The sequence below is a fragment of the Aphis gossypii genome, chromosome 2 (genome assembly GCF_020184175.1).
Source record: "Aphis gossypii isolate Hap1 chromosome 2, ASM2018417v2, whole genome shotgun sequence".
Taxonomy (NCBI): Eukaryota; Metazoa; Arthropoda; class Insecta; order Hemiptera; family Aphididae; genus Aphis; species Aphis gossypii.
The window spans coordinates 39470521-39599611 of record NC_065531.1 but is presented as its reverse complement, the minus strand read 5'-3'; the positions used below and the strand labels follow the sequence as shown (position 1 = coordinate 39599611).

The 129091-nt window shown below is 26.4% G+C and overlaps 10 protein-coding genes and 1 pseudogene across 14 annotated transcripts; 6 read left to right on the top strand and 5 right to left on the bottom strand.

Annotated features, from left to right (window-relative positions):
• The first annotated feature begins 6190 nt into the window (after positions 1-6190).
• Positions 6191-13908, top strand: LOC126550562 (facilitated trehalose transporter Tret1-like). Of its 3 annotated transcripts, none has more exons than XM_050202401.1 (6): positions 6191-6585; positions 6640-6778; positions 7134-7519; positions 8383-8742; positions 8806-9074; positions 9135-9594. In XM_050202401.1, the coding sequence occupies exons 1-6, from the start codon at positions 6514-6516 to the stop codon at positions 9208-9210; spliced, it is 1302 nt and encodes a 433-aa protein (XP_050058358.1). In that variant the 5' UTR covers positions 6191-6513; the 3' UTR covers positions 9211-9594. The 3 variants fall into 3 exon arrangements, with proteins under 3 accessions (XP_050058358.1, XP_050058359.1, XP_050058357.1); XM_050202402.1 differs by lacking the exon at positions 9135-9594 and adding an exon at positions 13792-13908 and having other exon boundaries at positions 6192-6585; XM_050202400.1 differs by lacking the exon at positions 9135-9594 and adding an exon at positions 12258-12659 and having other exon boundaries at positions 6193-6585.
• LOC126550561 (facilitated trehalose transporter Tret1-like) lies at positions 13891-17161 on the top strand (annotated as a pseudogene).
• A 5116-nt stretch (positions 17162-22277) lies between these two features.
• LOC126549778 (uncharacterized) lies at positions 22278-33447 on the top strand. The gene is made up of 13 exons (XM_050200149.1): positions 22278-22877; positions 22932-23070; positions 23431-23819; positions 24687-25046; positions 25110-25378; positions 28568-28801; positions 29356-29408; positions 30299-30354; positions 30429-30567; positions 31353-31738; positions 31834-32184; positions 32267-32535; positions 33210-33447. Exons 1-13 carry the CDS (start codon positions 22806-22808, stop codon positions 33439-33441), a joined length of 2949 nt encoding a protein of 982 aa, XP_050056106.1. The 5' UTR covers positions 22278-22805; the 3' UTR covers positions 33442-33447.
• A 5299-nt stretch (positions 33448-38746) lies between these two features.
• LOC126550563 (uncharacterized) lies at positions 38747-40550 on the bottom strand. The gene is made up of 2 exons (XM_050202403.1): positions 39513-40550; positions 38747-39407 (listed from the first exon to the last, which is right to left on the bottom strand). The coding sequence occupies exons 1-2, from the start codon at positions 40126-40128 to the stop codon at positions 38944-38946; spliced, it is 1080 nt and encodes a 359-aa protein (XP_050058360.1). The 5' UTR covers positions 40129-40550; the 3' UTR covers positions 38747-38943.
• Positions 40551-41765: 1215 nt separating this feature from the next.
• Positions 41766-53034, top strand: LOC114131126 (uncharacterized). Its single transcript, XM_050200148.1, has 12 exons — positions 41766-42038; positions 42113-42251; positions 43011-43396; positions 43534-43884; positions 43967-44235; positions 44818-45044; positions 49946-50031; positions 50105-50243; positions 51042-51427; positions 51521-51868; positions 51941-52206; positions 52673-53034. The coding sequence occupies exons 1-12, from the start codon at positions 41967-41969 to the stop codon at positions 52887-52889; spliced, it is 2886 nt and encodes a 961-aa protein (XP_050056105.1). The 5' UTR covers positions 41766-41966; the 3' UTR covers positions 52890-53034.
• Positions 53035-58565: 5531 nt separating this feature from the next.
• LOC114131129 (glucoside xylosyltransferase 1) lies at positions 58566-61323 on the top strand. The gene is made up of 7 exons (XM_027996273.2): positions 58566-59067; positions 59208-59364; positions 59457-59588; positions 59674-59866; positions 59927-60076; positions 60138-60310; positions 60378-61323. The coding sequence occupies exons 1-7, from the start codon at positions 58895-58897 to the stop codon at positions 60513-60515; spliced, it is 1116 nt and encodes a 371-aa protein (XP_027852074.2). The 5' UTR covers positions 58566-58894; the 3' UTR covers positions 60516-61323.
• A 3534-nt stretch (positions 61324-64857) lies between these two features.
• On the bottom strand, positions 64858-83429 carry LOC114131128 (sialin-like). The gene is made up of 9 exons (XM_050200657.1): positions 82824-83429; positions 71389-71573; positions 71069-71299; positions 69559-69643; positions 67867-68087; positions 67151-67297; positions 66136-66424; positions 65930-66015; positions 64858-65787 (listed from the first exon to the last, which is right to left on the bottom strand). The coding sequence occupies exons 1-9, from the start codon at positions 82828-82830 to the stop codon at positions 65620-65622; spliced, it is 1419 nt and encodes a 472-aa protein (XP_050056614.1). The 5' UTR covers positions 82831-83429; the 3' UTR covers positions 64858-65619.
• Positions 83430-98691: 15262 nt separating this feature from the next.
• Positions 98692-106895, bottom strand: LOC114131321 (lysocardiolipin acyltransferase 1-like). Of its 2 annotated transcripts, XM_027996512.2 has the most exons (7): positions 106522-106886; positions 101093-101270; positions 100720-101037; positions 100212-100362; positions 100033-100150; positions 99195-99393; positions 98692-99117 (listed from the first exon to the last, which is right to left on the bottom strand). In XM_027996512.2, exons 2-7 carry the CDS (start codon positions 101252-101254, stop codon positions 98974-98976), a joined length of 1092 nt encoding a protein of 363 aa, XP_027852313.2. In that variant the 5' UTR covers positions 101255-101270; positions 106522-106886; the 3' UTR covers positions 98692-98973. The 2 variants fall into 2 exon arrangements, with proteins under 2 accessions (XP_027852313.2, XP_050056229.1); XM_050200272.1 differs by lacking the exon at positions 101093-101270 and having other exon boundaries at positions 106522-106895.
• On the bottom strand, positions 101438-106478 carry LOC126548834 (regulator of microtubule dynamics protein 1-like). Of its 2 annotated transcripts, none has more exons than XM_027996511.2 (8): positions 106180-106478; positions 103636-103840; positions 103413-103571; positions 103192-103348; positions 103000-103114; positions 102728-102942; positions 102430-102663; positions 101438-102356 (listed from the first exon to the last, which is right to left on the bottom strand). In XM_027996511.2, exons 2-8 carry the CDS (start codon positions 103824-103826, stop codon positions 102291-102293), a joined length of 1137 nt encoding a protein of 378 aa, XP_027852312.1. In that variant the 5' UTR covers positions 103827-103840; positions 106180-106478; the 3' UTR covers positions 101438-102290. The 2 variants fall into 2 exon arrangements, with proteins under 2 accessions (XP_027852312.1, XP_050056227.1); XM_050200270.1 differs by lacking the exon at positions 106180-106478 and adding an exon at positions 103898-104046.
• A 200-nt stretch (positions 106896-107095) lies between the features above and the next one.
• LOC114131364 (programmed cell death protein 2-like) lies at positions 107096-109396 on the top strand. The gene is made up of 6 exons (XM_027996556.2): positions 107096-107424; positions 107531-107681; positions 107750-107907; positions 107981-108263; positions 108752-108984; positions 109083-109396. The coding sequence occupies exons 2-6, from the start codon at positions 107574-107576 to the stop codon at positions 109351-109353; spliced, it is 1053 nt and encodes a 350-aa protein (XP_027852357.2). The 5' UTR covers positions 107096-107424; positions 107531-107573; the 3' UTR covers positions 109354-109396.
• A 4544-nt stretch (positions 109397-113940) lies between these two features.
• LOC114131328 (uncharacterized) lies at positions 113941-125909 on the bottom strand. Its single transcript, XM_050201125.1, has 3 exons — positions 125627-125909; positions 125381-125533; positions 113941-115305 (listed from the first exon to the last, which is right to left on the bottom strand). Exons 1-3 carry the CDS (start codon positions 125694-125696, stop codon positions 115091-115093), a joined length of 438 nt encoding a protein of 145 aa, XP_050057082.1. The 5' UTR covers positions 125697-125909; the 3' UTR covers positions 113941-115090.
• Between the last annotated feature and the right edge of the window lie 3182 nt (positions 125910-129091).

Below are 129091 nucleotides of genomic sequence, written 5' to 3'. Positions count from 1 at the left end.
ATTGGTCTAGATCTAGATATCTTTTAATGGAATCGCTTTGGATACTATACGTATAGGTATTAATAATTTCTAAAATTTGAAAAATTAGCATACCAACGAATTCGAATTTATCAGTACACAACGCTCAACTTGTTGGATTCATTTTTTTTTTTTTTTTAATATTTTAGGTTTTTAATAATAAAATAAAATTAGAAAGTATGTTACAATTTTCAATAATTAATACTTTATCTCAAAAATTTAAACTCTTTTTACTAATCTAAAAAAGGATATTTCTGTTATTTGTTTAGTTGTACTATTCTCGAATAAATTAAAAATTTAAATTATGCATGAGAAGCACAATCTTGTTGTAAGCTACATTTTGTTGGATCACTATTATATATATATATATATATTTTTTTTTTTACACCGTTATGTATTTTAGATATATTAGAAGCTCTATAGTAACCGTGGTTTCTACAGTTTGATAAAGATAATCTTTTTTTTTTTATTTATGAATATCATAAATGTCTTATAAGTTATAACCGTAACAAATAAGATAAAATTTTAACATTACCAATTACTAATTAGTAATTTAGAAATGATTGTATCAGATAATATGAGTAGGTACCTTCTAAACAATCTAAACACTAAAATAACTGAAAATGTATAATGTTTATTATATAAAACAAGTTATTATTATAAATACAATATGTTTATTCAATAAATATGTGTTTAATACATTGTTTCAAAAATAAATGTGAAATAAGAAATTAATACAAAAATATCATTATTATGAAAGTAATTACATTTTTCGTCTCGTTAATTTAAACTTTGAGCTTGAGGGTTAGGTTTAGGACCAACACATCATGCAGCGCAACAAAAAAGGCGACGGACGAATTTCCTCGCCCGCTTCCACATCGAGCGACGTTTGATTTTTACCGGCGTAATCTCGTCTGCGGGCTCTGTCGCAGTTGTCAACGAATCACTGGAAACTAGCGTCGGTGCAATGCACTCGATTTCGGTAGTATCGTAAAAAACTTTATCCGTATAATGGATCGCTATGTTTGGCATTGAATACCATAATCTCCCCGGCAGACGAACGGCGACGTCTCGGATCGTCTTGGCATCCTGCAGTTCGCCCGATCCGTCGTATTTTGGTCCTTCAGAAACCTTCCGAACGTCGGACGTGACCGACGGCGATCGAATCACGTCTTCTTCGGCGGCAGCTGCTGGTGGCACTATCACTGCCGCGTTCACCAACCCGACGTTTTGCCCCATTTGCGGTTCGGCGCAGTTTTCCGACTCGAGCGGTTCTGCGGAAACTTGCTGCACCGCAACGGCTGCAGTCGGCGCTTGGACCGCGGCTGCAGTGTCATCACCGGTTGTTATAGACGCCGTTAAATTCGGCATCGACCCGTAAGGTCGTTTTACAGTCGATAAATTTTCACAAGTCGAGACTTTTTCTGTTTGTCCGTCTTGCGGTTTCATTATTGGTTCGGTTGTCGAGGCCGCCGATGGGGACGAAGACTGCAGAGTCTTGTCGTTCTCGTAAGGTCGTTTTACAGTCGATAAATTTTCACAAGTCGAGACTTTTTCTGTTTGTCCGTCTTGCGGTTTCATTATTGGTTCGGTTGTCGAGGCCGCCGATGGGGACGAAGACTGCAGAGTCTTGTCGTTCTCGTCGTTTTCGGATGTAATGTTCTGCATGTTTATAATATGTAAATGTATAATTACGTTATAAAGCTTTATGCTTTCAAAATAATTGAACGATTATTAAACGTACGTTTTGTAATAATATTCAATACTGTGAAGAGTATGAAGGCTGAATTGATACTGTGAGATTTTATACCGCACAGTATTATATTTATTTCAAAACTATATGCAGTTGCCAATAGCAACAATACAGATGTTTGTATAGTTTGTGTGTAATGAAAATACATTTTTTTTTCGAACCATATGAACAATTTAAAATTATTTTTAAATTTTATTTTATGTAAATACACAACTTCTCAGAAAAGAATATAATATATATATGTTTTCAGGATGGATATAAATGATTAAAATTATATAATATTGTAATGATATATGCTCATATATCACGTAAACATCTTAAATCACTGATGAACGGACGATTTACATTATTTGGTCTCGTGGGGACTAATATGTGGTTGTGACATTAGAACTAATACTAATCTACAGACTACATTGTATAGTAAAGTATACACTTGCGGTATAATAATATTCATTGTACTGAATTTTTAGAAGTCTTAGCCATTAAAATACATTTACTTAATATAAATTTCAGTTCGACATAACTGATATAATTACCTATATTTAGATGTTTGATAGTGTGGGCTAATGTCGTAATTATACTTTTTAATCACAATATTTTGTAACCGTATAAAATATTATGTTAGTTGGAGAAAGAAGATTGCTAAACAACTAATGAGACACAGAAATTAAAAACACATTATCACAATTTTATTATTCACAATAATATGATATTGTTTTAACGCATTACAGTTATGCTAGTTGTATTGCCTAGTCTATGGCTAAATCATTTTAATCGAATACAGTAAATTGTATACTGTGAATCAGTTTACAGTTAAGTAGTATGTATATATCATTAAAATATGATTTATTCAAAAAATTAGTATTTTAAATTTATTATATGATTAAATCTGTTATTTTTAAATTAAATTAAGATTTAACACTAATGCAATGTTCAATATAATATATTTTATACGGTTTAAAATTATAGTTTTGTGTGATTTTTGCACTCATTAAAATCATTATTTCATACTTCATACTCGAACATTAAAAACTTAGTGTTTACACATCGTAATTATTTCAGTACAGGTACAAAGGGTACAAATTAATATTATTTCACACCTAGCGGTACTCAGGTTTTATTATTGTATTTAACTGATTTATTTTCGTATAATATTATATGAAATAAATGATAGGTTATAAATTATAATTTACAAGTCATTATTCCATCCGTATTAGTAAATTTTAATTTATTAACAATAAAAGTGACTTTTTAGTATTGTACCTTTATACTTAAATATCTATGATTTTTTTTCAAACATATTTACGTTTTTGGGCTTTGTATAGATATTTTTTTATTTCTTGACTATCCGATTTTGGGTACCTAACGTTAAATATCACTACTTATTATGATACCCGTAATAAACAACCATATATTATATTTTTGGTTTAACTTAAAATTTTAAGTATCTAACTATACCTAAAATATCTTAATTGTAAAATAATTGCGAAAAACCCTAAACTCTGAAGCATTTTTCGATTTTCGTTGAAGTGGAAAATATCGAATATTTTGAGAAAACATAACACAATATAATAAATCAAATTCTGATTAGTAATTTTGGATTTTTCATTACGTTAAATAATAATAAACTCACCTAATTACCTATATTGAGTTCTACTTTTATTATAGGACTTATATATACAATAATTCCATTAAACCTATTCATAAGTAGGTCTAGCCGTATAGGTAATATATTGTCAGTGAATATTGAAATGTTAACATAGCCTCATATAAATTGTATAAACTATTCTACAATTCTAATTATTAGTTAATATTTAATATGAATTGATGTCCAAATTGAAAAAAATTATGTTAGATAATAAAAATATCATCATAAGTACATTTTTGATTGATTGGAATTTGGGTTATCATTGTAATCATTTATTATTCCAATTGAAAATATATTGACAGGAACTTATAAAAGGCATTTAAGTATTATATTAGATACTAATAAAAATTACTTTTAATTTATCAATCTACAAATTATCTTGTTAGTCGTTTGTGTTTAATTGTTGAATAATATTACTGATACTACATAACATTTACCATAATACTACTGTTACCTATAATTAATATAAATATTATACTGATAATATTTGTATTTAATTTCTTATTATGTTTATTGTTTATGAAGGCTATTTAGTATTTTACATAGTTTACAAACTGTTGGGTTGATCAAATAAAAGACTAGATCATAAAAATGATTTAGTTCGGAACTAATCAAAGTAAAGTTGTTATTTTATGGATTGTTATAAAAATTTCAGAGCATAATATTTTTTGTGTAAATTATAGTTTGATATATCAATCAGTAAAGTAGTTTTTTTGAACTGGTTAAAATGTCATGATTTGTTTTTTTTTTTTTACTTCGAGATTAATGTATAAGTCTCATTTTTTTATAAAAATAAAAAAAAAGATAAATACAAAAAGATGTTATACATTTTTTTTTTATTTACTGTAAAATATATTTATACATTTTAAACTATTTTATATTATTATAATGGAGCGATGAATATATTTATTTTACAATGATGTGTTTTATTTTTATAAATGAACACCTATTATAGAATAAAAAAATCCTTGATTTTCAACTTTGAGTGCGTTTTCTGCAGATAGTAAATTGGATCTAGTTGGTACTTTTGAGAGGTAAAATAGAAAATTTAATTTTCAAAATTATCAAGAAGAAAACTAAAATGTTTACGCAGAACTAGTTTTTGACAAAACTATATTTATTTTTATGTTATACTTAATTCCATAAATTCCATGAAAACAATAAACCATAGAACTCAAACTTTCATCAAATATTCATATAAGAAATTATTAGACTTCATGTAGTTTTTATTTTAATTTATTTTTGTTTGTTAGTAAAAAACCTTGGGAATTTAATGCAGTTTCTTTTCATCAGAAAAAAACAAGTATTCAAAATAAATAGTTATTAAATTTTTTTATTGCTTTTCAAGCTTAAATGTTAGACATTTATCAAAATCAAGACAATTTACAAATTATATTGTAGTTAGAAATTCATGAAATTGACAATTTTTATTCCTTTGTTTTTGATCTGAACCTACGGTCTCCAGCTCTGGGGTAGCGCAAAAAATCAAACGTACAAAGAGTTCAAACTTTTTAAAAATATTTTTCTAAGAAAAATAACAAATGCTTCTTTCTTTGTTTCTAATCTTACACTTTATAATGACCTAAAATTTAAAACTGTATTCATTGAAGCAAAATGTTTCTAGAAAAGATTTCATACCAAACTACAGCTTCATCCTAATCCTCTTATAAAAAAATTATCTACCTTATCTATTCCAGATAATCTCTCAAGGTGACTTAAGCATCGATGGTGTCGCGACCTTCTATCTGAAACTTAAACTAATTTAGTCTAAATAAACTATTAAAAATTAAAAAAAACCGCATAACTCAAAATAGGTAGTGTCACAAATGGGTGGTTTTTTCCTTTAAAATACTCACATGCAACTACTTTTGTCACGGTTACTTATTGTTCTAGTCTAATGTCTAATATAAAGATCCTTATAAGTTATTCTTGTAGAAACCTTAAAATCTCAAATACAAATTCGCAATATATATATTTTTTTAGACAGAAAATTGAATATCTAAATGAAAACGAACAATTTTTTTTATTTTTAGTATAATTTAAAATAAAATTTGTAAGGACTTGGAATTTTTTTTTAATGCTTTTATTATAATTTTATTTTTATGCACAAAGACATTTTTCTAAATATTTAGATAAGTTTTAAACTATTATCAATTTATACTACAAACCTATATATACACATATGATAAATTGGTATTGACTTAAATGTTAATACAAATGATATATTATATTAAAATAATTTAAAATATAATAAATGCAATTTTGTCTGAAAAAATATTTCAACCTGCTATATGACTAATATTGTAAAATATTTTACTGCAATATCAATATCTTTATTTGTATCATAAAATATACTTATTAATATTATGACCGTTTCAAATCAGAATCGTTTAATTAAAATGTAATACATTCACGATAATTTATTGAATAAAGAGATTAGGTACGTAGGACAGGCTTAAGTGTAATTGTACACCAAATCGGTTACTTAACATCCCACTTTTTTATTTATTGTTATCTTATAATTTTTAAGACTTCGCATTAATTTAAAATTATCTAGTATAATTATGATAGCCGAGTATAAATGTTTAGGTTTGTGTTTTATCAATTCATAGTATTTAGCTGTTTGTAGAAATTAGAAAGTATTTAAGTATCAACTATAGCATTCTATAAATGTAAACTAGTATAATTGTATTTGTATTACAGTAGGTAAGTAATTTAACTTAATAATGTTCATGGTTTTTGTTTTACAAAAGTGAGTTTATAACCAAAATTATTATTTTTTTAACACGTATACTGAGTGCGCCGAAAGAGTGCCAGTCGGGATATCAAGTTTTGCGCATCTTCCTGCTATCAAAACTGGTTTCCCTATGGCAGAGTGACGTTGGGGATTCGCAGTAAAACCGATTTTGGTTGCCGTCGACTTTCGCTCTCTCAGCGCACTCAGTATAGTAACCGATGATCGTTGTATCAGTAAAGCGGAATTGGTCGTGATTCGTATAACTTTAAATTATACACACCATGGTATAATATAATATTTTATTTGTAGAATTGAACTAATATAGGTATTTTATTGTAATCCGGAGTGAGTAGAACGATGGTTGACGAAAGTAAAATCGTCAGTGAATATACATCAATAAAATATGGTTGGATGGCGACGTTGGCTCAAGTAAATTTTTTATTCTCAAAACATGTTCTAAGACGTTAAAATCAAAAATGTTAGTTGTTGGCTACTATAGCGCAGAGTTTTCTGTCAATCGGTTGGGGCATGCAATTATCAATATCGGCAATTGTTATACGTCACTTACAAGGAAATACTGAAAGTGATTTTTCAATATCACTAACCGAGGCGTCTTGGTACGGTGAGTAAATATCTGTTGTATAATTTTTCGCTGTTGAAACTTTAAAACGTATACATGATTTCGTATTTTGTTATGTACTTATTGCACATAATGTATACCTATGCCATAAAAATGCTTTAGACAGCAAATTTATTTAAAACTGCAACAGATCAATTAAAAAAAGTATTCATTAACAGAATTATAAAAATTAAAATTAATAAATTTGAAAGTATTATTTTTATGATTTAACTATTTTTATACAAACCAATAAACCAAATTTTATTTTATATTATTATATGTATTATATACTATATACAAATTACTTTTATTATATTATACAATATAATATGTATTGTTATTTTATTTAAAACCATAGGGAGTATATTGTTTATAATTCACCCATTTGGATGTTTTCTATCGGGAGTCTTACAAGGGAGGTTCGGAAAAAAGTATTGCATGATTTTCGCAAATATTCCTAGTACCATCGGATGGACTTTACTGTACTTAGCTCAGTCGTCGCTTTTTCTCTACGCGTCGACACTTCTGATGGGATTCAGTATCGGCGTCGGTGCTGGTGCAGTACACGCCTACATCGGGGAAATAACAGAACCAAGACTCAGAGGCGCCATGGCTTCGCTAACGAATACAGCAGCTTTATTTGGAATGTTGGTATCTTTTACTTTGAGTTCATTTTTTGACTGGCGAACTGTTGCATTGTTGAGTACTCTTTGTCCGATAATTTGTATATTGTTAATCATTTTTGTACGTGAAATTTTATATTACATAATATATACTATGAGATTAACTAAGCATGCTCATCCACATTTTCTTTTTCATTCATTTAATTATTCAAAGTCTAATTTTTGAATTTTTTAAACATAATTAAAGTTTATATTTTCAAATTGAGATTTTTTGCACTATTTAAGAAGTGTCCAGTGGAGAAATATCTATTTTTCAAATGGCAATTTTTCTTTTCTACAGTAATTATTAAGTGAATAATTTTTTGAATATTTGAATGTATCAAAATCAAAATTTGAACGAGTAGTTATTGAGTTATTTAACTTTGTATATTTAGGATAATATAGTTACATAATATAATGGGTTTGTAACATAGCCCAATGTTAAAGTACCTAATTTGAAAATATAAGGGATTTATATCAATCTTATTTATAATATTAATAAAAATGGTGGTCTAAGTATATAATATTAAATCTAATATTGCATTTATTTTATAATTTTATAAAACCATTTTTAAGGACAATTATCTTTAATATCTTTAGCATAACATTTTAATAACTGAAAAACTACTCGTTTGAATTTCGAATTGAGTACATCAAATTTTAAAATAAAATTTATTTACTTTAAAATAATATTAGAAAGATATAAGGTTGTATCTTCAAGAAACTTTTACTAAGTAGTGAAACAAATTTCAATAATTTTAAAATATAGTCTTTAAGTGTATTTAAACATTTAAAAGTTCAAAATATGTTTTATAAATTCATTATTAAATGAAAAAAATGAAGGTGAACGTGGTCAGTGAGTCATTCTGTATATATTTATTATTAATCTGTTTTAACTTACGTTTAAGTTAATATTGATGGAATTTTTTTATTTTATTTGTTTAGATCCCAGAGTCTCCTATTTGGTTAATCGCTAAAGGTAAACACGAAAAAGCTGAGAAGGCCATTTGTTGGCTTAGAGGATGGGTAGACTCTGAAACAGTTAAACCCGAACTATCTAATCTATTACATTATAACAATGTATCTGGAACGATTGGAACGCAAGATAGCAATGTTGTTACTAATGATAGTAAAAATTTGCTATCAAAATTAGCTCAATTTAAGAAACCATCGGTTTATAGGCCGATGAAATTAATAATGATCTATTTCTTCACGTCGTATATAGTTAACCTTACTCCTGGTAAACCATTCATTGGTAAAATAATGACAGAAGTTGGTTTGCGAGATCACCAAAGTATATGTTTGGTATAAATACTACAGTAATATACGCATATTATGGATAAATAATTAAGAGAAATTCATTTTTAGATTATTTTTTCCATTTTGCAAATGATTGGGAGTGTGATATTGATTTTAACTATACGTCGTTTCCGGAAAAGATTTTTGACGTTAGTAACGATATCGATAAACTCTGCTTTATTATTATTATTTAGTGTATATATCGTAGCTATGAAAAACAATTGTATTAAATCGATACAATGGATTCCTTTAACATTAATCGGCGGTATTTACCTATCTGGCGGTAGTGGTGTAGCATGCATACCCTGGATGTTAATTGGCGAAGTGTTTCCAAACAAGTAAATATAATTTATATAAATTTATAGATATAATATATTTATTATATTACGAGTTTGTAGGTACACCGTTTATAAAAAATTTGATTTAAATCGAATATACATATGTAAATTAATCAAACATCGATTCATCGCGTGAATTATATTATAGTAGAAAATCATTGTGCGTAAATTTATAATAGGTATAGTATTTATAATTATAATCTCTTAATAAATATAGATTTTATATAGGGATTTGAAAAATTGCAGTTCTAATGAGCATTTAGTCACTATTTATTTAAGTATAAAATTGAGTGTTTTTTTTTAATATCAGTGCTTGTTGAGTTCGGAACGTATTTCAGTGGTCAATTTGATTTTCACGTTGAATCAACTTTGTGATGAGTTTAACTCAATGAACTAATTCTCGATGAATAGACGTATCCCCATTATTATAATTATTTGTAAGATATTTTTTAAATGTTGATCGTATTGATTTTAAAATTATGTGATTTTACTTTTTTTTTTTTTTGCGATCACATTTTGGGGCAATAAAAAATACTTTAATTTTCAACTTCGAAAAGGGTTCTTAGAAGAAAATGAAAAATGATATCTAATTGGTATTGTGTGGGGGGGGGGGGGATAAAGTAAAATTAAGTCCTAGTACTTTTCAAAATTAAAAAAAAATCATAAAGAAACCACTTTTTAATGTAAAATCAGTATTTGACGAAATTGATTAGGTATGTTTTTTGTTGTAATTCAAAAATTAGTGAAAATTTCACTAAATTTCTTTATTAATACTTCCTACAAGTATTAAAATTGTATAAATATATTGATATTTTTTATCTATTAATAGACATTAAAAAAAAATCGTCAATGAGTTAAAAATTTGAAAATTTAATACAAAGTATCTCATTAATAATTAATTTAATAATTAATAAATATTGAAAATGCACAATCAAAATATTTTTATAAGTTTAAATAATTATAATTAGAATGTTGTCAAAAATCCGTTAATTTACAAATTATTTTGTGATTCGAAAGTCATATATAATTTTTCTTTATATCTCAAATTTGATTATTTAATAAATATTTTCTCGTTAGTCTTTTTATTTATAACGATTAATAACGGTTATATAATATGGTATAAATATTATGTACAGCTATAATAATTAAATACAATAAATGTAATGTTCTAGGAAAAATAGATCAATCTACTAAAATATCATTAGCAAAATAAAATACTTTAACACTAATACAATAAAAAATATTATCATAAAATATACTAAGGGATAAAAGATGAATATGTGATGGACTGTCATCGCTCAGAAACGTTTTTCGTATACATGATGCATAATTGAATTCAAATTTAACACATCCGTGACGACCATGACACATCTAAATTCAGGTTAATTAAATGAGTCAAGACATGAAATAAATATGGATAAACGATAATATTTTTGTATTTCATCAGTAGGGTCTGAATTTAAATTCTTTGAAAATATATAAAAATATAATCTTAAATAACCAAAAAAACTTTTAATCATTTTCGAAGCAATAATGCATTTAAAAAATGACCAACATTTGTTTAATATACACGCAACTACACAAGTGATATAATAAAATATCAATAAAAATAAAACATCAAATTTAGAAACAGCACAATAAATAAATATTATACTTAGTTGTTTTTTATTTGAGTACCGTTATTACACTGAATCCGGGCCCTAATCATAAGTTTTAAAGTTGATTAAATTTTTTTTGAATATTATTAAATATTTTACTGCCAAGGTTGGCAATATTTTTAATATAAATATTTTAAATTCGTATCTTAGTTCTTAGATACCTACAATTTTATTCCATGTATTGTCGTATTGAGTATTTGATAAAAATGTTTGAAAAATACTCAATACATTAAAAAGATACTTTTGAATTTTTTTCCAAGATTATAACAACTCATATTATTATTAGTAAATAGTAATGTCAGTCTTTACTTTATAATTTATGCATATATTTTTTCGTCTTACCGAAATTATTGTAGTATTAATACTATTGATATGCAACGGTAATTTACGGTATGCTACTACAATATATTACTAAATTAGATAACTCACATAATATACATTATATCATGTCTGTATTGACGTATCAAAATGGCTATGTGCCATTTGTATATATGTAATATATAGTTTAATGATTACTGCTAGTTTGAGTGGTTAATTAAATATCATTATATCGAGAATTATAGTATAAATATGTATGTATAATAACAATACATATGATAACAAATTTTCAAATGTTAGGTAATTTACACGATAAGATTTTTTACATACACTTAATAAATTTGGACTATGTTGATTATATATTTATATGTTACCTCTAAACTATAAGTATACGACGGAGACGAATGGTATTAAATTGACTGTATAGTGTATACGTATTTATTAATATTATTATTTCCTATTAATTTTAAGTTATTGACTAGATACTAAATAGTAATAGAAATAAATAGTTACTACTAAATGTATACAAAGAATAATAGTTATTAATTAATCGTGTCGTAAAATAATGTCTGTAATTATAATTACTATTAATATATTGATTATGGATTTTTGTCTATTTTGACTATTGAAAATAAATATCTATACAATATTATGTATTTATAAGTTTTAAAAATTTGTGATTTCGATTATTTTAATGTATTGAGATTCGAGTTTTAAATATCAAGTATCTAAAACTTAAAGTTTAAGTATCGAGTATCTAGTATCACTATTCACTATGTTCTAAAGAAAAGTATCTGATATCTATAGTAGGTATAGGCGTATAGCGATACTCTAAAGATAAATACCTAGTATACGTATCTAGTATCGAGATACCGATCTTCAAGTATCTTCCTGAGTATAGATTACCTATACAGACATTAAAGTATTTCTATTTAAATTATTTTGTACGTTCTGTAGTAAATTTGTAATGGTGTATTGTATTTAGCATAAATTTTATCATTTATCAAGACAATATCTCAGCATTTATCTTGGTATGTGTCTTTACTCTTTAGTAATCCTTTTTGATTTTGTGAAGTAAGATGGTCAATGGTCATGATACATAATACCTAGTATTAATATGTAAATTGAATTCAACAACTTTTCTTTTTAATTGTTAGATATTTTATTATACATTGACATTTATATATTTGATATTTTATTTTTATAGAAGTCGAGGAATTGCCACTGGAGTATGTGCAGGAATGTCGTATTTACTTCTGTTTGCATTAACAAAATCATATCTAACAGTTGAAATGTTTTTGAGTATTGAGTACTCAATGTGTCTTTTTGGTTGTATTGGTATTTTTGGATTAATATATTTGTATTTTTATTTGCCAGAAACTGAAAATAAAACATTATTAGAAATCGAAGAATTTTTTACATAGAATTTAAAAAGTAGAACGTAGATAAAAATATTAAATGTTATAAGTTATTTTTAAAATCTTTAAGGTTGAAATATTTCAAATACATTTTAATATGAATGTTTAAAAATAATAACTTCATAAGACTTTGAATTTAATATGGAAAATATCAGATTAATCACTAATATTTAATTCAAAATTGTTCGTTTTTTGAACAAATACGATTAGCTTAAAAAAACAAATACATATTTTGTTATGTTATTACATAAGAAATTAAAATAAATATATTTGTATATATTATATATACATATTAAGGAAAAAAATTATGATAAAAAGCTTAGTAATAACTAATAACATTAATTACTTCAAATGTATTATGGCCATTTTATTTATAAATAAATATACAATGTACAATGCCCGATGGATTTTTATTCTTTACGCTCCTATTGTAAATAATACAAATATTTTAGCGCTATTGAAATATTATATCATCAATAATATTATAATTAATTAAATACATTTAAGTAATAAATTAAAATAAGAAAAGGATTAAGATATTTATTTTTATTTTTTATTAACAATCTTACAAAGGTCTTTCTTACAAATTGTCAGACATTGTATCTACACGTATATGGCAGACGCTAGCAAGTCAATTGTCAAAATGGACAAAATAATCATTTATTTTAAACCATGTGTATTTTATCAATTAAACATTACAGACAATACATGGATATTGGACATATTCTGATTTAATAAAATTAGGAAATTCAAATACTGGAAGAGTTAACTTTTCCTTACATATATTATCATACTATTAACATATTAGTATTTATTTATTAAATATTATAATTATTTATTTTTATGTGCGAAGCCCTAGAAATAATTTTCATTTATATAATTTTAATTTTTTATACTTTTTACATGGGTTGCTGGTATTCCTTCCAATGTTTAATTAATATTTGATTGCCGATTTTGACGGCTCTAGTAAAATAAATATTGAGATAATCCTATATTTCTACTATATTTTCTTAAAGTAATAATATTAATGTAAGATATAATTGAGTTTTTTGAAATATTAGATAAGCATTCTTTATTTGTTTAAAAAATAAAAAAAACATTATTTATTTCAATCAATATTGACCTTGCATTTCATTCAAAATCTACAATGTAAAAATAAATAATATAAATGAGGAAAAAAAATTGCTTAATTCAGTTCAGGTTTGATAAATATAATCTAATCTGTGTAAAATTTGAAATATGGTACATTATATATTCATGTATAATATTTTTATAAATTAATATATAAACATAGGTATAATAGTTTATAATCATGTTTGATAGGTACTTCAACATGTTAATATGCCGTGCTGTTAATAACAGAATGAGGTGTTACTGATAATAACACAACTTAATAAATTATTCACGAGTTTAAATTTGATGTGCACGTTTTTGTTGTTCATCAATAAACTTTCATTCGTTATATTAAATACTATAATTTATATATTTAATTATAATTAATGCCTGACGTAAAAGAAATCCAAGCGCAAACATCTACACAGAAATATGGCCCAAAAGCGACGTTTGCACAAGTAAGTGTTTTATTTATAGTAAAAAACATTTTGAATCAAAATGTCTAACCGATTTAATGTTAAAATTTTGAAAGTTCTTGGCGACAGTAGCACAGAGTTTTCTATTTATCGGGTTGGGCATGAACCTTTCGATATCAGCAATAGTCATTCGCGACTTGTATCAAAACCCAAACAGTGATTTTTCAATAACGACCACCGAGGCCTCATGGTACGGTAAGTAAATTGAATATAATTTTCGACAGGTCGATCTCATTGACTATTTGAATTTTCTTTTTTCACCATAATATATTTTAAAGTGTTGAGAAAATTTCACGAACTAAGTACGAGGTAAAAACTAAAAACGGTTAATCGTTTTTTGAACACAATTGTGTTTTGTTAATTAATATTTCTCAACGATTATTTATCTGATACTATGCGTATTTAACGTACCATTGAACGTCCTAATTATATTATTTACACGATATAAATTTTAAATTTATCTGTGTGATAATATAAGCTATTATTATTTATTATCACATCTTAAGTTTAGACCTTGCAAAACGGATGAGAATAATTTAGTTGGACAAGTGCGTTATGGACTGTTATTTTAAGCGTTGAAATTGTATTGAGATATACACTGTAGTACTGTACTTGTACAGTTCATAACAATTATGATGAAATATTAAACTTTTATTACCTACATAAAATACATAGGCGTATGAATATCAGTTGATAAGTATATTTCATGTAAAAGTTGAAAAAGCTGATAACTCGTAAATATTTTTAAACGCACTATGAAATAAAAAAATAAGACTAACAATTGTATAATATTTGTTATAATAATAATTAGCAAACTTATATGACAATAGTGTTGTGCACATGATAGAACAATGCTCTATCATAATTTTGATAAATACAATACAACGATCACTTGCACGTAAATGTCTATATTATCACGTGCCTTTACCTATAATACAATTTTCTTATTTTCATATTCTCAATTTTACAGGAAGCTTGTTGTTCATAATTTACCCGTTCGGGTGTTTAGCATCAGGTATCCTGCAAGATAAATTTGGAAAGAAACTCTGTATGATATTCGCAAACGTTCCAAGTATTATAGGATGGATCCTGTTGTATTCCGCTCGCTCGTCGGTGTTACTGTGCGCATCCACCTTATTCATGGGATTTAGCATGGGATTAGGCGCCGGATCTACCTCATCGTACGTCGGGGAGATATCGGAACCAAGGCTCAGAGGATCTCTGGGTTCGCTAGGAACCACAGCGATGAGAATGGGCGCTACACTTATGTACATCCAAGGATCGTTTTTCGATTGGAGGACTACAGCGCTGTACAGCACAATCTACCCCATTATATGCATATGCTTTATCATTTTCGTACGTATTAATGTTTAGCTTTATGTGTTATAATATCATTATTTACGTTTTTCGATTTTATTTTATTTTTATTGTAGTTATTTTAACTGTATATAATGTATTAATGATGTATGGTTTTATTTTGTTCCCGAGTCTAGATCCCAGAATCTCCCATTTGGTTGATCGCCAAAGGGCGGAATGAAAAGGCTGAAGAGGCTATGTGTTGGTTAAGAGGATGGGTAGAACCTGAAAAAATTAAACCAGAATTTCTCGAACTATGCATTACAATGAAGTATCTGGAACACAGGGTGGCTGCAAAATTGATACCGACGATAAGAAGTTATTTTCAAATTTAACCCAGCTCAAAAATCCAGCGGTCTATAGACCACTGAGATTGTTAATGATCTATTTCTTTGTATCTTCTTCAGTCAGCATTTCCCCTGCCCGACCGTTTATTACCAAAATAATGAAAGAAATCGATTTATTCAATAATCAAAACGAATCGTTGGTGTGGACTTATAAACTATAGTCTTAGTAATGCTGATTTAATTTAACAGTTATCGATAATATTTCATCATTAAAATTTTAGATTCTCCTGTCAATTTTGATGAGTGTTGGGTCCATTATAGCGACTGCGACTGTTCATCGAGTTGGAAAAAGATTATTGGCCCTAACGACATTAACGCTAAACACGGTTACATTATTTTTGTTTGGTGCATACATTATTGCAGTCAAAGCCAGTTATTTAACATCGTCTCCTTTCATCCCATTGATATTGCTGTGTAGCATTTATTTTATCGGCTCATGCGGTATTTCGTGCATTTTTTGGATGATACTGATTGAAATTTATCCCAACAAGTAAAATATTTATATTTTTGTTTTATTTGTTTTTATTTAGTTTAAAATTTTTCATATATGCGCAGTTTATCTTTAAAACAATTGTTTTGAATTTAGTATTGTTTTCAAACTTTTAATCAAATGGTTATTTTAAATAATATTATCCTACTAATTTCATCATATAATTTTTCGATAGTTGAAAATGATCAATGAATTGGTGGCTTCTATTTTAATTTATTGAATTAAACGACTGCGTTTAAGTTATTGTTTGCTATTAACTAGTTATACTATAGCGTATCGAACTCATTTAAATTATCTATTAATTAAAATGTTGTTTTTTAAATATTATTAAAACTATTATCATAATTTAAAAATTTTTAAAAAACGCCATCGCTAGTAAATTATTACATTAAAAATAATACGACTATAACTGTATGGTCTCTATACTAAAAAGTATATTACTTTATAAAAAAAGTATACTGTACTCTATATACTGCTATTTTAGCAGTAATGATATATTTAATAAACTTTTATAATTATAACTATAGAGTATAGACCATAGTCCTCTATAGAAATGTCTACGTGTGTCTTGTTCACAAATGTGTTAACTTAAAAATTGTAATTGCCTATCATATTTTTTAATACTTAAACTTTATAGTAAAAATTTCTTCTAATTGAATTTTTTTCCCCGCAGAAGCCGAGGAGTTGCTACATCTATTTCGTCTGGATTGGCCTATATAATATTATTCATAATGACAAAATCATACTTAATAATAGAAATGTATTTAAGTCTGGAGTACACTATGATTCTCTTTGGTTGTATTGGCGTTTTTGGGTTCATCTATTTGTATTTTTATTTGCCAGAAACTGAAAATAAAACATTATTAGAAATTGAAGAATTTTTTGTATCTAATAAAAATGGCTGAATTAAATATATTGCTTTTTGTTATTTTGAATTATATTACAACAATGACATTGAATTTAAAACATCAATCATATTTTTAATAAGTACATAGTATATTTATACACCATCAGTTAATAGTTATACTAATTAGTAGTAAATGGCGACCCTCAATTTGCGATCATTGGTTACAAAGCGTCGTAACATGTGTATTGATAATCCTTAAAAACTTTATCAAAATTAAATATCTTTGAAATTACCTCGATATAGTGGAGGTCACTTTGATAGGTGTGTTAATTAGAAAAATAAAAGAAATAGGTCTGCTATAAAAGTATCTTAAAATTATTTTAAAATTTTGAAGATTACTATTGCGCTAATAAAATAATAATTAATAATATTTGTAATATTGAAAATTGTCAAAACTAAATGATTAACATTATTTTTGAATTAGAATAGGTAAGTTTTAAAATATCATAAAATTAAAAATATCACTGTTATATTTATTTTATTTATTTTATTTTAGACAACTGAAATTTTCGAATTTTTAAGAATTTTTTTTTTTTTTGAAACATCGGCAAAAAAATGTCGGATGCCCAAAAAGCTTGAAAATTTAACACAAGATTTCTTATAAGTCGTTCTTATTGTAGTAAAAAAAAAAAAAATCAAAAATCGTTTTTTACAATTTTTTTTTATATGTATTTTGTTCAAATTTTTGTTGAAATCGCGAAATTTTGCAAATAATTTTATTGTTGAAAATTTGAAAACTCATAAATTTTTTTGGATTTATATCTTAGATTAAAAAATTCAACACTAAGTTTTCCGTAAATTATCCTTTTAGTTAGTTATTGAGCAAAGACGAAGGGTCATTATTATAGGAAAAAAATGTTATGAGCATCTGAATAATTTAAAATTTTTACGAAATCGCGTAACGATGATAACGATTTATCCTCGAACGATTTTCAATATTTGTTATTATTCAAAAATATAAGTCATAGATACTTAAACATTTCACCAGTTATTTAGATAGGTCGTTTTTTTTTATAATTTTAACATTTGATGCACGCTCTATATTCGTTCGAAAAAATAATATAACAATATTTATTTAAACCAATATTGATTGATCGTTTTATTCAAGATCTATTATGTAAAAATAAAATAATATAAACGAAAAAAAAAATTGCTTAATTCAGACGAGACTTGTAAAATACAATCTAATCTATGTACAATCTGGAACGTGGTACATTATATATTTATGCATAATATTGCTTATAAATTTATTTATAGATATAAGCTTATATGATTTATATTTAATCAATTATAAGCCTATTTAAATCGACAAAACACACACTCGTGCAATTATTACCTATATATTGTGAAGTACTTATTTACGTTGAGTAATTTATCTTATTATTATAATTAGTGATTCCGATACACTAAAAATACTGTTCCACTATTCAGATCCATGATTTAACTAATATGTGACTAATATGTGGTTGTGACATTAGAACTAATACTAATCTACAGACTACATTGTATAGTAAAGTATACACTTGCGGTATAATAATATTCATTGTACTGAATTTTTAGAAGTCTTAGCCATTAAAATACATTTACTTAATATAATTTCAGTTCGACATAACTGATATAATTACCTATATTTAGATGTTTGATAGTGTGGGCTAATGTCGTAATTATACTTTTTAATCACAATATTTTGTAACCGTATAAAATATTATGTTAGTTGGAGAAAGAAGATTGCTAAACAACTAATGAGACACAGAAATTAAAAACACATTATCACAATTTTATTATTCACAATAATATGATATTGTTTTAACGCATTACAGTTATGCTAGTTGTATTGCCTAGTCTATGGCTAAATCATTTTAATCGAATACAGTAAATTGTATACTGTGAATCAGTTTACAGTTAAGTAGTATGTATATATCATTAAAATATGATTTATTCAAAAAATTAGTATTTTAAATTTATTATATGATTAAATCTGTTATTTTTAAATTAAATTAAGATTTAACACTAATGCAATGTTCAATATAATATATTTTATACGGTTTAAAATTATAGTTTTGTGTGATTTTTGCACTCATTAAAATCATTATTTCATACTTCATACTCGAACATTAAAAACTTAGTGTTTACACATCGTAATTATTTCAGTACAGGTACAAAGGGTACAAATTAATATTATTTCACACCTAGCGGTACTCAGGTTTTATTATTGTATTTAACTGATTTATTTTCGTATAATATTATATGAAATAAATGATAGGTTATAAATTATAATTTACAAGTCATTATTCCATCCGTATTAGTAAATTTTAATTTATTAACAATAAAAGTGACTTTTTAGTATTGTACCTTTATACTTAAATATCTATAATAGGGCGAAAAACCCTAAACCCTGAAGCATTTTTCGATTTTCGTTGAAGTGGAAAATATCGAATATTTTGAGAAAACATAACACAATATAATAAATCAAATTCTGATTAGTAATTTTGGATTTTTCATTACGTTAAATAATAATAAACTCACCTAATTACCTATATTGAGTTCTACTTTTATTATAGGACTTATATATACAATAATTCCATTAAACCTATTCATAAGTAGGTCTAGCCGTATAGGTAATATATTGTCAGTGAATATTGAAATGTTAACATAGCCTCATATAAATTGTATAAACTATTCTACAATTCTAATTATTAGTTAATATTTAATATGAATTGATGTCCAAATTGAAAAAAATTATGTTAGATAATAAAAATATCATCATAAGTACATTTTTTGATTGATTGGAATTTGGGTTATCATTGTAATCATTTATTATTCCAATTGAAAATATATTGACAGGAACTTATAAAAGGCATTTAAGTATTATATTAGATACTAATAAAAATTACTTTTAATTTATCAATCTACAAATTATCTTGTTAGTCGTTTGTGTTTAATTGTTGAATAATATTACTGATACTACATAACATTTACCATAATACTACTGTTACCTATAATTAATATAAATATTATACTGATAATATTTGTATTTAATTTCTTATTATGTTTATTGTTTATGAAGGCTATTTAGTATTTTACATAGTTTACAAACTGTTGGGTTGATCAAATAAAAGACTAGATCATAAAAATGATTTAGTTCGGAACTAATCAAAGTAAAGTTTTTATTTTATGGATTATTATAAAAATTTCAGAGCATAATATTTTTTGTGTAAGTTATATTTTGATATATCAATCAGTAAAGTAGTTTTTTTGAACTGGTTAAAATGTCATGATTTGTTTTTTTTTTTACTTCGAGATTAATGTATAAGTCTCATTTTTTTATAAAAATAAAAAAAAAGATAAATACAAAAAGATGTTATACATTTTTTTTTTATTTACTGTAAAATATATTTATACATTTTAAACTATTTTATATTATTATAATGGAGCGATGAATATATTTATTTTACAATGATGTGTTTTATTTTTATATAAATGAACACCTATTATAGAATAAAAAAATCCTTGATTTTAAACTTTGAGTGCGTTTTCTGCAGATAGTAAATTGGATCTAGTTGGTACTTTTGAGAGGTAAAATAGAAAATTTAATTTTCAAAATTATCAAGAAGAAAACTAAAATGTTTACGCAGAACTAGTTTTTGACAAAACTATATTTATTTTTATGTTATACTTAATTCCATAAATTCCATGAAAACAATAAACCATAGAACTCAAACTTTCATCAAATATTCATATAAGAAATTATTAGACTTCATGTAGTTTTTATTTTAATTTATTTTTGTTTGTTAGTAAAAAACCTTGGGAATTTAATGCAGTTTCTTTTCATCAGAAAAAAACAAGTATTCAAAATAAATAGTTATTAAATTTTTTTATTGCTTTTCAAGCTTAAATGTTAGACATTTATCAAAATCAAGACAATTTACAAATTATATTGTAGTTAGAAATTCATGAAATTGACAATTTTTATTCCTTTGTTTTTGATCTGAACCTACGGTCTCCAGCTCTGGGGTAGCGCAAAAAAATCAAACGTACAAAGAGTTCAAACTTTTTAAAAATATTTTTCTAAGAAAAATAACAAATGCTTCTTTCTTTGTTTCTAATCTTACACTTTATAATGACCTAAAATTTAAAACTGTATTCATTGAAGCAAAATGTTTCTAGAAAAGATTTCATACCAAACTACAGCTTCATCCTAATCCTCTTATAAAAAAATTATCTACCTTATCTATTCCAGATAATCTCTCAAGGTGACTTAAGCATCGATGGTGTCGCGACCTTCTATCTGAAACTTAAACTAATTTAGTCTAAATAAACTATTAAAAATTAAAAAAAAACCGCATAACTCAAAATAGGTAGTGTCACAAATGGGTGGTTTTTTCCTTTAAAATACTCACATGCAACTACTTTTGTCACGGTTACTTATTGTTCTAGTCTAATGTCTAATATAAAGATCCTTATAAGTTATTCTTGTAGAAACCTTAAAATCTCAAATACAAATTCGCAATATATATATTTTTTTAGACAGAAAATTGAATATCTAAATGAAAACGAACAATTTTTGTTATTTTTAGTATAATTTAAAATAAAATTTGTAAGGACTTGGAATTTTTTTTTAATGCTTTTATTATAATTTTTATTTTTTATGCACAAAGACATTTTTCTAAATATTTAGATAAGTTTTAAACTATTATCAATTTATACTACAAACCTATATATACACATATGATAAATTGGTATTGACTTAAATGTTAATACAAATGATATATTATATTAAAATAATTTAAAATATAATAAATGCAATTTTGTCTGAAAAAATATTTCAACCTGCTATATGACTAATATTGTAAAATATTTTACTGCAATATTAATATCTTTATTTGTATCATAAAATATACTTATTAATATTATGACCGTTTCAAATCAGAATCGTTTTATCATTTAATTAAAATGTAATACATTCACGATAATTTATTGAATAAAGAGATTAGGTATGTAGGACAGGTTTAAGTGTAATTGTACACCAAATCGGTTACTTAACATCCCACTTTTTTATTTATTGTTATCTTATAATTTTTAAGACTTCGCATTAATTTAAAATTATCTAGTGTAATTATGATAGCCGAGTAAAAATGTTTAAGTTTGTGTTTTATCAATTCATAGTATTTAGCTGTTCGTAGAAATTAGAAAGTATTTAAGTATCAACTATAGCATTCTATAAATCTAAACTAGTATAATTTTATTTGTATTACAGTAGGTAAGTAATTTAACTTAATAATGTTCATGGTTTTTGTTTTACAAAAGTGAGTTTATAACCGAAATTATTATTTTTTTAACACGTATACTGAGTGCGCCGAAAGAGTGCCAGTCGGGATATCAAGTTTTGCGCATCTTCCTGCCATCAAAACTGGTTTCCCTATGGCAGAGTGACGTTGGGGATTCGCAGTAAAACCGATTTTGGTTGCCGCCGACTTGCGCTCTCTCAGCGCACTCGGTATAGTAACCAATGATCGTTGTATCAGTAAAGCGGAATTGGTCGTGATTCGTATAACTTTAAATTATACACACCATGGTATAGTATAATATTTTATTTGTAGAATTGAATTAATATAGGTATTTTATTGTAATCCGGAGTGAGTAGAACGATGGTTGACGAAAGTAAAATCGTCAGTGAATATACATCAATAAAATATGGTTGGATGGCGACGTTGGCTCAAGTAAATTTTTTATTCTCAAAACATGTTCTAAGACGTTAAAATCAAAAATGTTAGTTGTTGGCTACTATAGCGCAGAGTTTTCTGTCAATCGGTTGGGGCATGCAATTATCAATATCGGCAATTGTTATACGTCACTTACAAGGAAATACTGAAAGTGATTTTTCAATATCACTAACCGAGGCGTCTTGGTACGGTGAGTAAATATCTGTTTGTATAATTTTTCGCTGTTGAAACTTTAAAACGTATACATGATTTCGTATTTTGTTATGTACTTATTGCACATAATGTATACCTATGCCATAAAAATGCTTTAGACAGCAAATTTATTTAAAACTGCAACAGATCAATTAAAAAAAGTATTCATTAACAGAATTATAAAAATTAATAAATTAATAAATTTGAAAGTATTATTTTTATGATTTAACTATTTTTATACAAACCAATAAACCAAATATTTTATTTTATATTATTATATGTATTATATACTATATACAAATTACTTTTATTATATTATACAATATAATATGTATTGTTATTTTATTTAAAACCATAGGGAGTATATTGTTTATAATTCACCCATTTGGATGTTTTCTATCGGGAGTCTTACAAGAGAGGTTCGGAAAAAAGTATTGCATGATTTTCGCAAATATTCCTAGTACCATCGGATGGACTTTACTGTACTTAGCTCAGTCGTCGCTTTTTCTCTACGCGTCGACACTTCTGATGGGATTCAGTATCGCCGTCGGTGCTGGTGCAGTACAACACGCCTACATCGGGGAAATAACAGAACCAAGACTCAGAGGCGCCATGGCTTCGATAACGAATACAGCAGCTTATTTTGGAATATTGGTATCTTTTACTTTGAGTTCATTTTTTGACTGGCGAACTGTTGCATTGTTGAGTACTCTTTGTCCGATAATTTGTATATTGTTAATCATTTTTGTACGTGAAATTTTATATTACATAATATATACTATGAGATTAACTAAGCATGCTCATCCACATTTTCTTTTTCATTCATTTAATTATTCAAAGTCTAATTTTTGAATTTTTTAAACATAATTAAAGTTTATATTTTCAAATTGAGATTTTTTGCACTATTTAAGAAGTGTCCAGTGGAGAAATATCTATTTTTCAAATGGCAATTTTTCTTTTCTACAGTAAATTATTAAGTGAATAATTTTTTTGAATATTTGAATGTATCAAAATCAAAATTTGAACGAGTAGTTATTGAGTTATTTAACTTTGTATATTTAGGATAATATAGTTACATAATATAATGGGTTTGTAACATAGCCCAATGTTAAAGTACCTAATTTGAAAATATAAGGGATTTATATCAATCTTATTTATAATATTAATAAAAATGGTGGTCTAAGTATATAATATTAAATCTAATATTGCATTTATTTTATAATTTTATAAAACCATTTTTAAGGACAATTATCTTTAATATCTTAATGCATAACATTTTAATAACTGAAAAACTACTCGTTTGAATTTCGAATTGAGTACATCAAATTTTAAAATAAAATTTATTTTTCTATAAAATAATATTAGAAAGATATAAGGTTGTATCTTCAAGAAACTTTTACTAAGTAGTGAAACAAATTTCAATAATTTTAAAATATAGTCTTTAAGTGTATTTAAACATTTAAAAGTTCAAAATATGTTTTATAAATTCATTATTAAATGAAAAAAATGAAGGTGAACGTGGTCAGTGAGTCATTCTGTATATATTTATTATTAATCTGTTTTAACTTACGTTTAAGTTAATATTGATGGAATTTTTTTATTTTATTTGTTTAGATCCCAGAGTCTCCTATTTGGTTAATCGCTAAAGGTAAACACGAAAAAGCTGAGAAGGCCATTTGTTGGCTTAGAGGATGGGTAGACTCTGAAACAGTTAAACCCGAACTATCTAATCTATTACATTATAACAATGTATCTGGAACGATTGGAACGCAAGATAGCAATGTTGTTACTAATGATAGTAAAAATTTGCTATCAAAATTAGCTCAATTTAAGAAACCATCGGTTTATAGGCCGATGAAATTAATAATGATCTATTTCTTCACGTCGTATATAGTTAACCTTACTCCTGGTAAACCATTCATTGGTAAAATAATGACAGAAGTTGGTTTGCGAGATCACCAAAGTATATGTTTGGTATAAATACTACAGTAATATTCGCATATTGTGGATAAATAATTAAGAGAAATTCATTTTTAGATTATTTTTTCCATTTTGCAAATGATTGGGAGTGTGATATTGATTTTAACTATACGTCGTTTCCGGAAAAGATTTTTGACGTTAGTAACGACATCGATAAACTCTGCTTTATTATTATTATTTAGTGTATACATCGTAGCTATGAAAAACAATTGTATTAAATCGATACAATGGATTCCTTTAACATTAATCGGCGGTATTTACCTATCTGGCGGTAGTGGTGTAGCATGCATACCCTGGATGTTAATTGGCGAAGTGTTTCCAAACAAGTAAATATAATTTATATAAATTTATAGATATAATATATTTATTATATTACGAGTTTGTAGGTACACCGTTTATAAAAAATTTGATTTAAATCGAATATACATAGGTATGTAAATTAATCAAACATCGATTCATCGCGTGAATTATATTATAGTAGAAAATCATTGTGCGTAAATTTATATTAGGTATAGTATTTATAATTATAATCTCTTAATAAATATAGATTCTATATAGGGATTTGAAAAATTGCAGTTCTAATGAGCATTTAGTCACTATTTATTTAAGTATAAAATTGAGTGTTTTTTTTTTTAATATCAGTGCTTGTTGAGTTCGGAACGTATTTCCGTGGTCAATTTGATTTTCACGTTGAATCAACTTTGTGATGAGTTTAACTCAATGAACTAATTCTCGATGAATAGACGTATCCCCATTATTATAATTATTTGTAAGATATTTTTTAAATGTTGATCGTATTGATTTTAAAATTATGTGATTTTACTTTTTTTTTTTTTTGCGATCACATTTTGGGGCAATAAAAAATACTTTAATTTTCAACTTCGAAAAGGGTTCTTAGAAGAAAATGAAATCTAATTGGTATTTTTGTGGGGGGGGGATAAAGTAAAATTAAGTCCTAGTACTTTTCAAAATTAAAAAAAAAATCATAAAGAAACCACTTTTTAATGTAAAATCAGTATTTGACGAAATTGATTAGGTATGTTTTTTGTTGTAATTCAAAAATTAGTGAAAATTTCACTAAATTTCTTTATTAATACTTCCTACAAGTATTAAAATTGTATAAATATATTGATATTTTTTATCTATTAATAGACATTAAAAAAAAATCGTCAATGAGTTAAAAATTTGAAAATTTAATACAAAGTATCTCATTAATAATTAATTTAATAATTAATAAATATTGAAAATGCACAATCAAAATATTTTTATAAGTTTAAATAATTATAATTAGAATGTTGTCAAAAATCCGTTAATTTACAAATTATTTTGTGATTCGAAAGTCATATATAATTTTTCTTTATATCTCAAATTTGATTATTTAATAAATATTTTCTCGTTAGTCTTTTTATTTATAACGATTAATAACGGTTATATAATATGGTATAAATATTATGTACAGCTATAATAATTAAATACAATAAATGTAATGTTCTAGGAAAAATAGATCAATCTACTAAAATATCATTAGCAAAATAAAATACTTTAACACTAATACAATAAAAACATATTATCATAAAATATACTAAGGGATAAAAGATGAATATGTGATGGACTGTCATCGCTCAGAAACGTTTTTCGTATACATGATGCATAATTGAATTCAAATTTAACACATCCGTGACGACCATGACACATCTAAATTCAGGTTAATTAAATGAGTCAAGACATGAAATAAATATGGATAAACGATAATATTTTTGTATTTCATCAGTAGGGTCTGAATTTAAATTCTTTGAAAAATATAAAAATATAATCTTAAATAACCAAAAAAACCTTTTAATCATTTTCGAAGCAATAATGCATTTAAAAAATGACCAACATTTGTTTAATATACACGCAACTACACAAGTGATATAATAAAATATCAATAAAAATAAAACATCAAATTTAGAAACAGCACAATAAATAAATATTATACTTAGTTGTTTTTTATTTGAGTACCGTTATTACACTGAATCCGGGCCCTAATCATAAGTTTTAAAGTTGATTAAATTTTTTTGAATATTATTAAATATTTTACAGCCAAGGTTGGCAATATTTTTAATATAAATATTTTAAATTCGTATCTTAGTTCTTAGATACCTACAATTTTATTCCATGTATTGTCGTATTGAGTATTTGATAAAAATGTTTGAAAAATACCCAATACATTAAAAAGATACTTTTGAATCATTCTTTTTTTCCAAGATTATAACAACTCATATTATTATTAGTAAATAGTAATGTCAGTCTTTACTTTATAATTTATGCATATATTTTTTCGTCTTACCGAAATTGTTGTAGTATTAATACTATTGATATGCAACGGTAATTTACGGTATGCTACTACAATATATTACTAAATTAGATAACTCACATAATATACATTATATCATGTCTGTATTGACGTATCAAAATGGCTATGTGCCATTTGTATATATGTAATATATAGTTTAATGATTACTGCTAGTTTGAGTGGTTAATTAAATATCATTATATCGAGAATTATAGTATAAATATGTATGTATAATAACAATACAATATGATAACAAATTTTCAAATGTTAGGTAATTTACACGATAAGATTTTTTACATACACTTAATAAATTTGGACTATGTTGATTATATATTTATATGTTACCTCTAAACTATAAGTATACGACGGAGACGAATGGTATTAAATTGACTGTATAGTGTATACGTATTTATTAATATTATTATTTCCTATTAATTTTAAGTTATTGACTAGATACTAAATAGTAATAGAAATAAATAGTTACTACTAAATGTATACAAAGAATAATAGTTATTAATTAATCGTGTCGTAAAATAATGTCTGTAATTATAATTACTATTAATATATTGATTATGGATTTTTGTCTATTTTGACTATTGAAAATAAATATCTATACAATATTATGTATTTATAAGTTTTAAAAAATTTGTGATTTCGATTATTTTAATGTATTGAGATTCGAGTTTTAAATATCAAGTATCTAAAAACTTAAAGTTTAAGTATCGAGTATCTAGTATCACTATTCACTATGTTCTAAAGAAAAGTATCTGATATCTATAGTAGGTATAGGCGTATAGCGATACTCTAAAGATAAATACCTAGTATACGTATCTAGTATCGAGATACCGATCTTCAAGTATCTTCCTGAGTATAGATTACCTATACAGACATTAAAGTATTTCTATTTAAATTATTTTGTACGTTCTGTAGTAAATTTGTAATGGTGTATTGTATTTAGCATAAATGTTATCATTTATCAAGACAATATCTCAGCATTTATCTTGGTATGTGTCTTTACTCTTTAGTAATCCTTTTTGATTTTGTGAAGTAAGATGGTCAATGGTCATGATACATAATACCTAGTATTAATATGTAAATTGAATTCAACAACTTTTCTTTTTAATTTTTAGATATTTTATTATACATTGACATTTATATATTTGATATTTTATTTTTATAGAAGTCGAGGAATTGCAACTGGAGTATGTGCAGGAATGTCGTATTTACTTCTGTTTGCATTAACAAAATCATATCTAACAGTTGAAATGTTTTTGAGTATTGAGTACTCAATGTGTCTTTTTGGTTGTATTGGTATTTTTGGATTAATATATTTGTATTTTTATTTGCCAGAAACTGAAAATAAAACATTATTAGAAATCGAAGAATTTTTTACATCGAATTTAAAAAGTAGAACGTAGAAAAAAATATTAAATGTTATAAGTTATTTTTAAAATCTTTAAGGTTGAAATATTTCAAATACATTTTAATATGAATGTTTAAAAATAATAACTTCATAAGACTTTGAATTTAATATGGAAAATATCAGATTAATCACTAATATTTAATTCAAAATTGTTCGTTTTTTGAACAAATACGATTAGCTTAAATAAAACAAATACATATTTTGTTATGTTATTACATAAGAAATTAAAAATAAATATATTTGTATCATATATTATATATACATATTAAGGAAAAAAATTATGATAAAAAGCTTAGTAATAACTAATAACATTAATTACTTCAAATGTATTATGGCCATTTTATTTATAAATAAATATACAATGTACAATACCCGATGGATTTTTATTCTTTACGCTCCTATTGTAAATAATACAAATATTTTAGCGCTATTGAAATATTATATCCTCAATAATATTATAATTAATTAAATACATTTAAGTAATGAATTAAAATAAGAAGAGGATTAAGATATTTTTTTAATTTTTTATTAACAATTTTACAAAGGTCTTTCTTACAAATTGTCAGACATTGTATCTACACGTATATGGCAGACGCTAGCAAGTCAATTGTCAAAATGGACAAAATAATCATTTATTTTAAACCATGTGTATTTTATCAATTAAACATTACAGACAATACATGGATATTGGACATATTCTGATTTAATAAAATTAGGAAATTCAAATACTGGAAGAGTTAACTTTTCCTTACATATATTATCATACTATTAACATATTATTATTTATTTATTAAATATTAAAATTATTTATTTTTATGTGCGAAGCCCTAGAAATAATTTTCATTTATATAATTTTAATTTTTTATACTTTTTATATGGGTTGCTGGTATTCCTTCCAATGTTTAATTAATACTTGATTGCCGATTTTGACGGCTCTAGTAAAATAAATATTGAGAAAATCCTATATTTCTACTATATTTTCTTAAAGTAATAATATTAATGTAAGATATAATTGAGTTTTTTGAAATATTAGATAAGCATTCTTTATTTGTTTAAAAAATAAAAAAAACATTATTTATTTCAATCAATATTGACCTTGCATTTCATTCAAAATCTACAATGTAAAAATAAAATAATATAAATGAGGAAAAAAAATTGCTTAATTCAGTTCAGGTTTGATAAATATAATCTAATCTGTGTAAAATTTGAAATATGGTACATTATATATTCATGTATAATATTTTTATAAATTAATATATAAACATAGGTATAATAGTTTATAATCATGTTTGATAGGTACTTCAACATGTTAATATGCCGTGCTGTTAATAACAGAATGAGGTGTTACTGATAATAACACAACTTAATAAATTATTCACGAGTTTAAATTTGATATGCACGTTTTTGTTGTTCATCAATAAACTTTCATTCGTTATATTAAATACTATAATTTATATATTTAATTATAATTAATGCCTGACGTAAAAGAAATCCAAGCGCAAACATCTACACAGAAATATGGCCCAAAAGCGACGTTTGCACAAGTAAGTGTTTTATTTATAGTAAAAAACATTTTGAATCAAAATGTCTAACCGATTTAATGTTAAAATTTTGAAAGTTCTTGGCGACAGTAGCACAGAGTTTTCTATTTATCGGGTTGGGCATGAACCTTTCGATATCAGCAATAGTCATTCGCGACTTGTATCAAAACCCAAACAGTGATTTTTCAATAACGACCACCGAGGCCTCATGGTACGGTAAGTAAATTGAATATAATTTTCGACAGGTCGATCTCATTGACTATTTGAATTTTCTTTTTTCACCATAATATATTTTAAAGTGTTGAAGAAAATTTCACGAACTAAGTACGAGGTAAAAACTAAAAACGGTTAATCGTTTTTTGAACACAATTGTGTTTTGTTAATTAATATTTCTCAACGATTATTTATCTGATACTATGCGTATTTAACGTACCATTGAACGTCCTAATTATATTATTTACACGATATAAATTTTAAATTTTATCTGTGTGATAATATAAGCTATTATTATTTATTATCACATCTTAAGTTTAGACCTTGCAAAACGGATGAGAATAATTTAGTTGGACAAGTGCGTTATGGACTGTTATTTTAAGCGTTGAAATTGTATTGAGATATACACTGTAGTACTGTACAGTGTACACATTGTACAGTTCATAACAATATTATGATGAAATATTAAACTTTTATTACCTACATAAAATACATAGGCGTATGAATATCAGTTGATAAGTATATTTCATGTAAAAGTTGAAAAAGCTGATAACTCGTAAATATTTTTAAACGCACTATGAAATAAAAAAATAAGACTAACAATTGTATAATATTTGTTATAATAATAATTAGCGAACTTATATGACACTAGTGTTGTGCACCTGATAGAACAACGCTCTATCATAATTTTGATAAATGCAATACGACGATCGCACGTAAATGTCTATACTATCACGTATTTATACCTATAATACAATTTTCTTATTTTCATATTCTCAATTTTACAGGAAGCTTGTTGTTCATAATTTACCCGTTCGGGTGTTTAGCATCAGGTATCCTGCAAGATAAATTCGGAAAGAAACTCTGTATGATATTCGCGAACGTTCCAAGTATTATAGGATGGATTCTGCTGTATTCCGCACGCTCGTCGGTGTTACTGTGCGCGTCCACCTTATTCATGGGATTTAGCATGGGATTAGGCGCCGGATCTACCTCATCGTACGTCGGGGAGATATCGGAACCAAGGCTCAGAGGATCTCTGGGTTCGCTAGGAACCACAGCGATGAGAATGGGCGCTACACTTATGTACATTCAAGGATCGTTTTTCGATTGGAGGACTACAGCGCTGTACAGCACAATCTACCCCATTATATGCATATGCTTTATCATTTTCGTACGTATTTCGATTTTATTTTATTTTTATTGTAGTTATTTTAACTGTATACAATGTATTAATGATGTATGGTTTTATTTTGTTCCCGAGTCTAGATCCCAGAATCTCCCATTTGGTTGATCGCCAAAGGGCGGAATGAAAAGGCTGAAGAGGCTATGTGTTGGTTAAGAGGATGGGTAGAACCTGAAAAAATTAAACCAGAATTTCTCGAACTAATGCATTACAATGAAGTATCTGGAACACAGGGTGGCTGCAAAATTGATACCGACGATAAGAAGTTATTTTCAAATTTAACCCAGCTCAAAAATCCAGCGGTCTATAGACCACTGAGATTGTTAATGATCTATTTCTTTGTATCTTCTTCAGTCAGCATTTCCCCTGCCCGACCGTTTATTACCAAAATAATGAAAGAAATCGATTTATTCAATAATCAAAACGAATCGTTGGTGTGGACTTATAAACTATAGTCTTAGTAATGCTGATTATAATTTAACAGTTATCGATAATATTTCATCATTAAAATTTTAGATTCTCCTGTCAATTTTGATGAGTGTTGGGTCCATTATAGCGACTGCGACTGTTCATCGAGTTGGAAAAAGATTATTGGCCCTAACGACATTAACGCTAAACACGGTTACATTATTTTTGTTTGGTGCATACATTATTGCAGTCAAAGCCAGTTATTTAACATCGTCTCCTTTCATCCCATTGATATTGCTGTGTAGCATTTATTTTATCGGCTCATGCGGTATTTCGTGCATTTTTTGGATGATACTGATTGAAATTTATCCCAACAAGTAAAATATTTATATTTTTGTTTTATTTGTTTTTATTTAGTTTAAAATTTTTCATATATGCGCAGTTTATCTTTAAAACAATTGTTTTGAATTTAGTATTGTTTTCAAACTTTTAATCAAATGGTTTATTTTAAATAATATTATCCTACTAATTTCATCATATAATTTTTCGATAGTTGAAAATGATCAATGAATTGGTGGCTTCTATTTTAATTTATTGAATTAAACGACTGCGTTTAAGTTATTGTTTGCTATTAACTAGTTATACTATAGCGTATCGAACTCATTTAAATTATCTATTAATTAAAATGTTGTTTTTTAAATATTATTAAAACTATTATCATAATTTAAAAATTTTATAAAAACGCCATCGCTAGTAAATTATTACATTAAAAATAATACGACTATAACTGTATGGTCTCTATACTAAAAAGTATATTACTTTATAAAAAAAGTATACTGTACTCTATATACTGCTATTTTAGCAGTAATGATATATTTAATAAACTTTTATAATTATAACTATAGAGTATAGACCATAGTCCTCTATAGAAATGTCTACGTGTGTCTTGTTCACAAATGTGTTAACTTAAAAATTGTAATTGCCTATCATATTTTTTAATACTTAAACTTTATAGTAAAAATTTCTTCTAATTGAATTTTTTTCCCCGCAGAAGCCGAGGAGTTGCTACATCTATTTCGTCTGGATTGGCCTATATAATATTATTCATAATGACAAAATCATACTTAATAATAGAAATGTATTTAAGTCTGGAGTACACTATGATTCTCTTTGGTTGTATTGGCGTTTTTGGGTTCATCTATTTGTATTTTTATTTGCCAGAAACTGAAAATAAAACATTATTAGAAATTGAAGAATTTTTTGTATCTAATAAAAATGGCTGAATTAAATATATTGCTTTTTGTTATTTTGAATTATATTACAACAATGACATTGAATTTAAAACATCAATCATATTTTTAATAAGTACATAGTATATTTATACACCATCAGTTAATAGTTATACTAATTAGTAGTAAATGGCGACCCTCAATTTGCGATCATTGGTTACAAAGCGTCGTAACATGTGTATTGATAATCCTTAAAAACTTTATCAAAATTAAATATCTTTGAAATTACCTCGATATAGTGGAGGTCACTTTGATAGGTGTGTTAATTAGAAAAATAAAAGAAATAGGTCTGCTATAAAAGTATCTTAAAATTATTTTAAAATTTTGAAGATTACTATTGCGCCAATAAAATAATAATTAATAATATTTGTAATATTGAAAATTGTCAAAACTAAATGATTAACATTATTTTTGAATTAGAATAGGTAAGTTTTAAAATATCATAAAATATCACTGTTATATTTATTTTATTTATTTATTTTTAGACAACTGAAATTTTCGAATTTTTAAGAATTTTTTTTTTTTGAAACATCGGCAAAAAAATGTCGGATGCCCAAAAAGCTTGAAAATTTAACACAAGATTTCTTATAAGTCGTTCTTATTGTAGTAAAAAAAAAAAAAAAAAAAATCAAAAATCGTTTTTTACAATTTTTTTTATATGTATTTTGTTCAAATTTTTGTCGAAATAGCGAAATTTTGCAAATAATTTTATTGTTGAAAATTTGAAAACTCATAAATTTTTTTGGATTTATATCTTAGATTAAAAAATTCAACACTAAGTTTTCCGTAAATTATCCTTTTAGTTAGTTATTGAGCAAAGACGAAGGGTCATTATTATAGGAAAAAAATGTTATAATGTTATGAGCATCTGAATAATTTAAAATTTTTACGAAATCGTGTAACGATGATAACGATTTTTCCTCGAACGATTTTCAATATTTGTTATTATTCAAAAATATAAGTCATAGATACTTAAACATTTCACCAGTTATTTAGATAGGTCGTTTTTTTTTATAATTTTAACATTTGATGCACGCTCTATATTCGTTTGTAAAAATAATATAACAATATTTATTTAAACCAATATTGATTGATCGTTTTATTCAAGATCTATTATGTAAAAATAAAATAATATAAACGAAAAAAAAAAATTGCTTAATTCAGACGAGACTTGTAAAATACAATCTAATCTATGTACAATCTGGAACGTGGTACATTATATATTTATGCATAATATTGCTTATAAATTTATTTATAGATATAAGCTTATATGATTTATATTTAATCAATTATAAGCCTATTTAAATCGACAAAACACACACTCGTGCAATTATTACCTATATATTGTGAAGTACTTATTTACGTTGAGTAATTTATCTTATTATTATAATTAGTGATGCCGATACACTAAAAATACTGTTCCACTATTCAGATCCATGATTTAAACATAATTTGATGATTATTGTTTTCGGTTATACTAATATATTTAATACTAGTAATTTTAAAATAATGGATGCAATAGATATTACCTAAATTATTATTTTATTATATTTTTCGTTATTATCATAATTTTAAGTATTGATAATAATGTCAGTTGTATATTTATTTGTGTGATAGTGTTCTACAGCGAGATAAGCTTATTAAATCCTCATTAGGGATCAGACATTTATGCTAAGTCAGGTTAGATTGTAGTGAAAATAAATTTACAGGTAATGATTTTTAAAAAAAATACGTCATGGTTCTTTAGTCCACATACAGTGGAGAGAAATGAGATTGCTTATGTTTAGTTGTATTCTATCGACGTTAGAAGTGTTTATAATAATACAAATAAAAATAATAATAATAATAATATTTATTTATTTCCAACTAACAATATAATATACTGTGTGTGTGTGTGTTGTGTGTGTGTGTGTGTGTATTTTTTGTCATCTCTTTTTAGAATAATTAAAATGCTATGATTTTATTTTATATTATACTCGATGCAATGTAAATATAGAACCAAATAAGATTAGTGAAAATAACTTAAAATAAAATGTTTGTATTATGAATTTAGGCAAATACAATCTAGAAAATGAAACATTAATACCTAATATATTATAAAAAAAAACCCACAAATAGCAGTCCCGTCATGTATGCTATTTGTGCATTGTACATCACTTGCTTACACATTTTAAACAATTTACCTTAACCCTTTTAATAATGTAAAAGTATAATTTAATCTTTAAAATATTTCCATAAATGTGCTACCTCAGATTTTTAAGTTATACAAGAACCAACCATAATTATTGTAAAATACAATAAATAGGTTTTATCTAAAACAACAACGATTTGAACGACAAGACTGACTAATGCCCTTGAAAAGCTACAAAATATAATATTGTTGAGACTGTTAATGTTTTTCAAAGCATAATTTATAACAAGCCGTTGTAGGGTAGCGCTATACCCGTCACGAAACATACAATTCTAATAATTAAATTATTGTATTTAATTTTTAATTATTCAAGCGCAAATTAATTTTGTTTGTATGTAATTATATGTCTGCCTGAGCTGTAAATACTTTTAAAAACGAATAAGCCACAAACCCATGTCAAAAAGGGTTAAGTTTATGTAATATAAATCCTGATTTCTAATTCGTGTCTAATTAAATGTGCATATTGATAGGGATATAATGAATACTAGTCCCGCTTACAGATAACTACGGGCGGAGGGGTGGGGTTTTTTTTTTCAAGAATAAAAACAAATTACAAATCAAATTATTATAATTAATATACATATTTCTTTTTTAATTGAAAAAAAAGAAATATTTTTTGAGTAAACCATTATTTTTAATTGAACGAAAAAAATAATGCATCGACCCAATTTTCAGCGCATTATTGTATATTAAATTATACACAATTTTCATAATAACTTTAATTTATTTAAAATATACCTTTTGTCATAATTTAATTCGAACATCTTTGATAAGGTCGATGAATATGGTAATAGTCTTATACTTGCAACGAATTGCTCTATGTTGTCTGTGTAGGTCATACTCGTATTGTCAAATACTTCTGAAGAGTTTTTTTTCCGTCGAATGGAATATTTTAATAAAAAATGTTTGAAGCACCTATATTTTATACAGATATATAATATTATGTTATAAAGAAATATAATGTATTTCAAGAATCATCAAATGCATTTTAGCACAAAAAAAAACAAATGAAAATAGGTCACCGTCCATCAGTTTTACGGAGTGTATACGAAATCGTATCAACGAAATATTTGTAAGAATCCCAACAAAAATGATAACTATCCACTAATAGTAGTACATAACAGTAACGCACTAACGCGTGCTTGAAATTATTATACACTACAAATGGAACGTTTTCATTGTATTGCCGACATAAAAACCTTTAAATAAATGGAAATTTAATCATAGCTCGTAAATAACAAGGGTAGAAAATAAATATTAGCTTTATTATTATTAACATCGCGATGTGATTAAATAAGAATTTTAATAAAAATGCATAAAGCGCTTAATGCATAAGACTATTATAATATACGATCTTATTACAAATTACGAACGCGCTACGGCTTTTATTGGATCGATTCGTTTGGTTTTTTGTAAAATAAAGAACTTTTTTTTATGTACCTATTGATAATTGAAATAACAATGTATATAATATACGTTATTAAATATTATTACAGTAAAATGGTATTAATTTATTAATCCCAACCGATCTTTGATGACGTGAATACTACAATAATATTTCTACTACCTATTTAAACATGTACAATTGAAATTCCGTCAAAATATTGAAACACAAATAATAAATGATTATTTTTTTCGGAATAATATACAATACCTAATATATGTATATTGAATTATTTTTCAACATAATAATCAATACTTGATCGAAAACGTGTTCAAATATTGTGGCGGATAGGTGTAAAAGTACCTAAAATAACTACACATATTTTGCTTTTCTGTTGCGAAATGTGTTCGGTTGTTGATCTGTTTGGAATAATGATAAAGGGTTATATAGCTATTATATACATATATATATACTTTTACCACGAATTTCATAAAAATAAAAAATAAATGATACCTTTTTTCATTCAATAACCATGTGCTATGAATGAGTGTATATTATACTATTATATTTATATAAAACACTTAAATATAACAATATATTCGCCACCATAATAATATATACCTACATATTCCTCACATATCTACGACGCATATTCAAATCGATACTATTTACACAAATACATCTATTTATTAGATAGATACATATTTAACAGTCATTTACCATGTATAAATTTCCAATAAGTGCTTGACCCTAGGTCCTAGGAATTAAGGCTGAATGTCGAAAATCCCAGTCATCCAGCCCCGTTTCCAATTTCAGGGTGTGTTAAAAGTCTACTGTTTGACAACAAAAACTATCGGTAGGTATAGACGGAGGAGCGGCGGAAAATCTGACGGAAAGGAAAAGAACTAGGGGAAAAACATTACAAAGGGTAGGAGAAACAAATTATTTTCTAATCAGTGGTTCCTTCGGTAACTGCAGGACTTTAGCCTTTTCTGGCGAAAAAAAAAATAATTCCTTTTTTTATTTTTTTCTTCTCTGCGCGTGTTTGCGTTTCGTTTCGATCCGTTATAGTATAGTTATAGTATTTCCGACCCGCGGGACCTACATAAAAAAAAAAAAGACAAGCACATTGGTTTTTGTTTAAAACGTCCAAAGTTTAGTTCTTTTAATCGTTCAAAACAATATAAATACCTGACGTTTGCTAACGGTCAAACCAGTATACTCAATATATAGATACGCTTATTGTATCATCTGCGTCCTGAGAATGAATCGATCGGAGACAAATTATTTCGTTTTTGAAAATTTAATCGTAACAATACGTTAATCAAAATATACCCCACATTATTAAGATCAATCCAGTTAATGTTTTATTGTTTGTAAATACAAATTTGAAATAAAAAACGCATTTTTATCAAAATATATGACTTTATTATTATAGTAGAATAACTAATAAGTTTTATAGCAAAATATAATTCACAAAATTATTTTAATTAATTGATTCAAGAATACATAAATATAACTGTACAAGTTGGTATATAACATTTAATAACATAATTTATAGATTTGAACATTGTAATATAATATGACTATATTATCATAGTCGAATAAGTTTCATAATAAAATTTGATTCACAAAATTATTTAAATTAATTGATTTAAGAATAAATAAGTACAACTGTACAAGAATATAACATTTTATAAAATAATTTAAAAATTTGAACATTGTAATATATGACTATATTGTCATAGTCGAATAAGTAAATAAGTTTCAATAGTTTCATAATAAAATTTGATTCACAAAATTATTTAAATCAAGTACAACTGTACAAGTAGGTATTTAACATTTTATAAGATAACTTACATGTTTGAACACTGTAAAATATACAGTTTATTAATTTCTATACTATGTACTGCAGACCATATCATGCAGCGCAACAAAATACGCGACGGGCGAATTTCTTCGCCCGCTTCCACAACGAGCGTCGTTTAAGTTTAACCTGGGTTACCTCTGGTTCTGTCACAGTCATACTGCTACGAGTTGACGAGTCGTGTGAAACTTTCATCGAAGCAGTACACTCGATTTTGGTGTCGTAAGACGTCTTATCTGTGTAATGCAGTGCTATATTCGGCATTGAATGCCACAATTCTTTCTGAAGACCGGCGAGATCTCGGCTCTTTAGGTCCGGTTCGCCCGATCCATCACGGTATGATACTGTTGCAGACTGATCAGAGGAGACTTCCGCGGTCGGGAGTTCTTGATTTCGTAGTCCGGCGTTGTTTTCCAATTTAATCGGTGTCGGGCCAATTGCAATGGGTTCAATGGAAACCGACTGTACATTAACGGCGGTCGGTTCCTGCAGGATTGCGGCCGTGTCGATCTCGTTACCTGCGGTTGTTAAAGCCGTCGATGTTAAATTAGGCAACGATCCGTAAAGTCGTTTTATAGTTGTAGCCGATACATTTTGACTAGTCGAGATTGTTTCTAACTTACCATTTTCCGGTGTCATTGATGTTGGTTCATCGGTTGTCGGGACCGCAGGAGATGAAGACAAAATCTCGTTTTCGGATGTATTAATATTTGAAAGTTCGTGATTTCGTAAACCGGCGTTGTTTTCCAATTTAATCGGTGTCGGGTCAAATACAATGGGTTCAAGGGAAACCGGCTGTACAGTAACGGCGGTCGGTTCCTGCAGGATCGCGGCCGTGTCACCATCAGTTGTTAAAGCCGCTACCGTTAGATTAGGCATTGATTCGTTTGGTCGTGTTATAGTGGTGCCGGATACGTTTTGACTGGCCGAGTCTTCATTTTTTCTTCTTCTTTTTTCTTCTTTCTTTCTTTCTTTTCTTTCTTTTCTTCTTCTTTTCTTCCTTTCTTCTTTCTTTTGACTATTTTGAGGATTCATTGGTGTAATGCATGCAGTTGTTAAAGCCGTCAACGTTAAATTAGGCAACGAACCGTAAAGTCGTTTCATAGTCGTACCCGATACATTTTGACTAGTCGAGGCTGTTTCTAACTGACCACCATTTTCCGGATTCATTTCATTAGGTTCATCGGATATCTGGACCGCAGACGATGAAGACTCGTTCTCGGATATAGTGTTCGACATGTTTGTATAAATATATACGTTGTAAAGCTTTTAGAATTACAGAATAATTATTGATAATTGTATGTTTTATAATACTTTAATATCGCAGTGTTGCAGAAGTGAAGACTGAAATAAGACTGTGAGATTTGATACCGACAGTATTATAATATTATTTATTTCAAAACTATGCCGTTGACAATAGCAACGACACGGATGTTTATAGTTTTTGTAATGGAAATACATTTTTTTGTCAAGCCATAGAACAATTTTCAATTATTTTTAAATTTCATTTTATGTAAATACAACAATTCTCAGAAAGGTCCAGGGGTCCGAACCCCCCCCCCCCCTTCGATTTTTTTTTCAGTTACAGCCTTGACCCCACAAAAGTATACACCGAACGACACTTCTGATTAGAGCTCTCGTTGGATTTTGTAACGTATATAGATACCTATATATCCCCTACGGCCCGGTTAAACATTTTGGTTTATTTAACTGAACCCTTTAGGATTAGGGGTTATTATATTTTTCATTATTTACTATGTACCTACTAAATGTTTATAATTGTTTTATTGCGTAATGTGTGGTCCGTTTGCCGGCGGGATTTTATTATCATTTTAACGGAGTGCGTAAATCGGCAATGCTGCTGGCGGGTCGTCGTACCTATTAATCAGTAGTACACAACATTGCAACGGCTTTCGTGCCAACCATTGCAGCACCGACACATCGCCGCCGTACAAAAGACATCGTAAAATCGTAAACAATATTTTAGTATTATTATGTTATCATATTGCATTATTGCGAGATATCGGTACTAGACATCGCGCGCGCGCGCGCGCGCGCGTGTGTGTGTGTGTGTGTGTGTGTGTGTGTGTGTGTGTGTGTGTGTGTGTGTGTGTGTGTGTGTGTGTGTGTGTGTGTGTGTGTTTGTGTGTGTGTGTGTGTGTGTGTGTGTGTGTATTTTTTGTCATCTCTTTTTAGAATAATTAAAATGCTATGATTTTATTTTTGATATATTTTCCTGTAGGAATAAATTTAATCTAGTTGGTACTTTAAAGTGTCAAAAATAAAAAAATTCTCAGTATAAATATAATATATTAAATGATCACAGTTTTTAGATTAACTTGTAGGGGGGAACCTAACCAAGTGGAGCACCCTTTGAGTGAAAAACTTCTAGATTACTTATCCATCATATATTATGTTCTCAAGCCAATAAATCCTTAATACGTCACAGATCAGCAAGATTAACTAGAGACAGAAAACAAAAATATAAATTGAGTTTTGACACTATACTAATACAGATATTAATTTTGTATTAGAATATTTTGGTGTGTGGCGATTAGATAGTGTGATAAAAATTAATTAAATCGAAATTATTATTTAAACTGATTATACATAAAATTAAATCACGGACATCACGTCAGTTGGTTATTAAAACAATTATTCTGATTACAATACAGATTTAAATTATCGTTACAATAGCTTAATTACTTAAGGACTGTCCTAACGAATTAAAATTACATAAATAATTTGTAAACAACATAATGGCGATGTAATAATAACGTTTTTTGTGTTATCTGTTCAACAATAATAATGATGAGCTCGTATAGAATGTCTGTATTCGATATCAACGAACAACATTTTGTAGCGAAATTACTTACAGTTTTCTATAACTATGGCTGGTAGGTACTTCAACAAGTTAATATGCTGTGATGTTGATAACAGAATGAGGTGTTACTGACGATTACACAACTATTTATATTGCTCACGAGTTTAAATTTGATGTGCACGTTTTTGTTGTTCATCAATAAAATTTCATTCGTTATATAAAATACTATATTTTATATATTTAATTATAATTAATGCCTGACGTAAAAGAAATCCAAGCGCAAACATCTACACAGAAATATGGCCCAAAAGCGACGTTTGCACAAGTAAGTGTTTTATTTATAGTAAAAAACATTTTGAATCAAAATTTCTAACCGATTTAATGTTAAAATTTTGAAAGTTCTTGGCGACAGTAGCACAGAGTTTTCTATTTATCGGGTTGGGCATGAACCTTTCGATATCAGCAATAGTCATTCGCGACTTGTATCAAAACCCAAACAGTGATTTTTCAATAACGATCACAGAGGCTTCGTGGTACGGTAAGTAAATTAATTATAATTTTATACTATAATTTTCGATAGGTCGATCTCATTGAACTGTTTGAATTTTTTTTTTACACCATAATATGTTTTAAAGTGTTGATTACAATGTTGAAGAAAATGTTTTCACGAACAAAGTTCAAGGTAGAAACTAGAAAAGGTTAATCGTTTTTTGAACGCAATTGTGTTTTATTTAATTTTATACTATGCGTATTTAACGTACCATCAAACGTCCTAACACTATTACTTACACGATATGTTGTTTAAAATTTAATCTATGTGATAATTTAAGCTATTATTAAACTTTGCAAAACGGATGAGAATGGATTAGTTGGACAAGTGATTATGAACTGTTGTTTTAAGCGTTGAACTTGTATTGAGATATACACTGTACATATTGCACAGTTCATAACAATTATGATGAAATATTTAATTTTTATTACCAACATAAAAAAACGTGGCCATATAAATATCAGTTGATATATTATATATTCATGTAAAAAATCAAAAAGGCGATAACTCGAAAATATTTTTAAACGCACTATAAAATAACACCAAAATTTGTTGTAAAATGTTTGTCATCATAAAAATTACTGCACGCATATGGAAATAGTGTTGAGCACACGATAGAACTAGAACAACGCTTTATCATAATTTTAATAAATGCAATACGGCGATCACTTGCACGTAAATGTCTATATTATCACGTGCCTTTACCTATGATACAATTTTCTTATTTTCATATTCTCAATTTTACAGGAAGCTTGTTGTTCATAATCTATCCGGTCGGGTGTTTAGCATCAGGTATCCTGCAAGATAAATTTGGAAAGAAACTCTGTATGATATTCGCAAACGTTCCAAGTATTATAGGATGGATCCTGTTGTATTCCGCACGCTCGTCGGTGTTACTGTGCGCGTCCACCTTATTCATGGGATTTAGCACGGGATTCGGCGCCGGATCTACATCATCGTATGTCGGGGAGATATCGGAACCAAGGCTCAGAGGATCTCTGGGTTCACTGGGAAGTACGGCGATGAGAATGGGCACGTTATTTATGTACGTTCAAGGATTGTTTTTAAATTGGAGGACCACAGCGCTGTACAGCACGTTTTGCCCAATTATATGTATATGCTTTATCATTTTCGTACGTATTAATGTTTAGCTTTATGTGTTATAATATCATTATTTACGTTTTTCGATTTTATTTTATTTTTATTGTAGTTATTTTAACTGTATATAATGTATTAATGATGTATGGTTTTATTTTGTTCCCGAGTCTAGATCCCAGAATCTCCCATTTGGTTGATCGCCAAAGGGCGGAATGAAAAGGCTGAAGAGGCCATGTGTTGGTTAAGAGGATGGGTAGAACCTGAAAAAATTAAACCAGAATTTCTCGAACTAATGCATTACAATGAAGTATCCGGAACACAGGGTGGCTGTAAAATTGATACCGACGATAAGAAGTTATTTTCAAATTTAACCCAGTTCAAAAATCCAGCGGTCTATAGACCACTAAGATTGATAATGATTTTTTTCTTTGTATCTTTTGTAGTCAGCATTTTCCCTACCAGACCATTTATCACCAAAATAATGAAAGAAATTGATTTGTTCAATAATCAAAACGAATCGTTGGTATGGACTTATAAGCTATAGTTTTATTAATGCAGATTTCTATTAAACAGTTATCGATAATATTTCATCATTATAATTTTAGATTCTCCTGACAGCTTTGACGAGTATCGGGTCCATTATAGCGACTGCGATTGTTCATCGAGTTGGAAAAAGATTATTGACCCTAACGACATTAACGATAAACACGGTTTTATTATTTATGCTTGGAGCATACATTATTGCAGTCAAAGCCAGCTATTTAACATCGTCTCCTTTGATCTCACTGACATTGCTGTGCAGCATTTATTTCATCGGCTCATGTGGTGTTTCGTGCATTCCCTGGATGATACTGATTGAAATTTTTCCCAACAAGTAAAATATTTATATTTTTACTTTATTTAGGTTAAATTGTTGAATTGTTTAAATTGTTCACATAGTGTGCAGTTTATCTTTAAAACAATTGTTTTAAATTTAGAAAATTTTTCAAAATTTTTATCAAATAACTTATTTTAAATAATATATCCCTACTAATTTCATTATATTTTTTGATAGTTGATAATTATTTTCATTTTTAGTTTATTAAATAAAGCTACTGCAGTTAAGTTATTGTTTGCTATTAACTAAGTATATTATAGCGTACAAAATTGTTTTAAATTAACTATTAAATAATTTTTTTTTTTTTAAATATTATTAAAGCTATTATCATAACTCAAAAGTTTTATAAAAACGTCATTGATAGTAAATTATTACATAAAAAATAATACTACTATAACTGTATAATGTATATTTCATTATAAAAAATGTATATTCATACTCTATACTGCTATAGTAGTAATGATATTTATAATGAACTTTTATAATGTGTTTACTTAAAAATTGTACTTGCCTATCATATTTTTTAATATTTTAACTTTATAGTAGAAATTTCTTCTAATTGAATTTTTTTCCCCGCAGAAGCCGAGGAGTTGCTACATCTACTTCCTCAGGATTGGCCTATATAATATTATTCATATTGACAAAATCATACTTAATAATTGAAATGTATTTAAGTCTGGAGTACACTATGATGCTCTTTGGTTGTGTTGGCGTTTTTGGGATAATCTATTTCTATTTTTATTTACCGGAAACTGAAAATAAAACATTATTAGAAATTGAAGAATTTTTTGTATCGAATAAGAATGGCTGAATTAAATTAACTACTTTTTTGTAATTTCGAATTATGTGACAACATTATTTTTTCTAAGTGCATGCCACAGCACACATATTCGTGCTTTTCTCCTTATTAAATTTTATAGAAAAATACAATATAACAAATTTGTGTTTATCATAACCAGTTTTGTGTAGTAAACTTTAAGGATTAAATAGAGCTCTTATCAAATATAAATATAAGAAAATGTTTCTTACGATACTTCAATTTTTAAGTGAATAATGAATATGTAAAATATTACAATCTAAATATCCTCTTCAGCGTTTGAAGTACAAAATTTAACAAAATCATGATAACGTATTTAATATTTTGTAATTAAAACATATAAAATGTTTATTCTTTATACCTAAGACTCAAAAATGTTAATTTCCAATTAGCACAAAATTAGAAATTTAAACGAAGACTAACAATTTTAGTTATTTTGTTGTAATTCAAAAATATTATTCATAAGAACTTCTATGTATATTATTATATTTTATACATACAATTACATTTTAATTAATTTTATACAATTGCCTATTCATCCTTTAATCCTTTTTACGTTGTTTACTAGTTACGGTCAAAATAAAAAATTACGTACTAGTTGCGGTCCCCTCAAAAAGGCAACATACTAATTGCGGTCACTCAATAAAAAATTCTTTTTTTAATTAATAATTAAATATAAAATTAAATTTCGTTTATTTATTTAATTAAGAAAAATGTATTTATCAATATTTTCCTTCCCATTTATATCGAAAGATAACAGATTTAGAACGTTAGGACTATCTACACTATTATTAATTATTGTATAGATATGGTTAAAAATGTTGATAAATTAAGTGGTTAAACTTGTGTCAAAATATAATATAATATGTATAATATTGTTTAACAATAATTATTATTATAACTTATGTCCGAAAAAAAGTTTTAAATATTCGGAAATTTCACCGTTTTCATATATTATGCTCTTGCTAGATGACTGACTGCATTTTGCCAAACCATGCTTACCCTTGGTGTTCATAAATTTTCAACGGAGAAAGAGAATTTTCTAGTGCAACAAATACAATATTGACTTGAATATCTAAAGTCGATTTCTTTCAAATTTGTACCTACAAAATTTTAAAATTTAAAATTATTATTATTATCATACACATTTTAGGTAAAATATTTTGACACAAGTTATAATAATTATTATTAAACTGTATTATACATATTATATTATATTTTAATACATTTTTCTAAATTAAATAAATAAATGAAATATTAATTTCATATTTAATTATTAATTAAAAGAGGAATTTTTTATTGAGTGACCGCAATCAGTATGTAACCTTTTTGAAGGGTAACCGCAACTGTTATATCTGTTTATCTCAAAAATCGTCATGACTGCAACTAGTATGCAGCCCCCTTTTACGCCCATTTACTAATTTTTTTATTGATTTATTCTAATAGTTTTTTTTTAAATATATCATATAGTTTTTTATATTTCAATTTGTGTTCTACAATAACATTTATTTTACAACTTTTATCATATTTTTAATAAATATATGGTAGGCCACATTTATACACCAGTTATACATATTAGTGGTAAAAGGTGACCCTCTATTTGTAACATTGGTTATAAAACGTCGTATGATGCGTTTTGATAATCCTTAAAAGTTTTATCAAAATTAAATATCTTAAAAATTACCTCAGCTTTAAGTATAGGTCACTGTATAGATGTGTTAATTAGAAAATTCAAAAAACATAGGTTTGTCCTTGAACAAATGTATCTTAAAATTATTCTGAATATTTTGAAAATTAGTATCGCGCAAGTAAAATAATAATAAATAATATTAAATTTGTAATATTGAAAATTGTGAAACTAAATTATTAATATTATTTTTGAATTTGAATAAGCTAATTAAAACATTGGAAAATATTGCTGTTTAGTGTCTTATTTGATATATTATTATTAAATTATGTAATTATATTTTCTTTATTTATAAAATGTTCTATAAAAATAATCTTATAAGGGAACCGATACAATTTTCAACCTTTGGAAGCCAGAAAACATATTTTATCGACATAACAATATTTATAATAAAAAACTAAAATAATTAAAAAATATCTTATAACCCTTTGAAAACCTTAAAATTAGTTCTAAACATTATTTAATACTCATTGTGTATGGAAAATAGTAATTTAAGTAAAGGTAACAATGGATTATCTTATGATTTTATAATTAGTTTTTATGAGTTATAATGACAAAAATAATTTGAAGAGAAATGGTTATTTTATGTTTGAATTTACAATTTCATTATAATTTGAACTTCAAACGCTTATAAAGAAAAATCTATATATTTTTAAAGTTTTTTTGAATTTCTGTAGACTGTTAGGAAAATTTATAAAGTATCACACATTTGTATCACATTTTTAAATTCGTTTACCAGTAAACAAAAAATTAGCATGCGTAATAATTGATAAAGCTAAAAGTTAAGTCAAACATTTCAAAAAGCTATATCTGGTAACATAAAAAAATCCCAAATATTTTGAATATTATTTTATGTCTAAAAATCTACTAATACAAATGTATGGCGAACATTTCTAGTGTCTATTATAGTTATTAATTTTTTAAATAAATAATATTGATTTTTTTATTTTAATAAAATTTCATAATATTTTAGCCTCCATGCTGACAAATATAATTTTCTTAAATTTTTAAGAAGAATACTTTGGCATTTTTAATGATATAATTGTATAAATGTATTATTAAATTACTAAACCAATAAAATGGTATACGTATTATTACATTTAAAAACATATATACGATATATACGATAACTTAAATATTAATATAAAAATGAATGTGATACATAGGTACCTGAACACATTTCTTTTATAAAAATCTCATCTTAAATGATTTAAAAATTTCTTACCTACTAAAAGTTAGTATTGAATATAAATACACGTCGACAAAACAATGGTCATATTATTTGCCTATTGTTCACTCTTAAAATTATAATTCGTTAAACACTGAAGACACTTAAAATTCACAAAAAGTGAAAAAAATCAACACTTACCCAAAAACAAATACCATTGAAAACGAATTAACATTGCAACGTCACTTAATCATTTTATATTATGATATTAAACAATTTTCACGTTGAATATTTTTAACTGTAAATTTAAGTGTAACGAATTTTAATTGTTAGGTTGGAAACAATAATTTATGATGCTAGAAGCTAATAAATAAATTTTTCAAAAATATGTAGTGAAAAATTATAATAATAATATATGTTTTAAAAAAAATTAACATTAAATATAAGTAAAAGTGTGTGATAAAAATACTTTAAAATATAGTCATAAATTATAAAATTATAATCTTATGAAAAATATATTTATTAATGAGTATACCTATTAATGGTTATTAATGGATTAATAGATAATAAGTTGTAATAGATTACCTATATGTCAATTTTTGAATAACGTTAGCAAAAATATATACCTATATTTATTAAATATTTTAGGTAATATATGAACTGAATTTTGTATCACATATTATAATTATTTTTAATGTTTACTATTTGTATTTTTATTTAACTTGTTCTATATTTTTGATATATTTGTAGCTCATTCTCTAAAAATGTCTCTTCGGCTTCTTCATGACTTAAAAACTGTAGAAAATAATAACTAGGTACATAAGACTTCGTAGGTTATTAAAATTTGTATTTACATTAAGAAGTTGATTTTTGCTATTTATCTAGATACGTATAAAATATGGTGTATAATTATTTGAAAAATGATTAAATATGGAAACAAAAAAACAAGTTAACTTAATCATATTTTATTGAAATTAACAAACATACATATTATATACTATGAGTTATGATGTTAATAAACACCTAACACTATACTTGATAAAAAAAAATGAAAGCTGGTTTAAATTTAGAAATAAACAATTAAAATCTACTTTATATTTTATTTTTTCACAATTTACTGAGAAGGTAGAATTTAATTTTATGCTGATTTAAATTATATCATACCGGCGAGTTTTGAAGTATACACTGAAATCTTCTATTAATTTTTTACCTATACAATCAATCTTACTAAACGTCAGTACCCATAAGAATAAAGTTCAAAAGATGAAACATTATATTTTTTATCTATATTTCTGAAACATTTATTGACAACGTTATAAATTCATGATTTTTTTTTTTTTAATTATAATGGAAACCTAAAAATAGTTAAAATGATTAAAATAAACAAAAAAGTGCTGTTTAAAAATGAATTATTTAAATTCGCGTGTTATCGAAATACACTTGAGTTAGGAAAGTACGTCAAATGTCATGAAAATGTCATCAACATCCGGTTTCTCGTTCTTTATAGTCTATAAATAATTATTTCATAATATATGTCAATGACCTTTTTAGGACGTTAAATTTCTTTCGAACAATGTTGAATATATGTTGAAGTTAAATTAGTTGGTTTTTCAGTTAATGAAACTGATATAACATACGGTAAAATTAAAGATCCAATTAATTAGTGTGATGGACGAGTAATATAATTATATTATATGAACCATTACGAATAAAATATTGATTATCATTTATGGACCTTCATCTCGAATATTTAAAACGTTATCTGAATGGAGTAGGTAATTTCGTAGAAACTATTATTTTATCGACAAGCTTTCTGACTTACAATAATATAATTTTCGTGTGTTGAATCTATTAGTTTTTATTAACGTTTTGTTGTGTTACTGTCTTTCGTAGTACTACTTACGTAATTGGTTTTATCCAAACATATTATTATGTTGTATGTGTTATAAATACAGAATCAATTCATATCATTCAGTCATATTCGTGATATTTTTTTAATTCATATAAATACGTTTGTATACATTATAATAATTTTATATATCACCATCAATGTCTCATAAAATTGACATCAATGGAGACAATCCTACCAAAAACTATGGCTCGATGGCGACCTTAGCACAAGTTAGTACAAATTGTATTTACTTAGAACAACGAACTGAATATAATATTTTATCCAAATTCAAAATACGCGTAGGTGTTCGCCACCATAGCACAGAGTTTTTTATTAGTGGGATTGGGCATGGAATTGACGATGTCAACGATCGTAATCCAAGATTTGTATAATAATCCAAAAAGTGAATTTTCGTTAACAACGTCTCAAGTATCGTGGTACGGTAAGCATGTACACGCTTATTGTTTTTATTTACATATGAATATTTTTATTTTCGGTGGTTATTGCTTAAAGACTTGATTTATTACGAACTGCAAAATAAGACTGAATTCTTAAGTTCTGGTGGTTAACAGTCGGACAGAGCAATCGGACGAATATACCTATTAGTGCAGTCAAAAACATTAAAAGTTATTCAACATTTAATATTATTCATAATTTATTTTAGAATTAATTTAGTTTGTTGATTTGTTAATTTATTTTTGTTTTTAGTCTTTATTAAACATCACTGAATAGTAAAAACAATCTCGTGCTATAGATTATTTTTCAAATGTTTACATAATGTATCAATGTATCACTGATAAAATGTATATCATATGATATGTAACATTTTTAACATATTTTTCATATCTTGAAACTAAAAATCTTTCGGTTATACTTATACAATTAAACGATTTTTGCTACTATCATACATAATTTTCATTACATTGGCACCAGTTTTTAAAACATTAAAAAAATGTTTAATTAATATTTTTAGCTAAAATATCAATACATTTTATAATATATTAACAAATACAATAAATATTTTTATAGCCCATTTGAAAAATATGATGAATCGACTTTAGTAAGAAAGTTTTGTTTTTCTTTATTTTTTTAATTATACCAATATTTTAGATTACTTAAATACTAATAAATACAAAAATAAATACAAACTGCAGTAGATATAGGTACACGTATTTATTTACAACGTGCATAAGCGTGTTTACTAATATGATATGATATTATTTTATTTAACCACGAATAGGAAGTATATTATTTGTGTTTCATCCAACCGGGAGTTTTTTATCGGGATTCCTGCAAGAAAGATTTGGAAGGAAACGATGTATGGTTGTAGCTAACATTCCTAGTATTTTCGGATGGATAATGCTATACTATACACACTCCGTGGTTGCACTCTACGCCTCGACCGTGTTGATGGGCTTGAGCATAGGATTCAGCGAAGCCCCAATATTGTCGTACGTTGGAGAAATAACCGAACCTAGGCTCAGGGGAATGATGGCTTCGTTGGCGTCTGCAGCGGGCATGCTAGGAATGTTTTTGACTTACCTTTTAGGATATTTTTATGAATGGAGAACCGTTGCATTGCTGAGTACACTTTGTCCGATCACGTGCATATGCCTCGTCATGTTGGTATGTTATATTAAATAATATTAAGTAGATATAAGTACATTTTTCCGAATACATTTTTTGGTTTGTTTTTTATGTTTTGTTTTGGTTGTTTAGATTCCGGAGTCTCCAATATGGTTGATCGCCAACGGGAAAAACGAAAAGGCTAAAAAGGCTCTGTGTTGGTTACGAGGTTGGGTGAATCCTGAAATAATCACAGCCGAACATCTCGAGCTAGTTCGGTACAACGAAGTATCTGGAACTCGAATTGGCAAAGCCAACGTTGAATTAGACAGTCTATCTTCAAAATTAGCCCAACTAAAAGATCCGTCCGTTTACAGACCGTTAAGATTAGTGATGATTGTTTTTTTCATTTCTTATATAATCTGCCTTTTACCTTGCAAACCGTATTTTAGTCAAATAATGAATCAAGTTGATTTATCAAATGATCAAAGTTTATTATTGGTATGAAAACAAAAATATTATAAAATATTTTATTTCAATTATAGGATTAATATTATATATTTTTGTTTTAAGGTTTTTTTCTCCATTCTACAAATCGCCGGATGCATAATACTAGTTCTTTCTGTCAATTACCTAGGAAAAAGATTTTTGACTGTAATGTCAGTTTCGATAAACACTATTTTGATAATTTTATTTGGTCTATACATAGTGGCATTAAATAACAATTACATCAAATCAACTCCTTGGTTTCCCACATTATTGTTAAGCGGAATTTCCTTATTCGGAACTTCTATCAGTACTTTGCCTTGGATGTTAATTAGCGAAATTTTTCCTAACAAGTAAATATCACAAATAAATATATTCAAATATTTTATGCGTAAAATAAAATGAAAATAATACCTTAATTAATTTTAGTATCGATAGATAAATACTTATTCAAACTAATTATAGTATTAAAATCATTTTGAGTTAATGCATTTTAAAACAATTTATTATAATACTAGTATAGAGAAAAACGGTAATAAAAACTTAGTAAAATAATATAAATAAGCCTGTTATGGTATTATTTATTATGTTCATATGCCATACGCTTAATTCAAATTGATTTTGGTTTTGAAATAAAAATCGTTTTAGTACCTACATAGTAAAATTTAAATTGTTTTATGTTATTATTATTTTTTTTTAACTTTAATAATTATGATTAATGATTTTTTTCAACTATTACCTAAATTAAAAAATGTATATAACAACTATTAATTTTTCTTTAAAAGTTACTAAATATATTTAAAACATTTTTTTTTACAGAAGCCGAGGAGTCGCTGCTGGATCATGCGCAGCTTTATCGTATTTTCTTATGTTCATACTGACAAAAACGTATTTAACAATTGAAATTATGTTAACCTTGGAGTATACTATGCTTCTATTTGGTGGTATTGGAATTTTTGGATTAATCTACTTATATATATATTTGCCGGAAACTGAAAATAAAACGTTATTAGAAATTGAAGAATATTTCAAATAAAATCTATATAATACTGTATACTTCATTTGTTTTACGTGTTCTAACATTATAATATATGTACCTACTTGTAATTTAAAATAAATCTACATATATGTAATATGTATGTATAAATGTGTAAAGAAAGATTAAATTTTATATTTGTAAATTGTTGAGTTTAGAACTTTCTTTATGAAATTTTAATTATTACACTAATTTAAATAAGTTGCTCTATAAAAATAATATTAAAATTTTAAAGTATTATCAACTGTATAAACATTATTCTAATGAATATTTTGTAATAGTTGATTTATCACAGTATTACTTACATAGTATGTAAGTGCTACGGCTTTTTTAAATGCTTATGACACGTGGCCAAATGTACCATTTCTAGTACACAGCTGAACATTATCGTCTTCAGTCTTGCCAAGTGTATCATTTAGGGTACATTCGATTCATTGACATCAGTAACATCGTGAGCCAAAATGGGTACACGTAAATGCGATTTTATTATGAGAGATGTTTGTGTGGCCTCCTAGTATAATGTTTTAGTAAAAATAGCAAAACAAATTTATAAATCTATAAATTTATTCTATGATTATTTTGGTCCGGCGTAATAGAAAAACATTGTAATAAATGGTATGAACTGCATGGCAGTACAACAGTATACCATTAATGGTACACGTGGCAGTCAACCTGTCTTAAAATGATCAAAAACAAGATTGTTAATCTTTTTATTTTATTTTAATATATCTATAATATTATATAATATAATATTTATATTATTATAATATATAATATTATTTTGAGCCTTTATTTTTATCTAAGATATATATAATATTTATTATTTACTAGTGTACAAGACAACTGATAGGTACTATATATTGCCTAATTATAGTAATCACAGTCCACATATTATTCAGTTACTTTAATTAGTTGCATAATAATAATTTATTATAAATCGACTACTGCGTTTTGTGTATTTCTGACTTGTGGAGAAAATTATAAACATCGTAAATAATAGTGATAATACTACTACACTAGACAAAGTGTTAATTTATACTATACTATCTGTATAACCCATAGACCTTATACTACTAAGGTCTATGGTATAACCACACTTCACATGAGAAAAAATAACAAGTATTAAGTATGGCACAATACTGCCCTGCTAAGCAAAAGTGCCGTAAAAACAGTTTTGAGAAAAATGCATTTTTGTGTTTTTCATTTTCTTATACATCTTTATTATTTTCTATACTATTTGATTTCGAATAAAACAAATTTAAAACATATCATCCTCTATAGTATTTTTGACAAAGAATACAATGGAATAATAATAAAATAGTATATTATTGACTTATTACATGAATTAAAGTTACTTTTATGTTATTACTTATTAGTGGTTATTATTTAGTAATTCACGAAAAAAACCAATGTCAGTGTAGTGACTATATGTAATATGTATATTTATTATTTAATAAATGTTATGTAACACACTAACACTGTCCTCACTTAAGTCACTTTGTGAACTAATTTAACCGAAGCGGGTAATCCGCTTATGGCTAAATCTTTGATATTTTTATCAAAATCGGTTTATTAGTCTTAGAGCATATAAGATAAAAAAAACCTGCAGTAATCATTTATATATAATATATACAGTGAAACCTCTATTAATGGATACATCTCAACAGTGGAAAATTCCCAATAGTGGATACTTTTAAATTTCCCAGCAAAAATTTATGTAAATAATAGGGATTATAACCTATTAATAGTGAACAATAAAAATTGGTACTAAAATTTAAAACTATCTATTATAAATGGACGCAGTACACATGTACATACGTCATATCGTAAATGCTTAAGTAATAAAAACATGACATTAATTATCTTTTATAAGTACATTTCGTTCATATTTTATCTTATCTTAATGGATAAAGAATAACATATTTTTAAATTATATAATAAATTTAAATTTAAATTTATATAAAGTATATTATTATAAACAATTAATATATTATTACAGTAAAGTAAATAATAAATACAATAGCATTAATGTAATAGATAATATTAATTGAATATGTATGTGTATATTAAATATTTATTATTAAATCTAAACTAATCTAACCTTTTGTATATGTTTTGTAATTTTTTCTGATAGCGCCTCTCCGAATCGCGGAAAAATGGCCAAGGAAAAAAAACCCAAACTAAAAAACATACCCTGGAAAAAAAGCCCAAGAAAATAAAAGTGCTATCATTGTAATCTTATATTATGAAATATTTTATAAACTGTGGTTGATTGTTGATTATATAATGGATTTACAATCATAAAATACATTTTTAATAATAAATTATAATATTTTTAAAATAATTTTATCATATAATTATTAAATAGAAGATAGGAATAAAATATTAAAAATACAAAATATTCATGTTATTTGTGGTAACATAATAATAACTAATAATAATACGAGAGATCATAGTCATATTAATTAAATAATATAATAATAATTAATTTTTAATTTTAAAAAAGAATTTTCGATTTTAATATATAACTTATTGTTGAATTATAAGGTTAATTCAGCTACACACTGGTGTTACCTTAACAACCCAAATCACATAATTTACTTGTAATAATAATAACTTGTAGGCTATATCTATACATAAAAAAATTAAAATTAACTTAACTGTACAATAATGATAATTAACTATAAAAAGCTAAGTTAAAACAATACAAAAATTAACTGAATAAGTTATATTATATTAATAAGTTTGATTAAATAAAAATAACTAACTAGTTAAGTTAAAAAGTTAAAAAAAATTAACTTTTTAATAAGTTATTAATGCCCACCATTGCTAAAAGTAAGTATGTATGTATGTATAATTTAATAAAGTATTATATTTTACTACTGTGTATATTATTTAAAATTTGTATCTATAAATAAATGTTAATATATTATGTATAATATATTTTTTTGGGCTTTTTTTCCGGCGTGTGTTTTTTAGTTTGGGTTTTTTTTCCGTGATCATTTTTTCTGCCTCCCGCCTCTTCATAGTGGACATTTTGTAATTCATCGTAAATGACGCAAATGTCCACTATGTAGAGGTTTTCTTAATAGTGAAAAATTCTTGATTCTTCATGGCTGTCAACTATATAGATGAAATTTCACTATGTATTATACCCATTTTTTCCACTCAAATGTCTAATGCTGTCTGCCAACAATATTTTGAGACGCAACTCTTTTCGTCTAGAAATTACTATATCTATTCTTTTAGCCAAATTTTCAATTTTAAAATTTAGGGAATCGATGTCTCAAAATTAAATTAGTAACACCATTAAAAGAATATTTCAGAGAACACCACAAGTCTACTATTATATTAATCGAAAAAAATATTGTATGCGTAGCTACATAAAATATACGAGTTATTATCTAACAATTTGATATTATACTTATTTGGTGAGGTATCAAATAAAATTTAATTAAATGATTAAAAATTCGATAGTTGTAAAACAAATATAGGTACATATACAGATAAGATTGAGTGTATTAATATTATTATTGTTATTAGCTATAACTTTCAACTTATAACAATTAATATAAAACATAAATAATTTTGAGACATTGGTTCTCAAAACGAGAAACCATTAGCCGAAAATGATGTAATTATTGTTAGAAAAAAAGAGAAACAACTCAATTCTATTTTGGGCTAAGGAAATACCTCTAGTTTTTGAAATCAAATCGAATTTACTTTTTGGGTGAAGGTACCTACTTGAATTACCTACATAAAACATATATATTACCTATATAGTGTATACAGGTATAATTGCTATTTATTATTAAACTATTATTTATTTTTCGTTATATGAAAGAATTTTTTTTTCAATTACACCTCAATATTTTATTTAAAGTTTTGAGGCCGATTTTTATATTTTAGATATTAATTAATAATTATTATCTTATATGTATTTATTAAATTAGTTATAAGAAATTATTTAAACATTTAAACTTCCGGTGATATCAGTGTTCTAGAGTACAGTGCATCATCACTGTGAAATATTACGTTAAAATATAATAATACACCTATATATAAAATCTACAAAAATAATATTTTTGAAATGTAAAATAATAATTAACATTTTTCATTTCAATATTATGAAATATTGTTTAAATTTTAACTTCAAAGTTCAAATGTCTACCTATAACTAAACAAAAAAGATGTACTTATATATTTTTTTAATTTTATGGCTTAAGTATGAATTACTTGTGAGAATTATCGTATTACAGTTTTAAGTCTTAGCTTTAAAAATTTAATATTTCATACATTCTCAATTGCAAAACGCTTTGAAAAGTTTTGCGATTTCCGCAAATGTTGTAAATATTTGAACTTCAAAGTTCAAATACTTATAAAAATAAATTGACTTATATATTTTAATATTTTGTTTAATTATGAGTATAGAACAAACTTATAATCATAGCCTATTAGCCTAATATAAATATTTAGTGATAATTTTTTATCCGTAGTAAAATTTAAATTGTGGCACTTCATGTTACGTCTTTCTTATGAAACTGGCGTGTATTGCGTCACTTTTTTATAATATACAGAATGATTCAACAGCAAACTACCTATGATCACTCTAATTTTTTAATTAATAATTATTATTTTATGATAATACTGATTTTTAGACACCTTGTTCTCAAATACCTATTTACTTTAAATATTATCGTGTGTTAATATGATCATCTATTTTCAAATAAGAACAACCTTTTTATACTGTAAATTAGTAAATCAATACATTTTTTTTTTTTTAAATATTTATATTTTGTGAACATATCCCGAAATTTAAGCGAGTGGATTATGAAGTATTAAAATGTGTACCTATACTAAATTGTAGTATTATAATATAATAAATGATTACTAGTACCTATACAACTAAATTGAATTGAATTCATATTTTATATTATATGTAAATCTATATTATTAGATATAATACGTAGTCCTTTGTAAATAATTTTTAATAAATCAGAAACTACTGGTACAAAAAATATTTTAGTTTAGAAGCATCAGCCATCAATATTGCTGAATGTGTAGCTGTGTAGGTACCTACATTAAAATATTTTTAAAAAATAGTTAATTTTTTAAAACAGGTCTCAAGTTGATTTCAAACGACTTTTTTTTAAAAAAGATAAATATAAAAGATTATATTTTATTCTCATTTGAGAAATTCGTTGGAAAAAATGAATCGTTTGTCAATGATAAATCTGTTAACAAAACAACCAATGACTACAAGCCACAAGGAATCTATTAATAGTATTAAACAATAGTAAAAGGGGGATATATTTAATTATACCCTGAAAAATATACATAGGACAGTATGAGTCATACTGTATGACCTACCTATCATGTATTCTGATTTTAATAAAATGTCTATCACGAGTTTACAACACTATCATAGACTATAATGATTATCTGTAGAAACTGAAATATGAAAATTTCTAACGGTAATATAATCTGTAAAACCGCCAATACCTATAAAGTTTTTGTGAAGTCTTAACAGACAACAGTTAAAAAGTTAATTTTTTATTATCAGTTAATTCTAACGGTTAAACGGTTAACTTTATTATGTATATATATATAAATATATAATCATATATAATCACACGTGTTATCAGTAGAAACGTTATCACACTTTAATCTTTTGTTATTTTTGTTTTTGACTTTCTATTTAGACCCTTATTTTTGTTTTCTAGTGCTTACATTACTACTTATTAGTTTTAATGAATCATGCATTTTTGAAATATTAAGTATTAAATTATAACATTCAATATTATTTTTAAAATGTGAACGCATTTCAAGTACAGAAGACTCAAGACTATCTCTTTCGCTACTACGCACGTCATGTCATTGTTCGCTCGAATTTATCGTTTATTTACGGGTTAGTCTTCTTCACTATAAATTGTTGTGCGCGATTGAAATACAATTAGTACCTATGTATTTTTCGTCGTAAACGTGGTTGAGCGACATTTTATACGATGGTTAAAATGAAGTTGTCATGTCTCTTTCTGTGCGTTATCGGGTTCTCGATCATTACATTGCTGTGCTTGTATCTCCCCGACAAGCCAATAGCGTACAACATTAGTAGGATGTCAGCACTCAATGCCAGTATATTACTTGGCAGCCAATCAGTTCAATTGTTTCAGACCAAGTAAGACAAATTACATAACATTGCAATGTATTTTATTTTTACATGCCTTATATAATCATTAATCACTATAAATACTATTACATTTTTTATGTGGTATGTAATTTAGAAATATTTTGTATTAATATTTTTACTATGTGTAGGAAAAATGAAGAAGTAGTCATAGCTGTTGTGATTTGTGGAAATCGTACATCTGAAGCACTAGTTATGATTAAATCAGCAATTGTCTTTCGAGGTAATTCAGATCTGAGAATTGTCGTGATTGCTGAAAAGAACATTCAACAAGAATTTGATGAAACTGTGAGTATTTTTTGACATGAATAGCAGTACTACTGCCTTACAAAACGTAAAATATAATATGTATTTTTTATGTACTATGGCTTGTGTTTTAGTTACGAGATTGGAGACTATTGACTAATGATTCATTTTCATACGAGATTCATAGTATTATTTTTCCCAAAGAACACTCTGATGAATGGAGAAAATTATTTCAGCCATGTGCATCTGAACGTCTTTTTTTGCCAGTAAATATAGTTAAAATTGATATATTACCTATAAGGTACCTATTAGGTATAACATTAAATTTTTTTTTTTAATTTAAAATTTTAGTCAGTTTTAAATCATTTGGACTCAATTCTCTATGTCGATACTGATACATTATTCTTAAGCAACGTGGAAGATGTATGGAAACATTTTGCTCTAATGAATTCTTCCCAGTTGGCTGCAATGGTACCTGAACACGAGGACTTGAATGTTGGGTGGTACAATAGATTTGCCAATCATCCATATTATGGAAAATTAGGTTAGTGTTTTTGTACAAAATGTGTTAGGTACCAAATAATATATAATATATTCATTTCAGGATTGAATTCGGGTGTAATGTTAATGAATCTCACACGTATGAGAGAATTTGATTGGATAAGTCGACTTGCGCCTGTTTTAGAAAAATATAGACTATATCTTACTTGGGGAGATCAAGATATTATAAATGTTATTTTTCATGATCATCCAGGTAAATCTATCATGTAACTATTTTTTAGTATATTTTTAACATTATTGCTATGATTTTTTAGATAAGGTTTATGTATACCCATGTCGATATAATTATCGTTCTGACCATTGCATGTATATGAGTAACTGCAAGTCAGCTGAAGAGGATGGAGTGGCAGTACTTCATGGATCTCGTTCTACATTTCAAACAAACAAACAGCCTGCATTCCGAGCATTATTTACTGCCATGTCCCAAGTATAACTGCTATAATAAAATCATTACTAAATAATTTGGTTTATTATAATACATTTTTTTTTTACAGTATCAACTTGGTAGTGATCCAGTTAAATATCTCTTGGAGGCATCTGCCAGTCTACTGAATGAGACTACGTCAACAAATTGTGGGCATCTTGCTCCCATATTTACTCATAATATGAGACTTATGTTTCAAACAGTATGACTAAATCAATATTCAAACATTATTTATGATATCAACAAAAAAGTAGCGAATCACATTTTAACCTGATACTGTCTTTTAACAAACCACTAAGTGGGCAGTTCGCTTGAATAAAGTTGTGATATATATACAATGGTTTTGAATCATGAAGTATTAAAAATATATTTATATTATTTTGAATTAATTTAGTGAAACTTAAAACAAAATAAGATCTCAAATAATTTAAATATTTTTCTATTGATGTATTTTGATATTTTATTTTTAGTTGAAACATGATTTAAAAATATTTTTATCATATTGCCTTCTAGTAGATACTACAATATCTACTTAATACTACATTACGACGTTAATACCAAATTCAGAAATTTTTTAGTCTTTAAAAATGTTTATTTATTTTTGTTAAAACTATATAAATTTATTTATTATACAATATACATATTATAAGTAGGTACTTATATATTTAAACACGTCATATTTTATTTTTTATTAATTGGAAATGTATAAGTATTTCCATTTTTATTATTTATATTATTGTATTCATAATTTGTTTTTAAATACCAAATATTACTTTTTTTGATTTTCAAAATCAATGAAGTATTATTATTATTATTTATATAAAATCTCTTTTAATGATTCTCGAATTTTTTATTTTATTAATAATATTCTACTTATCTTTAACTGTGATAAATAATTTTATTTGTACATTTTTAGTAAACAGAAGTCTATTAGATATAATTTTGTACTTTTACTTAACACATCTTTATTAATTAATTGTTTATTTTAATTAATCATTATATTTTTTAACAAAATTTACCAAAATACTTTTTAGTTATTAAATAATAAATGTAATTGAGTTATAATTAATATAAAATGTTATTTAGACTTACCTATTGTTATCCTTCCTATGATTGCTTAGATTGGTTTATTATATTTGATGATTTTATGTTTAAAAGAATAAGAATTATCATTGATCCTCATTCTACCTCTTTTTAACAAAATATGGCTAATGTTTAAATAAATCTTACTTGTATAGGCGTCAAATACATAGATGCTCAGGTGATTGAACATTGAATCCCTCTCGAAATATGCAACGGAATTAGAATTATAGTCAAAAATATTATTTATCTATTATTATAATATGAAAAACTGTTAATTTTTACTTGTTGATAATACAATTTAAGGGGACTCAAGCAACTATTTTTTCATACTTTTAGCTCAATAAGCAAAAGAAAATTAATCATACTTCTAGTAACTCCATTTAAATTTTGAAAACCAATTTTGGTTTGTTGTATTCCTCTTTTCTAAGTTTGCTCAGAAGTAGATTTTTATATTTTTAATTTCATCGCTATCTACAACTAAGTGAAGTATAAGTTTATTTTGAGAAAAATATAAACTTACTGTGAATCATATTATATTAACTAAAAATAAAGTCGTGGATCTATTTCCGAGCAAACCTAGGAAATAGACTTGTTAAGTACAATTATCTTTTCAAAATTTAAGTCAATCAAAATAAGGTAAATTTTTATTTCTCTTTTAGTACTATTTGCATAAAATTTACTTCTATTACCAATTACAAGGGAAATTTCACATTTCAAATAAATTGTATTGATATTTTTGTATTTGGACGCCTAAAAGTTTGTGGATACCTTTTTTATGTATACTTATTATGGTTTATAATTTATTATATATATTTATTATTTATATAGGTTTAATGTAAAAAAAAATAAAACGTCACGACAGATTTTGGGAAAACAAAATGAATATTTTATGTAAATTAATTTTTCTATGATGCAGATTCGACGCAACTATTATAAATATTATTTATTAATATTTATAGTAGATAGTTATATCTATATTTTGATTATTATCGTAAATCTGAAAATTCAAATTTCGTAGCGAAAATGAGATAACGGATTACACACACTATAAAAAAAATAATATTCATTTACTTCTCGCCACGATGTAAAGAAGATATATTCTCTACATCGTGCTTCTCATCATTGACATAGCTGAAAATGTTCATGTAATATGAAATGCTTAATTACTACTCCAGACTCCTTAAAACATGGTATGCTTCAGCACCCTTAAAAGTATTATAAGTTGAAATTTAATCAAATTTTCATATCGGAATAGAATAATGAATATTGATACAATGATATAAATACCTAGTTAGCTATGGTTTATATTCTAGTACAAATTTATAAGATGCCATAAATTTCAAAAAATCTTAAAATTAAAGAGAGAATTATACTTGAGCCTATTATATCTACCGATTTTTAATAATATTTAAATGTGTTCAACAGTTTTCGTATGTTGTTTCGAAATAGTAAATATTAAGATTAATAATTATATCGTATTATCGAGAATCGTAGTAAAAATATTATATTCATATTTTCTAATGATAATACAGCTTCAACTTTGGTTATAGATTTCTTGTATGAAACCTTATACTGACTAATGTAGATACTTTTTATACCAACCACTAACCAGTACATTTTTAAAACTAAAGAAGAAATTAAACAGACGGTATATAGTAGGTACATATTACAGCTTTAGCTTTTGGATCAAATGATCAATGAATATCTATTCGTTTTAATCAAGAAACAAATCATTATTATGATTAAAAGTATACCTAACTAATTTAATAATTTTACAAACAAATTAAAACGATGTATGTGCATTAGCTACATCGTTTAATCAAGATATAGAAACTTTATAAACAGAAAAAAATGTGATGAATGGTTAAAATGGTTCTCTTCTTGTGATAGATAAAATATTTTCCCTAGTACCTACCTTCAAGGCATTAAAGTTATTTGTTACATTACCGGTAACAAGTTGTACTTGTGAAAGAACTTTCTCAATACTGAATATGATTAAAACAAAGTTTCAACGTACTACGAGTCAAAAGAGAGTTGACGGGCTTCTAAATATATTTATGAAACAGGATCAAACGTATAATATTGAATGTTTATTATAAAGAAGTAATAGAAGTTTTTAAAGCATTATATCTTACGGCTAAGGCACCAAACGATGTGTATGGAACTTAAATAAAACATTTTACCTAAATAAATACCTATATCAAATAGGTTATTCAAATTATGTTTTCTTACTTTATTGATGTTAAATGATATATTATTATTAAAAAGGACTTATTGAAAACGTTTGTGGTATTTTTATGTTAACCTAATTTGTAACCATCAAAAACAATACCATGGTTTAATAAAACCATATAATTGATTTTGTGTGAGGTTTAATTTCAATGATTGCTGCCTAACATCAAGGTCTAAGCTGCAAAAAAAAATTGGGGGAGGGGTTTTGAATTCTTAATTAAGTATTGGATCTCTTGTCAATAAGACCATTTTACATTAAAATAAGTCAAAAATACTATTAAAAATAAAACTAAAGTTTCTCAAAATACATTTTCATTTTATCATAAAATGTTTTTGATATTTAAAAATTTACAATATAATATATTATTTTACTAAAACTATTATCAATTTTACTCACTACTAAAAGCGTCTCTCGAATGCCTGATATTTATGACTGGAAAGAGAATTTTTAAAAACATGTCAGCTGTGTTTACTTGACACTTGTATCATACTAATTATTTTAGATTAAAAGCGGAGAGATAAATGTAGGTATTGATTTTTATGTATATTTTAGTTTTTGTATCTTTCATCATTTTTTGGAGTAGTAATAATGATTTGATTCTTAGGCTACTCATAAATTACGTCTGGTCTTATCTAAATTATTACATGAATTGCGTCCGGTTTTATTTGATTTTGTCAAATTTAAGTCTGATTTTGAAAAAGCAATCCACTCATTATTATTATTATTATAATCGTATGGCCATTATTCAAATAAAAAATGCAGGTTTTATTTAGTTTAAAATTGGTGGAAGAAATTTCAAACGGTTAGTTTAAGTCAAGAATTAAAAAAAAATCAGGTAGGTATAATAAATATTTTCTTAAAATATTTTTTGGTTTACCATTTTGAAAATCAGATGAAGTGGGGGATTGTTTTACACATTTTTATTTTACTTACTTCAATATTGTATAGAAAAAATAAAATAAAAATCAATATTTTTAACCTACCGATAGTCATAATTTGTTATTGGCAATCATAAGTCTGTATGTAATGGGAAATGGGAAGGAAAATAATGTTTTTACGTTTAGACGCAATTTGTGTGCAGCGGATTTTTAATCTTGATGAGGGTGGTTTTTGATACCAAGTTTACTCATAGAAGGGGTAGGTATATTCGAAACCTATACGGCTATACTGTACAGTAGAACAGTTATCTATAGTTTTCTATTTTTTTTTTTTTTTTTTATATAAAGAATAAACATTTAATAAAATATTTTATTTATCATAATTTAAAAATATTGTAAATCATATAAATTGTTAAATACAACATACAAATTATAACAAAATATAATAATCATAATGTATAAAAAAATATACCAATCAGTTTAATACACATTTTATACATTTCTACGTATAATAATATTATATTATTGTACTTATAAGAACAAATGTGCATGGTTACAATGTTTCCTATATATGTAAGAAACACATTCGTTTTGTACTTATTATTCCTGCAACCATAATATTATTTAAACTAAGGTATTTACTAGGTAGGTATTTTGTTGATAGGTGGCCGATGTTTGGGCTACATTTATAATATATACTTAAATCTAATTAAATATTGTACCTACTTAAGTTATTTTCTTCGGTTCATAATGAATCATTATTAATGATTAACAATAACTAAATACCATAGTATATAGCTATATATAATAATATGTATAGAATATAGAAATAATACATTAAAATGTAGATATTATAATATAATACCTATAATCGTGTTAAATATTGATGCACAAAAACTTGTAATATTGTTTTTGTACTATACATCATCTATTTATCCTGTATAATAATGTATATTCACCCCGATTTCAAGTCTATAATAATATTTAACATTTTATACGAATTGCTGATTTATAAGGTGTCACGTAATATAAATAATAATATTGTAAAAAAAAAAAAATACAAAATTGGTCATTCGGTCGATTGTTAATTACAAACTATCTACGTGTTCTTAAAATAATCATTTTTTGGCATTAGCGTTGCCGTTGGTCGATTCAGGATCAGCCGCCGGAATAGGACTATTCCATGGCTGAAGTTCGCTAGAGCCGATGAAATTGTACAAGAGTCCCGGGATGGCTATTAACACCCCGCTCAAGGCGAAAAAGTGTTGCCACGCTTCGAGCGTATTCTGAAACGATAAGTGTAAGTGTGTAATCAATATTTGTTGGTAGTAGCATTGATTATACTATGTATTATACTATTATACTATGTATAATCAATGGTAGTAGGATGAGCATATGGGATTAAAATATATGTTGATAGGTACTCACGTTGTCGTTCGTGAAATAAGATAGCACAAACGGCGATATCATACCCGGGATGACTCCAATAATACCGCTAAATCCTTGGAGCACGCCTAAAAAATAGATTTTTTTTTTTGAGAAAAAATTAAAAGTCCTTATACGGTTCGTTTACTTAAGCGTATTATTACAAGCTATATATAAGAACGAATTGTAATAGAGTGATGATCACTTACTGGCGAAATTCGGCGACAGGTCGACCATTATGGACAGCGGTCCTGAAGTAGAAGCACCGCTGGCTGTCATGGCCAGTAGTAAGAATCCGTTGACCAAAATCGGGTCGCAACCCGAATACACTATGGCCACGATGAGGAGGGCTTGCACCACCGTACAAATAGTGGTCGATATTTTACGCACGCAAGTGCGGCTGTATTGGCCGGTGGCCATGAGCGAGTCGATGACGAATGACAGGCACAGCGAGAACACGAAACGGGTGAAATGAGGTATGCCGGACCAAAGACCGATCTAAGGAAAAAAAAACGATCGAACGATTTATACACGCGTAACCATACATATTATAATATTATAGTGTTTGACCTTTGAAATATAAATTATCATCGAATCGACCATAATACCTAGAGATTCATTTTGGACTTATAAATGTATGGTAAGCTACTTCAATAGTACGATCCCCGGAGCTTACTTTTTATAGTAGTTATACTAATAACAACTGTTTAAATTATAAAAAATGTTTTCACCCATATAATCTGTTGCATGATTCATTAAGAACATGATTTTACAAAAAGTGTAAATAAAATAAATATTCTATTTCTTTATTTTTATTTTTATTCGTGAGACTTATAGCTCCCCCTTCCCAACCAAAAAAAATTCCTGGCTACGCCACTACTCATGAAGTATATTTTAACTAAATAGGAAGGTATATAATATCATTATCAAAATGTTTTAATAATTAATATGAATAGTTATTTCATAAATAAATATAGATTTTTTTTAAAAATATCTGTTGCTGTATTTTATCTATTATAATGTATAAGATGTACATTTTACAAGTACCTATTGTTTTATTTTGTATCTATCCTAATGACATTTTGCGTTTTTTAATAAACCCGCACAGCCCCTACACGACTAACTACTATTGTATTTAATTTTAGAGGCATGTGTAAAAAACCGCTGATAAATATATCATTATTTGAATTAAGTTGATAAAATATGATGTCTAATAATATTTACCTTTTCCGGATTCCACCCGAACATTAATACCAGATAGGTAGGGGTTTGCGTCATGAGCGTGTGCAGAGCCCACCCGGTACTCCACTGGATAGACAGTGCGATCCAAAATGGTACGCACGTCAACACGGACTTCCACGGTATTGGTAACTGCAAAACGAAAAACGGAATAAAAATATCGAACCAACTAACAAATCGCGGTTTGGGACTCATTATTTAATCGGTTATTTTTACACCCGGACATGATTACGATCCGTGTTTATTACACTAATTTTTCTGATTTTGACAACAAAACAAAAAAGTTGTTTTTATGAATAATTAGACTTTAGAGTAGGTATTATACAACGTTACAGTTGAAATGATAATGATAAGAAAAAAAAAAAAAATAAATAGGAAAAAATAAGCTGTGGTTGATACCCACAACATTGAACCTACAATTAGGTGTAACCGCCAATCTTTTAAGGTCTTTGGTAATAAAAATTAATTAATTAATTATTCACTGTTTACCTACCTATATAAGTAAGTCAACAATTTTATAAAAGTATTATGTTGGTTCCTCTCAATTCTCATTACGAAGTTTAAAAATATATCATATTATTATTATATAAATGTTGTCGTTAAAATTGTTTTTAAAAAATCTAATTAATCATAATGATATTATGGTAAGAAATGCTGATCCAAACGGTTCGTATTTTAATATATTATTAAAATAATATTACCTTTGCAGTGGACACCACGTCGGTAAGGCTACTAGTGATGTGCATAAGTTCAACTTGAGATATGTAAGGATGTTGCGAGGGTGTATCATACACGAACATCCACCATGCCAAAAACCATACTATACCGATCACCCCTGTGGTATAGAACACGTACGACCAGCCCCATTTCTCCAGTATGAATCCGCAGAACGGGAACGTAAGAGCCACTCCGATCGAACTGCCTTTGAAATTAAAAACAAAAATAGTATAAATTATTGCAGGGTAATTTATTAGGAATTTATAGTATCATTAAATTATTATTAAATAGGTTTATTATTGTTGTGACACTAGGGTTGCAGAGTTACAATAACTTGTTGTCAGTTTTTAATGAGTAAACATGTTATGACTATAGAACATTATATCATGATGTAAAGTAATGTAATTCGTGTTTTAATAATATAGGTACATAATTTAAAAGATAAATTCTATACATTAATATACCTAAACATAATATGTGTTAAACAATTATTAAATAATAATGCATAGACGATTTATTTCAAAGTAAACTACAGTTATTGTTCAAAAATACGCACCAAATCTTTAAAAACAAGTCATGAATCGTTACACTGGCACGGTGGCATCCCTAAGTTAAAATTTTTTTATTTTTATTTTTAAGAGGACGCTATACTCGAATGTGTTGTCTCTGTCTTATACACGTGTAACATATAGTTAAAGACTGTTTTGCGACAAGTTTGGACAACTTTACTCCCTCGATATTTATATCAAAATTATCAAAATTTTAAATCCCACTGCGAAGAACTTTACCTGTGTTGTAGCGTTTTAATTTTTTTGATAACATGAATAAAATTAAAGTTATCGGTTTGAGAACTTAAGGTTTTTTCATTTAATTATTAAAAATAATTGGTTATCACTATCAAAAAAAAAATTAAAACGCTACAACACAGGTAAAGTTCTTCTCAGTGGGATTTAAAATTTTGGTAATTTTGATATAAATATCAAGGGAGTAAAGTTGTCCCGCGCAAAACAGTCTTTAACTATATATGTTACACGTGTATAAGACAGAGACAACACATTCGAGTATAGCGTCTTCTTAATATTTTCGTTATTGTATTAGTTACAAGATATTCAAAATACATTTCAAATTAGGTACCTATAGGGCTATAGATTATACAAAGGTATATCGTAAATAATATATAGCTAATTAAATATTGCGCTAAAAATAATATTTTAATAAATTTTAGTTTGATGACTATGCATTTATAGTCTGTAGCCTGTAATTAATACTTTAGAAACGGTATAAAATATTAAATGCAAATAACCGTAAGAACATTACTTTAACAGTCAAGGCCGTAACTGAAAAAAAATTTCGGGGAGGGGGGTCTAACATTTTTTTAAATATAGATATTGAATATTTGTCATTTTACGTTAAAAATATAAAACTTAATTATTTTCGTTATTAAAAACATAAGTAGTCATTGAAATATTCAATTTACATAATAGTTAATCATTTAATAATTAAAAAATATTTCTACTTTTAAAAATTTTTGCGGGGGGGGGCGGGGGTCGAGACCCCTGGATCCCCTCAGTTACAACATTGATTGCAATTACTTTAAGCTAAAAATTTAAAATACGTTAATTGCAAGGGTAAAATATTTAGCGACGGAAAAATTAAATATTAATTTAAATAATGACCAAAATAGGCAGTAATGAATTTGCTCCTCTTGTTCGGCGGCACCCAATGCGCGGTTAGATGATGTACCGATGGCCACGCCATACCCTATAAAAATTAAACATACAATTATTACTATTATGAACTATAGAAAAATAATACAAATAATAATTATTAAATGTATTTATCGTGATAATAGTATCATTACAGAATATAGTAGATTAAAATATTATGTTTACATCAATATGAACTCTATAAAGTCGCGATTGAAAAGAGCACAATAACTTGCAAAAATCTCGATATTACATAAATAGTTTATTAATTAGATACAATTTACGTTGAGGCGTTACCAATTTTTAAAATAAGATTGAAATAAGTGAATAAGACTTAATTTATTTGTGCAAATACTTCATGTTTCATGAATATTGTTTTGTCCAAATAGTATAATATAAAGTACATATACGTCATGTAATATCCAGTACGCAATAATGCAATAAGTCTCTGAACTTCGTTATACTAGTAAACATTATACTTTTTTACTCTAAAATAACCATCCACTCAGTGTAATTGTATTTTTCATGAAACATATATCCATTTCACGATCTACGATTTTATGTAGTGTAAATCAAATTTAAGTTAATGGAAATTATACATTATATTTTATCAATTTCGTGTAATGGAAACTCTTATTTGAAATAGTGTAAAATTTTAAATTAATTACAATATTTGGTAACTTTTTCTGATAACGAAATAATAACATTGAGCTACCTAATACTTTTAAATTGTGGTATGTTTTATTGTTTTGTAAAAACTCTGATTTGTTATGAAATAATACGATCAATTTAAATGGCCGTAGCCATTTTCCTCCAAAACCGAGATACCGTTTTCCTCCATTGTCCATAATAATATAATCCATATAATATAACATAATTATTATCCAAATAATATGATAAAGAACTTTTCCAGAATGCTGGATCCATAACAGGTGTCGATAACATGATATCATATAGTACTACGTTCTACAGTATCTCCTTAATATCTATCTTAATGCTACCAATAATTTAAAAATATTACACAAAGTATAAAATAAGAGTTTCCATTTCATAAAATGAATAACATTTATATCCATTCGTTAAAAATACGATTTCACAAAAGGATGTGACATAAAGATAATATAATTATCCTATTTAAACTGAATTTCATTATCACTGTAATTGGATACTAAAAAATCAGGGCCGAAACAAAAAATATATTGATATATTTTATTTCGTTTTTTATAAAATATCACTATATTATTTTATACCGGTATATTTTAATATTATCATTAAATAAATGGAACATGGAACACGGAGTTCTTCAGAACAAGGTCTTCGATGTCAGGCACCACTATGCGCCACTAGTCACATTGATATGTGCATCGGTCGTGCCACTGTCAGAATCATATAACTGATACTCGACTTACTAGTATATTAGGTTTTTATTTAAACTCACCCATAACATATTAAACATAAACGAGAAAAGTGTAGCACTTACCCCGACAAACCCTTGTAACACTCGAGCCAAGATGAGTCCTTTTATGTCCCACCGGGCGAGGACCGGCATCAGTAGTGACATGACGAACATGAACAAATTACTTAAACCAAAAACCCGCTTAGCCCCAAATTGTCGTGCGAGCAACCCTCCAGGTAACTGTAACGCCCAATGTAACCAATAAAACGATCCGAGTACGCTGGCCCGTTCACTGTCGTTCCATTCGAATTCTGTCTGAAATAAAAATAAAATCAATGATTTCGTTACAAATTTATTGCATCTCACTACAGGTGTGATAAACTGCAACGGCGCGATTGAATTACTTTTTTGACGACTAAATCCTTTCCAACGGTTAAATTTGAACTGACCACTGAATCGCCACACATCAGTACACTCCGACCTCTGCTCTTTGCCGTGGTCATGTTGACTATGGCAATGTTAAGATTGATACGTATCATGTAGTTGCACGCGAAACCGGCGAACACCAAGAACCATAGTGAAACGGTAGCTGCAACGATACACGTACGATATAGTAAATAATATTAATAATCATTTAATATTATTGATTTTGCAATCGTAATTATTACGGATATGTTCCTATATGTGATTCATATTGTTAATTATTAAATTTATGACCATTTCGTTTGGTGAATTTGGTCATTTGGATAGTATAATAAGTATAGTGCTACCATATTAATAAGTATTATATATTAATATACTGCGTGGTGCAACCCACGTCAACTATTAAACGTCATCGTTACAACAACATCATTATTCTGAAATTGTAGCTGATAGTTTTAACAATATTAGCCTTTATACGTATACACACACAAAACGATATTTTAAGTAGATTTTTTATTTAATACTTTTGATTATTTGGTGTAATTTCACACAAAACACCGATATATTGTTGAGTACCTAGTAAATTTATAATATATATATATACATACATATCACTCACATTGGTATGGTGACACTATTAATCAACCAATTAAAAACACAAAATGCTAGCTAAGGCCAGTGTGAAGAGTGAAGTGTCCATTAGTTATTGTACTATTTTAATAGAACAATTTAACTTAAATCGCACGTGTGAGACGTGACGTCTCAACGGGGAAAAAGTTAAAGTCGATAATCAGCTCATAAGGAAACAGGCCGCCTAGCATACCAAATACTATTGCTAAGATTAATACTGTGACCATGACAAATTTTTTTTCAATAGGATCATATTATATTCATATATTAGGAGTCCGTCTCAAGAACTAGTTAGACGATTTACAATATGATGGGCTAGTAAACAAATAGATGGTTAGGGTTATTAAAAGGACTTATAGAGGCAAGTCGTAACGACACTCACAATCTTAAATATTATACTCAGAATTGGCTCTTATACCGCTATCGCAATCTTTCAAAGTATTAATTCACAATTTATAATTTGTAATTTTCTTTAAAAGTATTAAGTGTTGAATTAGTATAACTATATTAGTGGACAAACAAAAAATGTTCATATTCGCAAGGATACAATATATGTATTTTAAGTGTTGGATCATAACTATATAATGGTCATTTTTCGATATTATTATTTTGTATTAAGCTAATTAAACTTCAAGTTTTCAAAAAAATATTTAAACCTGTAACTTTGTAACAACTACAATAATAGATATTTAAACATCGCAGCATTTTATAATTAGGGGCAAGAATTAAGGTCAAAATATACAATTAAAACAACTAATAAAAATGACCTTTAAAATGCATATTGACCTATTAATTATAGTCAGAAAAATATCAAACTGGAAATGTATTGCTACAATTAACACGTTTTTACAGATCAATACATAAAGATATAATATTTTGGTATATGTTTTAAGGTTGAGTGAATTAATAATAATGTGGAACTCTACTCGATTAAAATCATAAATATTCATATTTCATATAGTCGAAACAATAACAATATTCAATACTAAATTATTAGTGTACATTCGATTTCGAAACAGAGATGAGTATTTAAATAAAATTATACAAGCCAAGGAACATTACTTTCTGGCATGTCTATAGTTGATACTATTCGCAACGATATATCTATAATTTTTATAAATATATAATTTATATTTTTTTAAAAAAAATTTGATTTATTCCTATGAATTTTTTTTTTATCTAATTAAATTATTTAATATCTTTTAATATGTTCAGTTATAAATAACTACATAATTACTATCACATCGAATAACAGTTACTTAGTCATTTAGGGATGTTTTTAGATAAATTACTTGGTAGACCCACTATATAAAAGTAAAGCAATTAGTAATTACTACCAAAACAAAGAAACAGTAACATACATTTTCTATTAAATAAAAAAATAAATATCAATCTTAAAAATAAATAATTATTTACAAAGCATTGTTAATGCTGATCAGGTTAATGTGGAGCTAATAGTCTTATGCCATTATGTAAAAAGTACTTATGATGATCGAAATTATTCGCTAAAAAAATATGTTTTTGTCGTTAATGCACCTATGTCCTACATAGATAATGTATAAAATCATTATCTAATTAGTTTTTCATTATATAATCTAAAATATTAATAGCTGTGTCACATCTAATAGTGAAGAATGAAGTAGGTTTTTTTATTGATTTATCAACCAAATATATTTACGTATAAATGTTGTGTACTTTTTAATTGTTTCTATTCAAATGCGGATTTTTAATATTTTAAATGTTTTTGTGTTATCGAATATATATCGATATAATTACATCATTGACTGTTCTAGTACGTTTTAAGTAGTAACTACAAACAAGCTAATCCTTTAACAAGTTCTGTGTGGCTTACTCATCAACATGAAAACAATTTTAAATCAAATAATCAATATAAATTGAATATACATATATAAATATACATAATATGCTAATATGATTTGTATTAATTATAAATCGTTTGTTAAGATTGATATTATAATAAAATATTTTTGATTTGTGTATTTTTTAATTGTTAAAATTAAAATTTAACCAACAATTTTTACACCCGGGAAAAGAATTCAAATTGATTCTCCGCGATTAATTTTCAAAATTAATGTTTATCCCTTTCCAAAAATCCTTGTAGGGACCACTGCTATATAAGCTAAGAAGAATGGTCAAAACATACAACATGTACGTTATATACCATGGTGTATACCGCACTAATAACGAAATAGATATTTAAAGTGATAATAATAAAGTTATAATGTAAATACAAATTTTTTTACAAGTAAAACGTAATATTTTAGTTACTCCTGAATATTGTATTTTTTTGGGTTACATTACTTGGCCTTTTCACCGTCAAGTTATCATCCCATCAATAAAAAAAAAATAGGTATTATGGGTGTCTATATTATCTCATTATAAACTTAATCTCATTTGTGATTAAGTTATTGAAATTAAATTTGGGATCTCATTCAAAAAAAGTTGAGATTGCTGTAATGATTTTCTGGGATCTGAATTTATTATTCTGTAATCAGTTTATCAAAGAAAAAGTATAAATAAATGCATAGACGTGCATGGTGTTTAAATTTTATTACACTTGTTGAGATTTAACATAAAATAATCAAATTATTATAAAGAATAATAAGTAAATTATGAATAATAATGATAGGTACATAATAATAATATAATGTTAAATACTTTTTATCAAATATTTTAATGATGTTAACGTAATAGTTTAATTAAAAATAATAAGTGGGTAATATTGGGTATCGTGTATACTTAACAGAAATATTTTTCTAATGCTAAATCTAATTAAGAATCATAACTGTTTTCAACAATACAAATTAAATGATTTGAAATATTCACATTTTAAAAGTAATTTATTGCAACCACTAAATATACAGTAATAGTTAGTGAAATACTCCTGATTTCCCAAGATATTATTGGTACTGCGTATTAGTGTACTTGAATAGAAAACATATTATAAGTTTATTGCAACTTTAGAAACATTTTAAATAATTTCTTTCGTGTACAAATAATTTCATACCAACTACCAACTATTATTAAACTTCAAAAAACTGCGATAGTAAGTATTGTAGTAATTATAATATTATATTATGTATAAATATCATTTGAAATTGATATAATTTATTTTATTTTTAAAAGTTTTCTTCAAATTTTCTTTATTTATGGCATAAAAATATGATTAGTGTAATAATGTTTTATTGTGGACATTGGACAATTGACTATTACCTACCTATGTTTATACTAAAACGTATGAAAATTATTATTATATTTACGTTTGTTTTATATTAATTCAAAAACATTTAATGAATGTGAAATATATTTTATTTCATAACTTTTGTGTTAATTGTTATAAAAAACATAATAAAACACAGTATTATGTTTTCGAGAAAATACCTAGTAAAAATTAATAATAAAAATATATTTATAATATTAAAAATAATTTAAAATCTAAAACATTTATATTATATATATATATAATAAATTTATCAAAAAGTCGTAGTATTGACAATTGAGTTTTTGTGGACGTAATGAAATAATAATTTTAATCTCATAAACCCAGTTTATCAAATAGGCATATTTCATAATAATTTAAAAAATATGCTGGTTAGTTATTAGTAATCACTAATTAGTTATCACTAAATGAATTATCGTAAACATTGTACAAAAATGTTAACTTCAGTTTTTTAATAAAATAAAAATATTAAATTACGATCTATTTTTCAAGGAATCGAGTGTTCAACACACTCAAGTATTAATACATAAGCCAAGGGTCATAAATCATATTTTATTTTTCTTACACCATATCTAGCAAGAAAAGGATTTAATAACTGTATCTTAACCTAACTAAATGTTAGTCCAATAAAAATATAGATAGGAACTGAGTTAGCGATTTACTATGTCCATGAAATTATTAAATATTTTTTCAAAGACTTACTAACTTAAATATTTTATTATTACGTCCATATAAGAAATATTAAAGTAAATGTAATTAAACAAAAAAAAAAATTAATTATACCAATTTGTTTGTTTACTATTCATATCATTGTATGAAATATACAGTCATCAATACGATTATTTAGATGCCTATATAATACATGCAAAGCATTTTGTAGATTGATTAATTTGTAGAATAATTTGATAAAACCAAATCTATGATTTTTACTTTTATAATGAATTCAAAATTATTCAAAATTTTTTTTATTTTTTTGTCTATTGTTTTATCTTCTTATAACTCGGTATACGGTAGCCAACTATATAGCTGCTTTCATTATTAACATATAATTAACTTTAATAATAATTACCATTATCCCAAGGTTTTCCATGCAGGACGATACTTTTTGTATGATAAAATTCATTTTTTTTAATGTGTTCAATAAAATTGAATATAAAATACAATAATTTACAATACCGATAATGCATATATTGTAATATAGCTCTAATAACATTTCTAATCAGGTGTGTGTTTTTTTGTCTGTCGTCACATTTTTGGAGAGTTATTAAATACTTTGATTTTTACTTTGGTGGTGGTTTTTGGTATAAAATTTAATCAAGTTGGTACTTTGGAAGGATTAAAAGGTCAAAAATTCCGGTTACTTTTTAAAATAACCGATAAAAAAAAAAATAAAAATAAGGAAGTCGGTAGATAATTTTTACACAAAATAAGTATTCGACGAAATCGATTTTACTTCTTTGGTGTAACTCAAAGACAAATAACTGTAGATACTTGAAATTCAAAAAATGTTTATATTATTATAGCCTATTATAAATCTATATTAATATATGATTTAATTTTCAAAATATTTTATCTATTTTGAGTCATTAGTAATGTTTGACACTTTAAATTATTTTATCAATTATTTTCGATAAAAAAAAAAACTCTGTTTTCGATTAAAGAACTTAACAATTTAATACAAGATTTTTTATAAGTAGGTAAATATATAATAATATCAGTTCTAATCACTGCATTGTTGTCGTGTCATATAGTCACTGCAGTAGAGTGCAGTTCTAGTAAAGAACAATACTACTGAGTACTGGCAATTACTTTTAGCTTATGCGTAATTAATTTTTTATATGTAGAGTAATAGATAAATTGATCTATTACAGCTGTCATTGTAATTATTGACTAAAAATAATTATTTTGTGACAAAAAAACTGATACAATATCACATAAAATGTATACTCATAAAATATCAATATATTTAGTTGTATTATTTTTATTTCAAAAGCAATTGATTAAGATTAGTTAAAATGTAAAAAAGATTTGATCGTGACAATTCTATCTCAATTCGAAATCTATATTAATAGTTAGGTACTTATAATAAAAATCCAATTCATGTAAGTTTTATAAGTAAAACAATTTACACAATTTATATGCTGAATAATCAACCATACGTCCATACATATACGATTATGTGAATAATGTAAAAATCAAAATGTACTTAAAATATTGTTTGAGCATTTTGAATATAATCCTATACCTATAATTTGTGTCCTAATCAGGATCTGGTTTATGAAAGATAATTGTATAAGTTAATAAATGTAGAAGTATTCAAGTATATGTACTATAAATTAATTTATGTATTAACAAATACAAATATAGGTACACACATATCTAAATCTCATTCGAATATAATAAGTCACACCTTGCCAATATAATGTTTATAATAACTTAATTTAGGTACATGTATTTTTTTAAATACAAAACACAGTTACAATGGCATTGACCACATATAAGTTATTGCAGATGCAAATAGGTGGTGTCGTGAAGGATGATTGTAATTTATATTGTTTGTAGGATATAAGTATATAAGTTATAAATATTTGGATATAAATACATGAATTTGTCCCGTATTTCAGTGTTATAAAATTTACTGTTTACTAACTAGCAGTATACCTTCTATCCCAGAATTGTGTTTGTATATTTGTATGTGATACCATTTGAAACTGTCAAACTGACATCAGCTTGTTTTAACCAGCTACAATTGACAAAAAAGTGAAGATAACTGGGACGTATATATTATGTAAGAATGCATTTTTTTAGATGTAAGGAATATTTTCAATAAAAACCAACATACTTTAAAACCAATAATAGTCTTATACTCTTATCTAAAGCGCGCATATTATAAAGTTACCAATTAAATATGGTTACATTTTAGTTATATTTACTAAAAATAAGGATTATCTATTTGATAACTAATGAATAGCTGTTGAGATAAAATGTCACGTGTTGGAGTTATGTATTAACAATGTAAATCGTAATTTTTAAACAAATTTCAAGAATACCATGTTGTATTATACAATTTGTATAGACCAGACTACCAGAGTAATAGATTTTCAGTTTTAAATTACTCGGCTTTTATTAACATTATTTTATTTATCGGAAATATTTTTTCTACCATAAGAGTATAAAACTTGTATACATAGGGAAAATGTAAAATGTTGCAAAATGATGCAAAAATTACGTAGGTATTTATAAAAGAAGATTAATAAAATTATATTAAATCGCACTCCAAAGTATTTTTATCCAAAATATTTTTGCCGATACACTATAGTGATAGTCATTCACAATAATTTCTATTGCAATTGGATTTTTTATTTTATTATAATACATTAATTATTTATTAGTTGTTTTAGATAAAATAAATTCTTAAAATTGACTAATAATATGCATCAGCTCTATGTTTATTAAGTATTAACTGACTTTATTGTTTACTATATACTATTATTTATTTATTTAAATATTCAAGACTTAGTGAAATAAATTAGTCTTCCATTACAAAAAAAAGATAATTTTAAATAATCAGAATAAGTATACATTTTTATTTATAAAAGTTGAAAATTGAAATTTTTTTTTTTATTTCTAACGTTACCCTAACCCAAATATCATAGTACATAATTTTGCAATATTTTTAACCATCTGATAGTGTGGTATTGACGCTAGGTATAGTATTATATACAGTATTCGACATTTCTACTAGCTCACCCCACCATTTACATAACAAAACTCTGGTTACAGCTCTGATTTAAACATAAATATATACTCATAAGTTACAAAGATTAACACCATGATTTTAATTAGATTATTTTTAATTATTTTATGGATTTTGAATCAGCTAGTACCTTCTTAATTAATGATTAGTAATACACAATATTCATTATATTCATAAAAGCGATAGATTTTACTATTAATTATAGTGTTGTATATTTATACTTAAATGAAATAGTGTTGAAGCAATTAATTAAACATTTGATTTAATTTGAAAAAATTGTTTTGATTTATAAACAGTTAACAAGTAATAAACTAAACTTTTTACTTAAATTTGAGATAAATGACATTAATTTAAATAATAAATAATATTAAGCAATAATTGTATATAATTTTAAAAACGTATGCAATATAATTAAAATAACATATTTACCAAACAAAAACGAAAATACAATTATATACATAATAAAACTGATTACAATGATGTATTGTCACTTTAACGAGATAAAATAAATTGCTATTATTATTATTATTATTATTATTGTGGTTAAACATAATCGAAAATTTTTTTTAGAATCAACAGTCAATATAGCTATCTTTATATTGATAAAAAATACAATTAAGTGATGTATAATTAATAAAATATAGTCTTTGGACAAAATATTAAAATTATTTAAAATATACTGATTTAAAGTTAAAGTTTATTCAAAATGTATATTTAGTAATTAGTAAGTAGTTTTTAAGTAAGTATAGTATAGGTATACCTACATTTTTTTTATGTTATCATAATTTGTATTCCTCCGAAAAGAAAATATTAATTTGTAATAGGCTAAAAGATACGTTAATCTTTAAATTTTAATATTCATTATTAAAAAAGGTAAAGGTACATCTAGTCACGTTTAGGTATACCTATTATATTATATATGTATATATAATTAATTGGTTACGTTTATGTTAAACTATTTAGTTAATTACAAATATTTCATTTTTTTTTATCTGTATAAACATTATAAATCAAATTAAAAACTTTATTAACCTTTATTTAGAATATTGTATTTTTCCTATTTAAATCAATATTGCCTTATATTTGATTAATCATTATTGATCATTAAAATGAAAAGAAAAAAATATAATATTTTTAAATATTTCAATGATAAGTATACATATATATTTATAATGCTATGTCAGGCTTTAACAGCATTGAAAATGTTGTAAAGTATAACGTTAACAAAATTATGGTAAAATATATTGTCACATTAAAAAAAAATATATATTTACAATATATATACAAAAATACTTAAACAATATATTTTACCATCATTTTGTTTACATATTCTGTTAAGTATTAAATAACGCAGTATGAGTAATATAACAAAATATAAGAAAAAAAATTCAGAAAAATCTACGAATGAAAAAGTGGAAAACATATTGTGACAATATATTTATTTATTAATATATTATATTATTACGGTAATTGTCAGTTAAATTACGCTTTCAGGGCACATGCTTTTGGCAACAGATGTAATTTAATGGCGACTGGCCAAGTTTTGATCACAGTATACGTACTGTAGTAGATACTAGATATTAACACTTATCGTCGTGCTAAGCCCATTGCTACAACTCGGGTACTCTGATACATATTTATTTATAATAATGTGTTAATATGTTTATATGTTTAATATAAAACTTAATTAAAGGTCACAAATAAAAGGCCATTTACTTGCAGGGTTCGAGGGGGGGGGGAGGTTACCTATAGGTTATATTGATTTTATGAGTTAAAGTTTTTTATTGGAATGTAATCATATTTTTATCATCGACTATGTAAAAGTTTATACATTTGAACGTGAAAAAATTCAAACTAACATTGTATTACTAACCTATATTAATAATACATTTTTAGTTATAAATTACATTTATAACTTAAATAAAATTTCAAAAAAAATCTATAAAATTAAAAATACATATAAAATACATTATTCATTAATAATTTTTTAATTAAGAAAATATAATAAAAACATCATTCACATTAAAATATTTAATATTAATTTATGTCATAGATAAATTATTGCCGTATAATGTATACGGATGTCAGCGCAATAATTGTTTTTTCTCTCAAACCCATGCGCACCATAGATAAAACGCTTTTACCTACTATCGTATTTTTACGATTTTTGAGTAATCTTAGAGTAAAATTGCCTAATATTACAAAAATTATAGAGGATGATAATTTTGAAGATATGACGTATCGGTTTTATATTTTATTGTTATTTGATTTTGTATTCGATTATAAAGATAAAAAAAAATATATTATAAATTTAAATTATGTTTAAATTGTTTTAAGACAATATTTAGACAAATCGATATCATACCCTCAAAAATATTATTCATTATCGTTTTTTGAATGGATGATTTTACTATAAGATTATTCAAAAACATAAAAACAAAGATTCTGCTTGAATGCGTTTTGTCTATGTTGCCGCCATGAGCCAGAAAGAGAAAATAAACAGTGCGCTGATATCCTATTAAATATAACTTTGATAATATATTAAAATTCATCAATAATAAATATAACATTTCAATGTTCTTCGTTATTACAAAGAATTTTGACGGTTTTCTTAAATGTTTTTAAATGGTTAATATATTAAGAAATGAAGTCATAAATGCATAAAAAATAATTATGTATTGAAATACACGAGATAGGTACTATTGACTTTTCGTTTGTATATCTAAAAACAAATAAGTAAAAACCAATATTTCACAATTAATTTTAAGAAATATTTTAAACTTCAATCGCCATGAATTATGATATACAGCTACACATACATAAGCCTCCAAAGGGGGTCCACCAAGGGGAGGGGTTAGTTAGTCCTCTAGAAATTACAATATCCTCTTAAAGTTGAAACCTTATAACTTTTTAAGATACGTTATCCTGCTGGTCACTCTATTTTGTATTATTGAAGTCCCCTAAAAAAACCAACTGGTTAACAACCCCTCGTGAAATTCTTGCGTGTACCCTACTAATAAATAATAATATTATTTATACACGAGAGTACAAAAATCGGACTGGTATGTCGTATGAACAAAAAACTCTACCCTAGTACGTTTACTAGTTTGATTTGTGAAAAAATTAACGAAAAATCGCTCCAGTGTATTTTGTCAAGCCCAAGAAGACGAGGTGACGAGGTGGTGAAGGTGGCTTGGCGCCAAGTATATTTTTTAAGCAGGCCAACACGCATTGTACTAAATCAGAGACCCGGTTATTCATATTATATACATATATAATATTTAATAATTATCTAATATATCTGAAAATGTATCTCCTACTCTTTTTGTTATTAATATTATTTAATGTCTAATTATGTAGGCCATCATTGCGCGTATAATAATATAATAAGCGACTATACAATTATTAGACGTATAAACAACACGGCTTATAACCCATAAGCCCAGCTTAGAAAATATCGAAAACTATTTAAACTGATTTTCATATCGAAATTTTCTGTTCGTGACGTTTGGCTAGGTGTTCGCTAACCACCGCCGCGGGGAATGTAAAAATAATAATATAGACAATGTTTTAGGTTTAAGCCCGCCGTATATGTATAGCAGTATTATTATAGGTACTCGAGGCTCGTGGCGCGTTTGCAAAACACACCATCCGTAAAACCGTCCGTTTATAATATTATAATATAATATGATAATGTGTTCGCGCGTCATAATAATAATAGCACGTGTGCAGTATGATATCAAACTGCAGTATATAATATACAACAATATTATATACACCGTACGTACCTCTCATCGTGACGACGACGGTCGCCCGTTAACGACGTTCGTATAATATTATAATTTATTATTATTATACGGAGACGACGGACGACGAGCGGCGAACAGCAGCACTGCTCGGCGGCCCTGCAACAGCTGCACCACACCGAATCCGCGAACGAGCTGGACCTGAACGATAGACTTGGAGAAGATCACGCGCGCGCCACAGGTGGTCGACGGCGGTGCGCGGTGACGGCGTCGTCGTCGTCGATCAGCGGATCCGCCAGAGTATATAGTCCACGCGGGACACTAGAACACTAACGGTGTTGTAATAATATCGATAAAACGCAATGATGATAATATTGTTTTTTTTTTGTTTTAATAATCGGACTCGATTTTTAAACTATAATCGTTTTGTAATCACGAAGTTTTGACGGGCACGGCGGCGTGAACAATAATTGCGACCGTGCGTAAAGGTATATCGGTAAATACAAAACGTGTGATAAGGTTTACGCCACAAGCGAGCGCAAACACCGATCGCGTTCAGTTCCGAGACCGAAGAGACCGGACGACGCGCATCGTACTCGGACGTGCTGGGCGGGCGTACGGCGAAGAGATAAATAAAAAAAAACGCGCGCGCACACGCCACTCGGCTGCGTACTGGTGATCATATACCACCACCGCGAAGCGTGCAAACGACGACGACAGCGGCGATAGTGGCGGCATAAATATTAGATAATAATAACAAAAAAAAAAAATTATTTTTGTTTAGGATTTGCAGTGGTGTTCATCTTAACACACGCCGACGACGATGACCGCGCGCGCGACTATTATATAATAGGATATTAAAAATTATTATCAATTTTTAATTTTTTTTTTTTTTTGAATAAAATGTTTAACAAGCGACAAGTGTACGCTTGCAGTAGTAATTTGTATAGTAATATGCCGGTTGAGTTTGCATTAAACGTCGACGACTACAGTACGTATCTATAGTGGTAACGGAGAACTTCAAAGTGGTACGATGAATAATATACAGAGTGACCATCACATCGCGTACGTCCACTAGACGTATTACACCGTACACCGAAGTTTAAAATCTGTATTGGTCAAGACCTAAACCAGATCTGTTTGCTATTATAGTTGTCGAGAAATTCAAAAACTAACATGCTTAATTTTTTTTTTTTTTTGTTTTAAGTAAGCTAATAAAAAAACGTTAGATAGGTACTTAACCTTTTATAGCCGTATATCTCATGAACAAGCACGCCTCTCTATAGTATAATAGATATCTAAATTTTTTCCAATATCACACGTGAAAAAAATATAATATTATTATCGCATGTGCGGGGACGAACTCGAGGTTAAACAAGCAGTGTACGGCTAGGTATCTCACCACGTGTTCGTCCCCGTACATAGACCGTATAAATATATGCTCAGTAGCTATACAATATTAATGTACAATACTAATTATATACCATAGGAATAGTTGATTGTGTAAGTCAACAATTCCTCTAGACACATCCTGCCAAATCTTTAAAATGCAAATTTTATTGTTTGCTCGTACCTATTCTATAGGTATAACGGGTATTATGATTAATTCATCTACTTTTGTTATAATCGCATAAATTAGATGTGTGCCCTACGTTGCAGCAGGCTATAGCAATCTATATACCTTATTAATTTGAATAAAAATATTATCGACAAAGTAAAATGCGGTGATATACTCTATGTTTAAATATGACTATAAAAGGCTATATAATAAACCAATACGACTAATACGAGCTCATATAAAATATAATATTTTATGCAAATTACATAGTTGTTGTACTGTATACTGGACACTCTGATACTCAGTAAATGCTAAATATATTTATACGTGTATAATATAGTAGCCACATTAAACAAGCGGTCCGTGTGTGGTGTCAGTTATTATGTATATCAGTGGATGGTGTGCACTGTGCAACTGGCGTTTTTCAGATTAAAAAAACAACTCAGATAACGTACATAAAATATAATATAATAATTTGATAGAAAGTGATAAATCGTGTTAGCCACAAGGAGGAAAACGATTTACTGACTAATGAATTATAATGTTTAACGATTTCAATAACATTATTGTATTATTTTTATAAAATATAATGAACAATCAACATTATAACATAATTCATTATTGATGTTGGAATGTTGTATGAATAATAATATAGACTTCGGGCGGACATTGCGGTGGAAACTGAATTTAAAAAAAAAAATTATACGTACTAATTATTATTATACCGAATGATATTATGTAACTCATCGGTACTAAGGGCTTAATTAACGACAGTTACAATACTTTGTTAATTTATTTATAAAGTAGACAGACGTGCGCGCGCGATGACAGTCAAACGCTACTGCACGTGCGTTTTGTTATTTTTATAGTAAAACTGAATTGCGCATGTGGATAAACTTTGAACTCATTGACACATCTACATAAGTCGTCCCCCTCTCTATTCCCAGTAGAACGAATTATACTTTTAAACAACATATGAAAAGATATATGATGTATTTATAGTCACAAATAAGTAATAGTTAAAGAAAAAAAATTTGGGGACTGAACACTGAAGTCCTTCGTATATCATATAATATTAAGAAAATTTAGTTATATATATATATTGTATAACTATATACTTTATATGTATAATTTATTTTGATTGCAATACGAAGGAGTTTCTCTACAAATAATAATTATTGGATTTATTTTCCAAATTGTAGTTAAAAAAGATAAATATATGTACCTACAGTACCTACAACCTACTACCTATAATAAGTACTTGATAGGAATTATAACGGAGAGGAAAATTATGTGTCCCGCATTACGACTTACGAGTAGATGCAAATAGGCGAAATCATCTAAGAGGTCCTCATAATATCAACAAAATGTAGAACGAAAAAATAATGTTACATTTATAAGACATTTTTGATATATTACGACTATTAATTATATACCTATAATAGATATTCAAAGGTATGATATTAGTCATTTTACTATGATAACCCGCGTTATATGTATTCGAAACGAATTCTCTATACGGGTGAAACGCTCTAGGTACGTATCGTGGTACTCACTGCTCAAGACCATCGAGTCAAATCAGTTTTGGGCCGAGATACTGATATTCAGCTAAGAGGGAGGAAATTATCCAACTGACATTATGATATTTGACATATTTCCGACATTTGGTAATTACAAATTTTAAATTAACTGTTTAACAAGCGCCCAAAATTGTAATGTTTATACAACTGCAGTTGCAGCCCCAAATGTGCCTTACTCGAGAATCGTGTGCAATTTTTCAGGGTGCTTGCTGTCCAAACACTAAACCCATCTGTACATTTCCTGTGAACAAATCGTACAGTATATAATATGTCAATATCCCTTCAAGTCATATGACTTCTGTCTCTTTACAGCTTTGTAAACACAAAGCACAGTTGAGTTTATTATAATTTATTTAATACGTAGCATTGTTATCAAAACAATGAAATGCAACAGTCATATTGTGATAAATCATGACTATTATCGTAATGGACCATACGTGATGATAATTAAACGGATTTCCGACGTAAATGATAACATTCTTGTGAACTGTGAAGTTTCGAAGAAAACACTTTCCACGTATTATTATAATATTGTATATTATGGTACGTATACAAACATTTCGCAATATTACACGTTACAACTGCAACGTCTGCAACCTGTCTGAGGTTTTGGTCATGGACCGTAGTGTATAATAATATAATAATTAATAATCTGTACTATAAACACATCTATAGTAGACTACAATAATAGTACTATCTAAAGTAAGTAATACTTGCATACCATACATTTTTTATATTGTTATATACTTACTAACTAACTATACTGCAGACATATAAACATATAATAATATACCTGCGAAAAATAAATATTATAAATAATATAAAATAATTAGGTACAATAATACAGTAAGTACAGATAAAAATATTAGAATAACACATATTTATTTTTTTCGAATTTGCTGTACTATATTAATTAAATTAAATTATATATTGTTTACAATAGTTAATTATGATGTATGGGTGATGAGGTAACAGGGCATTTTCCACCGTATAATTTTTAAAGGCAAACTTCTTACTAGGCTATTCATTAGGAATGTTGACATTTTAATAAAAATATCTTATAGGTACTAGATAAGTACTATAAATACATACTTTCACATTTTTTTTATCTGTAGGTATTTAAAATACCTACTATGAATATTTAAAAAAAAAATAGTTTTATTAACTGATAATGAATGTTATGTAATAAGGCAAGTGGGGAAGCTTTTTTATTTAGTTAATGTATTTTATTATGTATATTTATCAATATATATTATAAATTATAAATCTGTACTTAACGTCAGGTTTCAGAATTAAATCAAATTTATAGAAAATTAAAAAATCGAATTTATAATCAAACGTTAATTTAGATGTAGCACAATAATTAATCTACAATAGGTAAGAAATAAGGTACAATCGAAAATCGATTGAATCGAATTTTTATTTTTCATAAGTAAAAATTGAAAAAATGTCGATATTATGGACACAATTTCAATGATAATAATTTCATGAGGTTAAAATGGATATTATTATCACGGGTTAGCTTTAGAACTAGTAGCGCCGAACTAAAATTAAATTGAGCGAGACAAAAATTATTTTTCGTAACCTACCACCTTTTACACCATACATGGCTACATAACTTACTAAACAAATAGTACACTACGTATTGTTATTTATCGGCTAGTTATTTATCCTTTAGGATCCCTATTCCTCGCGATCTGGTAAACATAATTATAAATTTACTACTTATATATTATGTAAATAGTTTTTTGAATACACGCGGATTCCCATCACCCACCGAAAAAAGGGGTGGTCACCTCTCTTGGATTATAGGTTTAGCGCCACTGTTTAGAACCACTTTACCATTATTAAAAATTTATTTTTTTATTTGTGGAGCACAGTTTAATGAAACAAAAAAAAACGACCCAATGAAAAACGTCAAAAATGTTTTACTTAAAAATCACATATATTATATTTTTTAAGACTGTTATTAAATTAAAATATCAAAAATATAAATAAATCATAAATATTGTATAGTATACGCTATAGTTGTTATAAAATTAAAATTTATAGAAATCAGAAATAACATTTTTATGTCCAATTACCTATTTATCTATCAAAATGAAATATGAAAAATCTTTTGACCGATGACGATTGTCATTATAATAATAAAATAATCCTAAAATAATTTTCAGTTATTAAGAGGACACAACACCCGCATGATTTGTCTCCGTCTTACAAATGCGTAATATAGGAAAACTTAAGCTCAGCAGATCATGTTTAGTTTAAAACAACGTTAGTTTAAAAACTAGAGTGAATAAGATCTATTATGAAACTTGATGGTAACAACATTATCTATATTTGTATGTTGGTTTTTACAATAATTCAATTTTCCAGCAAGTTATGCTTATACCTATGATATAACATAAATTAAAAATGCTCATAAACCGCTTAAAAACCGAATAATCGTACAAAGATAACATATAAACACAAATCATTTTTTTTCTTGTTTTTAATAGGTTGAATTGGGAAATTTACCTCGGAAAAAATACCCAGCCTCTACAAAAAAAAATATATATCTCAATACAAATGCTTTTTTTCTTTCATTTCTTCTCTTTTTATATTTTACTGCAGTTAAGATCGATTGTTGTTATTATTATTATGTATATAATTGGGCCTGGCCTGTTTAAAACTTAAATAAATAATAAATACACCTCTGTCGTGTATTATAACTGTATAGAGCGAGAGCGTGTAATCGAAAACTGGCATTTAAAATTAAACATTTGTATAATAAGTATCGGAAAAAAACTCGGTTTAGTTATCATCACGTCAAATTTGATAATCGATTTAGGACCATTTGGACAAAGTCAAAAAATGGTACTTCCATGTGACATATATTCATATTACATTTTAATAACATATAATATATACATTTCGTATAAAATATTGATAAATATACTGTGTGATACTGTTCAAAGTTATCTACTTACGGTTTTAATTTGAAACATTGCAACTTGTAATATAAATATATAAAATACAAATAAAATATAAATGCAAACATACCTAAATATATTATGTACAGAGTTAACTGTATTAATAGTTTCACCATTTTTAATTATTTTTAATGTTTCTAAATATAAACCAATATAAATACTTATACACCTAGCATAAAATAGAGAATTATTTATTTCTATTTTACATATAAAAAGTTTAATTTCTATTAAAAAAAAAAAATCGATTATTTTTATATATAAATATAATATTATAATATATTTTACAGATGATATACAATAATAATTCATTGAATTCAAAATTAACATGTCTATAATAATGATCCACTTGATACCTATGTACGAAATGTGCAATTAAATGACGAGAATGTTTAGTTTTAAAACATTTATTTTTTATTCACAATTATTTAGGCAGCCATACCCTTACAATATACTTCCACGAGTCTACTGCACTTGTCCAGTGTTCTCTAACTTCTAAAAGGATCCCTGGAAGTCTCGAGAAGGTAGAACTTAGAGTTTTCAACACCAACGTAACAGTACATTGAATATCCTCTAAATTCTTATAACGGTGTCCTTTCATTGTTACCTTCAACTTTTGAAATAGCCAAAAGTTCAGTGGAGTCAGATGAAGTCGATTATAGTTGTACGAGGGGTGAGTCTGTGGGAGAGCTTTGTAATTATCCTACAGGTCAAACACTGTTGAATTTTTAGTTATGTGTGAACACTGAACAGGCGCATTTATGTAATGGTAAAGCACCCAACCATTGCACAGAGCTTGCGCATTGATAAATCGTCGTGTAACATTTGGCGAATGGTTTCTTTTTATACTGAGTTTATTTGACAATATTCGGATTGTGAAACGTCGATCTGTACACACCAACACTCTCAAACGTTCGACGTTTTGCCTAATGTGAACGATTTTAGGTGCACCTGACCTTGCATCTTCTTGCATCGATTCTCGCCTTGATGCAAAACGTGTAGCCCATTCGTACACACATGATTGTGATAAATAGTTATTAACGAACACGCACTGCGATTTTCGGAAAATTAACTACAGTTTTGACCGATTTCAACAGAAACTGAAACGATATCACATCATAACACTTCATTATACTAGTATACAAACTTTAAAAAAATCGAAGATAACAAAATCTACCACCGATCACTATTAAAATTGGCAGAATAGTGTATAAACGTATGAACTTTAGATCGCCTAATTTTCAAGATATTAGTTTTACAACTTAAGGAGCTAGAAACAAATTCTCGTTATTTAATTGCCACACCTTATACAACTGATTGCTAAACACTATAGAAGGAGCATACTACTTGCGTCCGAAAATATTATCAGTAGGTTAGTTGCATCCCGCAAAAAAAGATTCAAAAAGGGTCATTGCCTATTTACGTCCCGTAATACTTTTTTTCATAACCTAATTGAGTTCCGAAAATATTGATATAATTGATATCAATAAGTTAATAAAAAAACACATTGATATTTATTTTAGTTTAGAATATTGTTATATATATAAAGTTTCATATAATAGTTATTATTAGTTCAATTCAAATATTGTAAAATATAAAACATTATGTTTTAATTTAAAATAATAAAAAATTAATTTAAAAATAATTCATATTTTTTACATTTTGGCGTATAGATAGTAGATACACTTGTCTACCTAGCTTAACTATACCATCCATAATTAAAACTTTTTATAAATGGTATTTAACATTATTATAAACTGTTCGATAAATCTTGAACAATTAAAAATATAATACATTAAACACTAATTAATCATGGTCATAATCATAATTAGGTACTTTGATATAATGATATGTATATTGTATAATATATATTACGTATTTAAACCATAATTAAATTGTAGTGATATTGTAGTTGACATAAAATTTAATACTCATCTACCTATATTATTACTATAATGTGGTATATAGTAATAAGCTAAAATTGTTTATTTAGAAAAAACAAACGCTTTAAAATAAATATTATATTACTTATAAATTTATTATTATTTAGCTTAAACACTAAATATCATTCGTGGAATAATATAATAGGTCATTGTTTTTGAATGGATTCAACATAACATAAGTGTTTTTTACATTTATATTTGTCATTATTTAACTATTATTCTTTATATTATATAATAGGACTGTAAAAAAGTTATGAAAATAAAATCCTTGTATACTGCAAATATTCTGTAGATGAGCTCAATGATTTTTTTTTTAAGTAAATGAAGGCTTTAGCATAATATTTTTTCATATAACAAAACATAAAAAATATAATAATATACCTAGTAATACATTTAAAGATATTAAAAAAAAAAAAATTTCAAGTTATGTTATATTATACACAAATTTATACACTTATATTATATTATTTATTATAAACAAATGATCATTATTAAAGGATATTTTATTTGATTTTAATGAGTTAAATGACAAATTATAAGTTTTTATTAATTGTTCTACCTATTCTATCTAAAAATCATTTCACTATAAAAGCCATTAACGATAGAAATTTTTATTAATTTTTATTGTACACATTTTTATATGAATTTGTTTAAAATTATAAAACATTTAAATTAAAAATAGATGAAGTCTATAAGTTTCTAGTAACCATGTAGTATGTACTATAATAATAACTTTAAGTTTTTTGTTTACAGTTTTACACCTAACTAAACGTCTTGGCAAATATTTGTACAAACCAAAATACTAGTACAATTTATGACTTATGAATATTATGATTTGAAAAAATTAACTTTTTTACATTTTTTTTTTTTTTTTAAAGTTAGGTAGGTACAGATATTTTTTGTTTTTAGTTTTTAACGGCAAATATTCATAAACATTTTTTTCAATTATAAAATTATAATTTAAATTTTATTTAATTATAGTAATTATACGATTAATAAATATTATGTTTTAAATACATGTGAATTAAATTCATGAATATTTTTGTGAATAAACGTCAAATACTTAACGACTGGTTTGAAATTACTCGTACCATTAAATATGACTTGTGCCAACTGGAATTTTTTATACGTGGAAAAATAATATTTAAAGTATCTCGATATCTTAATATCTCGGGAGACCCATAGTGATTAGATATTAGATTATACATCCAGGTTTCCGGGCTTGTGCGAATCGGTCCCTAACAGCAGAAATATAAAAAATCCAACAATTTCTAACAGTTCGTTAGATAATTCGATAACCAATATAAAATATTTTGCAGAAGTCTACTATTTATTGTAGCTATATAGTAATAATACAACAATTCTATTTCATCACTTGTTTGATACTTCATTGCACACAATCGCTTATTTATACTACAGCGATTGTATAGGAATAGGACCCAAACACAACACAAATATAAATACTATCGAATTTCCGTAAATGTTAAGCTAAAGATTGCGCTGAATGTGGACTAAATAATATGTTGTATATTGTTATTGTGTAATAGAAGATAAGTTCTCCTTAAGAAGCTTCCAATAGAATCTATAACTTAGAAATATACGTAAACGTGTATGTATAACTAACTAGTTAGTTAGGTATATCATAAATGATAATGGTTAGAACAAAATCTAGTAGTAGGTACACTATATAACTTATATACTTTTACCAAATATATATTATTCAGTCAGTTAAATATAATACATTGTTATCACCTCAAACTATGTCACCGTCATAACCACAAATCCAAAAAATCGAATGTCAAAACTCAAAATAGCGACAGCAAAATAGCTAAGCATAAAATATCTAAATGACATAATAGTATTATAATACTATATAATTGTATTATATATAGTAACATTTTTCTGAATTTTCAATTAAGTACAAACTTACTTGCAAACTTTCACAATTTTGACATATTTTGTAAAAATTTGATCTTTGAACGCTTATAAAAAAAAATATGACTAACGATTTTTAATTTTTTTTTTACTACAATAAGAAATCTTATATATAATTCACTATCCTACAGTTTTGGCGAAACCGTTTTTGTTTCGTTAACGTATTTTTATAGGGAAGGAGTAATATTATTTTATTATAATACAATAAAGCATATTCACGAGAGTTATGTATATTATATTTATCGAAAAAAATGTTAAATGTTAATTTTTACTAGAACATTTTTGAAAATACATGTTTTGGCTCCTCCGTGCAATTTTGATTAGTGGGGGAAGAATACGAATTTCAATACTACTTTATTTTAAATCTATTTTATCATCAATTATTAGTTGTTAATGACAACGTATTTTTATTATTTTTAATAATTTTGAATGGGTGTTGCATTGTTTCTGGTGAAATGTAGGTATGTGAAAGCACTTATATTTCATTATAGGTACATAGGATAAAGAAGAAAAAGGTTGACGTTGCACAATGGTTTATTAAGTTAAATTAGCTAACAAAATAAAACCTAATTAAAAAAGTTTGATAAAATGTTATCTAAATTACCTAATTATTTTTTTTTATACTACCTACCTACCAATAAATACCCTTGAGTTAAATGATTTAATAAAATTAAAGCCATAAATATTGAGTCCCTATAACTAACTCAAGATATGACCCATATTATCTATTACCATGCGTTTTTATTTCATTTTGTTTTAATTTATAATTGTGGGCACACTTAAATTATTCTTTTTTAATTTTTATGTAAGATATGAAATGTGTACATGATATTAAGTACTATAAGTTATTAAAATACATTTATAAATTAAGTTAAATTGCGTTTTAAATGATTATATTTAATTTATAAATAATTCTAAAAACCATAAAATAACAAAAATTACAATAACATATTATATTATTTATGTCTTCATTATAATCGGGTTTTCAGCTGGCTGTAGAAGTGGTGAAAAATCAATAAATTTAACCAACGATGATTTGTTTGATTTTATGCGGAGGTGTGGTATAAAATATTTTCTGTTTTAAAAAATCTATGAAAAACATAATGGATATGAACGCGCGGGGTTCAAAATTTGAAAACCTAGTATACATTTAGTATACACTTTTACTATTAATTTACACCAAAAATGGTCCTAATGTAACAACACAATTACATTTTTTTACCAAAAATATTTAGAATGGCTTAAAAAATAATTCATTTTATAAACTCTTCCATTTTAAATAAATGGTAAGACTGAGTTGTGTACAAAAGGAATAAAAGACAATAACTTTCAAATCTTGTTAAACATTTTACTTCTTCAGAATTATTGACATACGCTGTAATCTCTTAACTAAATAAGCCATGATAAATCTCGGAACAGAAGTGCAGCTTACTTATTACTTTCAAAAAAATTAACGTCTACTCCTAAACGGACTTTAAAAATTCGAAAATCATTAAAAGAAATACTAATATAATATTTCTATATATGTCTTATACTTTATTTTCCCAACAAAGCTGTGACATTTACCTATATTATAAATAATCAGTAGGTACATAAATATACAAACATAGGCCACAGCCCAAATCAGTAAAATCTAACATAAAATAATTAACTATAATAATACAAAATATAATTTCAAGTAGGTACACATTTAAATTTCGTATTATACTCACTCACTTTTTGTACGATGTAATTAGTGTGTCTTACTACACACCGTTTTAAGGTCTGGGACAAGTACCGATGTTACAAAGTTTTAGAACTTTTATATTAGCCTTAAACTCGTTAAAATGATAAAAGGTTACAATCTTACAATTTACAATAATCTAGTATAATTCGCCTTATTTACAAAAATAGAGTCTGTTCCACCGCGTTCAACTCGGTAGGTAACTCACTAGCTGGTTCTATCCAGACCTCCGTACGTATAGTTTGCTTATATTATAGTATATGGAACATCATAGCTGTTTTAAACCAAATATTGTTGTAATCTTAATACATCGTGTTCACAAAAAAATCTCATATCTAACTTTGAAAGTTTGAATCATTGATCTCAAAGAAGCTCCGATATGACCCCAATGGTTTTTTTTCTATTTAGGGATATGCGAAGGATGTAATTATTGTGTACCACACCCCTGCCAACTAACATTGAAGAACTAAAATAAATAATCATAACAGCTGCCCTAACAATGGCACTTGCAGACATGTTACAAAATGTGTAAAATGAGTAACTAAGGCTTCTGGGGGGGGGGCACATTGAAAACTTGTAATGTTAACGTACGTGAAAAAAACTATATATTATTATACTCTATATTAAATGGTGGGCAAAAATTGGCCCTGACTAATTTTGTTCGATAAACGTGAATTTTCAAATTCTTGGTATTCTTTTGTGAAAACACTGCATTGTCGAGCTTGTATATTAGGTACGTGCTAAAAATTAAAATAAAACTATTGCAATTGCAGATGTACCTAATAATATTATAGTACCTATATTGAAGCTTATTGCACGTGCGATGTGTATTGTGTGGGCGATTATAAACTCCACCAGAATACCGCCATACCGGTTAGATAAAAAAAGTACTAAAAAGGTCTAATGTAAACTCCACCAACCTTACCTGTAACGGCCAATGAGTACCTACAAGGAAACTCCGTCAATGTGGCTTTCTCACATTAAAATATTAAATACGTTGACTTCCGTAACGATGACATTTGTTGAAATTACTAAAATTGCAGATATAAGTTTAATACATGGTTTAATTTAAAAATAATTTTATCTTTGTTTTCTGAAAACGTTATTTCTCGTCAGTGGCGTTCTCAGGACTTTTCAATGGGGGTGGGGCCTGAAAATGTACTAAAATACAAAAGTGGGGGGCTCTGCCCCCCACGCCCACCGTAATCATAATAATTAGTATAATTAAATATTAGTTATAACAATTATAAATGTCTATGAATAGCATTAAATTACAGTGATTAGTTTTTGAGTTACAACCATATGAAAAATTGATTTGGTTGAAAACTAGTTTTGCGTGAAAATTCCCGTTTTTCCGTCATTTTTTCTTTTGTTTTTGTTGATTTTTTTGAAAACTGTTGGAAAATGTTTACTTTTGACCTCTATAATGCACCAAGGATATTCACTTTACCATCGTAAACCACCCCCGAAGTTAAAATCAATACATTCATCACTTTGTTCAGAATCTAAAAAAATACGACCAATGGGGGGTCAAACCCCATGACCCCCCTCCCCCCGTGAGTACGCCCCTGTTCCCCGTAATGTTATTGTCAGTATTTACAGCCTATAGGTACCTATACCTTGACGAACATAAACATTCGTAGTGTTCTTCTGTTAATGCCTATTATAGTGTTTACATTAAACAAAATATGTCAAAAAGTAAATTATTTACTGCCCTGCAAAGAGGCAATTTATTGGTTTTATTTAACAATTACAAAAACGGAACATAATATTCTTTGACAAATTCGGCAAGTGATACTCACATTACTCCATGCCTTCCATTTTCAAATCAAGTAATAAAAAGACAAGAAATAAGAAGTTATGAAAAAAGAAAAGCGATAGAAGATATTCGTGACAAACCTAGTAAATACTTAAATAAAAATAAATATTAATAAAATAAAAAATTATTGTACGGGTTAGATTGTACTGTTTTATTTTAATTTTTTTAATTGTATACACTCTTTTAAACAACATAGGTATATAGCTATCCCGTAAGGTAATAATCACCTACTTTGATTCTGCAAACGTTGTTTTGCCAAATATTTCTAGTGAATTGTAGAATAGGTAATTATAATTTATAAATTACTAACTTATTGTAAGTAAGTGGGGAAGATGTTCAGGATTGAAAATGTAATGCAGAGCTACGGATAATGACTGCCTATATCAATACCAATAACAAAACGCCAGCTAATCGTTTTTTTTTTTTAATTTAATGCTCTAATTTTTTAAATAAGCGATACGTATTTATTATCTTCAATGAAAATTTTAAAAATACATCAGTTCATCAATACCAACTAATCTTGAATGTACGAAGTTTTTTACTACTTCTTCTACATCTTATATAAATGAACTTGATGGTTTTCTGGGAAAACATATTATTATAAATTCAATTGCAAAAAAAAACCGTTTTTTTTTCGTTTACATCGCTTAAACTATAAAGAATTTTCTAAATAATAGTCCTTATTTATTAACTTCAGGGCAAGTATCAGTTTATAGCAACATAATTAAAAAAAATTTTATAAGTTAATTATAATACTGAAAAGAAATAACAAAGTTTAAATACGTTACCAAAAAGGCAAAAACTGTAAATATTTTTATTTTGTAAAATCAATAGTATCTTTCGTTATTAGAAGTAAATAGTAAATATTCATAAGCTTTATAAATCTAAAAATTAATTATTTTTATATTGGCTATTGATTGTAGGGATAACACTCTAGGACATAATCAATAAACCTTAGTTTAAACCAAATTACCTAAATGACTGTATTGTTTTAATGTTATATTTATTATTTACTAATACCGATGATTATAAAATAATGTTCAAATTTGTCTTATGTCCAGTAAAATACTTCCGCACATAACAATGTTTACTGAATTATGACGTGAGTTAATTTTTCTTATTAAAATAAAATATTATTATTTATTAGTCTCCAGTCTCCAATAGTCTGGTTGCGTACAGAATGAAATATTTATCATTGTGGACACTTATTGCGACTGACGAATGGTGATAGTGCGATGCTAAGAGCACGTACACACAAAATATATATATTAGGGGGGGGGGTATACATTTTTTTACAATAATCAATATTTATCAATAAATGATGATTGATATAAATAAACTACACAACTATTAATTTTGGGGGATTGAACCACTCTGTATACGCTCCTGAGTGTTTGACTGTCATAGTGTCACAAACCGGTGCAGGAAATATCAGAATAATTATTTGTAGTCAGAAAAAATAATATGTTAATTCATACAACGCTTAGTTATTGGCAGATATTATAAATACAATTTTTAGTCATTGAAAATTCTTAGGTATACTAATGCCTATCTGTAAATTCCTATAATCAATGCTAATGCTAACTAAATATAACATTTATGGATTAAAAATTAAATGTTGCCATTAAGTCTAATCTGGTAAGGTCGCAATAAGTTTTACGTTCAAAATATAATAAACTATAATACTCAAAATAAGGGTCGAAACACATTTCGCCGCGAGACCATTTCTTCGCCAAATTAATCTCATTTTGCCGCCCACCAATTTCGCCGCATAATTCTCAAATTATTTTTAACTTAAAACATGGTTATCAATTTGTGATTTGAAAAGTGATAAATAGACACCTTATTAAGCCCGGAATACACGAGGCTAGTTTTTCAAGCTAAGACAGCACGGTAATAATAGTAAGCTAAAAAGTTAGTAATTATAGCTTCGTGTAAACAGAGCTAGGGAATGTTCTAGTAAGCTAGCATGTCAACATTGTCAACTGTAAAGCTAAGCTAGTTTAATAGGATTGCGTTCTATTTCTTTTGCGCTAGCATTTTTTAAGCCAGGGTAGGCGCTGGGAATAGCTAGCTTGCTATCCTTTCTTGAAAAACTAGCCTCGTGTATTCCGGGCTTTAGTGCTATACTATCTTAATTCTGAAGTTAACGACTGATAAATCTCCAAAAATTAAATACATGCAACACGAAACCGAACGAGTCGACCTTTGCAGCCGATAGAACGTCGTACCCGACGCGGTTTCCCCGTCTTGTTCCGTATCGGCCGGTATCTCATCTTCTGTTTTAAATTGATAAATACCTAAAGAAAATATCTAGCCGAAATAAACTAGGTAATATTTTTACGGTAAACTATAACAATAGGTGTCAACACAATTTAACATTATAATAATTGTTATGTATTACAATATAATATCTAAAATTTTAAAATTGAATGTTATGTTTATTTCTCAACAAAATAAACCTATAAATAATTAAGTTTTTATAATAATTATCGTATACAAAATTTAAAGTAGTAAAATAAACTTCACGAATAATAACTATTATTACAGACGTCAATATAGGTAACTATGCAATAATACATAATTCATAATATTATATGTATGCCTACCGTATACCTAATAATATAACAATGAACACATAATATATTATTTATGTTTTTTTTTCTCAATTTCTTAAGAAATTAAACAATTTGACCTCAAACATTTGGAAACCATCTTCAGTAAACGAGAATCCAAAAAATACTATACTGCAAAACAAACACCAATATTGGAATAATGATGATGTTATTATACCATGAATAACAATACTCTAGATATAAAAAAAAAACTGTCATTATAAATAAACCATATTTTAAGCTTTAATTGTGATTAATGATAATTATTTACCTGAACTAGGGTCCAAAATATTAGAGCTAAATAGAGAGCATTATCAATGGGTTGATTATAATTGAGTGTAGGTTGAGGATTGGATGAAAACGATGAAGTGGCAGTGAAATCAGCTAATCTTTTTTCTTTCAGCTTCCAAATATTATTTAACCATGATTTTAAGCCATCTGAGGTTAATGGTAAATCTGCCTCATCATATCTATATAAATTAAAATGATAAAATATATCAAACTTGAGGTATTACAAATCTATAATATTCAGAGTACCTAATGTCTAATTATACATGTGTAAATTTAATGTTTTAACATTCATTATATTACATTATATTATTAATAAATATATACATAGATAAATTATAAGTAACTTAAACATAGAAAGTTCTGAGTTTTAAAAAAATTAGGAAGTCAACATTTATTGAATAGTGTAGTTTAATATTTATAATAATGATGACGTCAAAAAATTTGGCTTGAACTGGAGGTATATTACAAATTATTAGAACTAAGATTTTTATGTGTTTATACCACTAGTTCATGAGTTATAATTTAATAAGTATTTAAAGTTATAAGTGTTATTGTGAAAAAATTGTACACTGATTCAAAGAAGTAAAAATATGTTAATAGTTTTTGAAATAATGATTGTTTTATGTTAAACAAATCACATAGTATTAAAAAAAATGAGGAATTTGTTTTATTAAAATTCTTTTTTATTTAATAGCTGTACTACTATATAATTTAGAAGTAAAAATGCAATAAATAAAAAAAGGGAATATAAATATGTACTAGCGACGTCTAATTTATTACAATAACTGTAACATACATTACAAATGATTAAAACTTGCCGTTTTATATGAAAATGCACACTTTTTGGAAATACACCTCGTAAGGCATCCATTTCACTTTGTGGTATTAAATCTGGATAACCAATTGTCAAATCATACACTGCTTTAATTTGATTATCTATAAATAAAACTGATCAATATCAACCTGTTTTAAATAGTATAGGTATAATAAATTTTACTTTTTCGCATGGTGTCAGCAAGGAAGACAAATCCTGTAGTTTTTGGGTGAAGCACATATTTATAACTAGGAAGATTATTTTTTTCAGCATATTTGTTGCTACGTATAATATTGTTTGGCGATAGATCTGTTCCTTCAGGGAACAATAGAATCTATAATTAATGATTAATTAATTATAGCATTTTTTCAAATTTCCAATCTAAAATATATTTTTCTATATTTTATAGTTTAACTTGTAAGCCGTAGTCAATAATTAAGTATTTTTTTTTTATCATATACATTTTTTTAAATATTAATAGATTGTTTTTAACATAAGAAATTTTAGGCAATTTCTGCTTTAATTAATAGCTATTATAGCTTAATTAAGCTGTATGTTAAATACGTAAGATAATAATACAATGAAATAACATAAGTAACTTATATTTAAATTTAACAAAAATATTGAAATTTCCAACTATTTTCTTACAAATTGGTATTCAACATCTAACTATTATTTTAATACCATTTACCTGATGAGTATCATTTACATCTCGGAAGTATTTTAATTGTTTTTCCATTGAAGACTGATCATGATCCCAACGACGATGTATGTATAAAAATCCCGATAATTGCATCACCCAACCAGCAAAAGGTACATGTCGAATAGCTGACTTAAGTACCATTTTTAGTTTATGCGCAGGTGGCTTGGAGCTGTAGTATATACCACCCCACAAAAAATTCCAATCCAACCGATTACGGTGATTCATTATTAATAATGCACCATCAAATGGATTAATGTGATCTCCAGTTATTACAAAACGAGTGTCGAACAATAAACGCATCAACATCTAAAAATTAATTACTGTAGTTCAATAATAAAAATGTGTATTGTAAATTACTAACGGTTGGATACATCTCCCACACAGAGAATATGATACCAATAATATAACGAAAAGCGTGTGGACAAACAAACATCAATGGTACTGTTGGACAACATAAAGCAAGAAATCCACTTGTAATACTTAGATACCATAATGTGATGTATGCAATCCCACGCCATTCCATTTTCAATTGCTTTTAACTGTAATAAAATTTTCAAATTAGAAAAAAAAAATTATTTGATTAAATACGTTTACAAAAGCATGCACATAGAAATACCAAGCAAAGTACAACCAGCAGTTATAAATTAATAAAGGTTACGACGGACAGCATAGAACTAAATTAAAACATAAATGCTTAATACAAATGTTTGGTTAAATTTAACTATATTTTTAGATTATAATTTATTATGTGTCACATTTATTTTATCAAGTAACATTTTTTTAAACAAATTTCTAAATGTATCATTTACTATTATTGAGTAGATCATATTATAAGAACTACACCCAATGGTTTAATAATAAATGTACAATAACAAAATTAACACAATAGAAATTCATTTTTCACAACTTAATGTTTCACTGATTACAATATTAGTATGCTATAATCACTATTTATTTTAATTATAATTATATTTTTCCAACTAATAAGTAATTAATTACACTATTTTTTAATTAGACCAACATGAATAAGTCAATTTATTTGTAATATAAATTTTTACTCATAAAGTTATATTGTAAAAGTGGTGTATGAAAGGATACAATACAAAAAGAAATATTTAATATATTTTGAGAGGTAACATGGCAGTTCCTTAAAGTAAAATTCAAAAAAAAAAATAAAAATAATAAGACTTGTAGATATTAAATCAAAACTATAACTTTGATCAAACATTATTTGATTGATGTTAACTATCTGTAAAAATAACAATTATGAACATAAAAGGTTTAAATAAATACAATTAAGTCTCAAAAAATATAATAATACTCTGTAATAAACTTGAGAACCAATATTTTCATAATTATGATTAAAATTTTAAAATTTCAGAGAAATGCAATTTTTTGTTTATAACATAATATAGAAATAAACTAAAATTAAATTATAATATACCACTGTTACATTACACCAAAAAATAGAAAAAAATAAACATACATAAAGTTGAAAATTTAAAAATCACGTAGTTTGGTTATGGAAGAAAAAAAATATCAGAAAATAACAATGGAACCTAAGCTTTTTTATATTTTATGTATTTCTTGAGAAGTTGATTGGCTTCATTATCCGTTTCTCTGTCCTAAAATAATTAATTATATTTTAAAACTATTGCAACCATACTTAGATTAATGTAAGACAATTATTTTATTGACCTCAGAATCCTTGACAGGAAGCTGCAATGTTTTTTCCAACCAATTCACAGCATTTTCATACTCATTTTTCGCTAGGTAGCACTTGGCAAGATGTAGGTGACAGTCTTTTAACTGAATTGGAGATTCACGTTGAAATTTTAAAAATAATTCAATAGCCTCTGGTATTGTACCTTTAGGTACTTCTCCATATAACCAACTGGCTATACGTCGGTCAAAAGATGACAATACAGCAACCTAAATAAATATTATAAATTGTTGTTAAGTTGTATACTAATTCAATAAATTCAATAAATTTTACTTCATATTCAAGTTTTCCTTTTAAATAATATAAAGTTGGATCACGAGAATTGATTTTGATTGCTTCATTTATGTGATTTTGGAATATGTAACCTCCTTCAATTTTTTCTTTAGTTGTACCTAACTGACCACGAGCACCACTACATATAGCAAACCATTTGTGTGCATTGCAATTCCCTGGATACATTTCCAAAGCATGCTTTGCCCATTTAACACCTAAAAATATTAATTTTTTTTAGAATTTACATTTATAATATTTTGAATATTTCCCACCTTCATCAATAACCGATTTACTCTTTTCTGTATTTTTTTTTGCTGCTGTATAATATTTTGATACAAATTGACAAGATTTTGCTAACCTCCAAAGTACCTCAATATCATCTGTTCGCTATATAAATGAATTAAAACATAAATAAGTACGTGTAAATATATACTAAGAAGAAGAATAAAAATAAATCAATTTACTTCTTCATTAAGGTTTACTAATATTTCATAAGCTTTAAGTTTATCTTCATCAGAACCTTCAAATAATTCATCTACTTGATCAAAAATATCATCACTGAGTAACGAAGGTCCAGTATAATGGTCGCTAAAATGTTCTGAAGACAAACTACCATCTGGACTATAGAAACAAAGTACAATAATGATTTTTTACTAGCAACAAAACAGAAAATACAATTACTTACTTTTCATTCAGAAGGTTTGAATTATGGGATTCTTCATTTTCTGATGACATGTCGTGAAATTCGTCGTCTGTTCCTAATGCTGTATACAAACTAGCTTCACTTGTTACACTGGTGCTACTAGATAAAGTTAATCTTTTTCCTGGTTTTATAATTTTTTTCCTACAATTAAAATAAACATGGAAAATACATAAGAATTTAACATAAAATATTAAAAACATTTTACTTTAATGCTTTAAATTCTGCTTGAAGATCAAGTATTGCAGTATTTAATTCATCAACTTCTTGTTTTAATAAAAGTTTTTCTTTTTTTTCTAGTAGTCGAGATATAAAAACCACCCCAACTGAACCAACCGTTATTCCAATGCCAACTGCAACAGCTATTACTCCCTTTAACCAATGCGGATCTGTTGACATTACATTTGGTTTTCCTACACAATACAACAATCAGACACACAAGACACAAAAACACCAAATGTTTCTATCACCTTATTATACAGTTGTGTAAGATTTAACTGCACATTTATAAAATTTACATAGATACGTTTATCTTTTAATAAATACTATGAATTATTGATTTATGAATATATTAATAATTTATGTTTAAGTATTTTTGAACAATTCTGTTTTATTTTTCAATTTTAGGGTTATTTATTTTGAATTTTATTTCTAAATACAAAAATAAAATATTTTTTTTATATTATGACGTGTTTTAAATAATAATTTTTAAGGTATATACAATAGAAAAAATTTAAATACTTAAATAGTGAATTTTAAGAAAAACTAGTTAGTCTGCATAAACTGTAAACATAATAAGTAATAAATGTGACAATTGCAAACTGTTAGGTATTACTTATTAATCTAGTTTATTCTTGATCTAAGCATAGACAAGATTAAAACAAATAAAGGATTAGTTACGATTTACCTACTTAACAATCATTCTAAAGTTATATTGATACAATAAATTTTTCAATATTTGAAGTAGGTAGATACAAGTAAATATTATTAAATTTAAGTATTTTTATTCTTTCCCATTAATTTAAGAGTTAATAAATGTTATAAAAACAAACAATTTGTATCTCTTATTTAAATAGAACCTTAAGGTCTTTATACATAAATTACAGTCAAGTCTTGATAACTCAATTTTTTTTTGTCCCTAGGGAATTCCTATACACTTAATGCAATATTTATAACTCGAAAAGTACATAAGTCAAATTAATTTTTACCTCCCTTGAAATTTGTGTTATAGAGACTCGGCTGTATTGAGATATAACAAATTTAAATTTCCCTATTATTAATTATTAAATATTATATTAACATGTTAGGTAACATGTTAATGTGCATATTTTTCAACTAATTCCTAAGCACAAATATTTATTACACTGAACAAACATTAGGAACATCTTACATATTTATGGATTTACAAATGTATAAAATAAATTATAACCTATCTACCAATGTAATTTATTTTAAATTTTAATATATTTCTACAAATTATAAGAGTGGATGTTTAAATGTTTACTTAGTCAAACGGTTATACTCATTGGTAATTAAAATTTAAGTAAAAGTGTTATTGTTGTCATTAAGATATTAAGCTATTACATTTAAATAATCAATTTAAGTAACCAATTACTTACACAATGATAATATACTTTAAGGTAATGCATCGATAACGTATTATTTTATACAATTGTAATCATCTAGGTAATATATTATTGTACATTTATCTATGATGATTATTAATGCAAACACAATATATTTTCAACTCAAATAAAAAATGTTTAAGATTTAGAAAAAATAAAATAATAATTGTTATTATTATTACATCATAGATAGATAAGTTTAGTGTATTTTTAAAAACAGTAACACTCAAAATATTCGATGGTACAATCACAATCAAAATGACATTTAATAGAACATTTCATAGTTATTCTCATTATAATAGTATACTCTTGATGTCTTGATATATTATAGTACCAGTATTTACCAGTTAGACACCAACTAATTTACAACACAAGACATAACCAACATCAAACGTTAAAGTAAACATGTATTATTTATAGACAAACTATTAGATAGGTAATAAAATATATTTTGTATACATAATACAACACAAGTAATTTAAACTATTTTATTTTTATTCATCAAAATTCCTAACCTATTAAAATTAAATAAAACTAACAAAATAATTATTAAAGAAAAACTGATTAAATTACTATTAATTTTACTAGTTATACATATTATAATGAAAATTAAAAATATTGCTATACCTTATTTTATAAAAACTAGAAACAAAGAGAAAAAAATTGAGCTTTATTTGAGAACACAGAATGCAACAAACACACGAATACACCTATTTAAGCACAAATATTTGATTGATTATAGTTTTTCCACATACTTCAAATAATTGACATTTTTAAAATGAAATAATATATTTTACACTTTTTAATTTAAGATCATAAATCAACTAATGACTAAGATCATAAACAGTTTCACACTTGGTGATTTTTGTAACAGTAAACATTCATTATTTCAAATAATATTAACTTTGATCAATCAAGGTAATTCATAATAAGTGTATATAAATAAGTTATGGGCACAAGTTATATCATAATTTTAAATTTAAATATATTTTAACAATTAATATTCATCTCAGTATTATATAACAATTAAGAAGATAATATAATATAGTTGTTATAAATTAATAATCTTATAACATAGTCAAGTGCCAATTCTCAACAACTATAACTAAAATTAAATTGCTAAGTACCTGTTCAAAACATGTCCGCCGTAACACAAACCACAAAGTAACAGTTGATGTTAATCTACCACAAAGTCACAAAACACAATAAGAAGCAAGATAGGTACCTACAGGGTATGCAGTAGAATGAATAGTTAATAATAATCTCAGTATTTTTGGAAAACAGACCAAAACCATTAAAAATTATCTGAACAATCTAGTTTAAGACAACTATTACCGGGTTTAGAAAAACAAAATAAAAGAGTAATAAGAAAATAAGAACGTTTTAACAGGTGTTCTAATTCGTGCTGTTAATAAATTATATAGATAGCTAAAGGTATATATTGTTAATATTCAACTGAATTCACTTACCCTTACGTCCGTTTATTAATGTGTACAAAGGTCATATATGTTGTGGCAACTGGCAATGGACTGTCGCACTGGGAAAATATTATCTAAGCTCTAAAGATATTTTAAAAGTTATTCAATAGGCGCAATTCATGAAAATAATTAGACAGATATTGATATAGGTAAAAGATTTAAGATTAGAAAAAAAAAGAAACCATAACAAAAAAAAACACAGAGCCGTGTATCAGAAGTTCGCGACGGTAATATACGACAAATCTACGAACAAAGTTAGTAACTCAGGTCGATAAGAGAACCATAATCTGGTTTAAATTTATTTATATTTATAACATAATATTTTTAATTACAAGCACGATTTAAGATAGTACTATTACAAGGTAGATTATATTAGTAATTATTAATTTAAATAATGTTTTCATATTATTATAACACCTTGAAAGCCTATATAATAATATTACATATATATATTGACAATCGAAACATGAAAGACAACACGCTGTTGCTCAGTTCGATTAATGATAACCTGTTCGTAAAATTCCTATACAGATAATATAATATAATCTATATTGATATATTATATTATTATCAATGGTAAACGTAAAATGTGATTTGAATGTGGATACTGAATAATGAATATTAGTATTAGGTATCTACCATCTACGTGATGATCTCTCTGAAGTTTTTTTAACAATTCCGGATTCTCGTTTCTTTGATATTTAAAGAGTAATTTATTATACTTGACCACGATCTACGATTAAAGATGACAGTTTTGAGTTGAGTGTTATCTGCATTCGTTTCAATACATAAATCTTCATAAAGACATCCATATTTTAGTTTTCAATGAAAATATCTTATGTCAATATTTTTATTTTTCGAGGGATTTCGGATACAACACACATCTTTAATCAGGTCTGTAGACTGTAATTGTAATGTATTAATAATTACTGATTTTTGGTTTTATGTAATAAACATCTCAATACACTTACGACTCACTAAAATATTTATACTATTTAAGACTGGTGTAATTTCATAATTGATAACTGACAAAAAAAAAAAAAATGCCAAAGGTATCTCAAAAAGTCTTACTAGGTTTTGTGGACGAACGTATTGTGAATGAAAGCTGTTCTGATGATGCATATACAATAAATAAAATAGGAGGGTTGCCTGTAAGTAGCTTATGAAGCTAATGAAATAAGAACTGCTTTTAAAAATTGATTTTTATTTTTATTATTAGGATACACTAAATCAAAATTTTTCACCAAAGTGTCCACTATGTAATCACCAAATACCTTTACTCATTCAAATATATGCCCCTGTTATAAATTCTATTTATCATAGAACATTATATATACACGCTTGTATAAGCCCAGGGTGTTGGAACAAGTCTCAGAGGTAAAGTATTGAGTAGATGCCCTATATTATATTGTATTATATTATTGTTTAATAAAACATAATTCTTACTCAGTTGGATATGTTTGAGACGGCAATGGGTTGCAGCCGACCATTATGAAGATAAGCAATCTACGACTTTTATAGAATGGTGTGATGATGCTGACAACTGGGGTGAAGAACCAGAGGCTGAAGAGAATCATAACATTACTGTTAAAAGTCAAGCGATTGAAAATTGTACTTCTGCAAGTGCCGAGTTAGAAAATTCTGATGCTGATGATAATGTAGTTGCTGAACCGATTGATATACCAAATACAAATTGTCTTCAATTACTAGATAGTAGAAAAGAAATACCTCTAGTAAGTTGTTTAACTAATTCAAATGTTATATCTGTTTGTATAAAAAATAAAATAAACTGATTTGAAACCATTTAACATTTTCATGTAACCAAACATAAAAAAATGTTTAAAGGTGATATTGATTTAACATTTTTATATTAAAACTAATTGATAAATGAGTTGCTTGAGCTTTGAGATAAACTATAAATTGAATACTTCATTTTTTTTTTTTTTTATATAATTACTATGAATATTAAAACTTGGTATAATAAATTAACTTAATTGCTTAGCAAATAATTACTAATAAATTATGGGTTCATTTAATAAAGTAATGAAGAGTTTATTAAAATATAATTCGTATAAGTCATGACTTTACCTAATAATTTATATAAAATTGAACTAAATTATTGTAAGTACTTTATAATAGAGATAGACATATTTTGTTGAATATTAATAGTCAATATATTAAATTTTGTTAATTATAAACTGTAATATAATATTAACAACAGGATCACTATGATATGAATATATATTTTGAGCCGTATTATATATCAGTAGCTTATGAAGAACTGTCAGATACAGTAAAAGAGCATGCTAATAACTTATTACACGACTATAAAAATAATCAAATAATAACCGAAGAAAAGAATGAAGGCTATGAAAAAAGTTTACCAGCCCATGGTGATAAGTATTTTGAAACATTAGCATCAACAATAAGAAAAAATCCTGGTCAAATCTTACGGTTTGTATGATAGTTTCGATTTAATGTCTTTTTGTTTTCTATCTACAGACATTTCTGTATTATTTGAAATAACAACTTACTTAACACTTTTTATTTAGGTATTGCCGTACTGAAGGTAAACCATTATTTTTGTATGAAGATAGTGAACCAAATAAATGTACCAACTGCCAAGGTAAATTATTATTTGAGTTACAAATTCTTCCATCATTAATTACATATTTGAAACTAATATGTGGAGAAGAACATCATGGTAGTGGACACTTGGAATTTGGAACAGCTTTAATATACACTTGTGAAAATAATTGCTGGAATGAAGGTGATACTTATAAGTATGAATGTGTTATGGTTCAAGAAGAAAAACTATTTTAGATGTTTATATTTATCTATTAAAACATTTAAACAATCAATAAAATATAGTTATTTTATTTAAATGTAAGCATCAAAAATATTAAAATATAATGATTGTGTGATTTTCTCATTTACCTGCGAGGGAAATACCAATTTAAAACAAAAAAACCAATCAAATTATGATTTACAGTGTTTTTTACATTGAATTGTAAAACTGTTAATAAGTTAATGTTTCACTTATAAAATAAGTTCTTGGTTAAAATCATGATCATTATTATCCTTACATTTTTAGTCCCAACAAATATCATCATCATCAAATTCAAAAATGTATAATATACAAATTAAAATAAATTCATTACATCATCAATATTAATTAAATGTTTTTAAAATTTAAAGAAGAGGATCAACTACATTTCTTGTGTAGTTATGTTGAACATTTTTATTAGATTTATATAGTAATAAGTATAAACGAATTGGCTAATCATTATTTTAAGTTTTAACTTCATGTACTTACTTCCTCATTGCATCTTATTAAATAATATGATTGTAACTTATAGCCTTAAGTTGCATTAATATGTATTAAGTATTGAAATTATACTTATTATTCAAGAAAAAAATATTGATTGTTGGACTTGAATATTTCTGCTATTAGGCATATATATTTTTTCTTCAGAAAATATTTAGACTAACTTTAAGACATTATTTTATAATAATATAAAATATATAATACATGATATTTTATAATACAACATAATATGTAATCGTATAATCAAAAATGATTGCAACCAATTAGTGTATTATTAAATATCATGTATTTTATATTTTCATTTTTATTTTACTAGATTTTTAAAACATTTAAAAAATAGATATAATTATGATCAAACTAAAATTTTGTTTATACATTTGTAACAAATGTTGAACAAAGATTTTAATTTGTTGGTTTTATAAATTCATTAAACATTTGACTTATGAATAACAAAACAAAATCAAGTTCATTTTGTAGTTAATTTTTTTGAAAATGTAAATTTTACTGAAGAACACATGATACTGAATAATTTTCCTTGATATCTATTACCTAAACTATATTAAATAATATAATTTGAATTTAAAGTGTATAGGTACAAAAAAAATAAAAGAAGAAATAACAGTAAAAATTAAAAACTAGATTTATTAATAAATTTAATAAAATCTTGTTGCTAAGTTTTGTTTGTTTTATAAATAAAAACAATACATTTTCATACAAGTATAAAAGTCAATACAACCTTTAATATTATACATAAACCCTCTTTTTTTCTATATTATTATTATTTTTAACAATTTGTGGTCTGGTATAAAAACTACGTCATGGTGTACAATTATTTAAGTCAAGTGTACTTGATTAAAAAAAAACTATCAGCATAACAGTGACCACACATCCTTGGTAAACATATATAATATTTTTAAACGATACATTTTCACTTCAAATTATGAAGGCTGTAATTGATTAAAAAAAAAAATGGTATTTGACTGAAAATTCTAATAAAACTGTACCTATAACTTATAAGTTAGGTACCTAGTTAGTTTAACAGATTTTGATTGATTAACAGTTATATCAATTTTTCTAGGTTGTAGTGGAACATTTTTAATTTTCCAAAAATTATTAGTGACCTATTGTATATAGACATGCCTATAGTTTATTTATAAAAATATTTTATAAATAAAAGAAAACCATTTTTATGTTTATTAATATCCCAGCTGAAAATAAATAAATCCAAAATCCTCACGACTTAGTGAACTTGTCCAATAGTCGATCAAATTCGGTTTTTAAAATTCAAAATCCGCCTTAACTCAAAATACTGTGATTATAGACTACAGTTTTGTGTAGGTTTTTTAAATAATATACTATAGTCTATAATATTATTATTTAATTGATGTAATATACCTATATAGGTACCTTATACGTGTGTAGTGTGTATGCAATATGTAATAACGTTCAATTTTGTATTATGATTTATTTATAGGTAGATGGTATTAATATAGATAAATGCCGTACTGCCATGACTTATGAATGATTGGTTAATGGTTAATAATTTTATGCTTCGTAGGTAGACCTGGTTTTGGTGATTCATACCAACATTAGTAACTAGTTAGGTACCCACATAGGTACACTACACTTACATTATTAGCTTTATAATATGTATGCATGTTTTCGTGTGTGTGTGTGTGTGTGTTATTACTTATTAGTTATACGATCTAACTAAAAATGTTTATTAGTTTATTTACATGAATGAGCAAAACGTGCATTATTCATTAATGAGTGAAATGAGTAATGAACTTTACAGTTTATTGATGCTGCGCCGTCCGTATTTAATTATAAATTATGGAATCGGAACAAATATAACTGTTAAAGTGTTAAATAATAATGTAATATACTATAAATTATAATAATAACGGTATGCCAATAGGCAATAAGTCATAAAATAAAATGGTAAAATTACATACCTACTATTTACATCATTATCTATTTATTACATAAGTACATGTAATTGATATGACCTACCCTCATAATTTTTATTTTATTGTTTACGGCATTTGGTGTCGACGACACGAACGAACAATATTTCTACTGACTATAGTACTATACTTGTACTTGTATAGTGAATACTGAGCAATTCCTACTACAGTTTAGGTTCAAGGGATATATTGGAGCGTCTATACCTCAGTGGCGATGTGAAATAATAAAGTAGCTAATTAAAGTAAGTACTTATAATACATACCCATCAATTGTTCCAGAGTCAAGATGACTAAATCTACAACCCCGATTGGCTCGATTCACACAAGTATAAAAATTATTTAAAGATTATAAATGAGTCTTGCATCATTAAGATACCCACAACCCACCCCTACTTTTAAGTAAAGTGGTCACTTCATAAAAATAGCTATTATATCACCGCCACATGGCGTAATTAGGTATAACTTGCACTCATAACGAAATATTAAATGTAAAAACAAATACGTATATCTATGTGAAAAAAATATTAACTTTTTGAGTGGCTACATAGGTGTACTGGTGAATGGTGAAAAATTATATAATATTGTTTGCTTAATTCTGCAGTTTTAATTTGTATTTTTTTTTTTTAATTTTATAGTAGTACACCGCTCTACAGCAGTCTAAATTACTTAAGAACTATTTATAATTACGTTGATGTTGTGGCGTATATAGGAATTAATAAATTATAGGTAAGATAATAGTTGATATTGTATAAATGGATCGTTCGTTGAGAATAATATTACGATGAATAGGTAAACATTTTTATTATAATTTATTTTAATCTATCAAATGTATTTATTCTATCCATAAATTATTGTTTTTTTTTTTTTTATTAACAACTACTGCTTCTTGATTGCGAAATAAGGAAAACAACAAAAATGTGTTTATTTACTAAGTAGGTAATTTACAAGTATCTAAGCCGTGTTTACAAGCGTAGCTAGATAAATGGTTTTAAGGTATACATATAGGTATTTCAAATAATTTTATAACCAATACAAGTACAGTAGGCACATACCTGATAATATCCACACACAGGCTTACTTGTTTATTTTGCAGTTTGCACGTATATTTACAAGCCACCTTAAAACCGACATGTTTATTGCTAAAATGTTAATTGCACAGCTAATTTAATACTACATACAGCAAAGTTACAGAGATAGGTATTTCATTGATCATATATTGTAACGTCTATAACGATTTTATACATAGGTACCTACTTTATATAGATATTATGAATTGTATTGAATTTTTGAAGACCAAAAACCTATTATATACAATACCTATAAGGTAATATTATTATACGTATGAATTGTAGAATAAACTACACGATAAACTTAAGTATCTGAGAACAATAGATATGTATTATTACCTACTTATATAGTTTTTATATCGGATTCAGAAAATCGGAGCTATTTGTATTTGGTAAATTGGTGAAGTGTTGCAAATAATTTGTAAATTATAGACAATGCTACACTACGCAAGTATACACTTGTTAGTTTTGTTGGCTGTTGTTAAAGGATAAAGTATTTAAGACTTAAGTATATAATATATATAATACATACTTAAGTGTAATATATAAAAAATATTATTAAATGGATGTGTGGAACTCTATGGGCCCTTATTTTATTCCACAAGAATCGATATGACCATACATGTAATATCAAACATATCAACAACAATTTATATAAAATATGTAAGTTATTTTATTTATACACCAATATTATACACTAAGCAAAAAGTATAAATAAATAAAAATAACAATACTTGTATATAGGTATATACCTATATATGTTATATTGATGCCACACTTATTTAAAATATTAATGGTTATAGGTAACGATTACTCGCCGATAAAATATAAATCTCATGCAACATCTATTTAATCTCAAATAATATAATAATACGTTAAAAATATAAATTTCTATTTTGTACACTATATTTTATACAAAATTTAATGTCGTTGATCTAATGCTTTAGAACAGCAATAAGAGATCTACGCGCTTATTTTTTGGACGGATAACTGATAAAAATGTGTACTACGAATTGACCCGAACTGGGAAGACGTGAACAAAATAATATATATATATAATACGAATATATTATATACTTATATTTATATAATAAATAAAAAAGAAACCAAAAGCAAGTTTAAACAGCAATAATTTTAGCGTGGCCAAAACATGATTGTCTTATTATTACAAGACGTTTAAAGTCGGTTACACTTTCCCTATTATCATAATACGTAATAGTATAAAAAAACACGTGGTTTAACTTATAATGATACAACTTAAAATAATAACCTAAACCCATTTGAAACAAAATGGTCCATTCATATTTCATACAAAATATTAAATAAAATTAAAAAAAAAAAAAAAAAAAAAAAAAAAAAATAGAAGGCAAGTTTAACCTGTATATAATTTTATTATTTATCATTATTATTATAGGTACCTATAGATACCCATAAATATTAAAGTACATTATATTTAATCTATGTTTTAAAATAAAGTATAACATTGTGTAAATGGTTTTATTTAAAAATTAAAAAAAAATGCATTACACTTACTTTTAGGTACTGTTTTAAAAAATGAAATAGCGCACTTATTCTATACCTACTAAATAATATAATCATATAAAATACTTAAGTAATCCTATAACTCAAAAAAAAAAAAAATTGTGGTACTTAGATTTTTAATTAATATTAATAAATCACATTAAATAACAAAACAAACATTTAAATAATAGTTAATTATAAATGTATAATGTATAGGGATAAAAAATCCAATGGATGTTTAGGACGAGGGTGGCCAACCCCATAAAAAGAATAAAGTCAAAGGCAAAGGAAAAAAAGAAAATAGGCATAGGTATAATGATAAATTATAAAAATGTAATTCTTAGTAACCATTTTCAATTTCTTATTTATAGGACTGTAGTTAAGATATAATATATGTAAATCATAAAATTTCTTATAATTAAAATTATGTTACCTACCTATTTAAATTAAATATATCATACTTTTTTAACCTTCTATGTAGTTATAATAATCATAAAAAAAAGATGTATAATATCGAATAAATTAAAATAATATAATATATATGAACATACAAAATCTATACAGTATACCTACATATACCTAAAAAATGTGTTCCACATACCTACGTGAGTATCGTATGACCGTTTTGTTAAGGCGGAAAAGGACTCGTTCTAAAATAAAAAAAAAATAAGCTGGTGTTAATAGATAGCGAAATGGGTTGAAATCGCCAAAATAATGGTCAGGATCACGGTGTAGCCTCCAATGATCACTGCGCCGTTGCAAAGGTCCTGGTCGCACGTGCTGCAGTGTTCAATTCGTATATTTGCGGGAGTGTTAATAGCGCATGGGCCATCGTCGTTTCGGCTGTCCGATGCCCAAGCACACGATCGGATTATCAACAGCTCACCGTTCACTGTTAAATTATAAGCACAAGTAATATTATTATATTGTATTAAATTATATCAATTAGGTATTCTATTATATTTATATATCATTACAATATAGCCTACATATTAATGAAGCTTTTATTATCGTGTTTACCATCACACACATTTTCCTTGTACCTATTACGCGACGGCCAAACTTGTAGGAATGGGCTTATAAATCAAATATGAGCGATTAAAAAATATATAATATATATTCCACATAAATTATCGTTTTATATTTGTTTGATGATTGGTGGAATTAAAAGTGTTTCGAAATCCGGATAATATTATACATTATTTTATGCAGTTATTTGCGGCCGCACAAGAATGTTTTATGACTATACATTCTATTAAGTTGGTGCTATACATTTACCCTGTAAAAAAATTATATTTTCAAACTAATAATTATAATTTATATTATTTATTCTGATACTGTGTCAACACGCACAATAACCAGAAGAGAAACAGTCTGACTGAAATAACAAAACTCAAAAAATGAAACTTTGTTAAATTTTTCAACTATAACCGTCATGTTTTTAAGTTTATCGAAGTGTTAATCTGTACTGTTGACTGTTAACATCAGTAATCACTGCGTTCTATCCTCAATATTGTTCTAATACGCAATTATTATGTCCGTTCTATTGTCTTTACCTATTAAAAATATTATACCTATTATTTCAGTGAGTCACGAATCACGATACGTATTATGTAAAATATATAGGTCGTCAAAACAATAGGGCCATGTACACAAATATTATTGATCTATAAAAAAATTAAATAGTAAAATAATCATAAAAAAATTAGTTTTTGCATTTAAAGAGTATACCCTACCTATATCGTTTTATAATAACCAATAACCATGATGTATATATATTAATGATAATGATTGTTATTATTATTGTTGTTTTAATTTAACTAACTTTTTTCAGTGAAAACGCATTTGTAACATGAAACATATTATATAGGTTATACGTTGTAAATAATAGCATATACTAAAAATTGATGAATTGTGACATTGTGGGTAGTCGATAATTTAAGATTAAGTATCTAAGTATTTTCATAAACGTAAAAATTGGTGACAATTCCAAAAACTTAAGCGATTGTTTATTTAAATATACAAAACATTTTATAGTTGAATAAAAAAAAAAGAATTATAAAGGAGTATTTAGCAAGAAAATTCAATAGAAGTTTTTTAAATATATGTGTACACAATGCAATACGCTAATACAACAATAATAGATTTGTTTAGAATAATAAACTTACCATAAAAAAAATTTACGCTGATCTATGAAATTAATAATGAGTACCTATTATCTAATTTATAAATCTATAATAGAAATTTTACCATTATTCTAATTTAACACATATAATATATAGATAATTGATAACCCGGTAAGTAAAAGTATAATACGCCATCAACTAAGATCTTTTCATCTTAACTGTATTTAAAATTTATAACAATATATATTATACATTTATACAATACTAGTTTAGTGGTTTGAGCTGGAATAAACGATGCGAGACAAGTACCTAAATCGCTGTATGTATTATTTATTTTCATAATTCTTGGTTTTTTTATTTATTGTGAAATAGGTATCTAATATATTAATATATAGCATAAAAGAAACCGTATAGACATAATAGTATCTATCCATTCAACAATATTAGTGTCACCTTGATAGTATCGCATTTCTCATAAAATATTTAATATTACATTTACATATTATAAGTATATTAGTAGGTACATATATAGGTACCAAAATATTTAACAAAAATATATTATTATGATTTTAAAGCAAAGCATATAAATATCTCTAATCATACCAGAAGTGTTATTAGGTTATCGTATAAAATTTAAATCCCCATTTCCCTTGGCTTATTGTGGAATCCCAAAAACTTATAATTTATAGCTTACAGCTGAGGTACTTATAAGCTTTAACCAAAATTCTATGAAAGTTATTCAAATATAAAGAAATCAATAACCAAAAAAGATTATTTTATAAAAGGTAAATTTAATGCTTTAATTAATTAATGTTTTTTTTTTTTTTAAAATATAATATAATATGAGTGTATAATATGTTTGATTATACCAAGCAAGTCCAAGCAAATAAAGAAAACCGTAGTTATAAAATATAAATACATTGTAACTACTATAGGTTGCCTCCAGATTTTTAGAAAATATCTTAGGGTGCCGTAAATCAAAAAGGTTGGAATCTCTGGTCATTAGTATTCACAGATGACAGATTATACATACACTTTTTAACTTAATTAAAAATTAAGCTAAAGGCATTAAAAAAAGTTTGTCAAACTTGTTTAGAGTCACAACATGAATCAATAATATATTATTTGAAAGTAAAGTTTAAAAATATTTTGAAATTATTAATGAAATATCAAAATTTGAAAACATCTACTGACCTTTAAAAAAATTATAATATGTAATCAACGAAGTAACAAAATAGTGAACAGAGGTTCAAAAGAATAAATTGCAAGATTTCCTTTAAATATTGATGAGATTTATGAAAATTTTTTGATTAGGTTATTGATCCATAACCTATTTTAATATATTTTTTTTTGTATATATGTATGTATAAAATACTTCTACAAGGTTTTGTCTAATTTATAAAGAAAAACATTTTAAACAAAGTTTGTAAATAATTCACAAAGGTTCTATCTCTATGACAAATTATTTAAATGATGATTTTACTAAAATAATTTAGTACCTTCTTACACAAAAAAAAATGTATTTTTAATCTTAATACGATACGTAGGTGATTATAAAAAAAAAAACAATTGTTTTACTTAACGAAGTGTTTACATTTTTCGTTGCAATTTTCTTTTTTTATAAATCCCCTGTATAGTTTAACGAAAATATAATATATTCATGATAATATGATACTTATTATAATATTAATATACCTAATTGATAATGGTTCTAAATATATTCGGTAGGTAATTTTATAAATTTGTAACAGATATCAATCCGCATTTTAAACCATCAAACCAACATTATGGAGAAAGCCGAGTAACATAATAATGTACCACGAAGAAAATAGAAAAACCTTCTTTTTATACAAACTTCTTAAAAACCCCGTTTTACATAATTTTACAATTATTTATAACTATAACAATAGCCAGACGAATCAGTGTTTCGATAATATTACGATCAACAACATTACAATAATAGTATATTAAAGAGTAAAGTTATAAAGTTGGATAATTTTGAACATTTTTTTTTGTTTCAGGTATCGTTTTATCAATTTATTTGATACAATATTACAATCACATAATTGGTGTGTCATTCGTTTGGGTGAATCACCCTAAATTTACCCGAGTAAAGCATATAAATTATTTGTTTACTCGCAATTCATAGGTTATATATTATATAACTAGAGCTCGGATTTTTATGCACTTAGAAGTATCGAATTATGCAATATAGTATGCAGTAAAAATCATGAAAATATGCAAAAGTTTATTTTGTATTTATTTAAAATTTACAAATTATTAAGTTACATTAAAAATAAATTATTTATTAACAAATAATTAATTATTCAAATACTTAAATACTTATTGAAAAAAAATTACATAACATTGAGGTAGATTTAGGTAATAAATATAGGTACTATAGTCTATAATAGATACTTATATCTGTTGCTTACTATCTTGGACTTCATCGCATGTATAGGTATATCATATTTTATAAATGATTAAAATTCAAACCACTAGTGTTGTAGTTTTACTCGATTTACTAGTTGTATTTATTAAATCTAATGACTATCATATTTTCAAACGATGCGTACTCGAAATATTTAAACATATAGTAATATAATAAAATCTGTGTATGTTTATCATCAATGTTTCCATATACCCGAATGTTTGAAAGTGAAAAATGTTATGTATAATATATAATATGTACGATGCGGTTGATAACTTAATAAATTATTGCAATCTATTCTCATACATAGACGGATATCTTATTTCTCAGTGATGCGCTACGTATAGTGTATAGATCAAGGACGAAGACAAGATACTCGTGTGTCCGTAGTCCGTTAAAGTCTTCTTCGAAGATCTAGAAATATATATTATATTACGTATAGAGACTCCAGATTTATCGAATGAGTAATAATTTAAATATTGTTTATAGGTTTTTTTTTATTAATATACCATCTCAGTGTACTTAAAACTTAAAAGCGCACGTTTTACCGACGCGTGTCTAATAATATAGTGCAGACCGAGACCTTAAGTGTTTTACACGTGACTTATTGTTGTGGTTTCGACATGATATGCATTATAATGATTAGATGCCATTAACCAATCATAGATAAATAAATATAATATTGAACGTCAATATAATATATCGTATTTATATATCTTACAAAGTTACAAGTCCTTATAGGTGTATTATAAATTATAATATATTATTGTTTAACAATCCGTATCGTTCATCGAATTATATCGATATGAACACGATTTTGATGATAATTTTATTTCGGGATAGAAAAAAAATAAAATATATAATACATTAATACAATAATATCGATAAATGCGATAACATTATTCGCGTATATACGATATACATTATACTATAGTACAGGAGTGGCCAACGAGTCGATCGCGATTCCCTTTTAAATTTTATACATTTTTTTTTATATAATTTTGATTATTAACGACCATTTTTTTTTTGTCGATCGTGACAATCTAAAAAATTCAGAGGACAATCAAAAATTCATAAAAGTTAGCCACTCCTGGTGTAGTAAACTGTTGTGACACGATTTAACACGCGTTCGATGCGAACTGTTTCACGGTAAAAATTAGGTATTATAAATATTATGGGTATGGCTTTATAACAGTATGATCATGATTCACGATAGTATATATTATTATTCGGTGTTCGGGAAGCGTGTGAATCGGAACCGCGTGTACTACCGCATATATATACGAACTATAGGCATTGGTAGATGTGGTTAGGTTGAAGCTGACGCAACTGGTAAGGTAGTCTTGGTGGTAAGGTAGAAGTGCTGCAGGTGGTTAGGCAAACCCAGGGTAGGTGTACCTATATACGGTTGTAGGCGCGAAATTGCTCCGGTTTGGAGTAGCGGCAGTGTGGACGACTCATCACCGTGAAATCGTGACGACTCGATGCCCTCGTAAATCCCGAGACGAATTGATTTGCCCGTCGACGAAAACGCCGCGCTCGCAATAACGAATAATAATAATAATAACAAATAGTAATAATATTACACGGATGGAATAACGATACAAATCGAAAAGAATGGAGGAAAAAAACGACCGGCGAATTGCGAAACGATGTAAAAAAAAAACAAATACATTTGAATATAGGTATATACCTATATTTATGTACATTATACACTCGGCGTAAATAGTAAATACCCTCTTGGGAAAAATCGTTCGGATAACGGTGCAGTTTGAACGTTGACAGCCGAAAAAAAATCGGTCGCAGCGAAAGCGTCAAGTGTAATTATTATATTTAATACATATATTATAGATATAACAACTACCTACAATAATAGTTACCTAGTCCCGAAAACGGATGCTGTAGCGGAAGCCACACGGGAAATGGCGAAATGGCGAAATGGACCGAAATAATAACCGCCAACTGAAGTTACACGGTATGTGCCTAATATTACCAATGTTTTGGATGACTTACCTATACAATATATAGGTACGCATATAATACATATTATGGTTACATTATATATTATATAATTACTAGATTTCATACTACTATACGTATATAGTTTAACTAAGAGTACCTATAGGCATCGAATATCGACTTTAATCACCTATAGTCGAGTATTAAGTCTATAATCACTCTAATCACGACTTAATACAATTATACAATATTGGACCCCAAAAAACTGTTTATAAATTAATAATATATAAGTACCTTGGTATATTAGTGTAAATATTTTTTAGGAAGAACTATTTTTATTTTGAAATATAATATAACATTATTACAATTTGTATTATATAATACAAATCACATTGAATAACTAAAAATACATATAATTACTATGTTCTATAATGCAACGAATAGTAATTCTAATATTGTTTAAAAATAATTTATCTGGTATCGCGATCCATCTAAAGAACATTTTTTATCTACATAGAATTTTTTCCTGTAAAATAGTATCGAATAAGAAGCTGTGATAAAAAAACCAAGGGAATTACGCGTTCAAATGAATTAAAGGACATACAACTATTTCGTTTTTATTCTTTCGTATAATAAAATTCAAAAAAATACCTTATATAGGGTTTACTACAAGACTCCTAAATGCGCGATGTATACAATATATTGTAATCATTTATTGTACATCACCATGTATAAAAATATCTATGCAAAGTGTAGAGTGTAGACAGAATATATGGTCGACCATCCGTTTTAATGTCTAGCGGACGTGAACGACGGATTTCACGCACCGACAACCAACGGTTGGTGTGCTAAATCGAAATAAATTTTATCGAGATCAAACGGATGCTCAAGTATAGTTAAGATGCATTATAGTGCTAAAATCGGACGCAGACGACGATGAATCGTCATAATACAAGCATATATAAAAATATATATTTTTAGCTGTCTCCTGTTAAATAATAATAATATAGATAGTCGTTTCATATTATTATGATCCATTATTCTATAAAATAAATAAATAAAAAAAAAAACCCCGATATAATAATATTCAATGTAGTTTTCATTATAATTCGTAAAATAATTATCGGTACTTTTTCTATCATTATAGGGCCTAAACAATAATGCCATATAATTATTATAATATTGTCATTATATTATATTTATTTGTATGTATTTTTTAATTTGACTGTGTAGTATATTATGCCTATAGGATATAATAACTATTGTAAAATTAGTAATTACTATATTGGCATATATTATGTTATGAGCTTGGACTTCGTGAGTACCTATAATGTATATAATATATATATATATACTAGCATTGCCACTAACTTATTACCTCCAAAAATTTGCACCGCACACTATCATAAAAAGTACCTAAAATAATAATTATATAACATAGATGCCATTTATAAGTACCCCTTTTTAATTTAAATATGAAAAAATCATCAGTAGAAACATATCTATTTAATATATATCTTTAACGCTCTATAATATACTATTATACTTTATAATACTAACTATATCGTCCGTCTACCGTCTACTGCATGTATTAACTATAAGTACCTATATGGATATTGTATTAACGCAATTTTGATATTTTTAAGGGCCATATCAACTACAAAATCATTAGCATTCATATCAACGAAAAAAAAGATTAAATTTTAATAGTCAAAAATGATAAATTTATTTAAATTCAATTTGTAAATGTTTTAAAGTTTATTACAGACATAAAATTATTTTTATAAGTGTATAACTATTATAACTTAATATGATATATGTACCTAATAAACCTAAGAATGAGTATTAACTTAAAAATAAATAATTATTATTTTATATTAATGATTAAATAATGCTAGTGCCTATGCTGCAATATTTATAACAAAATTTTATTTATGTATAGTAAATATATGTACTATGTAGTGTAGGTATGTAATAATTTTATTATGTGTAATAAACTTTTTTCAAAAAAAAAAAAACTTATCATTCATGTGTTTTAAAAATTAATACATTTTCGCACATTATTCTTTACTTGTCATAGATAATAACTTTTAATAATTAATAAAAATTTTTCTACATTCTCAAAAAATATTATATTATTTATTTATTATTTATTGCTTATTTTATGATCGGTTTAGCCGTTTTAGATTTGTGGTGGTTAGAGTTTATTATTTATAATCATGAAGCCTCGTTTTGCCCATAATAGGAAAATTGTGTGGCTACACGTAACTATATATTTATATATTTATATATTTATTTGGAAAAGATGTATTTTTAAAACTTCCTCAATGTGACAAATATTCTAAGTTAGTGTAGAATTTAAAAATACTTAGTGTCAGCTTCAAATTTAGCCTAGATATTTATCTGTACAATTTACTTTATTGTTTTTACAAAACATATATAATTTATGTACCGATACGCGGTGTGTATGCAAAAACTATAGTATTATTTTAATAATAAAATATCCAACAATACATAAGCTTATTTGATTACGATTACACATTTACTATTTACACGTATTGCAAATGTATGCTAATCAAATAACGTTATAATTTTTAGTAAGTGGGTATACAACGGTGAATGTAACCTGTATAGTTATACATTTTTCAAAATAATATTTAATAATTAATATATCGCAATTACTAACGACTTATTATACTATCACATTACTATATAGAATACGGGTTGTCTCCTGAAATACGAGAGTGAAACCTCAATAAGAACCAGAATATTCATTCTGTTCAAATTGCGATCTCTATGTTTTTTTTCAAATAGAAAATATTATCACTGTATAGAATATACACTATACACACCTGTTGATTCTTTTTTTGTCTCCCGAGTTGTATCATTATCGAAAAAAAGATATATAATTATATATTGTATCATATAATACATAATATAACATATTATGTAGGTACCTAAAAGCAATTTCCGGTAAACGAACCCAGAAATGGTATTTGTGATTCCTAAAAACAGTAAAAACTGTTATTTTAGTTAAACAAAACAACTTATCTCAAAATTTCTATTGGAAATGTAAATATCAATTAAAACATTGCGGGCGGGCTGATAAATACGAATTTCCGGTGAATCATCATTCCTTACAAGAATGGCCGAAAGGTTAATAAAAATTAAGCAAGCAATTAAATTCAGTCCATTGTGTCTTAATTCAATCACCGAAAAACACGAGGTACCATAATGAAGATGAAAAACACCCCAATACGCATAGGCCATCTCGTATATCCATTAATTTAAAAAAATTTAATTGTCAGTGTCATAATTTGGTTAATATTCTACATGTAGATTAATAAAGCAATAGTTAATTATTAAGACGTATTATTATGTATTTATTGATTGCTAATTAGTCTTAAAATATGAAATTATATATTAGTGTAATAACTATTAGTACATCTGTACATGATATGATTTTAGGAGTATCATACATTCAGATAAATCTAAGAAGGTATACAGTTAACATTGGTCATTAAAATGGCTGACACATATGATCATTTAAATTAATACTTTCGTCATTATCAAATTAACATTGATATATGTAATTAATACCTGTCGGGATCGACTAAATTCGATATGTTATTGAAATGAGCTATTTGATTTCTACTGCAATTATTTTTTTCTTTTTATTTATATAATGTACCTATCGTACTTATTTTAAAAATAATTAATATTATTTTTTGTCGTTTAACGCTCAGTTTAAGAAAAGGTATACACAATAAAACATCTTAAAAATTATTTTAGTCTTTAAGTTGGGTATTGAATTATTTTAAATTCAATAAAATGTATAATTATAAATTATTTCGAAAATATTAAGTTTATTTAAAATAGGTATACGTCTAAATAATACAGCATTATACTGACATAAATACTGATTACATAATTGGTTTTCTAATTTATGATTTAGTACTTATCTTTTTCCACCAAGAATAAATTTTTTTAAATAATTTACACTTAGGTTTGAGGTTACGAGCATACACTTTAAAAATCATAAAATTTGGTTTCACTATAATGTACAAACTATCAAAAATATTGTATTATTTATGATGTAAAAAGTATAGTCTAAAGAATTTATAGGATCTATATAAATGCCTATTATACATAATATATCAGTTGTAACTTGTAACCAATTATTTCAATTATTATTTTAAACATTATGTGGAACGTCTGCTTTATATAAAACAATAGTGCCGTGCGGCGACTATGTGAAATCGAATTGGATTAAATTACATCTGAGTACGAGACATTTACTCATTATTTCCAGTATAACCTGATTCTATAGGTATAGTCTAATATTGTCCATCGTTCTATGAAAACATAAATATATGATCTCTAACGTGTTCAAGTCTATAAAAACCTCCGTAATTACTTATACCTATATTATCGTATATAAACCTAGGTACCTCTTTGTTTTTGTTTCTTGCACACGGGCTGCAAGAAAGCTGAATGCGGCGCTCTGCTACAGTCTTCGATCGCACCTTTAGCCGTCATGTTCATCGGATCGTTGCACTTTGGATCCGCGTCCGTGGAGCACACCCAACAATTGATAGCTTTGCCTGTGCACACGGTCAAAACGATAAATAAATATAACACAGCAAACTATATCGCCGGAAAATAGATAATTTATCGTAATCAAATAAGCTACTTACTGCCGTCCGGTAACAAGACGAGACACCCGAATACAAAGACGACCATCGCGTACATCTGACAACGGATCATATTTTTGAATAGTTTTAGATTTATGAAAATAGAAATTATACAACTAGACGATATATATATTATATTCCTGACAAACGAAAAAATCGGTATGTTTTAATTCGGAATCGTTGTTATTTTTAGACAAAATATTATGTTGAGAATAGACCTATAACACTTCAGAACACTTTGCAAGACTGTTCGCCGGACGGGATCGCAAACGACTATGCAGACCATCAGGAGCGTATGGTGGAAAGCTCTCTTGCTCCCCCACCCCACCACCACTTTAGTACCGCATTATTGCTCGACGCCCCCCTTTCGTCGTAGTTTATATATAATAATAATATTGTGCGTATACCGTATTATTCGTTATCACTATATATACCTATGCATGTACGTACATATACGATATTATAGTACTATGTTACTACAATACATACATATAATGGCTCAATGGCATTTTTTCGCCGCACTACAAGTGTTCCAGTGAAACCCGTTATTCAACACGTGTGCGTCCTATATACAATTATTATTGATTGTATTTAACGACACCGATTTCATTTGATCACGTCTTACACTCAAGGGCCAGTGCCGCGGTGTATGCTACACAATCCTAACTCTACTTAAAGATACCGCCAAACAGTATAATATATGCAGCAGATATACTCATATACCTATTATCTATATTGCGTTTAATAGCTTATAGGTTTAACTACAATATATATATATATATATATTATAATATATACCTGTAAAATTACGAGCAGCTGACAGACGGTGACAATTACACTAATTTTCGTAAAGTGACTACGCGTTAAATTCGTGTTCACAACACAACAATCTGATTTGCAGCTAGTGAAAAGTGTCTTTTTAAAAAAGAACACGATGATTATAATAATATAATTTTGAGTTATGATACACACACTATATGCAAATAAAATTATGAAGAAGATATAATATATAATATATAATTTAAAATTAAAATAATAATAAAAAACAAGTTATCAATAATGCGGTTATCACAACTTACTAGTATAACTACTAATCGGTAAAATATACCAGACGGACTGATAGATAAACGAAAACAATTCGTTCTTCAAAAATACTATAGTCGTACTCACTCAGACTATCAGTCCACTGAGCATGCAACAAATATATTATATCAATTTTTCTAAACAAGAAAAAACGTTCCAAATATCTACTTTTACATAAAATACAAACCATAGATACCTACTACTAGCTTAAATTATTTGGAAAATGCAAAATAATCCGAACATGATAAAAACAAATAGATATTGTAGTCTGCAAAATTATCGTGTTGGATTTTTCAGCTATAAAACGGATTTTGTATCCATATAATATTATTCATAGAAAGTAAAAAAAACTTGTGATCTTGCATGTTTTCTCGTCGTCCATAGCATCAATATAATAACGTTCGAAATTAAAGATATACGACTGGATATAGGTAGGTACACGCTGCTCAAATCGTAATTGGTAATCTCACGCAGACATGCCGTTCAGGCCGCTGGCCACCCTTATACATTAACCCCCTACCCCCAATAAACGAATTCTACATACTTCACTGCTACGTTAATAATGTATAAGGTACACGCGGGAGGAGTTAATAGAGAGTTCCATCAATTTCACATGTATAGTGATTATCTCCGGTCCGCGATAGTTTAGATTTGTATCGTAATAATTATTATTGTAAGTATTATAATATAATTTGTCCGAGCAATACTTGTCCACATGAAGAATAGAGTGTATAAGGGGAATACGGGCTATTATAGGTATATATATTATGTGTGTACAGAATATAGATGGGTATTATACATACATAACCTTAATAACTATTGACCCTGCCCAATTGAACCCAATCGTGAATAAGCTAACAGATCCTAGAGGTGCGTCTTTCAAATGATAAAACCCATTTAATTTCTATTAACATGCTTTTAATTATGTCGAGAGAGTGTATATATATATTATTTGGTATTCATCTACAAGTGAACAAGACATGCAAATTAACGGCGGGTGTTTACATCATCGAAGGAAACAAATGTTTACGCTGTAATTTACGGTTGCTGTACTAGAATATAGTCCAAAATTCGAAATCGTTGTCGAGGTATCATTAATTGTTTATAAGAGATGAACAAACGAGTTAGCAATATTTTAGTCTTAAATCGTTAGGAAACGTTAAAATCTAATCCGATTGTCGTGTACTACTATACTCGTGTCTAGAGTTTAATGAAAAAAAATAATTAAAATATGTTATAATTAGTAGATACTTAAAAATATAAGTCTTAAATAGTATAATAGTTGATAACTAAAAGCACTATTTTCAATCTTATGTCAAACTCATTACGAATAGGTGTCTAATAACCATATAAATTCAATCTATATATGTACCTATTAGCTTATTTTTAATCCGCATCAACTTGTCTGGCATTCTGGCTATAGTAGTACTGTGTATACTGTATAGTATTTTTTAAAGATGGTTACTAAGCAAATTGATTATTTATTTATAAATATATAAATGGCTTTTAAAAATTTACTTATTTCAAAAATCATAAGACAAAATAAATATAGAACGCGTTTAAGTGTCCACTTAAAAATGTAACATTGCAGTCTATTGGATCGTACTTTGTAAACGTACTTAAATATTATACAAACATATAAACCAATAATAATAAATTTATGCATATACGACCATAGAATACAGGATACCTATACTGGGATACAACAGAAAAAACATTATTGTTATTTAAAATTTTTCAACTTCTTTAAAATAAGTCGAAAAGAGACATTCTGGTATGGTTCCTTGATTGGTCCATTGTTTCAATTGATTTTTCTTTTCCTTGTCCTGTTTGGTTGTCGGACGTGATGACTAGGATATGACTGGTGATCCATGACAAATATTTTTTATTTATTTTTTTGTTTTTTATTTATTACTGTCACGTTTTCACACATCTCTATAGAATCCTAGTTTTCCGAACACCGGACGTGAATTGTGATTTTTTTAACGTAAAAAAAAATCATTTGATCTTTGCTGTGCTTGCATTTTAGTTAATGATTTTAGAGTAGGTAGGTACCTATATAATGGTTATTAAAATAGATTTTGTCGTATTTTTTATATTTGCATAGTTATTAATGAAATTATAGATAATATATAAAGAAATTAATTAATATTCCAAAAGATCTTAAATTTGTTAAAATAATAAAAACATGGTTAACAGGAAACTGACATTAAGGGTTTATATTAATTTTTAATGATGAAAAACATCTAAAAAGACCCTTCTTACATTTACAAAACTATGATGAAATTATTATTTTTTAAATGTATCGTGTTTTGAATAGGTATAAAAAATATATACTAAAATTAGATTTTATTTTAAAGAAGCATATGCATTAAAAAAAGACCT

Coding starts and splice junctions, on each gene's coding strand:
- LOC114131129 (XM_027996273.2), top strand. CDS start 58,895: ATGGTTAAAATGAAGTTGTCATGTCTCTTTCTGTGCGTTATCGGGTTC. Junction 59,068..59,207: donor GTTCAATTGTTTCAGACCAA/GTAAGACAAATT, acceptor TACTATGTGTAG/GAAAAATGAAGAAGTAGTCA. Junction 59,589..59,673: donor CTGAACGTCTTTTTTTGCCA/GTAAATATAGTT, acceptor TTAAAATTTTAG/TCAGTTTTAAATCATTTGGA.
- LOC126548834 (XM_027996511.2), bottom strand. CDS start 103,826: ATGTCAACAGATCCGCATTGGTTAAAGGGAGTAATAGCTGTTGCAGTT. Junction 102,943..102,999: donor TAAATCGGTTATTGATGAAG/GTGGGAAATATT, acceptor TAATATTTTTAG/GTGTTAAATGGGCAAAGCAT. Junction 102,664..102,727: donor AAGGAAAACTTGAATATGAA/GTAAAATTTATT, acceptor ATATTTATTTAG/GTTGCTGTATTGTCATCTTT.
- LOC126550563 (XM_050202403.1), bottom strand. CDS start 40,128: ATGTCGAACACTATATCCGAGAACGAGTCTTCATCGTCTGCGGTCCAG. Junction 39,408..39,512: donor ATCAATGACACCGGAAAATG/GTAAGTTAGAAA, acceptor TAACAACCGCAG/GTAACGAGATCGACACGGCC.
- LOC126549778 (XM_050200149.1), top strand. CDS start 22,806: ATGGTTGACGAAAGTAAAATCGTCAGTGAATATACATCAATAAAATAT. Junction 23,071..23,430: donor AACCGAGGCGTCTTGGTACG/GTGAGTAAATAT, acceptor TTAAAACCATAG/GGAGTATATTGTTTATAATT. Junction 32,536..33,209: donor ATTGAAATTTATCCCAACAA/GTAAAATATTTA, acceptor TTTTCCCCGCAG/AAGCCGAGGAGTTGCTACAT.
- LOC114131126 (XM_050200148.1), top strand. CDS start 41,967: ATGCCTGACGTAAAAGAAATCCAAGCGCAAACATCTACACAGAAATAT. Junction 43,885..43,966: donor ATAATCAAAACGAATCGTTG/GTATGGACTTAT, acceptor TTATAATTTTAG/ATTCTCCTGACAGCTTTGAC. Junction 51,428..51,520: donor GCATATGCCTCGTCATGTTG/GTATGTTATATT, acceptor TTGGTTGTTTAG/ATTCCGGAGTCTCCAATATG.
- LOC114131128 (XM_050200657.1), bottom strand. Junction 67,298..67,866: donor ACGTGGTGTCCACTGCAAAG/GTAATATTATTT, acceptor TTCGTTTTGCAG/TTACCAATACCGTGGAAGTC. Junction 66,016..66,135: donor CCTGTCGCCGAATTTCGCCA/GTAAGTGATCAT, acceptor TCTATTTTTTAG/GCGTGCTCCAAGGATTTAGC.
- LOC126550562 (XM_050202400.1), top strand. CDS start 6,514: ATGGTTGACGAAAGTAAAATCGTCAGTGAATATACATCAATAAAATAT. Junction 6,586..6,639: donor GGATGGCGACGTTGGCTCAA/GTAAATTTTTTA, acceptor CAAAAATGTTAG/TTGTTGGCTACTATAGCGCA. Junction 6,779..7,133: donor AACCGAGGCGTCTTGGTACG/GTGAGTAAATAT, acceptor TTAAAACCATAG/GGAGTATATTGTTTATAATT.
- LOC114131321 (XM_027996512.2), bottom strand. CDS start 101,254: ATGGAATGGCGTGGGATTGCATACATCACATTATGGTATCTAAGTATT. Junction 100,363..100,719: donor ATGTAAATGATACTCATCAG/GTAAATGGTATT, acceptor CATTAATTATAG/ATTCTATTGTTCCCTGAAGG. Junction 100,151..100,211: donor TGCTGACACCATGCGAAAAA/GTAAAATTTATT, acceptor TTTTATTTATAG/ATAATCAAATTAAAGCAGTG.
- LOC114131364 (XM_027996556.2), top strand. CDS start 107,574: ATGCCAAAGGTATCTCAAAAAGTCTTACTAGGTTTTGTGGACGAACGT. Junction 107,682..107,749: donor ATAAAATAGGAGGGTTGCCT/GTAAGTAGCTTA, acceptor TTTTATTATTAG/GATACACTAAATCAAAATTT. Junction 107,908..107,980: donor TGTTGGAACAAGTCTCAGAG/GTAAAGTATTGA, acceptor ATTCTTACTCAG/TTGGATATGTTTGAGACGGC.
- LOC114131328 (XM_050201125.1), bottom strand. CDS start 125,696: ATGATCCGTTGTCAGATGTACGCGATGGTCGTCTTTGTATTCGGGTGT. Junction 125,534..125,626: donor CGTCTTGTTACCGGACGGCA/GTAAGTAGCTTA, acceptor CCGTGTGCACAG/GCAAAGCTATCAATTGTTGG. Junction 115,306..125,380: donor CAAGAAACAAAAACAAAGAG/GTACCTAGGTTT, acceptor ATAATTTAACAG/TGAACGGTGAGCTGTTGATA.